Genomic DNA, 144,179 nt, shown 5'->3' on the forward strand with positions numbered 1-144,179 from the left:
GTAAACGCTACGATTTGCATGTAAACAGCGCAATAAGCAACTGTGTTTGAATACTAAAATATTTTTATTTAACTATGAATTTTCAAGAGTCATTTGAAGAAATTATGCATTTTGATATTTTCAGGTGCATTATACAACGATTGAAACAACTTGAATCGAAGTAAAGATTGTCGATATAATTGGTAGACGGAGTCAGATATATTTTATAACTAACGCCACTAATGGGATTGTGTTTAAAGTAAGTAAGAAAATGTTTAAATCTCTGTTGGAAAACTTGAACGTTGTTTTCGAAATTCGCTGGCACTGACGTACCTTATATATGCAACTTTTTTCAACTTCTTTCTTACAGATTATGCTCTTCTTACAAACATTCATATAAATTAGTTTTATAGAATGAAATAAATGTGTCATAATTAAAATTTTCAGTTGTAAAAGTCTGGAAATATTTATTTTTCTATATAAAAGCAAACTATTGTCAATATTTATCTCTTTAATGATATTCTAGAAACTGAAAGTGAAACAAAGATTTTCATATTTGAAGTTTAAACAGTATGAAATACTGAAGTGTCTTCCGGTTTTTAATATTTAAATCCATTCATTTTGCGGTATAAAATAAGGCAAGAGCATTATGTCGTCAGATATATGCATTGTTGAGAGACGTGCTCCATTTTTATGTTACGTGCGTGTTCAACGTACAGAAATGTATTTCGGAGTGCCTGTCTGCATTCTATTATTGAATTTTGCATTGTTTGATTCTGTTTTATTGAAGACTCATTCTTTGTAGTTACATATTTTTGTGATATAATATTGAAGATGACGACAGCATTTTGATAATAAAACATATACAATTTTTTTAAAGCTTACAAACGAAAACAAACAAATAAATTGAAAAATGCAAAAAAAAATCAAGTCACGCGTATCCTTTTTAAAAGAATTAAAAGGGAAATTCTTGTCAGCATCAATTTAGCGTCTTCCGGATAAAGCGGCATTTGTAACGTCGAGTCTTGAATGAAAGATAAACGAGCCTCTTAGTGAAGCCATGCTCCGGTAAAATATTTTCCTTGGTACAGTTGTAATACCACTATTTACTAGAAGATGCGCCGTAATTAATATATTCACAATTTTACAACAATATCTTTATCCATCCCAAACGAGTTATCAACAAACGAACCAAACCAAATAAAACAAACTTCAAAGTTTCATACTGTTGCCTGTTAAATTTACATAAATCCTCTGTTATTTTACATTATGGAAACTTCTCTACTCTCTAGAGTTATCAAGACATTAAGATACTTAATGTCTATAACCGGTTGTTTAATAGTGCTCGTTAATGTTTCAAAATGTGTCGTAACATCACCGCACTGAGCGGGGAAATGCTACGGAGACTTTGTTTAAACTAATTCAGCTGCTATGTACGCTATTAGCATAATCGTAGTGAACTGAAACTTATGGAAAATTATATTTAGAACTATAAGTTTTTGAGAAAATACAAAAAAAAATATTTATCGTCCAGTGCTGTCACGATAGCTCACGCAATTTTAAACAATTTAATAGAAAAACTTCAAGCAATCTTGATTGTAATTCAATCTAAATTAAAACTTTTAGCACATTAGCACATTTTAACAATTCATTTTAAATCTATATATATAAAAGAAAGTCGTGTTAGTTACACTATTTATAACTCAAGAACGGCTGAACCGATTTGACTGAAAATTGGTGGGCAGGTAGCTTAGAATCAGGAAACGGACATAGGATAATTTTTACCCCGTTTTCTATTTTTTATTTTTATTCCGCGCAGACGGAATCGCGGGTAAAAGCTAGTTTTATATAAATGATTACTGGAAACTTTCATGTTCTACTTTGTATTGGAAAAGGCAACTCGCATATCGTTATTTCCTGTTTGACTTTGGATGTTTTAAAGCTTTGTACGATTAATTTAAAGACAAAATCTTACAGACAACGACGAAATAAATACACAATTTACTGCATGAATTTCACATCTGCTTTCTGCCAAAACAACTATGTTTTTTAAAAAAGAATGGTAAGAACAAATTTAAAATACGCTTGTAAAGATACTAAAAAAAACATGCTTTTATCACTAAAATATCGGTGAAAGTAAATTAGGTTCCTGGCGATTTCAGTAGTCAATAGATAAATGTTTGATACAAAAACTAGCTGACAAGTCCGCAATAACGTGAGGGAAATGTTACGTCACGTAGCAATGACGTAGTCACGTAGCAACCACAGACACGTACTCGTAACAACCGTCCCTCATTTAAATGGGAAAGACCTTCTCTAAGAAATATTATTTTATTTCAATTAATAATAATGCTATTCACCATATTTTTTTCTATTATTTAATCAAACATTTTGAGTTTGATAAAAAAAAAGTTTTAAATAAAGAGTTGTGTTTTATAGCTGAAACTATTGGGATTTTAAATGAAAAAATATACAGTTTAAAAATTGTATATTTTTTCATTTCATACATTGTACATTATGATTACTTTAGAATTAACATAACTTGGAAAAGAAAAAAAGCCTTTAGAAACCTTTTACCGCATTGCTCTAGCCCCAGGGATATGTAAAGTTTAACACAAGTTTAGCTTAAATCAAATCTTATATAAACTAAATTTCAAATAAAACGTTATATTCCTTTATTTTACTTTATAACAGAGAATTAGAAATAATATATGGAAGTGTAAATTTAAAGAAATCATCTATATTTTCTAAGGTTGAGTTTCCATGTCGAAGCACTCCCATCGAAAAACATTGTTATCCCATACTCTATGAATAAACAGAGATGACAATTTGTTTAAATACAAGTGTTACCGCAGTTTACGGGAACGTCAAGTTTTTAGTGTTAAGTTACGTACACACGTAACAAAGTTTCGTATTGTCTGGTTACAGGTTAAAGTTAATATTCGTTCAATTGAATATATTTACTACAGATAAAGTTTACATTCACGCGTTTCAACTTTAAACAATTTAGATTACATCGTACCGTAAAAATTTCCGGCACAATATTTTTGTCTGTTTTTTTTTTCAAAGAGAATTTATTTATACAACTTACCGTCAGTGGGAACCCCAAAGATACATTTTCCAATTAGGAAATAGTTTAACATAAGATTCCAACGGCTAGAATCTTGTAAGAAAATGTGAAAAAAATCTTAAAGACACTATGTAAATTGCTGAATTAAGCGTTTACGAAAATTCAAATATAACTAGTTAACTGTCCCCCTTGGAGTACAATTATTCAACCAATTCAAGTCCAAACTTCCGTAATTTAAATAATTTTGGCACCGCTGTGGTGAATTGCTTTTTGAGCATTTAATTATTTTTGTGGTCAAAATGTTAGAATTTAAATCTTCAGTACTACAATTGACAAAGTTTTAAACTTCCAGTTGAATTAAAAAAATATATTATACCCGAATGGGAAAAGGAGATGATGACTTGCTAGTTAAATTATGAAAGCCATAAAGTAATTTAAAAAGAAATAAACTCAACTGTGTTTGACTCCATACAACATTTCTGGAAGTATTGTTAACGGCAAATCACTTGAATTATAAGTAATAAATCGACTCAAATTATTGAATTATTATCAGAAATTAAATAATTATTCGAACAATATTATTTCTAACAGCGACATTTGTTTATTTTTATAGTCCAATAAAAAAAACCATAAAGCTTTAATAAAGCTTTTTTATGATTTTCAATTATTCATTATTTAACCTAATACAACAATGAAATGTGTAACATGATAAATATTCAATACCAAATAATTGGAGAACAAAATAAACAAATCGATAAAGCTTTTCAATTTGCTGAAGTCACAACAAAACAAGAATGAAAACGAAATATCGAAACATCATTTGTTGCCTACCATGAACAAATATTTATACTCTGGGAACGAGGACAAATTCAATACAAACAATTCGATGTATAATCTACAGAGTGGCAAGTTCTCAGAGAACCTTAACTACGATTTTTTTTCATTTGTAATTAAATTGTGGTCTTATATTGTAAAACATTTGGTCCAAAAATTATGTGTATGTTAAATTTTTTTTCGGTCTTACTTTGAATTGTATTGTATTGAACATCTAATATATAAAATTCTCGTGTCATAGTTTTCGTTCCCGTACTCTTCCGAAACGGCTTGACCGATTCTCATGAAATTTTGTGAGCATATTCAGTAGGTCTGAGAATCGGCCAACATCTATTTTTCATACCCCTATTAAGTTTTTTTTAAAAGCGCGCGGACGGAGTCGCGGGCAACAGCTAGTTATTGATGTAAAATTTTAGGTTCGTAAAAGTAAATTCTCGAGTCAATGAGCCGATGTAATAAAGTAATGTAACAAGGTCGGTGCAAAATGGACTGTCATCAAATAGAGTTTTTAATTTTGTGTTATCTCTCCACTATCATAGATGAAATTCGTTTCAAAACGTACAAAAATACTGGACAAAATCAGCCATTTTTATAATCTAATGAATTTGTTATAATTTGAAATTTAAGGTTCAAAACGTAAATATGTAGTCTACTTTTTATCTGGAACAAACAGGTAAACAAACTCTTTAGATTGCTGTTAAATAACGATTCGTTCTACAAAAACTGGAATCCTCGCCGAGTCAACTAAACAAAAACCAAATTAATCAGTGTTAATTATTTTAACTTATAAACTGACCAAAACAGTGAAATTTTCGTTAAAAGTTTTAATTGGACGTAACAAAAACAGAGACAGCTATTTGTCTGTAATCTCATTCAATTTAACTACGATCCCTCTAAAGTCTAAAGGAATACAACAAAGAGTCGTCTAGCAGCATTTGGAAGTATAATACGTTTCTTTTGTTTACATATTTTTACCTGTAAAACGCAATATTTTTTGCATAAAAAAACCAATAATTAACATATGCCGGCCGTAAAATCCATCTGGAGCAAATATTTTATTTTTAATCTTTTTGTGTCCAGACCATGTTGAGTAAAAACATTTTTTCAGTTCAACTATATTATTCATATAAAAGTCAAAATCGTCGACCTCATATGTCATACCGCAAAACCTTTATTCGAGCTCTACAAGGATAAATGTTACCAATGTTTGTACTTCCTTAATGCCTATTTTCACTAGCGAATAACCGCGCAACAATCACCGCGCGCGACTGCCCTCATGTAAAACAGTAAATGCTGTGAAAGTCGCGTGTCCTACTTTATTGGTGCGGACACGACTGTTATACGAAAGGACAGCCGCAAGTGACCAGAGTCACGTTGCTATTCCTTAGTGGAAATTGGAACTCAAACTGTACGAATTTTTAATAATATAGTAGTTACCGTGTATAAACACAAGCATTGTTTCTATTTTAAGAAGAAAAATCCTTGCTAGCCTAAGTACACACAATCATAAAGGTTTAACGTTTTATTTGAACATGTTAAAAGTCGCTTAAAAAGTTGTAATTGCTTCAGGGGCCCGTTGAAAATGGAAAGGAATATAAATAGCCGCCTACACCGTCGCCTAGTTTTAAACGAATTTAAGTTACAGGGACCGTTTTACATAAATGTTAAACTTTTACATTAACTATGCAGTGGAGGTAAAGCGCAATAATAGGGCCGAGTGACTTGGACAATTTATAAAGCTCAAGTGAAATGTTAAATGTCTCGCTGTCACCTAAGTCTTTTTGTGTGCTATTTAAAAAACGAATGAAATGAAGTAAATATGTTTAGAATAAAATAGATTAAAGTAAATAGTCTATGAGTACGTCTGTATAGACAGATAGACCATAGGGTCCACCGGTGAAATACCACGACCACACAGAAGACAGGCGTGAAGTGTCAATTTTGCATTTCGTCTTATGAGTGTGATGAGGCTTGACTTTAGTCCTTTTTCACTTCCCATCCTTTTATTTTTAGGAAAGGATGGGAAGGGAAAGTGCTATTAGCGGATGAGGGGACGCATAGCAAGAGGAAATATCCTCTTTCTGTGCGTCCCCTTCTCTGTTGATTAAAGGTAGGCAACGCATCTGTATTTGCGGATGTCTATGGGCAACGATCGCCTCGCTATTTCAGCGAATTATTTTGAAATAAAAAAGGTATTATCATTGATTTTGTGAAATAAACTGTTAATTTTTGCTTTGAAACTATAAGAAAGGCCCAGATTTACACATAGACTTTAGCCGTCGTGTAGTTGGTTACGATAAAATTACAATGAATATAACTTATGATTATTAGTAAAAACAAACCTGATAGTATAATGTTCGTAAGAAACGGGATTCTTACCACGATTGGGCTGTTTGAGCTCCCGATATTGGTAGTGGTCGCCGAATCAGGAAGAAGGTAGACCGATACGGCTATCTTTAACATTTTTTACACTACCGCACAACACCAGTCAACCCGTGAACATGGCGCATGCAACTGTGCCGAAATATCGGGAGCTCAAACAGCCCAATCGTGGTAAGAATCCCGTTTCTTACGAACATTATATTAGTAAAAACCACGAAAGTTTGAAGTTATAAACCTGATAGTGTAAAATACTATTATTATTTTATATATGTGAGCTCTTACAATTGTAATTTTATGGAAGAAGTTTTACCGCTATCAAACTAGTTTTATATCAAACTTCATAGCCCTCTAGCCAGAGGTCACTTTGTGTTTTATTAGTCAGTAACTAGTAGTTTGTGCTACGAATAATTAAGTATGTACCGTAAATATGATTTAAATATTAAAACTGTAATGAAATACTCCTGATATATGTAACTACCATCAAATATTAAATTACCCGCGAAAATCATCACCTTTTTGTTATTTGGACAAAACTGTTCTACATAAAAAAAACAGAAAAATTATATTTAATCATGATTTCGACGCCTACTCTCTGACAAGCTTTTATTTTTGGAAATCAATTCAGTTATTTATTTGACATAGGTCTGAATGGCTTGACGGGTCTTACCGTGAATTGAATAAGGGTATCCTATTGTTGGAGGCATGAAAAAAATCTAAATGTAAGTTGTCAGATATTGAAAGAAGGAGGAAGGAGGTTATATTCATATTGTTACACCTTATATTAAAAATCGCAAACTGATTTTGTTCGTTTAATGCGAAAGCTACTTAATGAATCTTTGTAAAGACCAATAAGAGTAAATAATAAAATATGTTTTTTGATAATATTTATGGATTTAGAAATTTTTTTTAGAACAAAATCAGTATTTTACTCGGAAATCTTGAAGTACAATGAATAACTTTTTGATTATAAGGTAAAAATATCCTCAACATAGTTTCAGCAAAGTTAGTATTGTTTATTCTATCGTATTGTTTATGAAACATTCTTTTCTTCGTACAAAAAAGGCGTGTCGAAGTAAAAATTTAAAACTATTTATTACATTTACATGTGGCCTCCTATCAAAATTTGTAAGCGTATTCATTACAATTGCAACGTTTTTGTTGAAAAATAATACAAAATCGTCAGTACTCTGGCAATGTTATTTTGTTTTTAACGTTACAAGGCATGCAGTCGCTGGGAGTTCGACTGTGCAGTATAATCCGGCAGATGTTACTGGCCCACAGCCAATTAAGTTTTGTTTTTGCACCTTGTCAACATTACGAATTTCTAAGGGTAGGTTTTGTTACGTAATCAACAATATTGTTTTAAAGACTTTATAATATTATTAACTTTATGGAGTCCAAAAACAGTAAGAAGATGTGAAAATGGAAAATATTAATTTAATTGTTAATATTATAACAAATCGAAAAAATATAAAATGTTAAATGATACACGTCTGCGTTTAAAATGTATGTTTTTACAGGATACCAAGATTGTGAACCATTCAACTTTAGAGGTGTCCCAAAAGACACATAAAGGTGAATATACACTACAGCATTTTCTCAAGCATTTCTATGTAATGTAACTTTCTTACGAATAGTATAATACAGGTATAAGAATAGTTTCCGAAGCACGTCTGGTTCGTGAAAGGGTGATACACTAGAATATATCACAGAGCGGCTCGTTGTTCTGTTACGAAGTATAAACTCTGGTGTATACTCACCTTAACGGACAAGCGAGTTGCCAATACAGTGTTCGCACGAATAATGTATTTTTATGTGAAGTCGTAAACATGTTTCGATTTGGGTCATTTCAAGATTTAGTCCAGAATTTGTACGTGATGTTTTTTTTACATGCTCTTCGAATCTGGCTATTCGTCGAAAACTGATTTATTAATCTGTGATTTCTAACACGGATATTCTGAAGAAAATTACTACATTACAGGTTATCAAATAAATACGTAACTATTATTTTTGAAGACAGTTAATTCAAAATAATAAACTGACATTAATTCTGTGGCATTTCTGTTATTATTTTCAACATTTTAATATTAGATAATAGATAGTAACAACAACGTGGATCTAAATAGTTTACTCACAATCATAGGCGAACATAACAATGGATTCAACAATTTACACGCCAACAAACCGCGCTCCCCACTTTTGTATTTGTTCATAAAAACAAACCGTTTGCCAGCAAATACAACTGTGGAAATGATACCCGTCATCCAATACAATGTTATAAAGCTCTTAACTAGAACAATCTGTATATACAGTAAACAGTATCTATAGTCGAACATGGGCAAGCGAGAGTCCAAGGGACCGCGATTTTATTTTCTCTTTTAGAAGTTTCTCTCTAAACCGAGTTTGTCGCTTATGGAGGTTTCTTGCTCGTAAAGGTTTCCGCTTATCCAGGTACGATTTTAATACAACACTTTTCTTCAATTACCACCTTGACATTTAAGAGTTTTGCTTTTGTTATTTTTGTGTTCTTTTACACAATTTTTCTACGAAGATATCTAAAAATGGCGCTCACTTAAACCCAAGCTGCTCGTTTGCCGTTTTATTAGTACAAAAACATAAGGTCTCAGGTTAAAATACGTCATTCGCATATTCTGGTTTTCCAGTGAAATGTTACACGAAATTAAAATGTTTTTGCACTCTCATACCTTTAACAAAGTTTACGAATTTAAACAATAAAATTGAAAATGTACCAGAGTTTATGCTTAACTCTCTGAAGTATTGTAAAACTTGAATTGTTGTTTTAAGTTTTTGTAAATGTATTTTTTTATTGTTATGGGTTTTCACTGGCGAAATATGTGTATTAAGACATGTTGTTATCCCGCTCATTATATTTGAAAAAACCGAGACAAAAATACGACGACAGTGGAATTTTCCAGTAATACCATGGATCATGTTTCCGTGACTTAGTGTAATGGTATTAATCCGTAATAATTGTCAAGAGCAATAATCGTATTAATATAATCCAATGATAGATGTAAACTCAATTACATACGGATTATTAATGCTAGTAAATACTAATACTAGCTGATGGTAAGCTAGTATTAGTATTTAGGTAATTAGAATTTCGGTAATTCCATTCCACACACTTGATGAAGTAAAGAACATATTCTGGTAAAGCGCTGAAATGTTTACATTTAATAAAATTGGAGTATCTTTATGTTTAAAAAAAATATTGAGTGTTTACTTTCATATTATCTCTTGCAATCAAATTTACTAGTGTGAACAATTGCTTTTGTTTATATAGACACTAGCTCTCGCCCGCGACTTCGTCCGCGTGCAATTAGAAAAAAACGTAATATTCTTCCAGTCTATGTCTACATCTATACTAAATTTCATCGTAATCTGTTGAGTCGTTCTAAAGATATGGTCAAACAAACATCCATCCATCCATCTCCATCCAAACATTCGCATTTATAATATTAATAAGATTTGGTTCCCCTAAGGTCGACTGTATAACTTTTTCTTTTATGAATTGTAATTTATATACTCGTATTACCAATAAAATTGTATTGTACCTATATTATTATATTATAAAAACAAAAGAACATATTTCGTACACATGCTGTATTTTCGTTACTTATAAAGTTTTGTTCCTGGTAATCTCCAAAACGGCTGGACCGACTGTTAAATGAAAGCAATAAAAACGCTGGATTATGAGATATCGTCATCTGTTAAAAGATTTGCTCTTCCCAATTTATTGGCCTAATAATTTAAATCAAGATTTTTTACGAATTGATAGCATTTGAACATTCAGTACAAGTTTGGCTCGATTGAAATTTTAACCTCTCAGAAAATTATTATAATGAAAGGACCTTCCTGTGTGCACAGTTTTAACTAACAATATAAAACAATCTTAAGTGTTGTTAAAGCAAAGATTCTCCTTCATATACATTTTGGTCACAAGATGGCTATCATTTTGAGTAGATATGAAAAACAAAGATTCCTTTTCTTCCCATTCTTTTATTTCATTTCCGTCGTAACGGGTCAAGGATGTTGGGGACTATAATTCACGCAAAAAATGTGAATAAGATGCCCTGAGTTTTGTATATTCTTTAACGTTCTTATAAATATAACATGATTTATATCGGGATTAAATCGTGAGCCGAAATACTATACAGATTAAAAAAGTATGACTTTTGTTTTTATTTCTGTACGTTTTTAATCTGTCAATATTTAAACATCCAGCTACATGTTATTGACAGCGATGAAACATAACAAGAGAGGGAAATATTGGAACATTTTTCGAATGATAATGATTTGAACATGTAAATGAATGAATGCAGAACAAGTTACTAGGCAATTGTAATTTACCAAAGCAAATGTCACAAACAATGACGCCTTGCAGTTGCAGCCAACTTTTAAAAACAAAAAATTACCTCTAATTTCTAAATAAAGACTACATTCTTAAAAAAAAATTAGTAACATAAACGTAATTTAATTTAGTTTTTGCATCGCGTAATATCTCTGAAGCCTGCTGTTCAACCTTAAAACCTCAAAGGTGAACTAATCAACGCAGCAACGTAGTGGTAATAACCCGGATTAATTTTAAGGTGACTTCCGTTACTTAGAATTTAATCTCACTGAGCTAAGATCCTCGGTCTACTCAAATATTCAAAACTTTGCCGGTTACTTGGATTAATATACGGCTTATGTTGGTAATCGTAAATTAAAAGTGCCACAACTTCAGCCAAGGGACCATACCTTCCATAGCTCAATTATTTTTTCTTAAAAAAACTCTACTTCTAAACCAGCTAACATTACACATTAATTTTTCACATTTACCGTTGACTAACGGTCGCCCGCGAATTCGTCAGCGCAGACTTACAAAAGTAGCCTATATTATGCCCGCGTACATCAGTTACCTTCTCGTCAAAGTCCTGTCAAAATCGGTCCAGCCGTTCCGAAGATTACCAGGAACAAAGCCTTGCTGACAGACATACTCGTACATACAGACAAAAATTTCGTTATCGGCTACGCAAATATATAATGTGTTCGGAATATGATTTTTCTCTCAATATTACATACAGACACTCCAATTTTATTAATATATCATTGAATAACAGATCTTTTGAAATCAGATAAACAGAGTTATTCCTGTATGAGAATAAATAGAAGTATCAATTTCTAGTACTAATGATTTTATTTCGAAAGTATAAACGATTTTCCCTATTTCATTTACTTTCTAAATGAACTTGATTCGCACTATCAGGAGTTAAGTTAATTTTCTCTCTTCACTTTGGTGTAGTGGAAGAGTAACGAAACCTTGTCAAAGCGACGACACAAGATTTAATTAAGCGCCGTGAGGCCAAGAGCTTAGATCAATGTTAGGCTGCTGGTTGCCGTTTGCATTCCGAGTACTCTTTAACTCAGTACAAGGATGCTATTTACATAAATACTTATATCCATATTTATAAATAGTACCAGGGATATATTTTTATTTATTTTCTTACAAAATTGAAAATTAAAAAATATAACTGTTAATATTTGCGTAAAATGCCATTCGATATATTACTTTAGTTTGATTGTAGCGAAATCGATTAGTTTATTTTTAAGCTTTGCATTTAAGGTCAAGTGCTCACTTTCATTTTCCACTCCATCTTCAAAACCTTTTACATTTTTGACCTTTAAAAAGTTTTACGCCCAACCATCAAATACAAAAAATATTTATGGAAAAATTCGTATATAAATACAAAAAAAAAACGTAGAAATTTGCGAAGTGATGTTCCTTGTATTAAAAGATCATGTTATAAATTAATTATTTATTTTGAATTAACACGTCATTATAGCTACACAAAAAAAACGAGACCGTAGTCTTACCATATAAGTTAAGATAACTTAATACTGCATGTAGTAACGTAGTATGTGATCCAACTTATTGTCCTATCTACTAACTGAACAAACAAACCATAGTATTAGTTTCATCAAATGGATTGAAGTGGTTGACATCTGAGAAACTAATATTATATTGTAAGAATATTTTCTTCATAGAGGCCAAGAGAATGACGCCGAAAAACGAGAAGAAATGTGTCTGACCTAGATTGCTGTCGGTAATGTTTTCCGGCGAAAATCGTAATCAACTTGCTGGCATAAGATATCTGCGTTAAAGACACTAAAGGCTTGTAATTAAGGACACTTATATGTAGACTGTAGTTACTATTTTTACCAAGCAAAGAATTAGTTTTTTTTTTAATTAATATTTTCTGGCCTGGATACAAGTCCTTTTGGCCGTTAAAGAATTAGTAATAATATAATGTTTCCATTATATTTAAAATCAACTGTTACATGTTGCAATTATTTATTATTTTATTTTTAATAATTAAAACAACACCTACAATGTTATGGTTACAGATATATTACGACGGCGTAGCTTGTTTTATTTTAGCAGTATTACTATAGAATTTCTATGAAAATTTTTAAGCTCTTTTACTCGCTACTGCTATTTTTCTATAGGTAGCTGTAGCTAGTTATAAAGTAGTAGCCCTGATTTTAACGGCACTACGACGTAGCAATCAATTCACGAATTTTGCTACAAAATGTTTTTGTCTTATTGTTAATTTAATTTATTTTTATTATCTATACTTTTATTGAGTTATTATTTATTTTGTATACATTACATTGAATAGAGAGAATTTGTGGGAATTTTAGTAAAATAACAAATAGAAAATGCAACTATCGAAGGATGTTTAAAACATAAAGCGCACTTACGAGACAGAAGCTCCTTTAAAGGTGAGAGCTTAAAGCAACTGCGAGCGAAACTTAGTAGTACTGGAAAATGCAGCTTTATTTCCACTAACTAGAGATTTCTTAGAAAAGTTAATAGCATCATAAACTAAATAAAGTCTATTCTACGTCTTTAAATTTAGCATTGTTTATTTGAATATTTAAAAGCAATTTTAAAAAGGGTCATCCGTAACATTAAAAATAGGCAGAGATAGAAGAAGATAGTATAGACGCGAATTATATTTCCATTTATTACCAGAGACGCTTGCCTTTTATGTAACAGTGTAAAATGTGATACGAAAAGATTCAGAATATTAATGGCACGGTACTAATAAATGCACAGACACGTTACAAGAGTTCAGAGTTCAAATGATTACGTAGCATTTGAAACTTAACGTTTTAAATTCTATTTATAACTTATCACGATCATGTGCGTACAAACAATATTCATATAAGAAAGAGCATGATATCACAATACTATATTGCAATTGTCTTACAATATTGCAAATGCGAATGTTTAGATGGATGGATAAATGTTTCTTTGAAAGTATCTCCAGAACGGCCAAATGGATCTTGATGAAATTTGGGACTGATGTAGAACATAGTCTGGAAGAATAAATGTAGAAATAAGTGATTTATTAATTATATTTAAATTCCGCAGGGACGGAGTCGCGAGCGTCAGCTAGTATAAATAATTACGAGTTTTGTACACAAAATGTTTAAAAAAAATAAGACAGAAAGAGAAATAATTATTTTAACATGTGGCCATGTCGCCTATAAATTAAACAAGTAACATTAGTAAACAACAAAACATCTGTAATGGAGTTACTACTCCACTTTGTTTTCTTTCTCTTTTGTATCATTCGTAATACTCGTAATATAAAGAATTCATTATATTCTATTAAATAAGGAGCAATGCACACAAGAAAAAGACGTTGAAGGGAAATCTCCATCATCGTAATGAAATTTCCATCACAATGAAAAGTTAAAGTAAGTACAACTCCTTAGAAATTTTAAACTATGTTATAACGACTTCCTTGATTACTTGTTTACATGTTTTTTTTCTATTATTAAAGTTATTATTTTTATGCAGATATTCTGTGGAGTCAATGTACTCCTTTTACTGTTGGTATAGACAAAAGTGTAAGCACAAACTAACAGCACGTATTAACAGTTTCCATAATATTAGGTCCTTACATATGAAATTGGCGTTTTTCGTACTGGTCACTTTAATCACGAATTTCTCCTCTTTGGTAAGGAATTCCAAATTCAAATTTGTACAGCTATAGACTCATGTATTTGTGGTTCGATGACCGTCATTCATTTGTTTTTTTTCTTCTGTTTGCGTCACTCATTTTACAAAATGGAAAACTTAAAATATCGCATTATTTACGAGTACGAGTTCCGCCGTGGCACTAGTGCTGCGGAAACGACTCGAAGGGTGAATGATGTGTATGGCGGTCGTGTTGCAAAAGAAAACACAGTTCGTTTTTGGTTCCAACGTTTTCGTTCTGGAAATTTCGATCTGCAGAACAAGCCCCGTGGACGGCCTGAGACTCAAGTTGATAATGAAGAGTTGAAGGCTATTGTGGAAGCGGATCCATCGCAAACCACGTCCGAGTTAGCTGCAGACTGCGATGTTAGTGATAAAACTGTTTTAATTCACTTGAAGCAAATTGGGAAGATTAAAAAGCTTGAAAGGTGGGTACCTCACGAATTGACTGAAGCAAACCGGCAAACGCGCGTCGACTGTTGCGTTACATTACTAACCGGCACAATAATGAAGGTATTTTAAACCGAATCATTACCTGTGATGAAAAATGGGTTCTTTACGATAATCGGAAGCGCTCAGCGCAATGGTTGGATCCTGGCCAGCCAGCCAAATCCTGCCCCAAGCGAAAATTAACCCCAAAAAAGTTACTTGTAAGCGTTTGGTGGACTAGTGCCGGTATTGTTCATTACAGTTTTCTCAAATCTGGCCAGACTATTACGGCTGATGTCTATTGTCAGCAATTGCAAACCATGATGGAAAAGCTAGCGGCTAAACAATCTAGGCTGGTCAATCGCTCCACGCCACTGCTGCTTCACGACAACGCTAGACCACACACTGCGCAACAGACGGCTACTAAATTAGAAGAGCTTCAATTGGAAAGTCTAAGACATCCTCCGTACTCCCCGGACCTTGCTCCAACAGATTACCATTTTTTTCGAAATTTGGATAACTTCTTGCAAGGGAAAAAATTCAACTCCGATGGGGCAATCCAAATCGCCTTCAAAGATTTTATTGATTCCCGTCCGACTGTTTTTTTTAGTAAAGGGATCAATGAACTACCTATGAGATGGCAAAAGTGCATAGAAAATAATGGTTTATACTTTGATTAATTAAATATATTATATGAAAAAATATTCGACTTTTTGTTCCTCCCATACAAAACGCCAATTTCATATGTAAGGACCTAATATTATTTGGTTGGTATGTAACGAGAACAGTTAAGGAGAGAGAATAGTTACGGATAAATGATCTAATTGATGAGCATTGATAACCCCGAGATTCAATAGATCTTTTGATGTGATACCTCTTTATGCATAAAAGAAACCATCGTATCTGTTAATATAATGAGATGCGGGTTAGAATTTGGCTCACAGCCAACTTTTATAGGCAGCGAAACGTTTATGTTTTTTTTTCTTTTCAACATGTTTGAGCTTTAAGCATTAAAAAAGTTTTTAACTAACTGAAACCGGTGTGCGTTGCAATGCCAACATCAGAACTACGTCAAATGTCAAATAATTATCAAATGTCATAGTAAAAGCAAAAAGTTTCATTGAAAACTTAAAACGTTTTTTGTTTTATCATTCTGGATACATCTAAAAGAAAATTTTTCTACAAACCAACTTGTTTGTGATTTATCTTGGTCTGATTTTATTTCGTGCGATTCAATAGAATAATATTATTTCATATAAAGCTTTATGTTATTCCCAATTTCAACGTAAAATAAAAAGAAAACTTGTTTTCTGTAATGTATTTATAAAACCATTACCGACTTTCTCGCAACTGGTCTGCCGAAATATCTATTCGTATATAGCTTCATTATGATTACCGTATTCAAACGAAAACTACTCTTATTTTTAGAGGTATAAGAACTAAAATACAACTAAGTTAAGATAATTGCGTAAGACATTTTTACTGTGCGAAGCTATTTCGTCTTTTCAGCCAGTTCCGATTGTTTGTCGGCCATACTAAGTAGGTCACATTCAAGATCCTTTTAATTACAAATTAATGCGAGATACATTCTTTTCGGTCTTTTTTATGTTAAGTAGCTAAAAAAAATAATCTACATTTTATTTTATTCTCTGAATATACATACAAAATAATACAATACACGAGTTTAAAATTGAATTTCATAGTAGAACTTTGTGCAAAAGTTATTCATTTAAGTATCTTTAAAAGCAAGTTTACTGTTGCTGTATAAAATAGATCTAAGTTACAGTCTTTGATATCTACACGCTACGAATATGTTTATGATACCCTAACTTTTAGATTTTCGTAGACTTAAGATTAGTGAGGGGTTGTCGCTGTGAGACCGGACGACGGCTTTGCTGTTACGTTTGAAACGCTAACCAAACAAAACATAGGCAAATCCGTGAACATTTGATCAGTGGAATATACATTTATTAAAGCTTATGATCAGTCACTGTAGCTTAAGCTTTCATTACGCTATGCAAGCTACTTATAAACTACAATATAAAATGCAATATAAAACCAACTTTAAATAAAAAAATAATGTCCTATGCCAGATTCAGAGTATTTAAGTGGTTACAGGAGACTCTGAGTGTAAATTTAGTTGAAGGAATCTTCATTTAGATACTACTTAAACGTTAAACAACTCTGAATGTGAGAGTGAGCGCTTAGCTGATCTCGTCTACGATATGATTGCTACGCTGCGTAGCTAAGTAAGGTATAAGTGTATTTTGCTATCGGAACATTCGTAAACCTAACTTCTATAAGTAGACGTAAAAAAGCTTTTTTCCAAATAAACAAAAAACGATTTACGATGATTAATAAGGATAAAAATAGATTTACGTGCGTTCGCTTCGTATACCAAGTTTATCTTCGGATAACGTGTTTCGGTGTAATAAAATGATATTTATTGTTCATACTTCTTTTGTACAAATGGCTTGTTTTAGTCGTGTTTTTTTTAAATCTCGTTCAGTAACTCGTTCGATATTCGATTTATTTCAGGTGTTGATAAATCTGTCATCATTTATCTTATGATTTTTGATATTGGGCTACGTTGCTACGAAGAGCTACGTTGTTAGTATGACAGTCGAAGTTGTACAAAATGATAAATTGGATAAAAAAGGACATATGACGGATTTCTATTGTTATTTACTTTGTTCCGCAAAGAGTTATATCTGCAGATATATAGAAAACTATATCTAAAAAAAACTATATTATTTCCTATGAAAAGTTCTGTTTTGTATTGTGGATTGGAAAATAATTAAAAATAAATCGATAAATGTCTTATATGTGCTAAACACCCGTGATAAAAATTATTTCAAGGAATTGCAGTGAAAAATCTTTAAGTATTGTTTCATCTCCTATAGCATTATAAGCAGCTATCACCGTTTATCAAGGATTTGATATCGAACGCGTCCGCATAACGTTCTGTTATTAATTGGGGTCCCGCAAAAAGGTGTTGGGGTCCAGTAGTGACGCAGACTCCTGCCGCAAAGACAGTACCCGCCCAACCGCCGCCGCGGCTGGTTGTCGACACTAATCTTGTAAGCGGTTTTCGCTTTCGAGCTTAAACAAACCTTACGAATTGAAATATATAAAAAAAATCATTACTATTACAACAAATGATCAGTGATTTAAACGGTATATAATTTTAATAAGATTATTTTAGTAGAAATCTTTGTCATTTAACGTGTTGTAAGTAGATTTTCTTCTGTAAGTTTCAATGAGTTTACGTAGTGATATGCGCGAATTTTTATGCCATAGAAATCACTAAATTTTTTTTGGGTTTATAGTTTATTGTGGGAATTGCTTTCGTGTTCTTTTATTCTGTATGTTCCTGTTTTTGGAGAAATGTAAACACATTTTATTGTAAGTCTTTATTATTAGATTTAATTTTATTACATTTGCATTTCAAATTTTTTATTTTAACTTTTATAAAATTATTGGTAAATTTGTTACCAGTTTCATGATAATTATAAGTTCCAACAAATATTTGCTATAAACAACAATTAATTGAGGGTAATTGACCTTTGAAATATTTAGCTTGTATGCTAAAAAAATCTTAAAATATTATTATACTCCATATTTATAACATACCCTATATGAATGCTAAAAATGTAACCCTAACTTCGACAAAAATAGTGTATTTGACCTTTTCGATTCAAGTATGTCAAACAACACTGCTATTAATAATAGTACGATTTTATTAATGGATATTTATCTAATATTATTATAATAATATTAAAACAATATTTATTTTACAGTTTATATTTACCGAATATATGTATAATTCATAATTTGTCGTAGAGAGTCAAAATATATATGAAGTTAAATTTGAAATGAAATACGTGTTACGTAAAATATTTGATTCTCACATTAGAGTTACATTTCTTTTCTATTTCTTAGGTCAAGATACCAAATGCCTATTACAACGTTTTTTCTGCTTACACCAATAACTTTGTCGGTAACTTAAATATGTTTAAGGAGAATTGCTTAACTTAAGGTACATTGATAACCTCTTCACATAAAATTAAATTAGATACAAATACTTTTCTTACTTTCATGCAAACAAACTAAGATAAGTAACCGAGAAAAAGAGTGTAAGGCGTTATACAATCTCAAACCCCTTTCCTAAGATCTTTAGTAAAGATATGTTGAGGACGCGTTATAGAAGTCTAACTTAAAAGCTAAACTGTGTATCACAAGGATCGCGTTAGATATCTGGCTTAAAATCCAGGATAGTAACGAAATCTTAGTATATCTGCGTTTGATAGCTCAATTTAAAATTATTGTTAATGAAAATTCTACCACATCTATGTTTATCTCTTGTCATAATGTGTATTCAGGTGGCCCCAGAAAATATGGAACTATACAAAATTCAGTATAACTCCATACTATAAGGAATATGACAATCGCTTGAGTTGAACTTTATGCTACGAACATTTGTATACCGCTACGTAATACATTGCTACTACGTATATGCTACGTGCATATGCAAATTAAAAATAAAGAAAAACACAGGATAGATTGATCGTTTTTAATGGAGGAAATGAAGTTTTAGGTTAGTTCAGTAGGATAGATTAAGACCAGATTTTAAAGAAAAAGTACAATATGTTTTACCTTTGTCGCAAGCATTTTCGTTTAGCGCAATTTTATAAGGCCCTTCGCAAATACTCTTGAAGCCTGCAGAATGTTTGGTTAAATGGCCTATCAGTTCGACGTTCGCTCGCTCGAATTGTCCTCTATTGAATCCCATTTACTTTCTGATATCCTCACAACTGTAACATATTGCGTCTTTATTGTTAGAGATTTTTTTCTTTTACAAAGTGGGTGTTGTTAATGTCTTACTCTTTCTAACCTAATGATTTAAACTGAGATGTCAATTATGAAGTTTTATTTACGTTATTTTCGTTTAAAATGTTTAAACCGTCTAACAAACACTTCTAACAATGTTTCAGAATTAAAATCGAATAGCAAATATCCGATAGAATCACTTTGCGTACTCTAAAGCATTAGGGAATGATCAAATCGTTATAACCCCCGAGGCTTAGTTCTCTCTATATCAGTGGAAATGGACACCGAAAATTATTAGAGATATAAAGCCGATACGAATCGACGTGTTATAAACGTCATTGCAATCAGTAAGGGGCTTCGATCATAATATTCAGTCACTGTAATTCTGTACTCTGTAATCTGAATTTCCACCACCGAAACACTTATGTTTAACATATTATTTTCATCTCACTTGTTTCATAGAAAATAAAAGGTACGACAATATGATTTTTTATATGTATTTTGATATTGGACATCAGTGACATGGTAATTTTATTATAGCCTAAATTAAAGTGATTCTGGTTTGTTGCAGATAACTCTAGTGATAGATTCTATGTTATAAGATAGGTGATTGGGTAGTTTGAAGTAATTAAGTTGAATCACTTATCATGATATTGGTTTGTGTGTTATTTTAAAATTGTACCCATCAGAGAACAATTTTTCAAAAGAAATTCATAATTAGAAAGGTGTTAAACTATAAGATCACGTGAGTTGCATAAATGTTCTTAATTTAATTAAAATTTTGTTTTTCCTCTCAAATATTTTTTGAATCTGTTGAAGAAAAGTGTTTTTAGGAAATTTTTATCGTTAGTCGGATACTCTATAAAGAAGGTACGAGAATGAGGAACGTCCACTTGAAAAGATTCAAGGCAAGTCTTCAAGTGCTACTATGTCCGATGTCATTATACGTATCCAAACGGTTTGGGAGAATTGAATCTTGTATGGATTCAATTCTATCCTCTATCCAAATGGGTTAATAGAACAGAATCTTGTATTTAGAGAATAGATTCTGAATTGATTTCTCGAAAAACAATAAGGAGAAACAAATTCTATTTTGCCCCGTTGCCAATTAGATTCGATTAGTCTCTTCCTACTCAAGGTTACGGAAATCTTCGGAACCCGGTGATTTTAATTGGTAAGACGACTTACGCAATACAATGACACAGTTTAGTACTTTCATCGCCAGCGCAAGTCGCTCGCTACCTGTTCGTCAAGGTCGTTGCTACTAAAGTTGCCGCGATTTTCAAGAAGGCGAGACAGATCTATACAGTTGAGAGAATAGACGACTCGCCTCTACATTTGTTACGGAACTCATTATAAATCTCTGAAAGGGAACAAAATATACGTATACTACAATATCGTAAAAACCTTATAGGAGTCTCAAATTATTATTTTACAATAACAATAATAAAATAATTTTACATGTTACCTTTTATGTGGAGTAAAATAAAACAACGATGGAGATGAAGAAATACGTAAAACAAAAAGTTTAAAAATAACATAAAAGAAGACTAGAAAATAAAAAGAATACATTTCAAGAAAAGATATTACGATGTTAGTATAAAATATGAGATGAAAGATACTAAAAGAGTCGTCTAAAATACTACACGAAGTTTACGCGACGAGCGCATTCTGAAATCATAATAAGGCGCTTTGTCTTTATTGTTTCGGAAGCCATTGTTGCTTTTCTAGCACCAGCCGAGGTCATTGACTTCGTCGACAATGTATACAACTAAAATGATAGGAAATATAAAGTCAAATTATTTATAATTATGCATCTTCACCAACAATTCCGATATTTTAAAAGTTATTATCAACTTACATAGTTAAATTTCTGGAAGATAACACCGGAGATTACCTACTTCTTAAATATTTGAAATCCAATATTATCTCTTACTTAATATTTAATTTATTTATTAATGAGAAAGATTGGATGTTTATTAGAAAGTGTCTCCAAAAGGGATCTCGCTGAAATTTGGAAAAGATGAAGAACATATTATAATTAGTAGCCCATCCCAGACTTTACAAATTTAAAAAGAAATCTAATGTTTTTTTTAAATTCCGCTCAGACAGAGTCGCGGAAAAAAACTAGTTATATAATAAATTATTTTGATTCTCAATGAATAACCTAAGCATTTTATAATATTTAATAGTATATAATATTTAAACTAATTATTGTCATATATTAGTTTCTATTTTGTATTCCATTATTTTAATAAGACAGTAAAATTAAGTGGATATTTATCAATTATACCTTTAGAATTATTACGTTTACAACTTGTTTACAATTTACAATTTGTTTACAACTTGACTTTTTACTTCATTGGGAATATTATGCTATTGTCTTACGTTTATTAAATTTTTAAGATAAATACACCATACAATAGACCATATTGCTTTATTTAAACTGAAGACCTTTCGTAGTTAGAATATTTATATGCTCTATGTCATAGCACGATATCTTTTAACTTAAGGATATCATAGCATAAACATTTTTAATATTACCTTAAAATAATATTATTAATTAATTTATAACATAAAATAATATTAAATAAATATTTATTAGTTAAAATATCACAATATACATTACATGGAAAATATTTGCGATTTTCTCAAAACTCCTCATTTTAATCGGATTAAAAAAGCAATTAAGATTATTACGCAGATACTCGGGGGGTTGATGATAATCTATAATTATAATTAAGCTCGTAATGAATATTTCGTATTGCATTAATAATATTTCTTTACCTACAATATTCATAGTTAAAGTCTTTCAAGGGTTATCATTATCTTCTCTCATTTATTAAGTCTATCATTATCATTAAGGTAAAGTATTAACGATAAATAACGATAAAAAAGACAATTTATAATCGCTTAATTCTTATCAATCTTAAATCTCAAGTGAGGATATCTAAAATACTAAGTTTAAAAGGACTTACACATCAACATTGCACAGTATGTGCTATTCTTCCATACATATCTATCAGCCGTATCTGAGTACACTTCTTTCATACATTTCGTCCATGCTTTCTTCACTCTTCCCCTGCCTTTGTAGTCATTTACATTCAATCTCATTACTCTCTGTGAGTTTATTTTGTCTCCGCATTTTATGTCTATACCACGCCAACCTTTTCCTTTTCGCAATATCTCCATCACTGTTGCTACTTTCTAACTTCCTCTAATATACAAATTCTTAACTTTGTCTCTTGTCAAACCATATATCCTCCTAACATATGCATCTCAGCTACATGCAATCACCTTTCATCTGAAACTTCGGTGGCTCTACACTCGCGCAATACATTTCTCTATACAATATTTATAATACTAACTAGCTGTCGCCCGCGACTCCGTCCGCGCGCAGTTAAAAAAAAAAACAAAATGAAAAATAGATGTTGGCCGATTCTCAGACCTACTGAATATGCTCACAAAATTTCATGAGAATCGGTCAAGCCGTTTCGGAGGAGTACGGTGACGAAAACTGTGACACGAGAATTTTATATATTAGATACAGTTTCCCATTGTCGTAAAATACGTTAATCCTTTGTGAAGCTCTTCTTTGCGGAGATTAAAGGACCTTTTATAATCATAAAAATGGAGTACTTCCGATATTACAGATATAGATCTTTAAGTCAGTTTTACTCAAGTGATTATTTACGTAACATATTTTTACAACTGTCCTTATAAAAATGTGACTACGTGATTTATATTTAATTTTCTGTGAACTACAGCTTTTTACTACATTAATTAGGTGATTTTTTAATGTGATAAATTTTACTATAATTATTTGATATTTAGTAGTCTAACACTAAGTAAATTTTTATTTAATTGTTTTATCTATCGTGTGAAAGTGTATTAAAAAAAGTATAAAATACATACATTTTTTGGATCATTTGTCTAGCAAGACAATTCTTAGACCAAAGTTAATTTATTGTCACTACTCTCTGGACACAACTATTGGTGCTGGAATAAAGTCGAACTGCTGCAGAAATTTCAGCTAAGACTATTTGTCTCGCTTCGACAACACATTCCTTTTATTGTTACGTCTTTTGAAACAGTACGAAACTCCTTTTGTCCGTGTGCACACTTTGTAATTCAAGAATTGTTTTATAAAGATTTTTTGTTCGGGTAATTTGAAAGTAATTGATTAATTAATAACTTAAAAGTTGAAGGAACCATTTTAAATTCCAATTTTATTCTGCCACGCATAAACCTGTGTACACCATATAGAGAGTTTGTATAAACTAAAGTTTAACAAAATATTTTTAAAAATTTCAAAGTTAATGCTACCTAGAATATGACCTACACTGAAATTCCATAACACTGAAGTTGAAACCATAGTTATGTAGATAAAAAATAATTTCACAGCATGGATTGAACTTCTGGTGTATTCAGCAGCATTCATTGACCTACGCAATGCTCTATTTTAGTGTTGTGTGGCTTTGTGTCTTAATAAATCTAGTTTTGAATTTGCATATATCGAAGCTCAGCAGCGCTCATACATAATCAACTCATTCAGTCACGGAATTTAACAGTCACTAGTAATTTTCTTAGTATCATTTATTATTTAATTCCTGCATCAGAAACATTTTAGTAAGGAATAAAAGTGTGTGGCAAATAGACTTGTTACCCAGTCGTCAAGGATAGCGGTTTAGTTCATATTATTCCGTCTATTATACTAATATTATAAATGCGTATGTTTGGATATATGGATGGATTTTTGTTAGAAGGTATATCCAAAACGGCTCAACGGATTAAGATGAAATTTGGAATGGATGTAGAACATAGTCTGGAAGAATACATAGGCTACTAATTTACTTTTTTTTGATTCCGCGCGGATGAGTCGCGGGTGACAGCTAGTTAATAAATAAATGTTGAATATCTCTGATTCTTAACTCTGCAGTGTAAATAGAAATACATATAAACAAAATGACAACGATAAAAATAGTCTATTAAAATAACTACACCAAATTGTATACAATACATTTATGATTTCCATATCAAAGAAATTCACAAATCTTCTGAGACTTACAAAGCTAAGAACAAAATGCTAGTGTACCGATGTTCTTTACGTAAACAGTCTGCTGAAATTGTAATAAGGCAGTTTTATTTTAGCAAGGAATCCATTAGCCTTTGTCACTCATTCCCTTTGTATTTTTGTTGTCTTATCTCTGAGAAATCTCATTTTTTTATAATTTCCTTGAGTCACTCAGCAATATTTAAAATTAAAATATTTTTTCAAAAGATTTGTCTTTATACTTTTTATTTAAATTCGCTCGATTGATTGACTTTGCGATGTTGTTATTTTCAAAGAATAATTGTGCGGATGACAAAGAGACAGACAGACAAGATGACAAACCGTATTAAAAATCTGCACGAAAGATACGTTATGTTTCGTAATTGTTTAGGTTAGGTTTATTCATGCTTGTTAGCAGTATGTGCTGTTTCTGCAAACTGCTTTTCTCTGAAAATGCAAGGAAGATTTTTGCGATTCGCTTTTCCAACAAATTTATGTTACTAATAATATGTGATTACGCTTTAAGCAAACAAATAATCAATAAATACGGTATATTTTAAAGCATCTAATAAAATTTATAAAGATTCATATCGCTATTACTAGTATACTCCAACTCAATCTGTTTACTTTAAAACTAGTAATACTTCATACATTTCTCATTACAGCGCAATTCCTTGTTTGTGTTGCACTGAAACTTTGAAAAATACAATATACAGGTTGAAAGTTTTATTCCGATGCGGTCTGTACAATTTTATTAGGTTGGTGCGAGTTTTTTGTGCGAAGGCGGGTCTCCCATTGTGGCTGTTGTGCTCGAAAACCGCAATTTCGTTTACGGGAGCGGGCCGTACTCACACCGAGTGCTTACACTTCAAATGTTTAACTGAATTGTATCCGACCTACATTCAACAAATTATTCTTAACGATTATTGTAAATATTTATTGTAATTTTAATTTAATTTTTTATTTAGACATCGTCGTTGTTGCAGTGGTACTTGTATTTACAAATTTGAATTCAATCCCGGCTGATACCAATGTGTTTTCAATTTTTAAATTTCATATCTACTCGTACATTTATCTTACGGTAAAGGTGAATGTCTACAAAGTTATTCAAAAATATGAGTAAAGTAAACCAACCAGCACTGGGCCAGAATGGTTGACAAAGGCTTAATAATACCTACATACATAACTTTCATATTTAAACAATTTGAAAAACAAATAAAACACTGCAGTTAAATTTACCCTTTGATTTAAATATTATAGTATTATCATATGAAAGCACGAAATTCGAATACAATTATAGTAGAGTTTCGAATCACTGATTTTAACAATTAACATATTTGAATAAATTCAATCTCAAAACAGCAAATTCAGATTTATTTTAACACTAGCTGTCGCCCGCGACTCTATTTTATTTTCAATAACATAAATCATGAATTGTTTTATCTCTGCTCTCGGATTAGGCTGCGTTTGAAGGGCTACAAAAAGGATCATAAATTACACGATCGTTGTTACGGAGGGGCATTTTTCTGATAGATAGACGGCGCCTACTAGCGGCATTTTACATTTTTTCACAGAGCATTTTTTTAATTGAGAAGTTATTTCGAATCTTAAATAATAACACTAAAATTTATTTGTTTGTTGAAACTTGCACTGCACCTGTTCTTTAATTTGCGGACTGTTCTAAATTTTATTTAAGGAACAAAAAAATGGTATCATACGGTTTTAATTTCAATTAACTAATTCGTACTATCGAATTCAAAATCATTCGATGACAAAATTTTTTGACAACATTATAGATAATATAAAGAATAAAATAAATAATTAATCCTGCTGACTCATTTGAAATAAACCTCACCCTTTTCCCACCGACATCAGCTTTAAATAAGTCATTAAAGGCAATTCGTAATTCATTAAAATAAAACAAATTTGCTCTTCACCTTTAAAGCATGAATTAATTGTCCCAAAAGGTGCACAAAGAAATTAACGTAAAACGCGAAGGGCCAGGTTCACTGAAATGTTAATGGGGCCGTCGAGTTCAAGGCATTTTGTGTGATTTTTTTTGTTGTGTAAACCAACGTTTTCATTTCTTTGACATTTCGTCTTAAGTTTATAAAGAAATATACTGTTAAAATTAGCTTTTTCGCATATTAAACAATTTTTTTACAATCATACTGACGTCAATAATTGAAAAGCTTTATTCAAAGTTGTATTTTTTGTTTTACAATAAAAAAAACAAAATCATTTCACTAATAACTTGCATAAAGACGATATAAAAGCTATCCAAAAATGACTTAAGTCGTCGTTTTTAAAAGTAAACAAACGAAATAGCAACATCTCTGTACTATTATTTCCAACAAGCAAGAAGAAATATAAAACAAGAAATAAATGAGATAATTGGCTTCATTAAAAGATAACCAAAGACTCTGTTTATTATAGTCAAGAGTGTGCTTCGGACGTAAAAATGTAAACAATGGAACTGTCGTCCTTAATTGCAAATTCCTCGGTTAACATATTGTATTACAGTCAATTTACCTTTAGAAGAATATAAAAATTTTAATAGTAATTTTGTATAAACCTTGTTTTTTTTAAAGAAGTATTATTTAAATTGTACCAAATTAAATGTTTATGCCATCGCATCGTAGCAATCGTAAAAATAATTTCTTAAAAAATTTCGTATCTAAATTAAATTTGTACAAGCGAGCATTAAATAAAGCTGAAATCATATTTCAACACAAACAAATCAAAGAAAGTTTAAAATGAAAATTCCGCAGGTGCTTAAGATTTATTAAAACCTGGCTACACTTACTCCGAAGTTTTGATACCAAATTCTAACACTGCGTTCTGTGAAATTAAAAACTTATTTCCACTTTACTAAAATTTAACTGAATGTAACATTTAAAGAGTCATTTATCATTCAAAAGTTCTAATTAATTATTTAAGTTTGAAATACAATTTATTGTTTATTAATTTATTTCATAATTTTTTATATATTTTTTTTATTTATTAATTTATTGTTATTCAAGAAATGAAAGGATATGATTATGATTACTTATTCAAAACTGTGTGCATCTAATGTAATAAAATTGTTATAAATTCCATTATTTTCATTAAAGTTGATTGTGTATTGTTTCAGGTTACACAGGATACTTTTTATTAAACTTTTTGAATAATTTAGAATTCGCAAAACAACGTAACCAGAATTAATTAAGTTTAAAGTATAAATGGCTATATTCTTTTAATTGCATAATTCTATTATATTTTACTAACAACATAATATAGACACAAATTAAATCTTTAAAAAATGCAATGGTTTATCGAAGATATAACTGGTGTTAGTTCCTACACTGACTTAATTTTCTCTATTAATTAACGCCATTTAAAATCTCGAAGAGGCAATACTGAAAATTAAATACCCATGATGTCGGCAGGTATGTCATTTGAGTAATTTGATTTTTTTACTTCTCTCCAATCTTATATTACAATATAAGTATCTGACTTTAAAGATAAAGTAAAATAAATTTAAAAGCAAGTTTTGGTTCTTTTTTTGTTAAAGTTGACAAGTATTCCAAATTACATCTTAAATAATATTTCATTGCGTTATTTCTTACTTTTGTTATCTTTAACAAATCCCCTTAGCAGTTTCTTTGGAGCAAATTTGTAGAAGTTATAAGACGTATTTGACAAAGTGACGGCTAAAGAACCCCAGATAGTTAAACTTAATTATAAGCAAAGTCCGAAGTTCATATTGAATTTACCAAGACACATTGACACTTCAATTAGCCAATTAGACATCGAACTTGGACACCGTTTGCTTCTGGGTTTACAAGACATATTTACTAAGATTATATCCACAATATCATAATAATTCAATCTTGCTTATCCCTTGTCAAACCAGAACTCGCAAATAGATAGAAATATGGTTATATTGGTACTACGATACGTCACAAATATGTTCCTATTCAAGCCAGTTCAGTAATATATAATACGTATTCTATTTAAACCGGTTGAGCAATCGCTTTGATACGTAATAATTATTCTTCAATTCAAGCTGGATCAGCAGTTGCTATGATAGGAGCGAACCTTCGGTTCGGTTCATCTGGTGCAAACAACGCATCGATACTGAATAACACGCGGCACTGCCCGCCAGGTGGCGCTGCCAGTGCTGCAGCACTTCTGGCTCTGTCCAGTCTCGGCATGTCAGCTAACATCGCTCTCATGACTGTCATACTTAGCAAAAAACAGTTGAGAAGGTAAGTGTACCACTTCCGACTCCTTGTTATTAATGTTCCTAAATAATATAAGTTTTTCAATGGTCGCTTTAGCCCATTCAAGACCCTTATCCGTTTTCATTTACATGTGAAGTAGACGATGAATCGGTTTTTACCTGAATTCTATTTTGGGTCGTTAAAAATATTCAGACCGACAACTAAAAATTTAAACATTGATTAAACAAATACGTAAATAATCCTTACTAAAACATATTTTTCTATTAAAGCATAAATGACTACTCTATTAATCTAATAATTGAAGGGGCACGGAAAATTTTTAGTTGAACTATTTTCACTGACGTAAGTTTAAACATCGTCCGTGAATCCGTTTGATCTGGAACAGTTGATCAGGTCTATATTGACATTTCGTTAAAATACTTTGTGGAGAGTGAAAATAGCTTTTAAATCTTGTTTAACTTTCCTCGATAAGTTTACTTTGATTGAATGTTTTAGAAGATTTTTTTAAGTAGTTTTAATTAGCGAAGAACCTCGCGTAATACCACAGAGAAAGGTGAAAACTGTGGATAGTAAGGGTTTTCGGAAAATTAACTCATCAACAAAAAAATCGAAAGCAATTCATGTACGAAATAATTTTCTGAGATACATAATTGTTACAGATGGTCGCATGGTCTCCTCTTTCACCAGGCGGTCGTGGACTGTGCGCGCGCCGCTATTCTTCTACCTCTTGGCATTGCTGTGTTTCGTTGTCAACCCGTCTATAAATGTTCACTAGTAGAAACTGCTTTCTTATTACTTGTAAGTTTGAATAACAACGAATATAATAAAATATATGGAATACAAGCTGGCAGAGTCACTCATCCGTGTCGAGAAATTGTGATGAAAAGTTGTACTTATGACAATATCGAATTTTTCGTTTTAGGTCACTGTGTCAACTGTTAATATGCTAACTACTGTATTAAATGATAGTCCCATATTTCCTGAAAACGAAGAAGAGCAAGCCGACTTAACCGCTCCCTTACTTATGGATAGCCCACAAGTACGTTTCTGATATATTACTAATCATCAGTTCGTTCCAATATACGACATTGGATAAGAACTAGGTGATATTGTATAGAATTATATTAAATTGTAATATTTAATTATTTTATTTCAGTGTGTACTTTTTGGAACATTTATGATATGGTTTGCATCAATAACTATAAATCTAGGACCAACATTCTTATCCGGCGCTTTAGCGGCAAGCGCCGGCTCCTATGGTTCTTATGGTACATCCCCATCATGCCCATTAGTACGAGGACCTTTCCGGCATTACGTACTCAACGCTCTTTGGATCGGTGTCAACGCAGTTTGTATTGGACTTACTTTATTTCATTTAAGAAAACTTCACCGCGATCTTACGAAGGTTCGTATTTTACTTTTATTGGTAATAAAATAAATATAGCACGGAGAAGTTTGATTTGAGTAATGTGTTTAAATGGCGCTTTGTTGAATATATTGCTGTGGCATTAATTTGTGTTCTGGCTTAGATAAAAAGCTACCATTGATCTCCCACGTTTTCATAATCATTCGATTAAGATATTAACATAAATCACCTCGCGCTTGCTCCAAGAAGAAACAACAGAGTCGTAGATACAGCAATGAGTGTGTAAAACGTAATGTAGTTTTGACAGCACACAGGTACTGGCAAAGAAATTTAATTCAATATGTTATTCTGTAATATTTTGTGTGAAACTTCTATTTTATAATAATGCAAATACAACATCAAAACTCTGCCGTTGGCATTCTGCCGATCTCACCACGTATTCAATAAGCAAATAAGATTTAAATTTTCGTATTCGATCTAAATCGTGATTGGATTCTTGTAATGTTGATGTTCACTTTCAAATTATGCTATCATTGGCATTTTGTCGGTCCCAGGAAAAAGGAAATTTTAGGTATCGATAATTTAAATCTTATGGCATGCAGGCTAACGTAGAAGCTGTACGGGTAGCTGGTTTAGTGACCACGCTTGTCAGCATGGCTGGCGACAACAGGCGCATGGATTCGCTGCCCAACAGCGTCGGACCGAGAGTAAGTACCGTGCATGTTGAAATAAATACTCCATCTCTCACTGTCGTGTCTTTATGTCACAGTAAATATTATATCTATGTGCACCCTTAATCCTTCCGCCTTTATTCTTATTTCCAGGAATCTTCGTAGCAATGTTGAAATTTTAAAATATTTAGTATTGTTAATTCAATGGGCAATCTTTTATTCAGATAGTTTGAGGTCATTGGATTAAAAATATTTCATGCTGTCAATGTACAGATTACGTACGACGGCAATCGTATCTAAATTTGTTGCTAACTATACCTATTATTCTAGTCTAATATTGTTATTTTTTTCCTATTTTCAAACTCAAATATTGTGATAATTAAAAATAACTTATAATTAGGCGAATGAAATAATTAAAATGACTTTTGGTTTACTCAATGCCCTTCGCTAATTTCACTATTTTCTAAAAAGTATTAAGAAAAGCTTTTTATTAATTAATGGCTTATTTGTATATTTATCTTGTGATTAAAATAACTTCTAGACTGTAGATGGCGCAATAGCTGATAGTCAGTGCACTGGAAGTGCTAGTCTACCTCTGGGTGGCGGCCGTCGTCTACGTGGGTATCTTGCTCGCGTAGAGAGGGAGGGCGTGCGGCGCGTGCGCATGTTCCTTGTCATCACCGCTGCTTACGTCCTCTTCTGGGGCCCGCTATTTATTATAACACTACTACATCATCCGGCCCTGACTTCGCATGTAGCTTACGAAGTAAGATTATATTAATTTTATTTTATTACCTACTATAGCTACAAAGTTTTGTATTTGGTCTTAAAAACCTTTGAATGTGGGTAGACCTTATGATCTCCTTTTACCTAATCAAATTGCAACATTTTCACAATTACACGATTACATTTACTAATTCACAATTACAAACATAACAACATTTCGAGGACAATTATGCACCTTGAAATGCTTTTATTTTTTTTAATTATGGTTGTTCGTTTGTCTAGATGTATTTCCAAATAACGCTGCACATATCGTACGTGCACGCGGCGGTAAATCCCCTTCTGTTCATGGCGCTGCACCGCGCGCTGCGCCGTGCCGCCCTCCAGCTCTGCTGCGGGTGTTGCGTGCACTGGAGTCAGTTTGTGCTTGCTCTTACCGCTGCAGGTATAAAATAACCTCATCTCTTTTTTAGCCCCTTAGGCCGCACAAGTCTTTAGGAATATTTATAACATTGTGTTGATTCCTGAAAAAGTTATGATTAACGCTAAAATGTTTTTGTAGCTCAGTCGCCGCTTGCACCTTCGTCGTTTTCACCCGCAGCGGCGTCCCCTGAGCCCCCGCCCGCTCCTCCTCCGCCCCTAGTGCCCCCGGCACCACCCGCGACCCACGCCGCGTCCGCAGCGCCACACACGATGATGGTAATTACCTCTTATATGTAAGTGTTAACACCGCAATACGTGATTTAAATTTCTGGCCCCCAAACCTGCACGCGTACAATTAGAATAGAATAGCGTGTAATCGAAAATAACATAATTTATTTTATTCAATTTAGTCGTTTTGTGATCCTTATAGAATTATAAATTATAGAATTGCATGGAATTATAAAGTTGGTTACAATTTTATTGTTATTTTGTAAAAAGTTTCGTTTCCAGGTTTTGTTAAATTATTTACCTGTTGCATAATTAAAACATTAAATTGTTTATACTATCCTTGAATCGACAAAAACATTACGGCAACGGTATTTTATAATAATGTATCAAAAAGCAGCATGTCTACCGCTAAACAATCTCAAAATCTCGATCTCAGAGTTGGGAACTTGAGGAGTATGATGGTGAGAGTATGTCGAGTGCGCGTGTGCAGGGAGACGAGGATATGATGGAGTGGAGTGGCAGCTTACGGCGTCAGGCGCGCTCCCCGCGCTCTTCGCGCTCGCCCAGCCCGTTGCTGCCCGCCATCTGAGCTCAACGACCCAACTCACTCGCCATCAAAGCAGAACGATCCAACTCAAACGCCATCTAAGCTCACCGACTCAACTCGAAGGCGACCTAAACTCACGAGCCCAATGCACCCGAATCTACCTTCATCTCACTACGCCGACCACTTGGAAAACATATCCGTGCTCTACCTAATAATTATGTGTATGAATAAATTTCTCTCTAGATTTAAGAACAATCCTTTAAAATATCTAGTTGTATTTTGTGGATATGTGTTAGGATAATATTTAAATTCTATTCAATAGTGTAAAGGAATAATATTAAAGTATAAAATTGGACTTAAGTCGATTTGTAACGATACAGATGTAAAATAACGAAAAATAAAATAAGAATAAATGGGCAGCTCAATTTATTGGCTCAAAAGAATTTGCAATTGTAACAGTCAACTATATAAAATTAAAGATAAACATATTTTTAAATATATTTTGTGAAATACATTAAATGACATCAAGTGTAACACCAACTAGATATGATATAAACTGAAGTATAAAGTAATTATAATTAAATATTATAAAATAGAAATATGTAATTACAACACTAACAAGAGATTATTTTTTAAGTGTTGTCACTGATATAAATAATATCACAAATATATATGTATTAGTTTTTATATTTATCTATTTACTACCGATATTCATTATAAAATAGTAGTCAAAGAATCCATCGTGCAAACTTTTTTCATAAAATTGTATAAAGTTTAATAATTATCGTTTAGTACTTTATTATTGAATTTTATTTTAAATATTTTTTATGTAAAATTTATCTAAAAAAATACTTTTCTTATTAAGTATTAGTAGCATGTCAGTTACTAAAAAAACGATTCGTACAATCTTTTTTTTCAACTTAATTAATTAATTAAGTAATTAAGTTGAAAATTATTACAATTTACATTTTATCGATTTTTATTTCTAGATCGTTTTTATCACCAACATAATGTAATAGAATAAAATTTCTAATTACCTGGACAGAGCTTGTAATAGTGCCAAAACCAATGTCTGCTCTTTATGTATTTCTAAATCCAAATATAAATTATCTGTGCCAAATTGTTTTTATAACTTTCGAAAGTTGCAGGACTTTATTACGAATACTAATTCCTATCAGAATTTTGTTTTACTATACAAGTATGAATCAAAGCGGGTTACATTTTGTTTTACAATATATACGAGTACATAACTCTAGACGCTTAAGTAATAACTGGGCAGGACTCATTTTTCTCGAGGTGAATCTCTTGTCACTATGAAATTGAATGGAAATAGAGTAGACATGACGTAGTAGGATTTTATGTTATTCCTCTTATTTTTTTTAAACTAAGTTATGTTAAATTCTAATAAAAATACGATAAAAGCCAAAGAATTCGCTAATACTATTACTAATAAGTATTTAAATTTCAATTATTATTTAACCACTGCTATGATTTTCATTCGAATGATAAATATTTATTTAGACACGAATAAAAGATTTAATATTAAAACTTAATAAATACGTAATTGAACACCAATTTCGAACAACAATCGAGATAATGCTGATAGAAATTGCTTTCTCTATTTTATAAATAATTTTTTTACATTAATCATTATAATTTACAATTTATTATTATTTCAAATTTTGTGTCACTAATTAATGTATTAAATAAAATAGATTTAAGACATCTTTATGTAGTTAAAATTATTGTATTACGAAAAAGTATTAATTTATATATTTATAAGGCACATTAGTTTTAATGCACCGCTAATATTGTTTGTTTTACTGTATTACAGGAATATTTACTATTTTACATAATTATATAGATTCTTGTATTATTATAGGAGAATATATTATGTAATAAATAACGATAAACACATGCCATTATATAATAATGATAAATAGGAAGATTTAATAATGGGTTATCTAAACCGTCTTTGTATACAAAGGTTGTAAATAGAATAAACAATGGACGTTTGTAAAAAAATGAGCGTTTGCCTGATTAAAATTGTGTTCTTAAAGAAGACCATAAAAAGAAAATTTTAAAATAAATACTAAATCGATCTGTGTGTATTTTTTCTTAATCAGTTATGAATAAAACAAATACACGTACAAATAAATCAATGAAAGTGAATTACTCAGTGACTACCTCGGATTAATATCCACTGTTCCACGAAATTTTGATCAATTTTTATAAAACATCTCGATTATTTACTTTGTAGGAAAAGTATTGAACCTTGCTAGAAAGTTAAATATGAGTTTAACTTTCATTTACCTAAATTATATTCAAATTGTATATATATTTCAAAAGAAGCTACAAATTTGTATTGATGTGATAACTCGTCCGTATTTTGTGATCCGTATTTCGTATTCGTACGTGATTTCCGAAAATTTGTAAATATTTTTGTTGGTGTTTCGGTCTTATTAACGCACCATTATAAAGAGCAATACAATAATTCATTTGTCTCTTGTTACCCTTTTCACCATTTTGACATGTACTGTCAGGGAATCTGGCGGTATGTCAACTCAAAAGCGACAGTCGTTTGAACTTTTCTTATGCAGATGACTACGCGGAAACAATAACTAATAAAATGCAAGTTTTTAATGTGTCGGTATTTAAAAAAAATCCATCAATGGTACTAGAATTGCTTTTTACTTTAATTATACTATACCTAATATTGTTAGCCTTCTAGGCGGACTTTGTCTAGTTGCAAGAACCAAGACATTTTTTCTATTAGTAGGACACCGCGAAGGGCACTGATTGTACATATCAACCGGGACAAATATCTTCATAATTGAATTAAGGGTTGACATAAAACATAAAAAGTAACTTAATAAGGTACTTTCAAGCAATGTAACATTTTTTTTTTTTGTTGAAACATACTTTACTTATACGAGGCAATGGCTGATACAATGTTTCTTGCTATAACTAAATAACTTTTTTAAATACTAAAGTAGTACAAATATCAATGGTGTAAAATAATAAACAGTCTTCAATTGTTTGGAACGCTTTTCATTGCGCAGAAAGTTTCAGGTCCGCATTGAGTACGCATATATCTAATAGTTCTAATAGCCTGCATTAGAGGCATTATGCAACAGGACTCTGAACATTTGCTAAGTACAAACATTGTAGACACACATACAAATTTGTATATTTAAACTAGCCAGCTTAGGTCAGCTGTCCCGACAAAAGTTGTTTTGCCATTTAATTATTTCTAGGGAATTTCTAGTGTAGAAAAATTTTGTCCAAAATATAAATAAAAAGTTTAGGTGTGGACAACCCTTATTACTTAGGAGTATGAAAAATAGACAGTAGCCGATTCTCAGAACTACTGAATATGCATATAAAATGTTATAAAAATCGGTCAAGCCGTTTGTGACACGATAACATAAAACGATAACGTCTAGCATTGTGACACGAGATTTTTAAATATAAAAAATATTATAAAACATATACATGGAAAATAGTGCAGCTTGACTTGAAGCTATATTTTAATTTAATATTGCATATAAGAGTAGAGTTTAATTTAGATTTTAAAAAGAACAAACAAATTATTGTAAGTGAAGTAAATGTGATATTTCAACATAGCTGAAACGGTATCTTACAAAATAGAGTATAAAACACACTGCTATTACTTCCCCTTTTCAAATTCCGTTTCATTTGCCATCAGTGCGAGGTGAATGGCAATTGACTCCGTAATAACGTTTATCCGAGCGTTTAAATCGCCGCAAGAACTGTGCGATGAATACTTTAGCTGAATTTACGCTTCAGCGCTTTCGTCTTAGGAAAGTGGCTCGAGAATCCTACTTATAACTCTTACTGTACCAGTCAACTGTTTATATTAGGTCCTTACATATGAAATTGGTGTTATGTATGGGAGGAACAAAAAGTCGAATATTTTTTAATAAAATATATTTAATTCATCAAGTATGAACCATTATTTTCTATGCACTTTTGCCATCTCATAGGTAGTTCGTTGATCCCTTTACTAAAAAAACCAGTCGGACGGGAATCAATAAAATCTTTGAAGGCGATTTGGACTGCCCCATCGGAGTTGAATTTTTTCCCTTGCAAGAAGTTATCCAAATTTCGAAAAAAATGGTAATCTGTTGGAGCAAGATCCGGGGAGTACGGAGGATGTCTTAGACTTTCCAATTGAAGCTCTTCTAATTTAGTAGCCGTCTGTTGCGCAGTGTGTGGTCTAGCGTTGTCGTGAAGCAGCAGTGGCGTGGAGCGATTGACCAGCCTAGGTTGTTTAGCCGCTAGCTTTTCCATCATGGTTTGCAATTGCTGACAATAGACATCAGCCGTAATAGTCTGGCCAGATTTGAGAAAACTGTAATGAACAATACCGGCACTAGTCCACCAAACGCTTACAAGTAACTTTTTTGGGGTTAATTTTCGCTTGGGGCAGGATTTGGCTGGCTGGCTAGGATCCAACTATTGCGCTGAGCGCCTCCGATTATCGTAAAGAACCCATTTTTCATCACAGGTAATGATTCGGTTTAAAATACCTTCATTATTGTGCCGGTTTAGTAATGTAACGCAACAGTCGACGCGCGTTTGCCGGTTTGCTTCAGTCAATTCGTGAGGTACCCACCTTTCAAGCTTTTTAATCTTCCCAAGTTGCTTCAAGTGAATTAAAACAGTTTTATCACTAACATCGCAGCCTGCAGCTAACTCGGACGTGGTTTGCGATGGATCCGCTTCCACAATAGCCTTCAACTCTTCATTATCAACTTGAGTCTCAGGCCGTCCACGGGGCTTGTTCTGCAGATCGAAATTTCCAGAACGAAAACGTTGGAACCAAAAACGAACTGTGTTTTCTTTTGCAACACGACCGCCATTCACATCATTCACCCTTCGAGTCGTTTCCGCAGCACTAGTGCCACGGCGGAACTAGTACTCGTAAATAATGCGATATTTTAAGTTTTCCATTTTGTAAAATGAGTGACGCAAACAGAAAAAAACAGAAGAAAAAAAACAAATGAATGACGGTCATCGAACCACAAATACATGAGTCTATAGCTGTACAAATTTGAATTTGGAATTCCTTACCAAAGAGGAGAAATTCGTGATTAAAGTGGCCAGTACGAAAAACGCCAATTTCATATGTAAGGACCTAATATTTTATACAGAAAACAACAAAAACAATTTATATATCAAACAAATTAAGTAAAAACGATGTTTCTAAAGCAAATAAACGTACTTTCAAAATAGAATTTTTACAGAAATTTAAGTATACATTTGTTAATTATGTTTCTTAATTTACGCGGCATGCAAAAGCAATATATGGAAAGCATAAATACTTTTTTATAATTAATTTACATTTATTCTTGATAATCAAAAAATTATAAAATTTTGTTGTACATACAATTATTTTAAAAGGAATCGTAGTTGCAGCTTCCAAGAGTACCTATTATCAATCATTATCTTTTTCTAAAAGACGTAAAAAAATACAATTAAAAATATCACAATGAAATGGTTATTGCAAACTTAAACTTATTTATCATTGGCAGAGTCTCAATACAAAGTTGAAGCTGTGAGATCGATAATCTTGCGACGAAAACTCGTCTCATGCACTCTGTGTAAACATACTTGGAGTTTGTTAACGCAAATTCACGTCCAATGCACTTTCTGCTAACATCGAATATGTTAGTTTTTACTTCACTTGCAAGTTCAGGTGATGTACAATAGTAACTTAACATTTATATCGAAAGTTTGGACTTGGACGTTTTACCATATATTGAAATATTTTTAATTTTCTCGGGTTAATGCCAATTCGTAGTTTTTAAAGGTTGAATAAAAACGTATAGGATGTTTATATCGATCTCAGTAGCTAACAACCAATTATTTATACAACTAACATAAATGAATATACCTTTCAGAATATCGTCTGGTACAAATATCTGAAACTATTTAAGTTTCAGGATAAATATTAGAGGTTAAAATATATAAAATGAATCAATTTTATCCTTATTGAAATATGTTGTTACCACCGAAAATTATTATTTATTAAGTTTTTTATCTATATTCAAGTTTACAGATAAATAAAATTTTAATTTATCTTACATCACTTCTTTCCGTAAATATGTCAGTCAAACATACTCGAGACAACACCCTGCAATATCATGTAGTGTATTGTTTTTGTATTGATATTTCTCCCCATGTTTCTCCACATAAATTTATTTACTGCCTTTCATTCTATTATAATTATTAATACGACAAAATACTAAATATAAATCCAACTATTTTATGACCGCGACTAATGAATGCAAAATCACTTTTCATAAAATGTTAATTAAATAACTCAATGTTAATTAATTTCGCATTTTTCGTTATAAAAGCTATTCTGGAATTCAGCATATGTCGACGCCCCCATCGAATAATCCTGTAATGCACTCTTACCGGGTTCTTGCTTTTCCGTCGAATTCGGCATCTAAAGGTCCTATTACACGTTGTGATTTTTTTTTATATTTTTCTTAATTAAACATTAACGAAGTTAAAAAGTCATTATTGAAAAAGATTTTTTTTATTTCCGGTATTATCATTTTTCCTCTATATAGCACAGAATACGCCCGAATACATGAATGAAAATTAAATACAATGTAACTATAAAAATTAGCTTGGTTTTAATATCTAAAAGATTCTTGTAAAATAATTATTGATGAAGTTATTAAAGAAATACGGTTTTTTGCTTCTCCTGAAAAATTAGATTTTTCCTATAACGGGGTTATTCGGTGGGGGCGTCGATGTAACCTTATTTATAATTTTCTCTACTTAAGTAGGTACATTAATTTTGTATGAAATTTAAACCATTAGCAATTATTCTTCTTCATAGTTACACTTCTTGTGTAAGAAGTGATTTTAGAGGAAAATCATTAGTGAATATTTAACATTCTAAAACAATGGATTCGCTATTTATGAAACTTGAAGCGTAAGCGTTATACAAAGGCTTATGTTATAATAGTTTCCTTTACTGAGAAAAGCCTTTACTGAATTCTGTTATACGTACTTCTTTTGTTTTTAACATCTTGCCTGAAATATTTTCGGCGTACATTTGAAAATGAATTTATTCTAACCTATGACAGAATTAATCATATTTAAATTATGATTACGTTTTTCTCTTTTAATTCATTACATCGTTATGTATATTTTATCGGTAGGAATAGCTAAAGAATTTTAATTTCAACAATGGAATTTTTAATATCTCGGAATAATAAAATTCATTTTTATGAAGTTAATTACCGCTTTGCAGGTACAGCATAAGTAGATGGAAGAAATTATTTCTAATTAATGACGTGTAATTATTTTTTTTCCTGTCTCTTCTTTCCATTTATTTCTAGCAGTGGTAGAGCCCTTAATAACATCTTTTGCAATAATTTGTCAGTTCGACCGATGTAGTAACACGTCCACGCAGAAGACAGCCGTGAACTGGAATGAATTCCGCGCGATTCGTCTAATGAGTGTGCGTGCCGAGGGCCTGATTCCAGTCCTCTTCTCCTTCCCTCCCTTTCCCTATAAGGAAGGGGTGGGAAAGGGTGGAGGATTAGGTAGACTATGTAGGTAATTCTCTAGTCTATGGGCAAGGGTTGCTTTGCTATTTTGACGAAGTCAATTGACCGCTTGCTCGTTTGCTACATAAAAAAAAAATTATAATGCCAATAACTTTCATTTGTTGATTGTAAGTTTTCTTTTAACAACGAAACATCAAACTTCACCCTACACTTCACCATAACATTTGTTATTTTTGTTTTTACAAAACAAATGAAGGTGGTGACAACATGTTTTTGTACATATGTTGTGGCAATGAAAATCAAAAATAAGACGACAAAAGAAGCAACGCATTCTATCTTACGGTTGTTATGACAAGTTGACAACGAAAACTACGATAATTTTGAATCTACATTGCAAGTAATAAAATTAATCTCAATAATAGCATTATTACATTAAAAAGTTATTTTCAGACATGTCTAGGGACTTTCGATTCATTCGCAAAAGTAACGAAATAGTAACCTACCATTTCAAGATATCTAATTTTTCATTTCTTTTTTAGTTTATTTCTTACCTTACCTTTTTTATGGTATATTAAAAGGAAATGGAAATTAAAGGATCACCCTTAATGTAGATTTTTCATATTAAATCTGCACTTATCGACTCCGGATGCGGTGAATAAACATGTTGAAGTATTTATAAATAAAATATTCATAAGTTTTGTTATTTTTCTAATACTTATCGTATTTAATCCAGGTAAGCTTGATAAAGCTTATGTTAATATATGGTTCACGACAATAGTCGAATGTTGAGATTCGAACCTACAACCGGTGGCCCGTAACCATATTCATTAGACTTTTGACACTTCTGAAGTTAAATAACGTACATCATAGTCAAACGAAGAAATTTGTACGAATTCGGAATAAGCAAGAAAAACGATTAGCGTTTCTTATAGAATTTTGCAAAAAAAAAAAGAAGAAAAATATAAAAATATTCTATATTTAAAAATGTCAAATTTTTAATAAAACATATTTACAAGGAGGTCCGCTTGTATTGGCAACATGCTTACAAATTTCTAGGTTGGTTGGCAACTATGGCTTAATGGTTACTACAATGTTTTAGTGTAACCGGTAGCTTACGAAAGAAAATATTAGATACTGGCTGAAAATAGAGTTCTATTTCTTTTATATTATTCTTCATTTTAGTACAAATATTGAACTAACAAGAACAAACAAGAGTCAAATATTGGATGTTTAATTTATTCATTAATTAATATTTTTCTTCAGTCATTACGCATACTGTCCGTTGACAGTTCGGATGAGAAGGGTCAAACCCTGTTCATTAGAATGTTCCACTTCTAACGAATCCTATTAACTTTTTATGAAATGTTATGAACTTTTGACGTCAATATTATAGTAGATATCCACCGGAGAAATACTTGTATAAAAACACGTTATATCTTTCATTTATCTTCAAAAATTGAGATAAAAACATATTTTTGTACGGCTGTGAAATTTACAGTTAGAACTAAAATTGTATTAAAATATTTGCAGAAAGAGACTACATAGAACATTGTGGATAAAATTTGAAATAGCAAAATAGAATTTTAGTGATTTTTATTAAAGTAAATTTAAGTTGTTTTTTATTTTTATCCGTTCAGAAAAGTAAATATTTGGTTTTAATCGTTATTACCTGCCAGTTTAGGATTTTTATTTAAATAAATCCGTCGTAAGCAGTAAGTCTAAGAATAACTACTCTACTCGTACAAGGTTATGTAAACTGCCTGTTTTTCACATTTTTCACTTTTAATTAGTAAAAATTAATCAGAGCAGACAGTTTGTCCATTCATTTACCACTTTTTGTTTAGAATCCAAATGAATAAATGTTACAAGAATTTCCAAATACTAGGCTCTTTAAAATCTTAGTACATAGTAAGATGTCGTATAGACATAAATCCGGAATTCGTTTTTTTATAAGGGCATAAACTTTCACTTTATGACGTGACAAAATTGACAATATAAGCTTATATACAATATAATTTTAGCACACAGACATTACGCAGTTATATTTATATTTGTGTATTTTTATGTTTTCACTTTCAATTGGTCTTTAGATATTATTTAAATTGAAACTAAATTAAACGCCTTTCTCAAAGTTATTTAATGCTTCACGTGAACAGCTGCTGTGGATAGATTTTTCCTACGAAGGGACGGTCTGGTAGTAAAACATCTTTAAATTGTTGTAATTTTAAGTAAAGGTTTCTATTACATTTTTGTTTAGCTGGATATTTAATTTAACAATCTTTTTTAATTAGTAACTCCATCTAAATTAAACTATGGAAAAACAGATTGTAAAAATTATTTCAAAAGTAAATGGCCGACAGAGGGTCATTGTCGTAAAAAAATATTATTATTTTCTTTAGAGCGGGAATCTCAGCGTTCTGATCAAATTTTATTACTTTACTCTCCAAGTGTACCTGTAGAAAAATTGTCTTTGAATTTCTTTTTAAATGTTTCGGCAGCATTTACCCACCGTATTTTAATCAAATATTTATATTACTTTGTAATATGTACGACAATACTGAAATCAAAAAAACAATAGTAAAAAAAAAAAACTACCAAATTATGAAAGTAATAAGATTAAATGAAAATTTCCATTTAGTCTGAGTCTTGGTAATTTCAGTAAATATTAAGACGTATAAATGCTTTAGTGGCACTTAAAATTGCAATTTGTGTTACCATCAATGGCAACATTGAAAAATCACACTGGCCTAATAGAATTATGAAATATCGAGAATAGCAATCATCTATCCAGTGACATATCGACCCAGTAATATCATTAACTGAAAATGGCTTTACGCTTCTAATAGAAGGATGAAGCAAAATTTTTCTCAACGTTAAAATAACATTTCTAAATTAACTCGTAAAAGTATACGACATTCATAATCTTTAAAAATTTTATTCATGGTTCACATATTTTTATTTCATTACTTAACTTATCTTGGTTAAGTTAAAGAAAACAATGTTCTTAATAATGCCGATGTCCACAATAACTAGATTTCATTTAACTATGCTCTCCGGGTATCCAAAAATAAAACATTGTAACAACGATGGTCAATAGATGGAGGTTGTCATGACCCTTAACATTTTTATATGTTACTAGCTGACGCACGCGACGCCGTCCGCGCGCATTTAAAAAACTAAATGGGGGGGGGGTATGAAAAATAGATGTCCGATTCTCAGACCTACCCAATAAGCACATAACATTTCATGAGAATCGGTCAAGTCGTTTCGGAGGAGTTTAACCACAAACACCGCGACACGAGAATTTTATATATTAGATAACGTGGCAAACGAGCATGCGGTCACCTGAATTCACCTAATAGCCAAGAGATCACTGCCAATTGCAGATATTTTGCCTAACTTTAATCAACGCAGGAGGGGATACAGAGAAAGGTGATATTTCTCCTTTGTACGCGTCCCCTCCTACGTCAAATCCCATCATATCCCTATAAGAAAAGGGTGGGAGAGCAACGTGAACTAAAATTAGGCCATTAACATTTAAACAACAACCTGTAGAGAAGAAATGACATGTTGATTTTAATCTCTATCATCATCATCATCATCATCATCATCATCTTTACCATCATAGTCACGTTATCGCCATTGTGTTTTAATCCACTACTGAACGTAGATATTCCGTGTCGCCTTGAGCAATATTTCTTCTTTCATTGGTCTCTTCTCTCTTAAGTAATCTTCTTTCCGCATCCAGAGAAAAGATATAAATTATGACAAAACCAAGCTTGGATAGCTGAAGTAACACTATTCCTAGTTTATTGTTATTTACTACATGTGATGTAATTTAATATTGATAAATTGTGCAAATAAATAATTAATTTGAAATGTAGTGCGGTTATGAGTGATGTAATTTGATTTAGTTTGCGGTGAACGTGCAATACTCGCTAATCAGACAATAAACTTCAGATTGACTATTGATTGGGTTCGAGTGCAATGATAATGTTGTATATCGAAAGCTAATTATCTGGATTAGTTTCACAAAGAGATCATGAACATTTCGTTTTGAATTTTTTTCATGATTGGCGAATTATTGGTTGAAGTTTAAACATACCCAAGAATAATATAGAAGCTGTGACTTCCTAATCTCTTCCTTAAAATGTGTGTGATTCATTAAAAAAACTGAGAATAATAAATACTTCTTGAGAATTTCGCACTAAACATCTAAAACATCATTCCATCGGAATGAATAATACTGACCCAAACGGAGCCATAATCAAGCAATTTAAGTGAGATTACTTGCGGCAGTTATTATTTTGTTTTCCTCTACCTTAAAGTAAAATTATCTTTTTACATTGGAAATAAATAAGAGAGTACATACATTAAAACCTGTTGTCAGTCGGAAATGTAGCAATATTAATAAAATCTTTGCACAAAAAATGTAGTACACTATTAGAGAGCATGAGTGTAGCTGCATATTACAGTAGTACTAATTACCCTTGGAGCTGTACGATGAAACAATCTTTTGAGCCCTCGCCTCGGTGCCTTAAGAAATGAAGGCCCCGGATGACGGTGCGAAATGACAACAGCGAATGAACGAAAACTTTGCTAATTAAATAACTTTTACCAAGGTTTTAAATAGTTAGTGATATTGAAAATTTTGTATGTGTATTCAGGTGTTATTTTTATATATTTATTTAAACATTAATGAAAGTGATAAGGTAAATTAGAGGATTAGCAGTTGTCATACTATATTGTGTTAAGTACGTTAAATGTTCCAAAAATACTAAAGTAAAGCTTTTATTATTTCAAATATAACACCGCATTTTAGTGCATTTTGTATCTGAAATTCAAGAAATAACTAAGCTATAAATAGTCTAGTAACATTTAATAAGCAGTATAGAAATAATCATTGCACTAGCTTTTGTTCGTTGCTTGGGAAAAGTTTCATAATTGCGTTCCTTTGTTTCAAAATAATGCAAATTCTTCTAATGATTTCCTCAAAATAGTGCTCATTAATTGCTCTCAGAAAACACGTAACAATGAATTTTTAAATTCAGTGTATGCTTTCAAGTTTTTAGATATTTTCTATACTATTATTTCTACTTGGTTTCACTTTATTATTGTAAGTGAATGTGAATTAATGTCTAAATCCATATCTAAACTAGGTACTTATTTTCATGTTTCATGTTTAAGATTCACGGCATTTCATATAAAGAATTCTAAACTAAAAGTAAAAGATAAAGATAGTACATTTCTTTGTATACACGGCACAAACGATATTTTAAGGCTTGTATCAAATCGTATTAATGTCGCGGACATGTACATTTTCATGCAACGAATTAATATAATTTAAAACTGATAAAGTATTATTATTTATACATTAGATAAGTTCGCCATAATATGACCCCACTATAACCATACAGGAAATCTAAAATCTCAACTTAAATACTGATGATTAAGATAAGATTAAGATTAATTAATAAGATTTGATTGTTCGTTTGTTTGTATTGGATAAGGTCCAAAACAACTGAACTAATATGATAATACTTTCACTATTGGGAACTTACACTATTCCCGGGTGACATAGGCTATATTTATTACTAGATTTTATGTGATTCCACGCTGCCGAATTCGCGGACAAATGCTAGTGTTTAATAAATGACATTTTAAAAAACCCTATGACTTCTATGTCAAAAATATAACTCAACATTAATTAAGGAATTGTAATCGACGGTTAATGTTAAATCTACAATGTTTATCTACAACTGTGAGTACCACGCCATGATTCATTTTTCAGGCTTGAATTCACGTATTGTTACAACTCCCTAGCGACTACTATTTTACTTGCGTTAAGCGATACAACTATGGTTGCCAGATGAGTACTATTCTGTTTATTATTACAAATACGTTATATTGTTTTAAAATAAAGATAACTTTATGAATAACAATCAACCCTTTACACTGAGTTGTACTGAAATTACTATTGTATATCATAATTTGGTAAACCATAAGAATTATTCTTCAATAAATGCAGTATGTACAAGCCTAGTAATTCGAAAAAAAAAAACAATGTGATATGTTATTACTTTTAGTTGAATTCAATGGCAATTAGAAATTATCTAACTAAACAAACCTATCTAAACTTACGCTGTAATGACATACTTTTAAAAACAGATTTTTTGAAAGATTTTTGAGTTAATTCATAAACAACAAATTACTTTTGCCAAAATGTAGTTTCTCATATCCATTGAATTCGACTATAATCATTTTTGTATATCACACTAAACATGTAATTGAAAAATGTAATATAAAGCGATTCAAACTTTATCACAACTTTTAATATGTCAGATAATAAAATTAAATTTCAATTAGCATTTATTTAAAATAATAGAAAAACATTAAATATGATATGATTAAACTCATAGAATAGTTATTAGTGCAAACTACACAAATTGAAAACAAGTTTGGACGATAATAATAATTATACAAAAAGGATAATTACGAAGTAATTTCATCAATAATATTAATTGTTCTTTGACGGTGCTGCTATGGCCTTAGCGGTCTGCGGATTGGAAGCAAAAGACTTAGCCAGTTCTACCGCAACTGGCTTTGTCACCTTATCTGTCGTGGTTGAACCTATAGATGTCTGACCAGTTACGCTCCTCACCACTGCACCCACTGGAGATAACACGTTAGATAGGAAATCCATATTGATACTCTTTTCCAAATCTGTAATCAAGAAAATTAAGTTAATGACGTCATCGTATACAATATCATAAGGGCAAATGGGAATGTACACAATGTGCACACGATTTAGTAGTGTGTTAAAATGATCTGCCCCGTTGAGCGAAAGAAGAAATTCCAAAACAACCTTTCAATTGTCTTGGTGTCATTTTTTATTTAGTACGTAATTATATCTATTAGCTATACCTACTAGCAATGATAACAACGCCATTGTCACCAGATCAGGTAATTTTTTTGGAACTATAACGCACATACAAGTAAAAGTAGATTGCCAAGACGTCAGAGTTTGAAAATACATTGACTAGACTCAGGAAAAAGACTACTTTCAAAGTATCTTTTTAATTATAATATTAATGTGTAACATACCTTTAGGTTGTTATTTTCACCGGTTATATTACAGTTAATTTTAATAAAATTTCTTCCCGATATTCCACGCGAGAAAATAAAAGTTAACTGACGAACACTGGAGAACACTCCGTCTTATATACTCTCCTTTACATTGTATATACATTTATGTTGGATAACAATATCTATATTTAGATACTAAGACTTAACATAACGTTTCACACAGGGATACGTAGAATATAATCGTACGATACTTTTTTTTAATTTGCAAGTAAGTATTGGCAACACAAAAGTCAACTGTGGTGACAATGAGGAATAATAAACATGAATAAACAATGGACAATAAACACACCTCTAGACCAATAACTCCAAAAACATCGAACAGATTTTACTGAGGTATTTGTATCGAAATCTTCATTTAAATAACAAAAACATGTCTCCTATATATGCAAACCGAATGAATACGTAAAATAAAAGTATATATTTGAAAAAAAAAACTATTAAACTACAAATATACTACTATTATGCTTTATATCAAATGCTAAGGATATATTTATATGCATATGAAAACCCAAAAAAGTAGGGATTAATTATGTGAAAAGGGAATTCTGATATGATGGCAGATAGAGATGTTTGGATGTGTACTGTAGTACATACTGTGCCGACCCTTCATTGTGAAAAGGGAGGGTTGCTAAGGATTTACGTTTCTATGGTGCAACCTGGCGTAATTAATTACGTATTTAATTAAAAAATGTAAATTATTTTTTTATTTGCCAAAATAGCAAAGCGCTCATAGAGATCTGCAGTTGTAGATACTTTGCCTACCTTGAATCGACAGACTAGGAGACGCACAGAAAGAAATTATTTACTCATCTCATGCGTCTCCTCCTCTGTCAAATCTACCTCTTCTTCCCATCCTTTCTTAATAAGAAACGGGTGGGAAAAGAACTAACATAAGACCTCCGACATGCACACTCATTAGACGAAATGCAGAATTCCTTCAACTTCACACCTATCTTCTATGTGGTCATGGTATTAAATGGGTACGGCCACCCATTCGTGCAAAAGATGTTTTTACGGGCCCTACTTCTGTTCGAATTATACAAACTTTTTCTTCGTTAACATTTGATATTATGCTCTTGCTGGTTTATGTTTTTCTTCCATTAAAGAACGTAAATTTATGCACATATGTATCTGCGTCAGACTCATCTCAGCGATTTCGGGAAATATAAATATTTATGCAAAAGATTTGCCAAGTGCGCAACACTTAACAAGTATAACAGAACACATATGCTTTGTGCGCAGATTTCGAATGCACATAAACATTCCTTTTAGCGTACTTCGATGAGTTATGTTTACTACTTTACACTACTTTACTTGTATTTTTTTTTATTTATCGAAAGAAATAAAATAATTTCAACTGTCGTAAACCTTTATTATGAATTAATTTAAACGGCTAAATACATGTTTAGTTTGACCAATGCGCACCGGCTAAGAAGCAGTGGCTAAGCGCAGTCTTTGTAAAGTGATGAGAAATAAAAATACCTGAAAATTTTAATACATTTATTAATAAAACAGTATTTACAGAGTTTAATTGTGCGAGATAAGTCTCACCCAAAATTAGAACAAACGTTAAGCTCCATCCGAAACAGCATTGGCGGGAGTCACTTTTATAGTTTTGATAATTTTTGGTGGCACATCTACAAAGAAAATATTCGATTAAAGTTGTTATCATTTTAATATGATGTGTGAACAGTTTTAATAATAGTACTTTGAAACTTTCTTATCTTTATTGAAGTGCTTTGTAGACATGGATTAAATATAATACATAATTAACTATTCAACGTAATTAATTATGTATGCAATAAGTTCTGTTTCAATAGTCACACTCATTTTTATAATCATTACTATATCTATGGTTTTATCTGAACAAGTCACTTCTCATTAAGTATTGGATAATTTCTCTTGATCGCTAGTCACGTAGGCAATTTATTAAAAATACCTAAAAGATTCTTGCTTACCATCTCCTGCATCCCAGATAGTTTCTGTTATTTCTTCAACGATGGTTCCATTTGCATGTATCATAGTTTTTCTGTCCTTTTCAATTTTCGGCTGAGATTGAACGTTGATGATATAAATAAAATTAGGGTTTTCATCAACACTAACAAGCTTCTTCCAAAACTCAGGATCTGTTGTACTAAACCACATTACTGGTTTCACAAGGGACAATAAATCTGTAATTATCGATGTTTAAAAATTAAACGTAATCAAACAATAATACATTTGTTTCCTATCTTAATATCAATTCTTTACATTTTGTATAACTAAGTCAAAACTGTAAAATTTACAAGGTTAGAAAATTAAATAAGAACTTACCTTCATCATAATCGTCATCCATTTCTCCTTTATCTTTCTGATTAATTTCATCAACTCTTTGAGGTTTTAACTTGTTTTTAACTTCATATTGTTTCGTACAATTTGATTGTGTTCCATCAATTTTGTCTACCGTGTCATTATTTAAAGAAGATTTTTTTATGATTTCTGGTTTACTTTCATATGTACTTACAGTTTTGTTCTCAGTTTTATTTTGTACGACTATCGGAGTTTTTACTTCTTTAGATTTGTTTAAATGTAAATCCTCTTGAAGTTTGGTAACATTTTCAGAATGTTCATATTTATTATTTGAAATCACTGGTGAAATGTTAGTTTTATTTTCTTGATGTGGTATTTTTTGTTCACTGTTCAATATCACATCTATAGGTGGTTTTTGCTTATTACCATCGCTGGGAATTCTGTTTTTAAGCGGTGTTGTTTTATTATTCTTGTTAGAAACATCAGTAGATTGTATTTTAACAATATTTTCGGCCGTTGTTATGAAATTCATCTCTTTATTTTCCTGTAATTTCATTGGTATGTTTGACGATTTTAAGTTTTCTGATTTTTTATTATCTACTGTAATTGGTAATAATGTCGATGTCTGCAGTGTTCCAAAATTATCATTTGACTTGTTCATTAGTGAAGTATCTTTCTTTTGGATGTTAGTTTCTATTTTTGGATTTTGAGTACGTTTAGATGTGTGCAGCATCGTTTGTGTTGGTACACTTTTATTTAGTAATTTAGGTTGCTGTTCTAACGGCAGATTTATTTTTATATTTGCATTAGAATCGGAGTTATGTGTCAAAGGTTTGGATTGAGGAATGTTATGATTTCGATTTGGAATTAGTTTAAGAATATTGTCTGCTATCCTTACATGCGGATACTTTCTTAGGATAGTTTCTAGGTTATCAAAATATTCGACGTATCCATTATCGTGAATTACAGTAAAACGTTTATTTTGAGGGTAATGATTTCTTTGTAGATTATTTCTGGGGTTCAGTAAAGTTCGTTGTGGCTGTATGTTTCCTGGAACATATTTCGACAAATATAATTAATTATTAATGTATTTAAATATGTTTTATATACATTTTTCTATGCAATTTAAGTTTTACTATACGTACCTTGACTGAATACATTTTGGTGGTTTATCGTAGGCTTCTGACGATCAAGAGCATCGTTTATTACAGATCTTTGTATGTTGTTAAGTTGGGGCGTTAATTTATTTAAAAGTTCCTTATTAACGTCAATATGTGGCACTCTGGACACAGGCTGCACCGTTACGGGCATTAAAATTTTCCCATTTTTGTTTTCTAATAGACCATTGGTAGTTCTTTCTACATCTTTATGTTCTACTACAGGCAGAACAGGTGTCACTTTAAAGTTTTCTGGTCTATTTCTGTATCCATTGACCTCCCGCTTCAAATTATTTTGAACATTATAATTTTTTGGCAAAGTTACTGCGAATTGATTGCCACTATTGTAAAAATTGTCAACTCTTTTATTTGGTAATAATACATGTACATTTGGAATTTGATTCGGAACTTTATTCAATGGTGGTCGATGCGGTAGTAATGATGGGTTATAACTTGGAATTTTTATATTCTGTTGCTGTTGACGTAAAATTGGTTCGTGGTTATTATTATTTCTAGCAAAACTTGATAGATCCAAAGGTCTATACGTATTTTGATCATTTTGTACATTATGTTGGTTATTCAAATACATTTGATGTGTGTTCCTAAGATTTAAACCATTGTGAATGTTAACACCAGACACTGAAAGAATTTTAAAATATATAGGTAATTGAATCACATTTAATCAAAATTATAAATTATTTTTTAATTCATAATTTACATGATTTAATCTAATATTTGTTACTCACATGCGGATTTTAAAGAAAACACTACCGTATAAAACACAACGAATTTAATATACATTTTTAAGTACGGCAATTCTTTTGAATTCCAAAATTATACTGTAAGTTTGAAGACCCACATTACTGCAAATAGAGTAAACATTATGGCGTAGGAAAGCTGTGTACACACAGACCTATTGTGTTTTTGAAATCTTTATTAAGAAGTCTTGTAAGCGATGTGCGTAAATAAAAATGTAAATTACGTCAAAATGAAGAGAGACTTAATCACGAAAAACACTAATGAAGTCACACTTATTAAACATTTAAACGATATTTAAATTAATTTGCATTTAGACTTTAGTTAACTTTCGTCAAAAGTTATATTTACTTATTAAATTAAAACAATTATTTATCAATGATTGAAATCTTAAGTGTAAAGAATCCTGACTTAGAAATAGGACCCTTTCAATTCGTTGCTTTTATATATAAAATTCTACGGAACGCAAGATTTTCATTGTATTTTCTGTCAACCCATCAGAAAAAGCGAGTGAAGATGTTTTCTTTTCATATTGTTGTTATAGTTATTATTTCATTAATAAGCCTGGAAAATCTAGGCCAACTATAAATTCATTTATTTTACTATGTTGTTTCAGATCGTCTTCATTTACACTTGTGCAAGTACGACTGTATTGCGCATAAACTTTATTTGGAAATTTGCCATAGACCTTTGTGTTTCTAGAATACATTGGCACAAGCAGAGCAGAGCAGAGCAGAGTTCGTGTTTGTTTACGTATCGATTTTAATTACATGACGTCGATATTAATTTGCCGATATTAATCTTTTTACTTTAAATCTTTGAAATCTTTTTTAATAAAGTTATGCCCTCGTTATTTAATTTTTATAATGAAAAAAATAAAACGAAAAAAATGAAGTGGAAAAACAACAGGAAAAATTTTCAGAGCTTTCAAAAAATCTCCATTCATTCGCTTTTACTAACGTCATCTCGTCAGAAATTCAGCGCTTATATTGCTGAAACCAAACTTTTTTCAGTGAGAACTTTTGGTACATATCAATTTCGATGAGCATTGACCGGATATTGTTCGCTCCAACAGACCTGTATTTTCTTTTAGAAATCTCTGAGCATATGAGCAATTGCCTTTTGTAGTTTTAAGCTTAAATGGTCTTGAATGATAGGATACATGAGAAAGGAAAATTTGTCCCTCCTCTCCAACCTTTCAACTCATTACAGATGTGGAGCTGATCCCGTAGAAATAAATAGAAGCTAAGATAAATGAAGATTTGTATAATTATTATTTAGATAATAAAGATTACTATTAAATTACAAATTTTAAAATTTTTAGTTAACTTTTTTAGACTTTAGATATTTATTTATAACGCCATCTGTCGTGTGTAATAAATATCATGTTCCTTGCTTAAAGTATAATATTTTGTTTGTTTGGATGTTCTGTAGATGGCAGATTCTTTTATTTTTTATATAAATATTTAACTAAATAGGTATTAATAAAACTAGACCTGGAAAACAAATCTAGTTAAACCTAAGAGCTACCTTAACGCTACTCTAAAGATTCGGGGTAAGCTTGAAATTGTTCTAGTTACGTAGTTAATAATGAATCTGAACGAATAATAGGTACCATTGCCGGATACAGCGACAATTCTAACCTTGTCATTGTCAGACGTAAAATCCTGACAAGGTCAATGTGATATGCGCATCTAGTGATGCAATACTAAATCAATATAAACAATACTACATTACATTAACATTTATAAATATCAATTTATATCTGAGCATTTTTTAATTACTAACTGCATTTTTAATTAAATTTAGTACTGGCCAGATAGTAGACTAGCTGTATGTGTGTAAAAATGGTCTCAGAGTTTGTTGTACCGCAAAAAAATCTTTTGAACTCTTTAATTTTTAAACTCCGATATTTATGTTAAACATAAATAGCTTATGATTGGTTTAGAAAAATTGAAATATGTGAATTCCTTCTCTTCTATATATAAAACTAAAATACGTCGTCCAATGTCATGATTATTCTTTAATTACCCAAACTCGCAGGAAAACCAGATGTTACGAAGGTACCTATTGGGAATACGACAAAAACCATATGTTACAGACGTCACAACTGGCCAATGACTGTAAATAACCGGTTAGAGAGTTCGTAGACATTTTTGAAATCTGATTCGTCATCATTCTCATATTATTTTAATAAAAAGGTGGTTATTTGTTTTTTTATTTACTTGTATATATTTATTTATTAACTTAGAATCAAAAAGTGCAAGCGAAACATAAACAACTATCGTACTTTAAAATATTTAATTTAAAAATATGCAATATAATAATAGAAATAGTTCAAGGATAAACGCGAAATAACAACGTATAGGTTCTATGCTAACATTACACAAGCCTCATTAATATTTATTAATCCAATTTCATATCAATTTGTTCTTTTAAATTGGCTTTTTTCAATAAACAAATGAATTACATCTTTCTGCAATACGTTGGATATAATATATATTTTGGAAAGTGTGAAGTGCAGTAAAATATTAATTTTTAATCGAGTAAGCTAATATTTTGTAAAAATAAAACACTATTGTAGAAAAACAATAGCAAATAAATGTTTATTGCCTATACTTCTACTATTTTGAGATAAATATTTTAATTTAATGCATATTAATTGATTTTATTTAATTTTCATTAGTAAACATAATTTAAATCAATTAGGAAATTCTGTTCTTCAATTGTTTGTCATAAAATAATTTGAAAATGGCAATCTATTTTCCGTAAGTCTCAATAGTTACATACTAGTAAGTAATATTTGCTGTTATGTAATATAAGGAAACTAAGTCGTTGAAGTATGTTTGTTCAATTTGGCACAAGTAAACTTTAGTCCCATTCCCCATTAACCGTTCCTAATCCGTTAAATTTCCGTATTCTCTACGTCAGTGTTAGGAACGAGGGAATCCCTTGCCGTTTAAATCATGTACAAATACAAGCCGCAGTTTTAATTTTTTTCAATACACATCGCCGTTTCTTACCAGCCAGTTGGCGTATTGTTAATTCTTAATTTAAATAGTTTGTTGGTTATTTTATTTGTTTGCTTTGGACTTTTTGGTGACTAGAAATATAAGATTTTCATTTGTTTCGTTTTCTCTTTTAATTTTTCAAAATGTTGAAGATATTATTAGTGGTTGCGATTGTTTTTATCTACACGGCATATGCAGGTAATTAATTTCATTCTTTTCCTAATTATTTTAGAGCTTTTAGAGGTAATAATTTTGTCAGTCCTTTCTTGGTGTCTGCTTTTGTGGCATTTTATGAACATTTATATGATAAAGTTCAATTATACTTTTATAAATTATTTCTTAAACATTTTAGATTATTGAAAATTTACTATTATTTCTATTCCATACTGGGTCGATGAAAGAAAAACCATATGGTTCATGATAATACTCAAATACAGGTCTTCGAACCCAGCTTTGATCGGTAGTCCGTACCGATCAAAGCTGGGTTTAAATGATTAAAAATGAATGTTTTTTACATTTATTTTTTAACATTTTTATAATATCAACAGCTGTAGTAACATGCGGACCTAATGAGGAATTAAACCGTTGTCCCTCGAACTGCTCTGATGTTTGTCCAACAAAGAGCGGTGAGTTCACCAACTGCAGACGTCCGAACAGGGAACATTGCCCGCCTCCGAAATGCGTGTGTCAATTTAACTACAGACGAGCTGAGAATGGAACCTGCATACCTGCGAGAGACTGCCGTAAGTGTTCTGTTTACGAAAACATATTGACTTAGAACACTTAGAATCGAATATGGTACCGACACTATAAGAACTAAAATTTAGCTTACGAGTGTGTTGCTATAATATTTCGTCAGGAAATTAACGTCCTCGACAAAAAATTATATTATGTTTTTAATTTAAACTTAGGTTTCAATTTCCGATTGTATAATATTCCATTACAAAATCTATAAATGTATATACAAACACAACTCTACAACCTCTAAAAACGTTATCTTCTTGTGAATTACGCAATAGTTAACAATTCTTTTTCACTTCACGACTGACGTCTGATAATAAATCTTGATTTATCAGTTACTTCTTTTGTGCTGGGGTAATTTACAATTTGTCGATCCAAGTTGTTACCTACTTACGTCATACATAGAAAACGAATCAATTATCAGTCAGTCCACCGTGACAACACGTTCAGTTAACACGGAAAATATGTATATAGGTGTGAAAATTTTATATAACTGTATAACTATAATTTAACGATAAAAAATAAATTGCTAACAATATCAGTAACCAAGTGTTACTTTGAATTCTATTTATTTTGAAAGCAAAGTACTTTTAATTTATCTCTACTTCATTTGATTATTTTCTGTATATTTCAATGGAAAATAATTCAAAAGCGTTAAGCGTGTTTGAAATTTTTCATAAATGAAACTTATTATTTTTTCTCAGCTGCATTCGATTGTCCTAATGAAAACGAAGAATACAATCCCTGTCCAGGCTACTGCCCTACAGACGACTGCACTCAAGCAACGCCGAACGGAGAATGCCCTTTATTTGGTTTATTCTTAATTGTTGTTGAATGTCTACCCACTTGTCAATGTCAACCGACATATTGGAGAAAGGATGGTGTCTGTGTACCTTACCAACAATGCATAGTTAATAAAGATTAAATAATCCAACTCATTGTAATTTAAAAAATAAAATGTCTAATTTACCTATGAAGTTATGGATTAAAATGTCAACTTGAGTGATATTTCAATAAATATCACTCAAAATCGCACAAACCGTGAATACAAAAGACCAAATGAAACAGACATTATTGTGTAACACACATGGGAAGCAAAAACTGAGATAAAAATCGGATATCCAAAAATGACAGGAAAACGACAGCAGCAAGGTTTCACCATTTTACCAGCTTACATTGGAAGAATATACATTTTTATACGAAAGAAAATATGATTGAATTTCAAGCAAATGCATTGTATTTTGGCAATTGTAGTACCAGTTTAATTCAACTATAGTTCAAATAATTATTACCTATTACGAGTAGTTCCTGATTTTGTTCCTACATTTTTTAATTAAGAACACAATTTTTTTTACTGACATTATTTTCGAATATTTTAATGTTAAATGTATATAAATATTTGTTTAATTCAATAAATCTTATTTTTTTTTAATAATGTGTGTGTATTAAATATTTGTAAGACTAGACAAATTAAATTTAAAAAAAGGAGTTGTGTAATTTCAATTTCTGAGAGAATATAGTCAACTGAGATAACAAAATCCAATTTTGAAAGTAGAGACGTATAAAATAGTTAAGTAATTCTTTTTATTCTAAACCTACCTATGTATTCCCTAAACCTAAAATGAAAATGAGTCAGCATATTTAGGTAATGTATCCTATTCTTTGACAGAACAGAAGGCCAGGGCACAGGGCATAACTTGTCCTATATATTGATATTTTCTAGATAAACATTAGGAACTGTTCTTAGTACACTTTAATGAAGTTCAGTAAGATATTTGTTGTTGTTTTATGTTTTTTTTATTTTATGAAGAATTTTCTATTTAATTGAGCAATTCTTGTACCTTACATTTTTAAAGTGCAATTTCCTAATTTGGCAGAAACACTCGTTAAAAATAAAGGCGCTTATCGGGAGTTATAAATGTGCGTTTACGACTGTGAGTACTTACTATGTTGTAGTCTTGCTTCACAATGATTGAATTAAATTTCATATATTAATCGGCAATTACTATTCTAAGCAAGGGAAATAAATCACTGCCGTAAAATAGCATGCTTCTCTCGTAAATGTTGATCCTAACACCTGCTAAAATTATAATCTTAAATAATTTAGATATAAAGTAAAAAGTAGAAGAACTTCTTGAAGAAACCTATTATTATTAGTCCGTAAACTATGGAATAACAAGTCATAAAATAGATTATGTTACCATCTCTACATGTTTAATAAATTTTTTATCATTTTTTAAATAATAAATCGTGCAAAACAACACGTTTCATACATTAAAGTACAATTATGACGGACGAGAATCTATATAAGAAACGTCGAATCGTGTGATAATGTTTCTAGAAAATGCTGCCTCATAATTGTTTTTTAATTCTTTCTTTTTGTCTCTTTTTACACACTGCAACAGCTTCAGGTATTTTTATTAAGTTATATGTAACTTTGTAAACTTTTTTAAATTAATAACGGAAAATAAGCAGAGGACAATGCGATTAAGGCCCTTCGAAGCAAGTGGCAACGTTTTGAACTGGAAAGCGCGAACTTTGACTAATAAATTTTATCTAAATAAAAAAGTTGATCAAATAGTTCCTAAAATAAACGTAATAAATACAAGTCCAAGAATAGTTTCTTCAATATTGTAAGAATTTAATTTTTGTCACAGCAAAACTGAGATGCCGTAGGAATGAAGTGCTCGTGATGAACCCGACACCATGCGCCGACCGCGTCTGTCCTCGAAGTTTGAAGGCGCTGCGTCAGGCTTGCGTTAGTCCTAGCAACGTCAAACTTCCCCCAAAGTGCGTTTGCAGATTCAACTACAGCCGTGACCGACGGGGGAGGTGCATTCCCACACATTCTTGCCGTAATTACTATCCTTGTCATAGAATGCCGTAAATAGAAATAACAATATGTTTCAAACCGAGATTTTGGTCTCAGAAACCAGTGCAAGATGTAGTAGTTACAAAGGCTGAATTATTGCAGTATGTTCCAGACCAATTATATTAAAGTTGTGTGTTTTAATATTTTCATCTAAAAATATAAAATATCACATTTTCTGTTTGTTACATAAGATACGTTGACAGTTTTATTTACTGACTTTTATTAAAGTAGTCTTGTTTGGCCAATATTTGGTCATGGTTTGTCTAACGTTCCAGCTCCCATTGCATGCGGGCATAATGAGATATTCGACGCGTGTCCGCCGCAATGCCCCAGTGACGACTGCAGCCAAGCAACGCCATCAGGCCGATGCCCAATAGTGGGCCGCATCGGCATCGTGACGCAGTGCAAGCCCCAGTGTCGTTGCGCTTACCACCACTGGCGTAAAAACAACGTTTGCGTTCCTTACGAACAATGCAATAGTTAGTATTACCAGTATTTCTATTGATAGTAAACATAGGTACTATATTTTAAGGAAGATCCGATGATGCGGCCCTGCTTGCCTTGGTAGGGGTACTATTTCCGCGCCCCACATATGCATACGTATTTTAAAGAAGTCTACAGACTAGGAAAGAGTCACTACAAGTAGCTTCTTAGCGTTAAATATAAAGATTCGATCAACTATAAATTAGTGTAATTAAGTTTTTTTGTATCATTTGGTGGCAAACCAACAGGCAGCCACCACCTGAATTCGCCGAAATAGAAAAGCGACCGCTACCAATAGACAACAGAAATTGCAGATGCGTTGTTTACCTTTTATCGACGTAAGAGAGGAGGCACAGTCTTACTATCTTATTTCTCCTCCTATGCCTCCTCCGAGTATGATTGTCTGAAAATTTTCATAAATACGTATTTTTGTATTGCAGTAACCCCTATTAAAAGAGGTAAGATTTAATTATTTTAAACCTCGATATAAAAAAGCGATCACCAAAATTATGCAAAAAAAAATGTTCCCTTCTGATTCACTGATGATTTTTTTTTGCTGCCTAATTGTTTTGTTGGTGCCATATATAAGAGTGCGAGTTACAGTATTATTATCTTTAATATTATTCTAATAGTTATTTCGATCCTAAAAAAAATACGCATAAATTTTGTTAGAAATATCAACGTACAATTAAACTTGTAAATGTGTGTCTTTTAACTAATAAATGCATTTATATATCGTATGTTGTTATATATTTACAATAAAAACGATTTAATTTATATTCCTTTACTTATAGTTATCATATATTTGAAAATGAAATGTTTTGCAATCATTTTCAGAGTCACGTTCGTGTAATGCAACTACGGAAAATATATAGATTGTGTTTTATTCACCTCATAAATAAATATTATTACAATAATTACATTTCACAGCAATAAACTGCATTAAACGGAGGATTATTTATTGCAGAGGTTATTCTTCTAAGCATATTTTAGTTATTAAACATAAGCTCTGGTTAACGCATCGAAGGGTTTCCATAGTTGAAACAAACGTACAAATATATATTCATCCTTCTCATCACCGCCATAAACTCCCTGTCCTTATCCCACAAACGTGAGTTCGAAGCACCCCGTTTTATAACCAAAACAATATGTTTTGTGCAATAAACATGTTTTATCTGTGGAACGTTACGTCCCAACGTTAGACTGTTATTGTGATACAAAGTAGTTACAGTCAAAATCTGTTATAACGACATCGAAGGGACTACTCATATTGAGTCGTAAAAACCGATAGTTGTAACAACCGGTGACAGGTATTAATAGGAAAGATATGTATATAACATTCAGCCAGGACCTTTGATTTTGGTCAATTTAACCGGTATGTTGTTCTAAACGATGTCGCCATAAACGGTTTTGACTGTATTTCTTGGACTTATGTTCTTGGACAATTGCTTGAGCAAGGTATCATTTTTTATATTAAATACATTTCTTGTCTTAAGATAAATTATTTTTATTTAAAGTTTAATTAAAATTTTTCAACTCCCGTGTGTTTCGTGATCTAAAATTAAGAACGCTAAACGAATGAAACGAATAAAAAATATAAATCTGAAAAAATATCAATTTCTTTTCTTAGTAATCACAGTCATTTGATGAGACACAATTGCCAGTAGTATCTCTATAGAATCCCTTTTTGCAAATGCATTTAACTCTGCAAATACCAAAACTTTCTTTCGTACATTCGATGTTACGAGTTAGACAAGTCTTTTCTGCACAAGGAGACATGCAGTCCAATATTTCGTTCGCTTTCGAACATCTCATAGGATCTGAAAAAGAAACAACAGAGGTGACAGATTTCTAAACACATTTTCTATTACAAAACAAGAATACAGCAAGTTTACATATTCGAAACAATCACTTCAGTCATATTGTTGTAATTTTTCTCCTCTCAACATATCTATATGTGAATGTTTCGCCAGTGCGAACACAAGGTCGCCTACAATATATTATTTTTATATAGACCTATTAGTATATAATACATATGTAAACAATATACTATTGTAATACATTAATAAACAAATAATAATGTTGATATTAATTTTCCTTAATAACAAACGGTTTTATCTAATTAAATTCAATATAATTGACTGTTTGTTTCCTTATAAAACTATGTCAGGGATAAAAGAACACACAGCTAATATGTAAATATTACAGTTAATGTCCTTGAGTAATAATTAAAAAATTACGATTAATAAAAATCACCTGATTAAATGCAGAACCGCAAAATGCCTAAAGAATGATGCAAAATCCACATACTGGTCTGTATTTATGAAAATCTTGTATATCACTATTGCTAAACTGGCGTCTTTAAAATAGATTATCTCGAAATGGGTACTACTAGATTTGGAACTTAACGCCGTAGTCATTTTTATTCAGCTCTAAAATATTGGAGGGTTAGACCAGACTCTAGTAAATTTCGCATCATCCTTCAACCATTTTAAAAAGTAAAATTATTTTAAATTCTACAATTCAAGTATGAAACTGGATGGGATTGTAATCAAATTAAGAACAAACCGTTGCAAAAAATTGATGAAAAGTACTAACCTGCAGAACCATATTTCACGAGGAACAAAAATGTGCAGCATAAAACAAAACTCATATAAACACGCATGTTTATAGCTTCAATGGTAACCAACTAATGTGATATTTTCCTTAACAATTAACTTTATACATTTACTAAGTAACACCATTACTTTATTTAAGTTGATTTGACTTCCGTAATGCACCATTAATAGCATCCATCAAACCTTAACAGTTTCCGCCGGGAAATGTTATCTCAATACATTTCAGAACTTTCCTACTTTGTGTTCGTATTACAAGAAATTAATTAAAATATTTGACTTTCCTTCATTAATTTACTGTAATTATACAATAGAAGGAGCATTTCTTTCTTTCATATATATTAAATAGTGTTATGCAAAAATTAGATGTTTTGAATCTAGCCTTGTACCTTACCGGTCAGGGTTTTAGAAATTGTTCCTAGAAAATACCCACTTCAAGTCTATAGTGACGGTCACGAGCGTTAGTGGTAACTCTATATTGGGGCAGACTACGTAACATTTTAACCTATTAAATAATAACACGTTTGTGAAATAATAACATCAATTTAAATGCAAGATCTTTATTAGAAATGACTGCTTAAGGTGTTCCTTGAACTCTGTGTCAGTTAGTTATCAGGTTTATCATCAACGCCTACCTGATCCTTCGATGGCACTTCTACAAACCGCCAATATTCTACTTCTGCTTCGACAGGATAACTCTCATATTCTTGCTCCGAATCTGGTACGAGGCATCCCTTTCCTGTAGTTGAAAAACATTTTTAACACTAATCAAGATTACTTTTAAAAGGATACATCCCTAGTAAAAAGGCTGATACTGTACACTAATATGAGTGTTAAGTTATTTTCTTTTGCATTAATATCTTACTGGGAGTATAATCGAGATAGTCTTCGAATTCTGGACATTGTTCTAGAGGCATGCAAGTCGAATTCAGATCTTTTCTGAGGTATCCTTCTTTACACGAGCATCCCGGCTGGCCCTCCTCTTCAGGGTTACATTCGTCGTCTATATCGAGCGACTTACAAATTTCGGAAGGACATGACTTTTTATTTGCTTTGTACTCTTCGTTAGGGCCGGTACATTTTTTATCTACAAAAAGTGTAAGCGTTTTAATGTCAAAAGAAACAAATTTTACATTAATTTGGAGACTCCTGACTTATTTTTTTCCTTTCAAAATTTTATTGATTTAGTTTATCATATGCGGCTACATTACATCTTTGTGAACCCTAAGCTTTATTTCCCTCGGTTGTATAATATCATGCCCGTGGGCGCAAGGAAGTCCGCCTGAACAAGTTTAAAATAACAGCATTTGATGATATCATCAAAATGGGTCGCAAAAATTAGTAGAACTATGCTATTGACTTAGCATAGTACACAGAAGTGACAATGCTTTTACAAACAGAACCATTATCAAGCAACTGTCAATAAAATAACCAAAAAATATTACCGCACAAATTGCTCGTAACGCAATAGCCGTCAGAGTTTCTGTAGTATCCATCGTTGCATACGCATTTGTTCTCGCAAACCTCTCCAGTAACGTTCGGACATTTGTAACGTAAGTAACGGCCTATACATGTCCTCGGCCGCGGGCAAGATTTGACACATCTTAGACTTTCATTAGGCTTGGTGCAATTATTATCTGATAAAAAACGGTAATTAATAAAATGAAAAAAATAATAAAGGTTTGGTTTTAAAAGGAAAGTAAATAAAATATTTATTCTCACAAAAAATAATTTCAATTTATTCTTCAACAACAAAACAACTAAAATGTGGCAAAGTGTAGCCAACTCAGTATATGCAAGAACGGACCAAAACTGCACTCTTTTGCACTCATACATAGTTAGTTAGCTGTCGCCCGCGACTCCGTCCGCGTCCGAAATTAAAAAAACTAAATAATTAGCCTATATGTTCTTACAGGCTTTGTCCTATATCAGTGTCAAATTTCATCAACATCCGTTGAGCCGTTCCAGAGATACCTTCAAAAAAACTACTCTTTACTACACAGCTGATCAAATTTTGCAACATCATCACCGATCAATCTCCTTCGAGCCTCCCTCTTCAACGCGACACTGGCGAAACAATCAGTGCCCAGTTGGCACACCTAAAAGCCATTGCTTGGAAACTGAATTCAATTACCTTCAAAAAATTATACACAAATAACTCAACAATTACTGCTATACTTACTATAATCAGGTGAATTAGCAAGTTCGGGACATTGATTTATTGGAATGCAGGTCGAATTTAATGACAATCTTAAATAGCCTGACTCACAAACGCACCCGGGAACACCTTTGACATTAGGATAGCATGCATATCTAGACACAATAGAGCTGCATATATCAGGATTACATTCCTTTTTATCAGTTGTAAAGACTTCATGAGGACCAGAGCACTTCCTATCTGAAATAAATAAACAATGAAAATTAATAAATTGTTATCGATTCCCAAGCATAATCTATAACACAAATTTACGAATTGCGTTAAGATTGTTTATAAATTGATTGTAAACCGCTGAACTAAAAGTGGTACAGTGATATAAGAATGAATACATAAACAACTTGACCAAAACTTACCACATAATTCACTGGTGACACAAAAACCATTGGAATTTCTATAGAATCCTTTGTTGCACGCACACTGTTGTTTACAAGGCGCGGATGCATTGATAAGGCAGTGGTAAGTTTTATTTCGGTTGCCACAGGTATTCAAAGGTGGGCATGATCCAATACACTGCGAACTTTCATTAGGAAGAGAACAATTCAAGGGATTTGCTGTCAAAATAAATAAAAATTAATTAGGGACGACATAATAAGTTTAATTAAAAATTAGATCTCCAACGATTCAATTCAACAATAGCTTTGACCGTGAAAGAGCTCTGGTCCCATATTATCATAAAAATAATCGTCGACATCATCAAAAAAAAAATCCACTCACAATCAGTGGAGTTCGGCGACTGTGAGCAATGTTCCGACAGTATACAAGTCGAGTTAACATTTGCTCGTAAATAGCCAGGATTGCAGACGCAACCCGGTTGACCTTTCTCTTCAGGGTCACATTTAAATAGAGCTAGTTTAGATTGGCAAGTCTGGGGAGGACATTGCTTTTTATCTGGCTTATATACTTCGTTTGGTCCGGTACACTTCTTGTCTTAAAAATAACGTTTATTTCTGTTTACACAAGTATGATTTATCACATAAACATGGTTAATATTTTAGTGTATGAAAAAAAGTAGTCAAAGCAGATTTTTTTTTGCAAAAGAGGTAAAATAATAAAATAATAAGAAATACATTTAGGTTAATAAGTTATCAAAATTAATATATTGTACAGGCAGATACAAAAAAATTATTAGATTTCAAGCTTTGTTTACCACAGAGATCGCTCGTTACACAGAATCCATCTTCATTTCTGTAAAATCCATCGTCACAGATACATTTGTCTTGGCAGATCTCGGTCTTGTTTTGGTAACAATTGAACAATACGCCACGGTTCTTACACGATTTCGGCGGAGGACAAGACTTCACACATTTTAGGCTCTCGTTCGGTAAAGTGCATTTAGGTTTATCTGAAAACCGGTAGTTATGAAAGCGCTTAAAGTTTGTAGATAAATAAGTTGAGTAACAAACTTATCTAATCTTACTATAATCAGGCGAACCCTGTAATTCTGGACATTGTTTTATTGGGATACAAGTTGAATTCAGGGTCAATCTCAAAAATCCCGGCTTGCACGCACAGCTCGGCTGGCCTTTGTCTTTTGAATCACATTTGTACCTCGCTACAATAGACCGACATATCTCAGGCGGACACGACTTTTTGTCTGCTTTGTATTCCTCGTTAGGACCGGTACATTTCTTATCTGAAACACGTAAATTAATATTACATTTTTACTGCTGTAGAGACCGCAGCAGTATTAGCCACTAGATTAATAGTCATCCTTCCTTCTCTCCAACAAGGTATGTGCAATCTTTGCTGATGTCTATTGGCTGCAGTAACTTTTCTATTTTATCGATATCAGTGGGCCTAGCCCGAATACTTGCAATAAGCACCTTTGTATCGTCATTATTTTTAACAGGCAAACTCAGATTGTAACACCCACCCCCCCACACACTAAATACTGTAAAAACAAAACCTTTAACTTTTTAAAAAACATAAATTCAACATGATTCAGAATGTAACGATCGTGTTATTCGAAATGAAACTTAACGTTATACTTTACCACATAAATCACTAGTCACACAAAATCCATCCGGATTTCTGTAGTATCCGTCATCGCATACGCACTCATTCTTACAAGCCTCAGAAGTATTTAAACATTTGTAACGTAAGAAACGACCTATACAAGTCCTAGGTCGAGGGCACGATTTTACACATTTGAGACTCTCGTAAGGTCCCGTGCAATTACCTGAAACATTTATTTATTAGTCTGAAGGTATAACTGCCACGCAGAGTCGTTAAGTAGGCAAAGTATCATTTAACTAGCGTAGAAATACGAAAGAATTAGATAGTTTTACTCAGGTACTAAGTGATTATTACCAGGTGCATTAACCAGTTCTGGGCATTGGTTCGCCGGAATGCAGGTTGAGTTTTCATTCAGTCGCAAGAAGCCCGACTTGCAGACGCACCCTGGCTGCCCTTGCTCGTTTGGATTGCACGCGATTCTTGATACAATGGAACTACATAAATCCGATGGACATTTCTTTTTGTCCGGTTTATACTCCGCGTTCGGGTCATTGCATTTCTTATCTAAAATCATAGATAAATTTCAACACCTTTCGTCTCATTCCTCTAACTGAATGTCAATATATCTTCGTAAGAATGTTACACGTTTAAAAATACTGTAATAACAATGTAGTAGCTGATTTCTCTGTTACTGCGTTTAACAGTGGTAGATCCTGCAACAACAATATTTGTCGGGTGCACGAATGGGTGGCGACAACCGGTGCAATACCAGGACCACACAGAAGACAGGCGTGAAGTGGAAGCAATTCTGCGTTTCGTCTGAGTGCGTGCCGGTGGCCTAATTTTAGTCCACGCTCTCTTTCCCCCCTTTTATTATAAGGAAATGATATGAAGCGGATGTGGATTTGACGGAGTAGAAGACCCATAGGAAGAGGACATATCCTCTTTCTGTGCGTCCCATCCTCTGTCGATTAAAGGTAGGCACCGCATCTGCAATTGCGGATGTCTATGGGGAGCGATTGCATCGCTATTTAGGCGTATTCAGGTGGCTGTTTGCTCGTTTGTCACCTTATGATATAAAAAAAAAAACAAAATCATAATACCTTGATCTTTTTATCTTTTAAAAATAAGGAATAGAGGTTAAAGATAAATTACCAAAATTAATAAACATTATTGTATTTACCACATAAATTATTGGTGACGCAAAATCCGTCAGTGTTCCTATAGAATCCTTTGTCGCAAGCACATTGATAGTTACAAGGTGCAGATGTATTAATGAGACAATGGTAAGTCTTGTTGCGATTGTCACAAGTCGCCAACGGTGGACATGATCTGATGCACTGCAGACTTTCGTTGGGACGAGTGCAATTAGCAGCTTCTGTTATAAAGTAGCGCCGGATATCACGATTAACAAAATAAAGAAGAATATGAACATTAAGATAATTATGGCTATTTACATGGTAGTAACTGTATATTAATACAGAATATATCACCTCATCCTATTTAATTCTTAAGATAAATGATCATCGTCACTTATTAACATTAATTGTACCAGAAAAAATCTGCTACTGGCCTTTAAGGAAGGAACTCGTGTAACGCATGGGATAAAGAATATGTAACATTACCAAATGACATGTTTCTTTCGTGTGACTTACTCTTAATGTTTGGGCATTTTTCATACGGTACACAAAGATCTCCGTCTCTCCAATAGTTCTTCTTGCATCTGCAAGATGGCCGACACTGCAGTACTATTCCGATGCGGCCAACAAAATGACAAGTACCGTCGGCTGTGGCCTTAGTACAGTTATCACTGGGGCATACAGGACATGCGTCGAACTCTTCATTGGCTCCAGGGCATTTGAAAAAAGCTGTGTAAAGCAAAACAAATGAGATACATAGCTATCTCCAAGTCCTTGGAAGAGTAGATTAATAATAACTGTAGAGACAACTTAGAAGTCGCGAAATAAAGGTGATTTAGCTTAAACTATACAAAGTAAGAGGAACCAGATTGAAGTTGGCTAGTTTTGGACCTCATTTAGTGTTCCAATTGATATAAATAATTTATGAATAATAGTATACTAACGACATTCTCTTGTAGGTACGCAGGTTCCGTTCTGCAGACGCCTGTAGTTATTCCTACAGGTGCACTTGGCTGGTGAACAGACATCCTGCGTATCATTTAGACATGCTCGAGCTTCTGCATCGGACGTGGGACAATACTCGCATTTCAAAGCAGGACAATTATTCATCACTTCATTGTCGCCGCAACTCACATTCTCTAAAATTTAATATTATCACCACATCATAAATACCTTCATCATCATTAGTTCGAATGAATCCACTTGTGGATCTCTTCCATATGTTATAGTTATAGACTATTTATTCTGAATTTCTGATTTCTATACCGATTTTTGAATAATCACATGTGAATATTTTTACAGTCGATGCTATAAAAATTGTCCATTCTTTTTTAATAGTCCATTTTTATAGCGGATAAAAATAAGTTGAAATAAAATGATGTTATGGTCACAACACGATTAAATAATTATACGTTTTATTTTTTACTTAATCACGACAGAACCTGAATAGATGGAACCATGTTAACATTTTATGTTTTATCCTTTACATTCATAAGTTGAGATTTTCTAACCATTAGATGTAGAGAATACTTCGTCTGAAATTTACTTTCGATGAAGCTTATTCGAGCGTAGAATCGCTTGTTTCGTCACTCCCATATACTTCTTCAGTTTCGTAAGAAAACATATAGTTGTACAATGTACTACTGAAAATATCTTCGTTTCGAACAATTGCATAATAATTTTGATATTCTAGCTATACTTAATTCAATACTAGATTATATTTAGAAGTGAAAGAATTATTAAAATCGATTATGTAATTTTTAGGTTTTCCGGGACAAACAAACAATATTTTTTTATGAGAGATTTTTTATAGAGATTTGATTCTTAGTATATAAGTTGTAAATAGCAATATTTCAAAGAAATGTGTATTCTTAGCTCATAACATTTAGCAGCTAATTTTGAAGCATTTTTAAATGTTTATTGTAATGATCACGTGTTTGATTCTGTCATATATTTACACAGGTGTTTCAAATCTGCTTTCGCCCAATTTTTATTAACTTAACGACAGCATGACTAATATAACACATGTACATGAATATGTTTAATACGACAAACAGGTTACATTGTTTTTTTTTCAGCACTAATAAAATTTGATACGACAAATATAGTACATGAAAGTTATGTATTTATGAAAGTTCTTCTTATTATCTTATTAAAATTATAAATGCGAATGATTGGATGTATGGATGAATGGATGTTTATTAGAAGATATCTCCAGAACGTCTGCATGGATGTCGCTGAAATTTAGCGTAGATGTAAAACATAGCCTGGAAGAACACATAGGCTTATTAATTAAGTTTTTTTTTTTATTACTCCGCACGCATGGAGTCGCGATTTTAAATATCCATAAATATAATCATAGTGCAAATTATAACAAGAAATCTCAAAAATTTATATTTATAATGTTATCTAAAGAGAACAATTTTCATTGTTGTATGTACAAAGATTACAGATGAAACTGAAATATTTTCGAAAAAACCCATTATTTAACTTAATCACTTTCTACGGTTTTTCCACAGCCGCATCACTTATACAAAAACCTGTTCAATAGGTTAAGTCAGAAGAAATAGGCCCTATTGCTATCTCAGTTTTCGCCAAGGGAATAAGAGAGACAACATTATATTTCTAGACATGCGTTCTCGCAGTAGTAACATACAATAAGGATAAAATCAACACAAATATGAATTAATATCTACATCGTAAATATAATATTAAATCATTTAAAAAAAAAAACACTAACAACAATATCTGGAACGACACGTCAAACTGTTATCATCAAGACACCTTTTTGACATTGCCAAGAGGCCGCTAGTAAGGTAAGTTGTCATAATTTAGGTTAACTTATGCCCACCGGATCAATAATTTTGTTAGTCTTTAATATCATAAACAGGATTCTGAATAAATTAAATTGATTGAAGTTTCTGAAACCGTGCAGAAAACATGTATGATAAAGCAAATTTATTCACCTGCTCTAGTTCCGAGGAGTATGTAAGCAATTATACATAATAAAAACTTAACCATAGTGATATGACGAACACCGTCTGTCGCCGATTAAACTTGCTAGTCGAGTTTTATAGCAATTTTTTAATACGTATAAGTATAAAAACGTGTACAATGAATAGGTAGAACACATGAATAAACATTGTTTTACATTTTTCATACTTCTGTCTACTGTCAGTGTTTGAATTTTGGGGTTTTGCGTTAAAGCTTTCTTTTACTTTAGTTTGTCTATTTAAGGATGATTAGTTTAACAACTGACGCCTATGAAGTATAGAATTGATTTTGTGTGATGATTAATGTCGTATTTAATGGACGGGTATTATAGTGTCGGATCATACGCGCATAACGAACAACTATGAACTATCGAGAATTGGTCTTGTAATAAAATTTATCGAACAAATGAGTACTATAATTCAGGTGTTTTATTTCTTTTGGATATATTAAAGTTATTTGGCAATGTGTCGCACTATTAACTAAAAAACATTCAAAAAAATTAACTGATCACGAAATTTTCGAATGTAAGTTAATGTAAGAACAACCATTGAAAATTGAAAAATTCCATAATCGATTTTATTCAACCCATCTCTAGTGAATTGCCAAACTAATCATCCTTGGACTAATTATAATAACAAACTTAACTTTTTAGAAATTTAGGATTAAATGTGTATTCTCTAAAAACACAATTTAATAATACTACTAACCGTGGATTTCTGAGACCAAAATGTCCGCTTAAAACATATTGTTATCTATCTTGTGTGAAAGATAGTGACAGAGATCCCCATATGTTTTATAGAAAGATTTTGGTATTATAAAATCCAGGGTAAGTATGTGATAACTTAAATATTTTACATCATAACACTGAAAACCATTCCTAAAATTTTTTGTATGAAAAAATTGCGTCAAGTTGAGTTAATAGTTATTTATAAGGTGAGTAGGGTATAAATACCACAATAATATTAATTTCTCCAACGACGTTCTTTGTAACATGAACATCGTAATAAAATTGGCTTAGATGTAGTTGCCGATGGCGTCATTGTTGGTGCCGATCCGGCAACACTGGTTTTCTCAGAACCTTTTGTAGGTCCTTCAGTTCTCTCAGAACGTTTTTTTGTTGGTGTGTTTGTTGATTCAGAAACTTCCGTCTCTGGTGATTCTGTTGCCATAAAAGCTTCAGTTGTTCCATATCTAAGTACTTTATTTGCCTCAGTAGCTTTAGTCTTAGTTACTTCGATTACATCAGAAGCTTCAGTTGCATCAGTAAGTGATTCGGTTGCCAGAGTTGCTTTAGTTTTAGTTGCTATGTTTACATCAGAATCTTCGGTAGTTTTAGTTGTTTGTGCTGAGGTTGATTCAGAAACTTTACTTCTAGGTGCTTCGATGGCTTCAAAATTTTCAGTGGGATCAGCTGTAGGTGCGTCTGTTGCCTCAAAAGTTTTAGTAGCTTTAGTCGTAGGTACTTTGGAAGCTTCAGTAGCTTTAGTTGCAAGAGCCTCGGTTCCCACAGTAGCTTTAGATGTAAGTGCCTCTGTTGCCCCAGTAGCTTCGTTTGTTTCAGAAGCTTCAGTTGTTGGTGTTTCAGTTGCTTCAGAAGCTTTATTTGTATGCACTTTGGTTGCTACAGTTAAATTTGTTGTAGGTTCTCCAGTTGCTTCGGTAGCTATACTTGTAGGTGCACCAGTGGCTTCAGAAGCATAAGTAACTTCAGTTGTAGGTAATTCTTGCGCTTCAGAAGTTGAAGTAGCTTTAATCATAAGTGCTTCGGTTGTTTCAAAAGCTTCAGTAGCTTCAATTGTAGGTATTGCTGTTGCCTCAGAAGTATACCTAGCTTTAGTGGTAGGTGCTTCGGTTGCCTGAGAAGCTTCAGTAGCTTCAGTCGTAGGTGCTTCGGAAGCTTCGGAAGCTTCAGTAGCTTGAGTCATAGATGTTTTTGTTGTAGGTGCCTCGATTGCCTTAGTAGTTTTAATTTTTGGTGTTTTAGTTGCCTCAGAAGATTGACTTGTACGTACTTCTGTTATTTCAGAAGCGGCAGTAGCTACAGTTGATGGTGCTTCACTTAACTCGGCAGCGCTCCTTGTAGGTGCCTCAGTTGCTTGACTATCATAAGCTGTAGCTGCCTCTGTTGCCTCATTAGCGTTAGCTGTAGATCGTTCAGTTGCCTGAGAAGCCTCAAAAGCTTCAGTCATAGGTGCTTCCGTTGCATCGGAAGTTTCAATGGTTTTAGTTGTAGGTGTATACTTTGCCTCAATAACTTGAGTTGTTGTTGCTTCGGTTGACTCAGGAGCTTCAGAAGCTTCATACGAAGGTGCTTCTGTTGCCTCGGTTGCCTTAGTGGCTAAAGTCGTAGGTGCCTCGGTTGTTTCAGGAGATTCAGTAACTTCAAAAGCGTCAGTAGCTTTATTCATTGGTGCTTCGGTAGCTTCAGGTGCATCAATAGCTTTAGTCCTAATTGCTTCTGATGCCTCGGAAGCTTCATTTGCTTTAATTGTAGATACTTCTGTTGCCACCGTAACTTTAGTTGTTGGTGCCTCAGCTTTGGATGGTGATGATTCATTAGTAACTTCAGTTAAAAATGCATCAGAAGCTTCAGTAGCGTTAATTGTAGGTTCCTCGGAAGCTTCAGAAGCTTTTGATGTTGGTGCTTCTGATACCTCAGAAGCTTCGGTTGCCTCAGTAGTTTTAGTTGTCGATGCTTCGGTTGATTGTAGAGCTTCAGAAACTTTAGACATAGGGGTTTCTTTTAACTCAGCTGGTTTAGTAGTTTCAGTCGCAGGTGCCTCTGTTGACTCAGAAGCTTCTGAAGCTTCATTCGTAGGTATTCCAGTTGCATCGGAAGTTTCAGTAGCTTTTGTTGTATGTGCATTGGTTGCCTCAGTATCTATAGATGTCGGTACTTCAGTAGCTTCAGAAGCATCAGTAGCTTCAATCATGAGTGCTTCTGATGCCTCAGAAGCTTCGGTTGCTTTAGAATTAGGTGCATCATTTGCCTCATTAGCTTTATTTGTCGATGCTTTGGTTGATTCAGAAGCTTCTGTAGCTTCATTCGTAGGTCCCTCTGTTGATTCAGAAGCTGCAAAAGCTTCAGTCATAAATATTTCATTTGCATCGGAAGCTTTAGTACCTTTAGTTGTAGGTGCATTGGTTGCCTTAGCAGCTTTAGTTGTTGGTATTTTGGTTGCCCCAGAAACTGTAGTCGCGTCAGTTGCAGATGTTTCAGTTGTTTTAGAACTGTCAGTTGCCTTCTTCGTAGGTGCTTCTGTTGATTCAGAAGCTTCTGTAGCTTCATTCGTAGGTCCCTCTGTTGATTCAGAAGCTGCAAAAGCTTCAGTCATAGATATTTCAGTTGCATCGGAAGCTTCAGTAGCTTTAGTTGTAGATGCATTGGTTACCTCAGTATCTTTAGCTGTCGGTACTTCAGTAGCTTCAGAAGCATCAGTAGCTTCAATCATGAGTGCTTCTGATGCCTCAGAAGCTTCGGTTGCTTTAGAATAAGGTGCATCGGTTGCCTCAGTAGCTTTGGTTTTTGATGCTTCGGTTGATTCAGAAGCTTCTGTAGCTTCATTCGTAGGTCCTTCTGTTGATTCAGTAGCTGCAAAAGCTTCAGTCATAGATATTTCAGTTGCATCGGAAGCTTTAGTACCTTTAGTTGTAGGTGCATTGGTTGCTTTAGTATCTTTATTTGTTGATCTTTCAGTTGCCCCAGAAGCTAAAGTCGCTTCAGTTATAGATGTCTCAGTTGCTTTAGAACTTTCAGATGCTTCGGTTGATTCAGAAGCTTCTGTTATTTCAGTCCTAGGTGCCTCTGTTGACTCAGAAGCTTCTGAAGCTTCAGTCGTAGGTAAACCAGCTGCATCGGAAGGTTCAGTTTTTGTTGAAGTTTCAGCTTTTGTTGTAGGTGCATTGGATGCCTCAGTATCTTCAGCTGTCGGTACTTCAGTAGCTTCAGAAGCATCAGTAGCTTCAATCATGAGTGCTTTTGATGCACCAGAAACTTCGGTTGCTTTAGAATTTGGTGCATAAGTTGCCTCAGTAGCTTTAGTTGTCGATGCTTCGGTTGATTCCGAGGCTTCATTAGTTTCAGTCGTGGGTGCCTCTGTTGACTCAGAAGCTTCAGAAACTTCAGACATAGGGGTTTCTTTTGACTCGGCTGGTTTAGTTGCATTAGTCGAAGGTGCTTCGGTTGCTACAGGAGCTTCAGTAAATTCAGTCCTAGGGGTTTCTTTTGATTCGGCTGGTTTAGTTGCATCAGTCGTAGGTGCTTCGGTTGCTACAGGAGCTTCAGTAAATTTCGTCCTAGGTACTTCAGTTGTGTCAAATGCGTCAGTAGCTTCAGTTGTTGGTACTTCGGTTTTCGCAGAATCTTGAAAAGATTCCTTCATAGATGCATTGATAGATTCAGAAACTTCAGTAGCTTCAGCCGTAGGTGCCTCTGTTGACTCGGAACGTTTAGAGAATCCAGAAGCTGTAGTCGCTTCAGTCACAGATGTTTCAGTTGCTATAGAACTTGCTGATGCTTTCTTCGTAGATGCTTCGGTTGATTCAGAAGCTTTTGTAGTTTCAGTCGTAGATGCCTCTGTTGACTCAGAAGCTTCTGATGCTTCAGTCCTAGGTATTTCAGTTGCATTGGAAGCTTCAGTAGCTTTAGTTGTAGATGCATCGGTTACCTCAGTTTCTTTAGTTGTTGATCGTTCGGTTGCCCCAGAAGTTGTTGTCGCTTCAGTTGTAGATGTTTCAGTTGCTTTAGAACTTTCAGATCCTTTCTTTGTAGATGCTTCGGTTAATTCAGAATCTTCTGTAGCTTCAGCCGTAGGAGCCTCTGTTGACTCGGACCGTTTAGAGAAACCAGAAGCTGTAGTCGCTTCAGTTGCTAATGTTTCAGTTGCTTTAGAGCTTTCAGATGCTTTCTTCGTAGATGCTCCGGTTGATTCAGACTCTTCTGTAGTTTCAGTCGTAGGTCCCTCTTTTGATTCAGAAGTTTCAAAAGCTTCAGTCATAGATATTTCAGTTGCATCGGAAGCTTTAGTACCTTTACTTGTAGATGCATTGGTTGCCTCAGTATCTTTGGCTGTCGGTGTTTCAGTAGCTTTAGAAACATCAGTAACTTCAATCGTGAGTGCTTCTGATGCCTCAGAAGCTTCCGTTGCTTTAGAATTAGGTGCAAAGTTTGCCTCAGTAGCTTTAGTTGTCGATGCTTCGGTTGATTCCGAAGCTTCATTAGTTTCAGTCGTGGGTGCCTCTGTTGACTCAGAAGCTTCAGAAACTTCAGACATGGGGGTTTCTTTTGATTCGGCTGGTTTAGTTGCTTCAGTCGTAGGTGCTTCGGTTGCTACAGGAGCTTCAGTAACTTCAGTCCTAGGTACTTCAGTTGCGTCAAATGCGTCAGTAGCTTCAGTTATTGGTACTTCGGTTTTCGCAGAATCTTGAAAAGCTTCCTTCATAGATGCATTGATTGATTCAGAAACTTCAGTAGCTTCAGCCGTAGGTGCCTCTGTTGACTCGGAACGTTTAGAGAATCCAGAAGCTGTAGTCGCTTCAGTCGCAGATGTTTCAGTTGCCATAGAACTTGCTGATGCTTTCTTCGTAGATGCTTCGGTTGATTCAGAAGCTTTTGTAGTTTCAGTCGTAGATGCCTCTGTTGACTCAGAAGCTTCTGATGCTTCAGTCCTAGGTATTTCAGTTGCATTGGAAGCTTCAGTAGCTTTAGTTGTAGATGCATCGGTTACCTCAGTTTCTTTAGTTGTTGATCGTTCGGTTGCCCCAGAAGTTGTTGTCGCTTCAGTTGTAGATGTTTCAGTTGCTTTAGAACTTTCAGATCCTTTCTTTGTAGATGCTTCGGTTAATTCAGAATCTTCTGTAGCTTCAGCCGTAGGTGCCTCTGTTGACTCGGACCGTTTAGAGAAACCAGAAGCTGTAGTCGCTTCAGTTGCTAATGTTTCAGTTGCTTTAGAGCTTTCAGATGCTTTCTTCGTAGATGCTCCGGTTGATTCAGACTCTTCTGTAGTTTCAGTCGTAGGTCCCTCTTTTGATTCAGAAGTTTCAAAAGCTTCAGTCATAGATATTTCAGTTGCATCGGAAGCTTTAGTACCTTTAGTTGTAGGTGCATTGGTTGCCTCTGTATCTTTGGCTGTCGGTGTTTCAGTAGCTTCAGAAACATCAGTAACTTCAATCGTGAGTGCTTCTGATGCCTCAGAAGCTTCCGTTGCTTTAGAATTAGGTGCAAAGGTTGCCTCAGTAGCTTTAGTTGTCGATGCTTCGGTTGATTCCGAAGCTTCATTAGTTTCAGTCGTGGGTGCCTCTGTTGACTCAGAAGCTTCAGAAACTTCAGACATGGGGGTTTCTTTTGATTCGGCTGGTTTAGTTGCTTCAGTCGTAGGTGCTTCGGTTGCTACAGGAGCTTCAGTAACTTCAGTCCTAGGTACTTCAGTTGCGTCAAATGCGTCAGTAGCTTCAGTTGTTGGTACTTCGGTTTTCGCAGAATCTTGAAAAGATTCCTTCATAGATGCATTGATAGATTCAGAAACTTCAGTAGCTTCAGCCGTAGGTGCCTCTGTTGACTCGGAACGTTTAGAGAATCCAGAAGCTGTAGTCGCTTCAGTCACAGATGTTTCAGTTGCTATAGAACTTGCTGATGCTTTCTTCGTAGATGCTTCGGTTGATTCAGAAGCTTTTGTAGTTTCAGTCGTAGATGCCTCTGTTGACTCAGAAGCTTCTGATGCTTCAGTCCTAGGTATTTCAGTTGCATTGGAAGCTTCAGTAGCTTTAGTTGTAGATGCATCGGTTACCTCAGTTTCTTTAGTTGTTGATCGTTCGGTTGCCCCAGAAGTTGTTGTCGCTTCAGTTGTAGATGTTTCAGTTGCTTTAGAACTTTCAGATCCTTTCTTTGTAGATGCTTCGGTTAATTCAGAATCTTCTGTAGCTTCAGCCGTAGGAGCCTCTGTTGACTCGGACCGTTTAGAGAAACCAGAAGCTGTAGTCGCTTCAGTTGCTAATGTTTCAGTTGCTTTAGAGCTTTCAGATGCTTTCTTCGTAGATGCTCCGATTGATTCAGACTCTTCTGTAGTTTCAGTCGTAGGTCCCTCTTTTGATTCAGAAGTTTCAAAAGCTTCAGTCATAGATATTTCAGTTGCATCGGAAGCTTTAGTACCTTTAGTTGTAGATGCATTGGTTGCCTCAGTATCTTTGGCTGTCGGTACTTCAGTAGCTTCAGAAGCATCAGTAGCTTCAATCATGAGTGCTTCTGATGCCTCAGAAGCTTCGGTTGCTTTAGAATTAGGTGCAAAGGTTGCCTCAGTAGCTTTAGTTTTCGATGCTTCGGTTGATTCCGAGGCTTCATTAGCATCAGTCGTAGGTGGCTTTGTTGACTCAGAACCTACAGAAACTTCAGACTGAGGGGTTTCTTTTGACTCGACTGAATTAGTTGCTTCAGTCGTAGTTGCTTCGGTTGCTACAGGAGCTTCAGTAACTTCAGTCCTAGGTACTTCAGTTGCGTCAAATGCGTCAGTAGCTTCAGTTGTTGGTACTTCGGTTTTCGCAGAATCTTGAAAAGATTCCTTCATAGATTCATTGATAGATTCAGAAACTTCAGTAGCTTCAGCCGTAGGTGCCTCTGTTAACTCGGAACGTATAGAGAATCCAGAAGCTGTAGTCGCTTCAGTTGTAGATGTTTCAGTTGCTATAGAACTTGCTGATGCTTTCTTCGTAGATGCTTCGGTTGATTCAGAAGCTTTTGTAGTTTCAGTCGTAGATGCCTCTGTTGACTCAGAAGCTTCTGATGCTTCAGTCCTAGGTATTTCAGTTGCATTGGAAGCTTCAGTAGATTTAGTTGTAGATGCATTGGTTACCTCAGTATCTTTAGCTGTCGGTGTTTCGGTAGCTTCAGAAGCATCAGTAACTTCAATCATTAGTGCTTCTGATGCCTGAGAAGCTTCGGTTGCTTTAGAATTAGGTGCATCGAGTGCCTCAGTAGCTTTAGTTGTCGATGCTTCGGTTGATTCAGAGGCTTCATTAGCATCAGTCGTAGATGGCTTTGTTGACTCAGAACCTACAGAAACTTCAGACATAGGGGTTCCTTTTGACTCGGCTGAATTAGTTGCTTCATTCGTAGGTGCTTCGGTTGCTACAGGAGCTTCAGTAACTTCAGTCCTCGGTACTTCGGTTGTGCCAAATGCGTCAGCAGCTTCAGTTGTTGGTGCTTCGGTTTTCGCAGAAGCTTGCAAAGCTTCCTTCATAGATGTATTGATTGATTCAGAAACTTCAGTAGCTTCAGCCGTAGGTGCCTCTGTTGACTCGGAACGTTTAGAGAATCCAGAAGCTGTAGTCGCTTCAATTGCTAATGTTTCAGTTGCTTTAGAACTTTCAGATGCTTTCTTCGTAGATGCTTTGGTTGATTCAGACTCTTCTGTAGTTTCAGTCATAGGTCCCCCTGTTGACTCAGAAGCTTCTGATGCTTCAGTCATAGATATTTCAGTTGCATCGGAAGCTTCAGTAGCTTTAGTTGTAGTTGCATTGGTTGCCTCAGTATCTTTAGCTGTCTGTGTTTCAGTAGCTTCAGAAGCATCAGTAACTTCAATCGTGAGTGCTTCTGATGCCTCAAAAGCTTCGGTTGCTTTAGAATCAGGTGCATCGGTAACCTCAGTAGCTTTAGTTGTCGATGCTTCGGTTGATTCAGGGGCTTTATTAGCTTCAGTCATAGGGCTTTCTTTTGACTCGGCTGGTTTAGTTGCTTCAGTCGTAGGTGTTTCTGTTGACTTAGAAGCTTCAGTCGAAGATGTTTCTGTTGCATCGGAAGCTTCAGTAGCTTTAATTGTAGGTGCATCGGTTGCCTTAGCAGCTTTAGTTGTTGGTATTTTGGTTGCCCCAGAAACTGTAGTCGCGTCAGTTGCAGATGTTTCAGTTGTTTTAGAACTTTCAGTTGCTTTCTTCGTAGGTGCTTCTATTGATTCAGAAGCTTCTGTAGCTTCATTCGTAGGTCCCTCTGTTGATTCAGAAGCTGCAAAAGCTTCAGTCATAGATATTTCAGTTGCATCGGAAGCTTCAGTAGCTTTAGTTGTAGATGCATTGGTTACCTCAGTATCTTTAGCTGTCGGTACTTCAGTAGCTTCAGAAGCATCAGTAGCTTCAATCATGAGTGCTTCTGATGCCTCAGAAGCTTCGGTTGCTTTAAAATTAGGTGCATCGGTTGCCTCAGTAACTTTAGTTGTCGATGCTTCGGTTGATTCAGAGGCTTCATTAGCTTCAGTCGTGGGTGCCTCTGTTGCTTCAGAAGCTTCAAAAGCTTCAGTCATAGATAATTCAGTTGCATCGGAAGCTTTAGTACCTTTAGTTGTAGGTGCATTGGTTGCCTCAGTATCTTTATTTGTTGATCTTTCGGTTGCCCCAGAAGCTGAAGTCGCTTCAGTCGTAGATGTTTCAGTTGCTTTAGAACTTTCAGTTGTTTTCTTCTTAGATGCTTTGGTTGATTCAGAAGCTTCTGTAGTTTTAGTTGTAGGTGCCTCTGTTGACTCAGAAGGTTCTGATGATTCTGACGTAGGTATTTCAGTTGCATCGAAAACTTCAGTAGCTTTAGTTGTAGGTGCATTGGTTGCCTCAGTATCTTGAGCTGTCGGTACTTCAGTAGCTTCAGAAGCATCAGTAGCTTCAATCATGAGTGCTTCTGATGCCTCAGAAGCTTTGGTTGCTTTAGAGTTAGGTGTATCGGTTGCCTGAGTAGCTTTAGTTGTTGGTGCTTCAGTAGCTTCAGCCGTAGGTGCTTCTGTTGCATCGGAAGCTTCAGTATCTTCCTTTGTCGATGCTTCAGTCGATTCAGAGGCTTCATTAGCATCAGTCGTAGATGGCTTTGTTGACTCAGAAGGTTCAGAAACTTCAGACATAGGGGTTCCTTTTGACTCGGCTGAATTAGTTGCTTCATTCGTAGGTGCTTCGGTTGCTACAGGAGCTTCAGTAACTTCAGTCCTCGGTACTTCGGTTGTGCCAAATGCGTCAGCAGCTTCAGTTGTTGGTGCTTCGGTTTTCGCAGAAGCTTGCAAAGCTTCCTTCATAGATGTATTGATTGATTCAGAAACTTCAGTAGCTTCAGCCGTAGGTGCCTCTGTTGACTCGGAACGTTTAGAGAATCCAGAAGCTGTAGTCGCTTCAATTGCTAATGTTTCAGTTGCTTTAGAACTTTCAGATGCTTTCTTCGTAGATGCTTTGGTTGATTCAGACTCTTCTGTAGTTTCAGTCATAGGTCCCCCTGTTGACTCAGAAGCTTCTGATGCTTCAGTCATAGATATTTCAGTTGCATCGGAAGCTTCAGTAGCTTTAGTTGTAGTTGCATTGGTTGCCTCAGTATCTTTAGCTGTCTGTGTTTCAGTAGCTTCAGAAGCATCAGTAACTTCAATCGTGAGTGCTTCTGATGCCTCAAAAGCTTCGGTTGCTTTAGAATCAGGTGCATCGGTAACCTCAGTAGCTTTAGTTGTCGATGCTTCGGTTGATTCAGGGGCTTTATTAGCTTCAGTCATAGGGCTTTCTTTTGACTCGGCTGGTTTAGTTGCTTCAGTCGTAGGTGTTTCTGTTGACTTAGAAGCTTCAGTCGAAGATGTTTCTGTTGCATCGGAAGCTTCAGTAGCTTTAATTGTAGGTGCATCGGTTGCCTTAGCAGCTTTAGTTGTTGGTATTTTGGTTGCCCCAGAAACTGTAGTCGCGTCAGTTGCAGATGTTTCAGTTGTTTTAGAACTTTCAGTTGCTTTCTTCGTAGGTGCTTCTATTGATTCAGAAGCTTCTGTAGCTTCATTCGTAGGTCCCTCTGTTGATTCAGAAGCTGCAAAAGCTTCAGTCATAGATATTTCAGTTGCATCGGAAGCTTCAGTAGCTTTAGTTGTAGATGCATTGGTTACCTCAGTATCTTTAGCTGTCGGTACTTCAGTAGCTTCAGAAGCATCAGTAGCTTCAATCATGAGTGCTTCTGATGCCTCAGAAGCTTCGGTTGCTTTAAAATTAGGTGCATCGGTTGCCTCAGTAACTTTAGTTGTCGATGCTTCGGTTGATTCAGAGGCTTCATTAGTTTCAGTCGTGGGTGCCTCTGTTGCTTCAGAAGCTTCAAAAGCTTCAGTCATAGATAATTCAGTTGCATCGGAAGCTTTAGTACCTTTAGTTGTAGGTGCATTGGTTGCCTCAGTATCTTTATTTGTTGATCTTTCGGTTGCCCCAGAAGCTGAAGTCGCTTCAGTCGTAGATGTTTCAGTTGCTTTAGAACTTTCAGTTGTTTTCTTCTTAGATGCTTTGGTTGATTCAGAAGCTTCTGTAGTTTTAGTTGTAGGTGCCTCTGTTGACTCAGAAGGTTCTGATGATTCTGACGTAGGTATTTCAGTTGCATCGAAAACTTTAGTAGCTTTAGTTGTAGGTGCATTGGTTGCCTCAGTATCTTGAGCTGTCGGTACTTCAGTAGCTTCAGAAGCATCAGTAGCTTCAATCATGAGTGCTTCTGATGCCTCAGAAGCTTTGGTTGCTTTAGAGTTAGGTGTATCGGTTGCCTGAGTAGCTTTAGTTGTTGGTGCTTCAGTAGCTTCAGCCGTAGGTGCTTCTGTTGCATCGGAAGCTTCAGTATCTTCCTTTGTCGATGCTTCAGTCGATTCAGAGGCTTCATTAGCTTCTGTCGTAGGTGCCTCTTTCGACTCAGAAGGTTCAGAAACTTCAGACATAGGGGTTTCTTTTTCCTCGGCTTCTTTATTTGCTTTAGTCGAAGGTGATTGGGTTGCTACAAGAACTTCAGTAACTTCAGTCCTAGGTACTTCGGTCGTGTCAAATGCTTCAGTAGCTTCAGACGTAAGTGCTGCTGTTGACTCAAAACCAGTAGAAAGTTCAGTTCGGATGGCTTCGGATGGCTCAGAAGCTGCAGTAGCTTCAGTTTTCTCCTTTGTCGATGCTTCGGGTGATTTAGAGTCTTGAATAACTTCTATTGTGGGTGCCTTTGTTGACGCGGAAGCTTCAGTAACTTCAGACATAGGGGTTTCTTTTGCCTTGGTTGCTTTAGTTGCTTTAGTCGTAGGAGCTACGGTTGCTACAGGAGCTTCAGTAACTTCAGTCGTAAATGCTTCTGTTGCATTGAAAGATTTAGAAGTTTTACCTATAGGTGCCTCGTTTGCCTCAGTAGCTTTAATTGTTGGTGCTTCGGTTACCTCAGAAGATTTAATTGCTCCAATCGTAGGTGCTTCTGATGCGTCGGAAGGTTCAGTAGTTTTAATTGTAGATACTTCGGTTGCCTCCGTAGCTTTTGTTGCAGATGCTTCGGACGACTCAGAAACTGAAGTAGCTTCAGTTGCTGATATGTCGGTTGTTTCAGAAGCATTAATGTCTCCCCTTGTCGTTACTTCGGTTGATTCAGAGGCTTCAGTAGCCTCTGTTGACTCAGAACCTGTAGAAAATTCAGAAAATTCAGTTGAGGTTGCTTCGGATGCATCAGAAGCTTCAGAAACTTCAATCGTAAATGCTTCTGTTACTTTGTTTGGTTCAGTAATAGAAGCGTCTGTTGCATCGGAAGTTTCAGTATTTTTAGTTGTAGGTGCTTGGGTTGCCTCAGGAAATTCAGTAGCTTTAGTCGTAGGTTCTTCTATTGCCTTGGTTGTTTTAATAGCTTCAGTCGTAGGTTTTTCCGTTTCTTCTGAAGCTTTAGTTACTTCAGTCGTAGATACATTAGTTGCATCAGAAGCGTCAATAGCTTTAGTTGTAAGTGCTCCAGTTCCCTCAGAAGCCTTGGCTGTTGATTTTTCGGTTGCCTCAGAAGCAGTAGAAGTTTTCGCAGGATTAGTAGTTCCCAATGTTTCAGACGTATTACTTGTGGGCGCTATATGTTTCCAAGAAGTTTCCGGATGTCCAGTTGTAGGTGCTGCAGTTACACCAGATTTTTCCGCATTTTTAATCGTAGAGCTAGTAGTAGTAGTAGCCTCTGTAGTTGAAGTTGTTTTAGATATAGAAGTTATTTTTCCACCACTTAAAATGTTTCCTAGATTTAATAGCTTATTTTTCAAGCTTGAAATCGTAGCTGCTATATTTTCAAACAATCCCTGACTACCTTTTCTACCTATAGACAAACCAACTGATCCACTTATGTTCAGGACGCCGGCAGATGCTGAAAAAAAAAATTAAATTCATTGTTCATTTTGTATTACATACTTTTGTCTTACATGATTAATACATTGACATTGCACAGGTGTCCAAAATAGTACTTGTGCAGCGTAAAACCACAAAGCACGCGGCCAATGATATGTCAATTTAATCCGACTTGCTAAATCTAAAAAAAAAAAACTGAGTACTACGATCTGCACTAACATACTGGATAAACTATTGCTAATTACGTAAATTACGCATATTTTTGACGTCTTAAACCATTTGAAAATATTGTCATTTATCGTTATATAATTTTTAAAATACGTTTCTTACCGATTTTTAATAAAAACGCTATTGATAATATCAGTACCAGCCTCTTCGACATTTTACGCAAAAAATAGTATCGTCTACTTTTGGCACAAGTTTTATACGTTTTAAGTCTTATTTTATTTACGCTAATTAGCTATGATCCGGTTATAATTATCTTATGCACTTAGTATTAGTATTTTCTAGGGTATCATAATTTATTACACTACATATTATGTTTAACTGGTTCTGTTTATAGAATTCACGATAGTTAAATAAAGTAATTATTATGAATCCAAATGATATATGAGTTTAAATATTACTGTGAATTGGAAAAACTTATCTATTATTCCTCTTAGATACGGGCATGAGTGAAGTAGTGAATCCCCAAAAAAAATCGCCATACTTCGATTAAATGTTATTTAAAACTTTAGCACTCTTGGTTCAATTAAGGCCTCATCTGAGACGAGTACTTTAGGTCATTTAATAACACGTCCACTGCTAACGACTCGCTTGGTGAGTTGACATACATACGAAAAAACTGTTGTGGCGTGGAAAGTGTTAACAAGAAAAAGTGTAATCATACGGAATAAGTGCCTAATTTTAAAACGGAAATCGTTAACTTTTTATGAATTTCTTTGTATCAAACACTCATAGTGTTTGAAAAAATAATGTAAATAGACAACCGGTAAATATTAAGTATAACGGTTAGGAGCATTAAGTAAGTTTTACAACATTTATGTTAAAAAAAAAAAAACTGATTTATCAGACGGATTTGCAAGAAACGGTACTCTGTGTATTAAATTGTTTTAATCCTAAACTCCCCTTACCTGAAAAGAGGAACAAATTCATAAAGTACTAGCTGTCGCCACCGACTAATAAAAACAAGTAATAAAGTAGCCGATGTGTTCATCGAGACTATGTTCTACATCTATGCCAAATTTCATCAAGACCCGTTTCGGTGATAACTTCAAACAAATATCCATCCATTCAAACCTAAATATTCGTATTTATAATATTAGTAAGATAGGAATTATATAGGAATCTCATCAAGCAAAACGTCAAAACTTCCCAATAATTGTTAAGCCTATTCAGGTGACAAAAATAGGCATGGAAAAAAATCAACCAAGAAAATGACAGCCGGTTGTCGTGCTGTGCTTTAGTGGTTGGGTTAGTTGGTAACAAATAATAGTAGTAAAAATAACATTTTGGTATATTTCCAAATCTGACTAATATTATAAATGCGAATGTTTAGATGGATGGATGTTTGTTAGAAGGTATCTCCAGAACGTTTCAACAGATCTGGATGAAATTTGGCATGGGTATAGAACATAATCTGCAAGAACACATAGGCTACTAAGTCTTTTTAAATTCCGCGCGGACAGAGTCGCTGGCGACAGCTAGTTTCTAATAATTTTACATTTAAAATTAAACATGAGTTATTTTCCAGTTAAAAATAATTTATTATCTTTATTTACATTATGTTACATTTATAAATATAACATTGTTACGTTTTATAAATGAAAATTACTTTACAACATTTATATGATAGTACTTTTTATCATCTTCGGTAATAACATTAGGTGCACCGGACAAAGGATCTTTGCCTTCATGAGACTTAGGAAATGCTATAACATCCCTGATTGAGTCTGCATCACAAGCTATTGTTATTAAACGATCAATACCTAACGCAATCCCAGCATGAGGTGGACAACCACTACGTAATGCATTTATAAAATGCATTAATTTACTTGCATCTATATTTAGCATACGTAAAAGCTTTTCTTGAAGATCAGCATTGTGTACTCTCACTGACCCCCCACCAATTTCATTACCATTCATAACAATATCATAAGCAAGTGCTCTTACTTTTAAAGGCTCAGAATCCAACATGTGAAAGTCTTCAGGATGAGGGGCTGTGAAAGGATGGTGACAAGTTTCTAAACCATTATCACCCTCGGTAAATAAAGGGAAATCCACAATCCATAACGGCTCTATATCCTTGTTAATTTCTATTAACTCTTTAGATTGTAGTAATACTGCTATTTGTTGTCTAATTTCACCTAGACAAGTACACACTTTCTCTTTGCTGCCCAAAGCTAGAATAAAAGCTTTATTCTCTCCTACAATACTTTGGATGTGACATTTCATGTCATTAGAAAGTTCTTTACTAACATTTTCATTTAATATAACTCTTACATTGTTTTTTTGTTTTATTTCTTTAATTTTATCTTTGTGTTTTGAAGACAATTTACCAAGTTCAGCGGGATATGGTAAAACAAAAGCACTAAGTATTGCTTCATCATTGTTATTGAATAAGTGAGATACATTTTTAAAACGTAGATCGTAACTTATGTCCGGCTTATCAGTACCATAGTTTTCTATAGCTTCTGTATATGTAATTCTTTTAAAAGGTGGATTTGGTAGTGGTTTTGTAAATGTTTCATAGAGTAACTGATCAATCATTTTAATAATGTGATCTAAATTTGTAAACGAAATTTCTATATCAAGTTGTGTAAACTCCGGTTGTCTGTCAGGTCTTGTTGTTTCATCTCTATAACATCTGGCAACTTGGAAATACCTATCAACACCACCGGCCATCAACATTTGTTTGAACTGTTGTGGACTTTGAACTAAAGAATAAAATAAACCAGGATAATGTGTTGGAACAACAAATTCTCTAGCTCCACCAGGAGTCCGACAGAACAGTGTTGGTGTTTCAACTTCCACAAACCCATATGTCTCAATAAGAAATTTTCTCATATTATGTAACATTGAAGACCTTGTTCGTAATTTATTTTGCATGTCAGGAAATCTTATATCTAAGTAGCGATGCTGCATTCTAAGTTGTTCCTTAGGTTTTTGATGGACCCTTAAATTAAATGGTACTTTATCAGCTACATTTAGCACTTCTAATTGATCTATGACAACCTCTATTTCACCAGTACTCATTTTACTATTTATCATATTAGTTGGTCTTAAGGAAACAGTGCCATTTATTTTAACTATAGATTCAAGAGGTACATCGTTGAAATTAATTTGATTATTGTTAACTATACACTGTGTTACGCCGTAGGAGTCGCGTAGTAGTAGAAATTTAGACATACGTTGATATTGTACCCAACCACAAAGTGTTACACTTTTTCCATTATGCATTGAACGTAGCTCACCGCAAGTATGAGTTCTATATGTAAAGGCGTTGATATCTTGCGATTTTTTAATTTCTTTTTCAGTATCAATTTCTCTTTTGTTAGCAACAAGGGTATGTTTTAGTTTATAGGTTAGGAATCGACCGGAACTCAACCTTTGTATATTTCTTATTCCATAAAATAAATCAATGGAATTCATAAGTTTTCGTCTCAACATTTTATATGTTTTTGATAAAAAGAAATGTTATTTATCCCTTTATTTCAGCTTTATCACTAATATAATAGTTCACTTAAGTTGAGGTATTTTTAAACATATATCTCGTGTCTTAACATATTACTTCTTGTATCACATATTCCTTTATTGTTGTATATATTAATTTCTTTTTGATGGCATTTCTCAATTGTAACTTCGGTTAAACAAAAATTTATAAACAATAAATACACGGATAAATGACATTGACAAGTTGTGACATATTGTGATTGTGACACATACAGTTGATTGGCAGATACAAATGGCAGTTTTACAAAGATTTCTTTATTATAGGTGTCTTTTTTATTACCATTCTTAATGTTTAACTTTATTTAGCCAATTTGGTTTATTTAAGTTGTTTATATTATACTTAAAACGAAATTAAATATCGAAAAAAAATTGATTAAACTTGAAAACTAAAGTCAGCGCCCTCTAACTACCGCTATACTAGACAATGTTAGCAAAAAAATAAAAAAAATCACTGTATACATTTATTTTCAGGCACAGTAACTTTACACTTTTGTAAGTTTACAAAGTCCCTAATTTTTCGGGTACAGTAACAAATAGAAGTAAATCGTAAACAATTTAGCTTTCTTTTAATTCAAGAGATTTTACCACGAATTAACTACATCATTTTTATTAAATAGAATGACCAATAAATTATCTCTACGTACAATCTGGGAAAAAAACATGTTTCAGGAGGACAGCGTTTCTAAAAACTTAATTTTGACTGCAAACATGAACTGTAACAAGGTTTATTTAAAAAATTAAATTAAACAATCTGATGTAGATCACGCATATTCTCGAGGACTTCTATCCATGTTAGCATGTAACATTAGTAGATGGAAAGCTTACTTGTTTAACCGTGGGTTAACGGTGTTGCGAGCGAGAGCTAGTTTACAGTGGTAGTGAAACACACACAAACTTGTGTAAGTTTGTGTAAACATGTTATCAAATAATTATTATTTATATAAAGAAATTTATTTGTATAATGTATCGTTCAGTAAATTATACAAGCGAAAGCGAGGTTTCAAGTTCCGAATAAAAATAAAACAAATCCATAAGGAATAAATAAAAATATAAAATAAAATATCCACTTGTCTATGGTTCACAAACTGTCGCACACCTTTGAGTTTCGCATACCTAATTGAATGGGGAATTCCTAAACACTGGATTTAAAGTAAAATTAAGGCCGGCAGTTTATTTTCTAATAAAAAACAAATAACTTGGATTTTATATTTATTCATTAATTAACAAAGGTCACAAAAAAAATAAAGAACAGTAGAAATGGACTAATGTAGTACTTCTCTCTGAATATACATAATATAAACACAAGGAAGTAATACAGTTGGCAGTTTTACACATGTAAAATATCGCTTTAAATACTGTACTAATGAAATAAAATTAACAAATCTTCAATGTAACCATGTTGAAAAAATAACTAATAAAACTTAGGCACCTATATTGATTTTGTGGTATAAACAGCAATTAAATATAGAGGTCAAAATACCTTGATCAGAAATGTACTGAAGTCACTTACTGCTAATTTTAATAGAAAGACTTAAAATCTAAAATTATGACCAACAATTTTATATATTAAATTATCTAATACAATAACAGAATTGTACCAAGGTAATCTAAAATTTTGTCAAGTTTCTGTAATCTCTATATTAAATATAATTAAGTCAAAATACAGATTATAAAAAAAAATAATAATTTGATGCAATACAATATTGCATTTAATTATTCCGTCATATGTAGGTGTATTCAGATTTTGATTTAATTCTTGATTGATTACAAAATATTAGATCTCCAGACAGGAGGGAGAGCAACAGACATTGGTTGTCTATGGTATATGGGGTTAGCATACTCATATCTGTATCCCATGCAGTTGGGGATTGGGGACAAGACTGAAGTGTAAGTTGGCTGGATTGCAGGCGGGGCAGACTGCTGAGCAATGTCTGCATGCAAGATCTGCAATAAAAATTACAGAATAATTACACAACAATTTCAATTTAATTTTAAGATTTTAACAAGAAAATTAAATTATTGAACAAAATCAACACGATTGAAAAAACTATGAGGGTATTGAACTAACCTTAATAGTCTGTAGAGCTAACTCTGCAGCTTGAACATATGCTTGCTGGAAAGAGTAGCAAGGTCTGGTGACCAACGGCCCAATCTTTCTAGGCACAGAAGACAATGGCTGACCTACTTCAGGCAGTTCCACAGAGGACACCCAGACCTCAGCACCTGCAGCATCAAGGTACTTCTGATAGGTGTACACTGGTGGCATCCACATGTACCTGAAAGTTCACAGGGAAATTTTAGCTTTACCTTTCACACTAAAAAAAAAATCAGCAGAGAAAAATGATAAAAATAAATACCTTTTACACAGGGCATCAAGCTTAGCTGGAGCCAATGTGTAAGTGCTTTCTTGTGGTGCCACATATTGGCATCCTCCCATGGGAGAGCAACAGGACTCCCCTGCACAAGCAGAGCCAATGCCTTCATCCTCCTTGTGTGTATCCTCGTATGCCCGCTTCTCCACATGCTGTTTATAGAGCATAAGTGTTTGAGAAAGCCCAAGACTGTTGTTAAACTTAGCATTGCCTTTAGTCTGTTTTTGTATCCTATATAAATCCCTATCTACCGGCTTTGCCCATTTTATTTCAATATTGCTACCATCAATTTCTGTATTTTGCAATTTGTTCATAGCAAGCTCAGCATGAGAACGTTGATAGAAATGAATGAAAGCATAGTCATATATCTTTTTTACTCTCTCGATTTTGTTATCTATAGCAGCCTCAAACACACTCTGTATAGTTTCTGGCGTTGTACGTATCTGAAAATTGCGGGCATACAGGACTTTTACCTGCAAGTAAAATGTACCCATTGTACTAACAGATAAAAAGCTAACTAATATTTAAGACACCTAAACTATATCAAGTGTTATACGATGAACAAAGATTAGTGCGACAATTGTTTACTTTATATTGCGACGAACTTTAACAAATGAAATTTAATAACTCTAAACAAGTTACGCCGATGAAATATATTAAAACTCACCGTTTTCATTAGATCTTCTTCTATAGAAGGTTCCGGTTCGGCCCAGTCAACCATCACATCATGATCCCAAAGTTTTACGCATCCCGGTATGAGAGATCGTCTTGCCATAGCTGCAGCTCTGTGAGTCTCGAACTCCGCAAAAGCGAAACCTCTGTTGAGACGTTTATCAAAACAGTTCTTGTATAAGATCACATCGACGATCCCTGGCACTCGCTTCGTAAGTTCTTCAAATACTTCGGCCCTTGACTTTGTCTTCGGTATACCGCCAATGAAGAGGCGACAATTATCGACAGATTTAACGACACCGATTTTTCGCAGTGGTCTGATCTCGAACCCATTCAGTTTCCTGACCGCTTCATCGGCATCCTCTTTCCTCATGTAATTAACAAACGCATACCCCCGATTGGAACCGGAGAAGTCCATCATTAATCGCATCTCGTATATTTTACCAATTTTGGAGAAGATCGGGACGAGCTCATCCTCGTAGATCTCCCTGGGCAGCTTCCCAATAAAGACTTCACATCCTTTCGGTGGTACAAACCCTTTACAGTCTGGAGGTGGTCCGAACTTCCTCTGGCCGTTCCTCTGCTCAATAGGATATCCAGTCACCCGCATAAGTTCCAGCAGCTTAGAAGTCAGCACCGATGTTCCTTGTCCTTGGTCCACCATATTTGAAAATCAACAGGATTCGTGCGAGCAACAAATCAACGTATTCACAATCGACGAAAGAGCGGTGTTACAAAGTGTCGGCTTCTTTTATACTTTTGCCGACAAACATTCGTGAGGGCTGTGACGTCACATTTTGATTTGGTGGACTTCGAAACATTCAGTACCTTTTTTAAAAAATATTCGCAATTAAAGCATAAACTTACATTTTATAAAATCTAATAAAGAAAGCTCACTCCGTTATTAATTATGATAAGTATTTTCCCCATGGGGCATACGTTAAAACAATTTCAATACCTCTGTTTACTTTTATGTTCTATATTTTGAAGAGAGTCAAAACTAAACTTTCTATATTGTTTAAATGCGAGAATTTAATAAATTCTTACTGACAATACGTGTAATGTTTTGTTAATAAATTAAATAAGAAAGATATAGCAATGAGTTAAATATAAGATCGTAACAAAATTAAAGAACGCATAAGAAAATTATGAAGTATTTTTAAAAAGTCGTTTCGCACTTCTCTTAATTGGGATAATTTAAAAACAAATGCAAGGCGTTAGAATATTGCCGTCTTTATTTACTTATTCGAAATAAGTTAGGAATTAATGTTAGGTCTCAAATTATTCTTATGTAGATATTTAATACTTAAAAAATAAATTAGTTAAAATTGAAGGGTTTCGCATTTTTAAAAGTTTAAAATAAATGGCATTAAACATTTCATTTACTCTTAAATTAGTATTAAAATTACTTTAGTTATTTAATTTAAGTACTACTATCATTAGTATTGTTATGGTTAAATATTTCGTGCGTTAAATATATTTTAAATGAGAATGTTTATGTTTGTCTCAAACTTCAGGACAGTTTAAATTTAATTTAAAACAAATGAATTAATGTAGATTTTTTTTTGGAACTATTACGAGATAATAAAAAACAAAAGAATGTGTTAAATTTGATTTATTCTTATTTAATTTATTGAAAAATACTTGTTCAAAGTTCCATGTCTCATTTTACACTTTTTAAACATAGATGGCATTATTCTGTTATCCTGGAACAGTACTAGTGCATTTTTTACATTGTATTATTTACTTTTTAAACTAGAATGAGCTGCTGAAAAATTTAATGAATCTTATAAAAGAATAAAAGCGATTTTGGATTACAAGTTAGTCAATGAATTGTCTTCTTGCTTGTAATTTGATAATTACTACCTTAGTGTTCATGGTAGCCTGTGTTCTGAATATGAAGAAATATTTTTTTTTGTATTGTTTCATTTAAAGATAAATCATAATTTGTTTCTAAAAAATTCACAAAATTATTGCAATAAGGTGAATTTTTTTAGTTCCAATAGATGGCGCTAATCTTAATTACCTGGGGTTATCGTCATTTTTAGTAGATCGCTTTTGTTTTTTTATTTTAGCATTTTTTAACCGTCGCCATTTTAATTTAAAGTTTATAAGGATATTTTATGCATATTCGGTATAAAAAAAATCGACATTAAAATACGTATTTGTAACTAAATAGACACCGAAATAAAATAACAAATATTTGATTTATTATTTATTTATTACACTTAAAAATATACAAATATTTAATGAACAAATCACATTGAACGCAACGCAACTTACAAATAAATATCACATCAATTAAATCCAATAACTATGATAGGTATTTGAGATTACAGAATTAAATTTAAGCGTCACTTAATTTCATTGTCAAGGCGACATATTAAACATAGCCTAGTCACATATAGTGCCTATAGATGCCTAACTTTCGCGGGGTACAACCTATCTGAGGTGATATCGGCTAAGTTTTACTAAGAAAACAAGCTTCGAGATTAAATCATTACACATATTATTCAAAAACCGTATTTTTCATTACGTAAAACATTTTCTGTACCATTCCAGTATCAATTTTTGTTACTAGAATAATTTATAAGCAATATGAAACATTTGCTTTTTTACCGTTCCAGCGGCAATCCTATAATTTTCGTAAAAAATCAATTATAAAACTGTAATAGTTTTATTCTATAAAAATTAAAGTACATACATAAATATGCTCAAAATAAGGTCTTTTTGTGTAAATAAAAAATATATTTTCGCGTATAAACAATAAAAACAAACAATAAGAGAAAACCATAAGGGTCTGTTACTTTACTGCTTTGTTATTTGTTGTCTGTGGTTCTATTTTAACTAGTCTGTTGTCTATGATCGTCTATGGTGTTTACATTTCGGTATGATCCATAGCCTTGTTGTCTATGCCCCGTGCTGTGGTGACGGAGGCGCCATCTGTGCTGAAGCTTGCGTCCTCGCATTCAGCAACCCAGGGTTGACGTTCAGCGGAACACAACCAGCCGTAAATAATAGCTCCCACTAAGTAAATACCGCTTGATATAAAGAATACGATCCGCCATTGCTCTGCTGTCTGGAATTATTAAATTTGTGATTAAAAAATGGGATTATATCATCCAGATTATATATATTTTTTTATATCATAAGGTGGCAGACGAGCAAACTACCACCTGAATTCGCCGAAATAGCGAGGCGATTGCCCATAGACATCCGCAAATGCAGATGCGTTGCTTTTAATCAACAGAGAAGGGGACGAACAGAAAGAGGATATTTCTCCTTCCTATGCGTCTCCTCTTCCGCCAAATCGACTTCCCCTTCCCATCCTTTCATAATAAAAAAAGGGTGGGAAGGGAAAGAGGACTAAAATTAGACCTCCATCACCACACTCATCAGACTGTACTTGGAATTGCTTCCACTTGATGCCTGTCTTCTGTGTGGTCGTGGTATTGCACTGGTTGACCCTCCCCATTCTTGCACCCAACATATATTGTTGTTGCGGGATCTACCACTGTTAAATATCACGTTGTTCTTGTAAAGAGGGGATATGTCTAAGTAGTAAGAAAGGGGAAATTACCCTGTCAGTGACAATGGCACCTGCCAGAGGTGGGCTGATGATGCCTGGCAGAGTTGCCACTGTGTTTGATAAACCCATTAATACACTCGCATGAGGTGGTGCGATGTCTAAGTGATTTACACTGAAAAAAAAAAAAAAATATTCTATGAAAAAAAAAAATTACTAAATAAAAAAAATATTATTCTATGAAAAAAAAATTACTAAATAAAAAAAAATATTATTCTATGAAAAAAAAATTACTAAAAAAAAAAAAATTATTCTATGAAAAAAAAAATTACTAAATAAAAAAAAAAAATATTCTATGAAAAAAAAAATTACTAAATAAAAAAAAATATTATTTTGACGGATTCAATGTCATTATCAGAAAAAAGGTAGCATCACTGATGAGGAGGATCCGGGAGACAACAGCATCTTGAAAGCAATAGCTGATGACCCAAAGGTATATGTGCTGAGTCCTAAATACATGACGCATGAGTTTAATATTTATAAATATAATATTTTTAGCACCTATTTCCACTAACCCTAGTTTTGTTTACTAATCAAATATATACTTCTGTTGTCCCGAAATAAGGAATTTTGATTTGTTCTTTTTTATAACAAATAAAAATTGATTTAATTTGATACAAAATTATGTAGAAAAACTTAAATTTCATGGACTGACTGAACAATGTGCAAGAAGTAATGAAATGAAAATGAAATGAAATGAAAATGAAATGTAAGTATGTTTATTACATCTTACTAATATTATAAATGTGAATGTTTAGATGGATTGGATATATTTGGATGGATGTTTGAAGGTATTTCAGGAACGGTTCAATGGATCTTGATGTAATTTGGTACAAAGAACATAGTCTGGAAGAACACAGTAATAATTTTTTTTTAATTGCGCGCTGTCAGCTGGTTTTTATATATTTACAATGATTAGTTTACCTAAAACCGGACCAAGCGAATCCTCCCAAACCAACAGCAATGGTGAGGAACACAACGCAGGCAACCACATTACTTGAATACGCAGCTGCCACCATGAAAATTGTCTGTAATTGAAAAAAAGTATTTCTTATTAATATTAGAAAAACATCATGGAACGTCAAAAACATTATTTTTTAAATTTTTTTATTGTAGTCCCAATCGCATAATTTACCAACAAATACTTCTTTATAATAAAACTGTTCACTATTTGTACTATATCTCTACTGCTTAAGGTCAGTTAGACCCTTAGCCCAATTCATCATCAGCTCACTATACGTCTCCATTGAGGGCTCGGAACCTACCCCAAGTTAAGGGTGAGGAAATTCACCGTAAGAACGTCCGTACAACGTACATGACGGGATTCGTACCCAGGACCTGCAGATTGCAAGTGAAGTGGTCAACCCCTGAGCCACCGTCGCTCACCTACCTGAGATAGAAATGCTCCGCAGTTGAAGATCTTACGTATGTTGGTGCGGGAGAAGGTGCCGCGACGCAGCAGACAGTCAGCGAGGTGTCCTGCCACCTGCAGCACCAGCGCCATCGCGAGGTACGGCAGAGCTGACACCCAGCCCGCTGACGACGTCTCGAACTTGAACACGTCTGGAAAACAGAAAAAATATTATTTTTTTTTAGTTTTATATCTCGAGTAGATAATTGTGAGCAAGTCATTAGTACTAGCACATCTTTTTGTTGCCTTTTCAGTGATAGCGTTTTAAAGTGTAAAAATACCTGTCAAGTTTAATGAAATTTATATTACCACGATCTTAATTAATTATTTAAGACAGATTTATCTTAGTAATATTATAGTTATAAATGTGAATGTTTGAATGAATGGATGGATGGATGTTTTTTTAGAAGGTATCTTAAGAATGTTTCTACGGATCTCGATGACATTTGGCACATGTAGATCATAGTCTGGAAGAACACATAGACTACATATTAAGTTTTTTTAATCGCACTCGAACGGAATCGCGGGCTACAGCTAATTTTTAATAAATCTTTAATATCGGTAACGACCGAAGATATTTTAGATATAAAAATATTTAAAGACCGTCACTGGTAGAGTGGGAAAGATGTGTACTTTTTCTTTACCTTTCATAAATGTAGGTAGGAATGTAAGAAGTGTATAAAAGCCCCAGTTCTCACTGAAGTGGGCGACGACGATGGCCCAAACGGGTGGGGAGGTGAGCATGGCACACCAGGGGTGGCGCAGCTGTGCCCCCTCCACAGTTTGCGTTCCACGAGACTCCTGGAATTACGGAACAATCATACCATCAGCAGTAGGTCAAGTAACTAAGACCATTTACACAGAGATTTCATAAATTTATCATCATCATCAGCTCACTATACGTCCCCATTGAGGAGCTCGGAGCCTCCTCCAAGTTAGGGGTGACTATGTCATAGTCAACCACAGCTCCGTGCGGACTTCACACAAATCTTTGAATTTCTTCTCAGATATGTGCAATTTGCATCACGATGTTTTCCTTCAACGTAAGAACGGCCGTACAACGTACATGGCGGGATTCGTACCCAGGACCTGCAGATTGCAAGTCAAGTGCTTAACCCCTGAGCCACCGTCGTTCATTGATTTATTACCTGTATATATTTAAGTTCTGCTGCGGTTATATGTGGGTCTTTCTCCGGTGATTCCTTCACGACCAGCCACCATATTGTAGTCCATACTAAGCCCAGGATACCTGAAGTTACAAAATTTCCACTTTTATGTTAATTGCCGTATATATATGTATAAAAACACTCAGTTAGTATTTAAATTTTTCATCTTATTAATATTATAAATTCGAGTGTTTGGATGGATGGATGGATGTTTGTTTGAAGGTATCTCCGGAACGGCTCGACGATTCTTAATGATATTTGGCACAGATGTAGAACATAGTCTGGAAGAACATATAGGCTAGTTAGTAATTTTTATTTAATTCCGCGCGGACGAAGTCGTGGGCGACAACTAGTACTTAATAAACATAAAGGAATTTCACTAGTGAGGTAATGATAAGTTACTGAACTTAACTTAACTTAAGAGAACTGTCTCTTTCCACGTTTTCTGCTTATTATTCCTAACTTGTTAATATATTTTCCTTTAGTTTAACTCATGATTATTGAGGACCAGCGATCGCACGCGACTTCGTCAGCGCAAAATATTTAAAAAAAGTAGCTAAAAAGCCTATAATTTGTTCGCATACATTATCTACATTCCCGTTAAAGTCCCGCCAAAATCACCCGTATTAGAGATTACCCGGAACAAACGAAGCCTTGCGTACAGACGGACAAAAATGTCAAAAATTGGTTGTATGAATGTAGTTATATAACTTTGGTCAAAATCTTAGTTTTGTTTTCTACAATAAAAAAAAATCTTATCGTCGAATTACTCATTTACCAGATGTTATCATTAAGAGATAGCTGAATCTTTACAAACAATGATAACTCAGTGTTTATAAAACTGAAAGTAAACTAGATACAGCTTGTATTACAAATGTGTGTTTTATTCGACCGAGATTTATATCTTTTAACTACATAATATTTTTAAATACTTTCAATGAGGTATTTTATGTAAATAGTTTATAACTCAGAATTTCGTGTTTCAGTTATAACAATATGGCCCACACTCCGAAAACACTGCAATAAATTAAAGCTCAGTGGGGCAAATTAAAAATGTCTGAAAAAAAAGAAGTGCCTGGAACGGAAAAAATCTCCCAAAACTGACTATACTACTGAAATTACAGTTTTTTTGTATTCAGCTGTTACGAGTTCGTCCATCTTGTATTTTATTCTTATAGTAGGTTATAGTAGGGTCCTGGCCTCTATAACTTTATGATAGGTTTATAGAATTCTTTGTTATAATGCTGTTATGAATACAATTTTTTGATCTTCTTATAACAAGCTTGTAGAACACATTAGGTGTTCTATAACTTTTTATGAATAAGAACGTAACTATTCAAGTAACTAGTATCCCTGGGTTTCTGAGACAAAAAACCCCGTTTAAAATATAGTGTAATCTCTGCTTTCTCAATAATAACAGGGATGACGGGACTATACAAAGATATAGGCCTCAGAAATCCACTGTAAGTGCATTACTCAATTACGATACACGATTGCTACATCCCTTATGTGTAGTTCCACACTATGTGAATATGATACGTGTGTATCTCTATGGTGTAGGTGTTCAGTCGATCATAGCGTCTTTGTCTTCAGGCGGCTTTATTGTGTCACACCCTGTATATGACAGACCTTATATATGACACCCTCTGTTTATGTCATATTATGTATATTATGTCACATTTTGTATATATCACACCCTGTATATGTCACACCTAGGGTTGCCAGGTCGCCAAACTTAGCCGGACAGACCAGCCAGTTTGGCCGGACATTTGGGTAGAAAGGTCGGACACCCTGTATTATTTAGAATTTCGTCTCAGTATTAATAGGTACACTCTCGTTTGGGAAATGTAAAAAGCCTAACAAAAGCCGAACAACCGTTTATTTTGGCCGGACACGCAATCAAAAAGCCTACCTACGGCTTTATCCGGAAGCCCGGCAACGCTAGACACACCTGTATATGTCACACCCTGTATATCTCACCAAAGACGTAGAATATCCCCGGCCAGCCTGTGTAGTGCGCGAGAAGAGAGCAGAGCGGCATGGAGACCACTGTCCCGGCGTAGCTGCCGCTGAACGCGAATGTGGCCAGCCGCGCGCGCTCCGACGCCGGCGCCCACCGAGACCATACCGCGTGGATACATGGGTATGTCACACCCTGATTATAATTTTGTATGTATGTAATTACTTAGTAATTAAAAAATGAGGCGAAGATACAGTATGTTTCAAATAGTGTGCATGAGCTTGCGTCAAATAGTGACGTCACAACTCAAGATTATTTTAAGGAAATTAAAGGTATTATACTAAGCTTTTGTACGAGCGCTTTGACCTGTAAAAACATTGTAATAAAATAATAATAACCTCAAAAAGGCCTTCTACGATTCTAACGGCGATTAAAAGCGCAGTGCTGGTGTGAGCGAGGGGCGGTGTAAACAGGGTCAGTAGAGAAGTCGCGCCGATACCGATTGCGAACACCCTGGAAACAGATTAAATTAATATTTTTGAGTGCAATTTACTAGGTTTACGATAACCAATGTTTAAGATTTAAGAACAAGTCGGAAAACTTTTATCACTGCCTAATAAAAAACAAATATTTTCAATGTAAAGAATTCTTATTTGAGCACAACATCAGTTGTGTGTTCCGAAATCTATATCTCGAAACATTTTTGCTTATCCTCAACGTTAAGTTCAAAATTAACCATTCTAAAGACCGCATCGAATGAAAAACATGATCTGTTGGTGATAAAATGTTAGATCGGGTGATGAAATAAAATATATTGGTGAGTTATGAAATGGAACGAACCTGTTACCTCCGATCTTAGCCGCGAGCCAGCCGCCGGGCAGCTGCGTCACCAAGTACCCGTAGAAGAACGAACTCAACACCAGACCCTTGGTTTGGGAACTCCAGTCGAATTCGGGCACCTACAAACAAGTTAATAATTTTTTAAATAACCTGTTATTTCATTTTCGCAAAGTTATAGTAATACATATTTGTTCATACCTTATGTAGACTTACAAAGTTATTCTCTATAATTCAATAATTCAAAACATTCTTCTTTTCGTCGCAATATTCCTATTTTATTAAGCGGGTTATCCATAATATTACTCTGAAGTTATTAAATTCTTTTATGTATAAATGAAGACTTATGCCCCACGGACTTTAAAGTTTTTATAGCCTCTTGAAGCAATCTTAGGACATTATTTAATATACATTTGTATTATCATAATCGTCCACTCACAACAAGCAAACAAGTTTTTTTGTACACGTATAAGTGCTGGTAAATGTTGGAAAAATATTTATGTATCGCAATAAAACGATTTTACAGTGAGAAAATCTTTGTAATTGATGGACAATCTAAAGGGTAAATACTCACATAAATAATGGTCCCGTTGTCTAGCTCCGTTTCCACAGGCTCAGTCATGGCGACGACTGCGACAGAGAGGTTTACCCGCAGCGCGTAGCAGTTGAAGAAGCCGAAGAACGCTAGCAGAGCGACCAACAGCCGTCTCTTCTGCCAGAAGCGCCATGATGACTGCTCTTTTGTTTTTTCTCTGACAAAAATGAGTATCGTTAAAAATATGAAGTTTTCTAAAATGTGTATCCTGTTTTTATAAAATTGACATTTCTACCACTACGTTAATTTCATGAGCAAGATCTTAAAATAAAGATTTTAATAAAGACATAATTTTTGTGATGGCACCTTGTGACAAATTGATCAACTATTCATATCAAAGCAGTCGCAACTTAACCTAAAGGGTAAGTAGAGATTTAGTTATTTATTTCAATATGATGCGATCCTGATGCTGGAAGACCACTCTCCATTTAACATCCATACATACGCCCATATTCTATTTATATATTTATATCAATAATTATAAAAACGTTCTATAACGCAATTACCAAATCAAGTTCGTATTTGGCCTGGTTTCTCGGTCACGCTTGATGCGACCCTAAGCATTCACGTAAATCGTCCGCTGTTTGAACGAGTAACCTCGCTATACCGTTTATACAATGTTACGAAATTCTAGTCAATGTTATATAATAAACAAAAGGACAATACCCTGTTTCTTATTGTTATTAAAAGTACCTCAAGAATTCTATTCGAAAAAAAAGTATAAATCAATACGGCATCAATTAAATTGACAAAATGTTTAAATGCAGCCATTATAAATAATTGTTACACTCAAAGATGTCTAGTCATAATAAGAAAGTCCCTTAGCGTAGATTTAGTTAGCTAGAAATAAATATTAAGTAGGTACTACTAAATGGCTTTAAATGATTCTAAGTGAGGCAGTGAATTAAATATTTTTTTATACATTCATGAACAAGTTTTCCTTATTGATATAAAAATGTAAAGGATTGATATCCAATGATGTGTTTGAAATAAAATTACCCGTATAATATTTCGCATTTTCTATGTTTTGCTCTATTTATTACCTTTCTTGTACGGGCTAACGCACAGATGTATTTCACTCTCGCCACACACCCGGATCAAATCTCATATAGAAGACGCTATTATATTTTTTTTCTTCGATAATATCACCACTAAAATACTTTAATCGTTTTAACATGAACTTACATTGACTAGGCTATGACGTCATAGATATTGTTGCGGTAAGATATCCAATTAACAGTAACCGAATTCAAAGTTATTCAGTTATGAATATTGTTGTAAAGTAAATAAATAATTTTTGTTTTAAGTGTATTGAGCATACCTTAACGAAGTGGACAAAGATCATAGGTTTAAGAGAAAAGCGAAAAATTCAATCTTATAAAAAGATAAATCTCATGAGAAGCTGTAACAGTATTATGAGATGCAAGTACTTTAAGTTGGTAACATTTGTTACTTCAAAACTTAGGTTGTAACTAAGTTGGCGAGTAAAGACAGCTTGTAGGAAGCCGTGTAATGGTCCCCATGCAGAGCAAACCGGAATCAGCTGTTACTCACGTAACGTAGCATCTCTCTAGCGCGTCGTTAACGTAATATATAATGATCATTATGTGATAATGGTTTAACTTCTGGCACTCGGCCTAATAATGGAAGATATTCTAAGAATACGCGAAATTAATGTGGGTCATAACTTAGAATCACTTTAGTGGCGTAAGTTTTAGAATTACTTTGGATTGGTATTGAGGATAATAAAAGTAAAAATAATTGAATTAAATGTTTTTTTTTCTTTAGGTTCTTGCAGACGTCCATGAGCATCCGTTACTTCGCTTTATAACGATAACAAGTAACTGCTTGTTCGTTGGCCACATTCTTGTATAGAAAAGTGTAAGCACTATGCTCAAAACTAACATAACACAGTCAAAACCAATATCTTAAATCGAATAAAGCAAAACTGAAACAATGAATTCGGAAGTGTCAATCATTCGTAAACAGTCATTACAAAAGATATCACTTCACCGTCGCCTCCTTCCGAGGAGGTCGTTAAGTAAATCCCCGATGGTGTAATCAATTGAACATCTATGTCACGGATTGATTATTAACTTGGTTAGTATGAAATTCGACTAGCTAGGCATATTGTAAGTTGTCCGGTCATGTGAGCGGACAATTTGTAAAATATACAATAAGCCTGTTTTAAGTTTGTTAAAATATTTTTGTGGTTTTATTTAATTATCATGTTCAACATAAACCATACTTTTATAAACATTAGTTAAAAATTTAAATCAATAACACAATAATATCTGTGAACGATTTTCAATATAATATGTTATAAATCATAATATTTCCAGAGTTATATGTTTTATATGTTATGAGTGGCACTGGATGTGGGTTACATAAGACCGGGCATTATGGCAATCGATGGGGTAGGCCAACGTTCAGCAGTGGACGAACTCAGGCTGACAATGATGATAAATATGTCAAGTACGATAATAAGATGACCGAATTCACAATCTTTCGGTGACATCTGTAAGATACTTGTCAATGTCGGACAAGCTAATTAGGTTGTGACCCAATTACACTTTTAAATCTTACTTCCGCTTCATCCCTAAAATCATTCAATCGGAAAATTCCATAATACAAGGGTGAGTTAGGCACGTTAATTACTGTTGAAAAAGTGCTTATTTTTTATTAATCCTTCGTCCTCTACGGAGTTAATTAACGAAGTCATCCATCTTTATCCAAAGCGACGACAAGAAATACACCTGGATACTTTACACACCTATTTTCTATTTAGTACAATGATTAATTAACGTAACAAATTGTATCTATTAGTTACTTTTTGTAGTTACTAAGAGTATTTTAAGTATTTTACTCAGGTATCGCTGTAAGAATAAGGTTGAGAGGCTCCTGCTCTGGTGCTCCAAGATTTGGCCGAGGTGGTGGTGTGGTGGTAAGACAGCGAAGGCAGAACTTTTATTGCGAAGTTACTTTGGTTCGATACCCTTATATTTAGTTTTTAGTTACTCTATATAGTGCAATACAAAAAACATTCCTATTTAAATGTAACAAATAGAATCTCCCCCTTGTTATCCTATTTTTAAATATTGAAAATAATGTTTTATGATGAGAGATAAAAAAAATTGTCTCTATAAATGACTAGTCAAATTGGGGTTAGTTCATTTCAGAACAGAACCCAATTCTATTGAGAAAACAAGTATTGTATAATTAAATGTATGTATCTTTAGGTAAAATTTGTACCTACATCGTTTATAAAAAATTGATTGATCGAATAATGTAAGTAAAATATTCATAATATAGCGGTGTTAGTTTTGGTAAGCTAAAGTAAATATCTGAATGGACAGTTTGATTGATGATCACATACCGTTCAGTCCTATTTTGTGTTCTTACGCCGCAGTTAAAGTATAAAGACCCTTTCAAATTCAAGGTTCGACAAATAACATACTTAACCGTAAACCAGTATAGAAACTTAATCAGAGTTTGGTCGCTAAAAATAAAATATGTCCTTGTGCCATAGGCCGAAAATATTTAAGGCCGTCAACGCACGTGCAGTTCCTCTGGTATTGCAGATGCCCATGGGCGTCGATGATCATCTCGATGTCGCCGCTGCTTGGTTTCCCCTTATTTTATAAAAAAAAAACATTGCAATAGTTTTTTTTTAAATTATAATAATTAAATGAAACAATGTAAATATATAAATGGGAGATTTTTCGTAATGGGTTTGAACAGTAGAGTTGGTTCAATCCTGAGATTTATTAGAGTCGGATAGAATACCATTTAAGCTTTTGCAGGGAAATAGTTCACGACAGTAGTGAAATGGCAAAGCGGAAGAATGAAGCTGAAGTCCGCATAGCCTAGAGGAGACTTATTTTATAACTTTAAAGTCCAGTCAATTGGCTTTTTGTGTTCAACCACAAACTGAGCAGTTACTTTACGAAGGTATTCGGTCAAGGCCTGTTCTTACAAAGCTCGAGTCCATTTACATTATAGACAGTTTGAACACCAGCGTGATAAATGACTTTGTTCTATGACAAGATCAATGCGACCAATCATTAGGTTTTGCTCTTTTGTTTGGAAATTCACATAATGAGTGGGTCAAGACAACGTGGATTATTTAAAACAATCAGAAAATTTACCATTCAAAGCAATAATTATAAAAAACGAGAGAAGTATCCAAAACGAGTGCCAATTGTAGTTTTTGCCTACTACAGACATCAATAAAATCTGAAATTAGTGACGCAGGGACTCCGAGGTCTAAAGACGGTTGAAAAAGCAATTGATACCTTGATATAAGCCAAATAACCTGCCTGCTGCAAATAATATACCATGATTTTCGATCTCTGTTCTTGATTTCCAGTAACAAATATCACTAGTATTAGAGAATTAAACGTCTTCGGGAGCGTAATTCCAACCTACATTTACTAGTATTAGAAAATTCCTTAAGAGTTCATTTCAGTTCAGGCTCGCTGTCAAGATTGCTTGACCTAATTCTTTCTTTATTGTAGATTAGGAAACGTCACTTCCATAAGCTGGATAAAAGGAACCGGAATTGTCCCATTTTGAAAGTTAATGCGTTTATACTAGTTTTTTCAGATTGTTTAATCAACTATTTTAATTTAATTTCAATAATTCGGAATAATATATTAACAATATACGATAATGTTAACTAATTTATCACAAAGAAACCTTAAGAAGAAAACAATTTGAAATTTCACTTTAATCTTGCAAGCCGGAAAACATTTTTATTTTTTCATTTTATCTGGTGGGAAGATTGCTAATTAACCTTTCATCTTTGAGTTAATTGAAAGCGTACATGTTCTAGTTTCTGATAAAATTAAAAAGGATTTGTTCCTTATTTGCTTGAATGAGCTCACCTTGACCTCTAAATTGCGCTGATACAGAACACCTTCAAGGAAGTTAACGCAACCTGAGATTCCTTATTCTCCGATTAGTATCTGGTTTCCTCCGGTATGAAAAAAATCTGAATCTTTACATCAATCATCTACTTCTAATAGAGACAAGAAATGAATAGACTAATTTCTTAGTAGAGTCTACAATGTAGACGGATTTTATAAACAGGTTTACATTCTATGTTGTAACAGCGCTATCGCAGAGAATTGTACCGGTTTTAGAATTGGACAAAAATGGAGCTACGATTGTCCTTCCTCTTATTTCCGCATGTTTGTTAATAATTAAAGTCCTTTCAAGACACTTATCATTAATTTGCTAGCAGTATAATAAACTAATAAGTTGATGTAGTTTTTATAATGCAATGTTATTTATTTAATTTGGTATAACGGTCATCGATCGAATGGAGGTAGACGACGGTTCGCGGACTCTACCATTTGAACATTTTAATGTTTCTATACCAGGAGGTTTAGTGTTTTCACTTTTGATGTACATGTGTGTTACTAAATCATTATGCACAACAAAACATGGTTATATCATTTTAGACATTTTAGAGGAAGCGAGGTTAAATCTTTGATTGTATAAAATAACCACTGTTACATAAGCTTGGACGTTCAAGAATTTTAAAATATTTTGACTCGATGGAATTACATCTTGAAGTAGTTTTCCTTCCATAATGTGAAAATTATTTTAATATACATCTCAAAAATAATATTGAGGACTTTGATATTTTTTAGGTTTATACAGCTTAAAAATCATCAACAGAATTATGGGGAGGATATGTTTTTAAGTTTGAAAAATCTTGAAATCTTATTACCCGTATGAATGGCGCAAATAAACAAACTTTCTGAATGTAATTTAACTATAGTACGTGCGTCCGTCCGTAAAGCGAGCCGATGCGAAGTCCGACGCAGCGACACTTCCAAAACTTCCTAATCAAATTACTTGAGAAACGTGGGTAGAAGGAAAAAAAACGAGGTTCTGTATATTACTTTCACTTTGACTATGAAGTGACAGTTCGAGTAATTGAAGATTTTATTTCTTTAACCAAAAATATTTTAGGCTACATATTTTGTTACTCTGTGATAAAAGTGTGTGAATATCCGAGACAACATTGGCCATACTTACATACATACATGTGAGTATTCACAACCAGTTTTACTATAGAACTGAACTTAATTTTCAATAGCGATGCTTTATGATTTCATAAGATGGTTTCATTTGTTATACATTACATAGTACACGGATATGACTAAATTTCCATCGGTGTAAAATCAAATTCTTGTCACTTATAAATTCAATCAGCATTCCGTTATAAATTGCACTTTGCGGTATATTTCATTGATTGTAGACAATAGTCGCAAAAGTATTTAATTTTTATTGTTGAAAAAACATGATTAATGATGAAGTGGTCGAAAAATCGTGTTCATTAACACTAGCATTTTTTATTCCTATTCTTCTTCTATTCTATTTCCTTGACCTTGAAGGCACCGACGTCATATTTCGATGGCAACTCTGACGTCTAGCAACTGGCTAAAATATATTGCCGTACCCGCTTCGAAGATTAACAATAGTATGTTTTTATATGTGTGTATGCCATATCAAAGATCATCTGTCAGTAAATCTTTTAGTGTTCTCTTCAAATTATTATAAAAAGTGGTTCGTTAACCTTAGCCGGATGTAGGCGTGCGGCTACACAATTAACAGATTGTATTGCATTAAGTACATTTGTTGCAAATCAGAAGATCATATTTGAAATACTGACTATTTTGATGGCTTTTTAAAGGCTTAACCTATTTATCCTTGCGTGGGAATAAAAAGTTTGAACTTGATTGAACATTAGACGTCAATGAGGGCCGTAAAAGCAAAATACTTTACACATACACAACTGAATATATTTCCTATGACGTCTAGTAGGAACAGCGGAAAGTAAATTACATCGGTCTAGCGAATCACCGGTCACGTTTCCGACGTATTCGAATAAACTCCATTGTATGTGCCAATAGATACCCTTCTCAAATATATCCTAAGCTAATAACACGGAAATACCCGATATTAAATGGATATTAATATAAAGTGACTTATTTGATGAAGTTGTATGGAATATAAGATGATTTCTAATTAGAAATGTATGAAATGAAATTTAACTTCATACATTTCTATTTTCAAATTAATATTTTATACATGCTAGGATCTGACAAATTCCTCAAAAGCAAACGAAAGGACAAAGAAGACATTTTATTATGTTGTGTAAATTATGCTGTAAAATTCTAGATGTCGTCAATCTTGTTCAATGTGCATTATATTTTATTTAAAAAGTAGTTTGTATGTCGTAAAGGTCAAGACATAGTGTAATTGCTTGTAAAGAGCATACAACTATTACATACACGCATAAATCATAGTGAATCAATTGTATTGTAATTACAAATGTTAAGTGTTAACCGATAACTGATTTAATGGTTCGACGATTTATATGGGTAAGGAAACTATGGCCTCAAAAAGAAATGCACTTTTCTAGACGAAGCTATTTTAATTGTAATATTAGCTAATATAGAAAACGGCTAAAACACTCACGTATATTTGTCCGGTGTCGGCACCGACTAGTTTCGAGCCCATCGGGGGCTCTTCATCAGGGTGAGTGAGACTGGTATTATTTCGCGGACGCGGCCCGTCGCTCACGTAGGTATAGGTAATGATAATGTCTCACGAAAGTTTGAATAATTTATTATTAGCTTATTACATTTCACCGGTATGTAAATTTTGCCGCCGCTTCTGAAGTAGATTAAGCAATTTTGAGGAGCGAATTATCGTTTGGTTCGTATTCTTGGAGTATCTCATAGATTTGACTGATAGCTGTGGTACCTCTAATTTTTAGATTTCTAATTCCTTCTTTAAATAAAATCATTCAAACATGGGTTTTGAAAACCCAAATTGATGTGATGCTAAATAAAAATGAACAGACGAGGGTCAAAGACAATGATATCCGGGGATAGTAAGAACATTAGGAAGTTGATGGCAAAGTAATTGCCTGTGGGAATAGACTCCTTAATAATAAATCTTTCGAGCGATATTGATAAATTGCTTCGTGATAGCGAAGACCCTGCAAATCACATAATAAAAACAAAGCCTTAGACGCTTTGTTTATAAATGAGAATTATTAGAAATGTTAGCTAGACAGAAATAACTAGTGTTACTTTACAACTTTTAACAATTTAAATACAAAACTTAACTGAGTCATCTCATGAAATAAAATAAATACGTAAGTTTTATACTTTTCTTTGGGGTCCTGCCTATTTTCTTTTCAAAGCCATGATGACCTTATTCACCTCGCTAGCATGAACTAGTTTGTAAAAATTATTCATTGAGAGTCAACCCTTAGTAATTAACGAAGAGGAAACAATGATAATCTGATGAAACTTTTTGGTGTCAAAAGTCGCTTTAAAGGTAGTTATGTTGGACGCTCGCCCCTCAGCCTTAGATTAGAGCTCTGCACTTAAAGGTGCAGCGTCATAGTTTTAAGAATTAGAGTATAAGATTTACTAACATTAGTTTTAAGAAATTAGATTATAACTTCCTCAATAACTTCCTAAACGATTAGAAGTAAGCAAACCTTTAATATTGTTCTCGCCTTCGCATCGGCAGGACGTATTCGCTAGTTAAGTCCTAATTAAATGTATTTCTTTAATTAGTAGTTTATAAGTCTTAATTAAATGTATTTTTTTAATTAATAGTTTTAATAAATAAAGTTAGTTTTTAAAAACACACTAAGGGCATATAGAAACAAGACTAGGTATAAAATATTTACGTTAGCGATTGTTGTTTGATTTAATTAGAAGAGGGAGGGAGCCCACGTACCGTGAAGCGTTACGTGGGAAGATTGAGTGGGAAGTATGCATCACTGTATATCCAAGGTGAAAGTGGGAGTATTAAACTTATCTTAGAATAACCATTACTTTAATTTATAAGTTATTCAAGTCACAAGAACTTAGTAGCTGTAATCGAAAGTAATCGCCAATTCTCGGTTAATCTGGTGGTGGCATAAAAGGGGAAAAACAAGTAAACAAACAAGAGTTATAAAAAGTATATTAATTTCAGCCACTTTAATGGCTATGCATTGAATTTACTTACGTTCGTAGCAATGGTCACGAATGTAAACAGAAATTAGAATAATGTAAAGAAAACTTTTGTGAAAATTCTATTTTAGTATACTTGTCACGACTAGATAACCTGACAGTTGTAAAACTTGTACGAGACCTTGTAAATTTCTTATTTATCAATTTACTAGGTGTCGCCCGCGAGGAATTTTAAAAAACACAATAGGTGTCGCGAACGCACGCGAATTAGTTCGGTAAAAAACTAAGTATTTGAACTAGCAACATTTTGCTCCTGTCAACTGCAGAATATTTTAATTATGGAGGGTAATGTTTTACTCGCTTTGGCTGAATAATATAAAAGGGCACACAGAGATTGAGATTCAGTTTTGATTCAGATTCAGAGATACAGTTAGTGATGATTTAGAAAACCAGTTGGTAAGCGATTAAACAATTGCCATTAATATCAGAAGTACAGTTTATATGCGATGTTACTGCGTCGTGTAAGTATCACTGCGGTGAGTTGTTTGTTCATATTAATCAGAGTTATTCAGACCGTGTGGACAGGGATGGCTGTAAGGGGTGGTGGAGGCCATTGGCGGGGTTTTAAACCCCTGCTTGAGAATGTTCATCTTACATAGAGATCGACGAGATGCGTAGGTATCTCGATGAAGTGATGGATGCATTACGATTTAGAGTTATTATCGACGGGATACGTAGGTATCTCGATTCAGTGACGGGTGCAACCCGATTTAGAGTAAATATCGACGTGGTGCGTAGGTACCTCGATTCAGATACGTGTGCACATGCGTGTGTAGGCACGTATATTCAGAAGAGACAATTCGTGACTACAGCATACAGAGAAGTAGTTCACGACAATAGGTAGCCTATGTGTTCTTCCAGAAAATGTTCTACAACTGTGCCAAATTTCATCAAGATCCGTTGAGCCGTTCCGGAGATACCTACAAACATCCATCCATCCATCTAAACATTCGCATTTATAGTATTAGTAAGATTTAAAAAGAAACTAAAGTAGCATTAATTTTTAATGGAAGTTATGTATCTATAAATTATAACTACAAATATGTAAATTAAATCCTGGTAAGGCCTAAAAGATTCCGGCGCCAGTTTTCCCGACAGACTATGATGCGTGGCTCGACTAAATTATCCAGTGAGCGGAATTTTAAGGTCACATCACTATTGAAATCTGTTGGGATTGTGAGATAATAATATTAACTTCGTTTTAAAATAGTCTGTAAGTTATCAGTTATTACAATACAATAATTATGAATATTATGAGTGGTCAATTAAATTGCGCAATGCGAAGTTTCAGTTATATTTACCTTTGACCTTTAAATACTACCTGTTTTCAAAGCATGTTTTCTTTATAGCTTAACTTTATTTGTGTTACCGCTTTGATTTGTGTGTCATAATTTATTTTCGTGTTTATAAGATCAGTTTAAATAATTGTTTAATGTTAACCACATACTTATTAAAGATATATGTTGATGATAACAGCATACAAAATTACTTCAATGAATATTCTAACTCAAGAACATATTCAAATATAAAAACATGTCACATTTAAAAATGTCTTGCTTTTACAATGCCAGTCTTACAATGTACGACCTTTTTGGATCTCAAAGAAGATCCTATTTACAACAGTTTTCATTACTTAATGTTGCCAGACTCTTTCAGCTCAGCATAGGATATACAACGAATAGATATATCACTTATTCTAATCAACTTAATTTGTTAATAGAGATATGTCAGGCCTGTCGATATTAGTTGAGTGTTTCAATTCGAGCTTCCAGAAATCGCTAGATTGAAACATCGGGTTGACGTATTTAAGGTTTGTTTACTAAAACAACAACATCGAACCTTCTATCAATTGCAATACCTATCTGATAAGATCGGACACACGTTTGCGATATCACACAAACGGGAAAATCAATAAATTTCAAAATAACCTCAGAATAGTGGCGGTGCGCACTCAAACATAGATCTCAGCATTAACTTCCAAGCTCTACGTTTAGTTACTACAAGCGTTGTAGTCGTGAAACTAAACTTTATTAAGCAATAAACTTTCGCAACAATAAGCGAATAATAAAAGAAATTTTAACTGTCTGTTAAACCGCGATTGGCATATTTGCTATTAGACATACACCTTTGTGAGAATAGAATTGACACTAACAATCGTTATGAATAATGAATAGTGTTCCAGTTAATTCCGTAACGTTTCGTTAATGTGCGAACATAAACTTGAGTTACTTGCTTAAGGATTGAAATATTCTTACAGTACAATCGTATTTTGGGCATCTAGTACACGCGAAGAAGTGAGCCAGAGGTTGTATTGGATAGAGCATTGGGTAACAGTGTCAACATGTTTATTTGACTGCCTGGAAAAATAAAGTGTTCAAGTGTCAAGAATATATTTATCCTTGACAATAGCATACGCAATGGAAGTCAAAAATGTATGGATGAATTATAAAAATTAATAGCTGTTTGCAATGTTCTTAAAACCCAGATGAGATTTATAACTCTTTAATTATTCAACAGTAAACAAAGCACGATGGATGTAGTTTTCGTATAAAAACAAGTTTTGTATTTGCATATTAATATTTCCGCTTCTGAATTCTGTGAAAACGCTAACAAAAACATGAACATGGCCGATTGTCTAGATCCCGAAACTAACCTTTCTGTTGAATTGTAAAACATAGCAGCTTGACGTTTCAAATCATCGCTCATAGTGTTGTCCTCGGTCATTTTAACACAATCACAAAACTACACGGATCACTGTTATCACCACAGGATAATGCACTTTATTTCTGATGTAATAAAGTTAATATTGTTTCCGAAAGTTGTTTTATGAGGCCGGCGAATCGGTGTATGACGCCCGCGCCTCTCACTCGCGGAGACCGACTGATCACCCACTCACGCGACCAGCACCCCCACTTGCCTACATGTTGACATTGTCACAGACGACACGTGAAAATGTTAACGTTTCGAGGGAAGTACAACAATGGGCATACGGTACGGTTGTTACTGTTAAACGACCTCGCTGTTTACTGTTGCTTATGTGTAATGTTCGTAATAACATGAAGTTACAATCGCGATGTTTTGTTAACCGTCTTTCATTTGGTATAAGAGTTACCGAACATACACATATGACTTCGACAAAGTGCTTGAAAACAAGTTTTTATCACTATCCAGTATAAATTGATCAATCAATTATCGTGATGGAAGTATTAAAATGTTTAAAATAGACATGTTGCCTCTTTATTGGTCGTCCATTATTAAACCTTGTGATTTATCTATAGGAAATTTGATTTAAGTTTAAATAACCAATAGAAATAGCCTCGGCCATGTCACTAATGATGGTCTAAAGTCTAAACCGTCATGGTGAATTTTTGCATTGTTAACCAATTACGTAAGAATTTTGGGTTTTACGAATTTTGCTATAAGCCTTATCAACATATATAAACAATAATTATAGTCAACATACATAATATTATCAAACAAACAAAAAATAATTTCTAATCTATGTAATACATCCAATTACATGATTATTTCGTTACGCAGTGGTACTGAGAAATTATTCTTGTTGCATACAAATAACAAACCTTGACTGAGGTATTTTAACAAGGTATGTTTTGCGATAAGCATTCATTGCTTATAGCATGGAGTTTTTGTGCCTATTTCCACTTAGCTGCTAACCGCGCGTTTCTGGCGCGCGGCTTTCATTTCATATAGTGGTCATTCAGCGACTCAGAAAAGTACATATTTTCTGAGTAGCTGAATGATGATATTAGCGCCATCTATTACCATAAATTAAAATATATACAAAAGAACGCTTTTTATTGTAGTAACTGAAACTGTCTGTTCACATTTTGCACTAACAAATTTAATTGGATTTTTGTTAAAAGTAATAACAAACATATAACAAAGAGATTTTAACATGACATATGATTTTTTTTTCTTGGTTTAAAATAATAACTGTATAAATTTTATAATCCATTTTTTAAGTAAATAAGTTGGAATCTTCCTTCATTATTTATTATTATGTAATCATAACAAATCCTGAATGTATTAATCAGAAAAAGATTAGGGAGCCGACCCCCAGTGAAACGGGAGAATAATTATTGCATTGTTGACCGGTCACGAGTTAACTCGTGTTTTTATGGCCGAACGTTGCTGACTGGCCACGAATAAACTCGTGATGCGCTTTTTTTTCACATCGCTCTTGTTTTCTCTGTTGGCGACCGACGATACAGTGCAATTGTAAGTCAGTATAACACAAGCTGTTTCTCTCGCTTATAAGACCCGCCAAATCTTTTGTTGTAAAAATATAGGGTGTCTCAGTAAGGTGCACTTTTTAAAATTGGAATTTTTTTCATGCAAGTGGCAACTCTGAAATTTTACGGATGATATCAACTATTCATGATGCTTCCAAGAAATCAAGTGGAAATCGAAAAAAAATAATATGTAGACGATACATTAAAACCTACTTGCATGTTGCAATACAATAAATATATAAAAGGGGTAGATCATGTAGATCAGTACTTGGCGATCAGCAATATTTTACGAAAAACTGTAAAGTGGTACAAAAAATTAGCATTTTTCTGATAAACTGCACCTTAATCAATGCTTATAAAATGTACTGTACCTATCTACCAGAAAATAAAACAAGATACAAAAAATTTCTACTGGAAGTAGCTAGAGAATGGATAAGTGTGGATTTCAAAGAATGTAATATTGCACCTGACACTTCTCAAATTTCTAAAACAGCTCATTAACGACACACCTTTCAGGCTATCCGGACAAGTAAGAGACCAGGTCTTAGAAAAAATAGTCACAGCCAGAAAAGCAAATCCGACTAGAGTGTGTAGAGTGTGTAGAGTTTGCTCTTCAAAGGCAAAACGAAGCGAAACTAGATATATTTGTAAAAGATGTTGTGTACCATTACACATTGGTGATTGTTACACTGCTTATCATACAAACGAGAAATATTAAAAGTTGAATAATAAATACAGTTTATTCAAGTTTATTTTTATTGTTTTACTTCCACATCCAATTACGAAATAATTTCCAGTGACATGAGATAAATTTTCTGTACCTATATAAAATTTGAAAGTATTGGTACATAAGAATGTCTCAACATTTATTTTGTAACATATTACATGTGACCATGATTTTTTTCTTATGAAAGTGAAAATACTAAGTTAGTGTCTCTGTTCACTCTCTTCTTTTCTCTCCACCTTCAATCTCTTCCACTTTGCTCCATTCTCTATCATTATCTGAGACTTGGCAGTCAACCATGACTTATAGCACTACGTCTACCCATCTTGTTTTGCATCTTTGTGCAGGGAATGAAAGTAATACTACTAAATTTCCAGTTTTAACTGAATATGTTACTTATAACTTATACAACATGGTGTTATGTCAAGACAGGAAATAAGATAAAATTTTACATTTACATTTATCATATTATCAACAAAAGTCTTGTGATATTAATGTTAATTCTGTGTCCATTGTGTCTCCAGTACAACAGCCTCGCTGTTTAGTTTTCAGACATTCAGTGTTTGTACAATCAAGTGACTAATGTTTTATGTTACTGTGAGTTGTCACTGCCAAAAAACGTTTACAAAAACATATATTATTATCTCTGTTTATCAAAAATAATAAGACGGGAGAAAATATTTTTTGTACAGGTAATTCGGCAGTCAAATCCATTATGTATAAGGATAATTTTTATTTAAATTAATTTGCAAGATATACTACTAGTTACAAGGAAAAAAATGGCATAAGTTAACAGCTGAACCTATCGATCCAAAGATAATTTTTTTTAATGATTTTATGTGAGAATGAATACAAAAATAGATTAAACACCCCAAAAAGATAGATGTTTCTCTATACTCAAGTGCAGTTAAAATTGGAAGAAATTTATTAAAATTGTATATATATTGTATTGTAACTTGGTTTACAGACGCTATGATTATTTATTTAGGTCGTAATAGAAAATAGCGACAAGTGTGAAACGAGTGAAAAATGTTTTGCAGTTACGCCAATAAACATCAATTAATTACTGTTGTTATGATTTTAACTTTTCAATGAGATAATGCTTTTTAACTACTTACCCAATATCAGAATTTAACGGAATGTAACTATAACTGTAATGTTTATTTTTCTTCATATTAATAGTATTAACACATTTTGGTAATGTTGATTGAAAGATGGATACAAATCTAATATTGAAAGATGATGAAATTTTATGAAATAAACGTCATTTCTAATAATTTTACTGGTGAACAAATTTTAATTTCACTTAACATTTACAATTTCATTTATTGTTTGTATTTGTTACTGTCTTACTGTCATAAATTGGCGCCATTGACAGATGGTTGACAGTTACAAGTATGTTTATAAATATAAATTTTAATCTATGTTTGAAAATCATTTTCTTTATTAGACTGACACGGGTCCAAAATGAGGTCCATGATAACTAAATGGTAAATTAGGTCAAATAAGTTAAGTCATGAATTAGATCAGATGAGGAAAGGCGAGAATCAAAGTTATATTTGATGTTAAAGACTATGTAAAATCCATTCTTTTAGCATTTTGCTTTAATCTTACTATTACTAATTTAATAAATAAATGCGAATGTTTGTATGCATGGATGGATGAATATTTGTTGGAAAGTATCTGCAGAACGGCTCAATGGATCTCGATGAAATTTGGTATAGATATAGAACATAGTCTGAAATAACAAACCGGCTAGTATAACACAACTCACATCTATAACCCAGAGGGGTACGCAGAGATCACTGACCTCCATTTGGCGTGGCCAAACGAACCTGCGCAATCCACTTTTCGCCATTTCGGGATACTGAACGAGACGGGTGGCGAGTTGTGTCGCCGTCATTTAAATTTTTAAACGGCTAGTATTTTTTTTTTCTCATTACTCGCGGCTCGCGGGCTACAACTATAGAAAGAATAAATACATTTATAACTAAACATTCTGAACTATAATTTTTGTAACATAATATGTAAATTGTATTGGGTATGATAATATCTCAAGTAATTTGTTAGCAGCGTCTCGAAGGAATTCAGCGTTTTTTTGCGCGATGAGGTAAAATTGATTGGTAATATAGAAACAAGGATAGAGGCAACCCATTGCGGCGAAATCGCATATGTCATGTTAAATATGGTAGAAAAGACATTGTAACTTAATAAATTAAAGAAAGGTGCCACTAGTGAATTAAAGATATTAAAATATCCATTAACAACGAAATCTACATACATCAAATTTCGCTACTAAATTAACAAGTACACGAATAAGTTACCTAAAATCTAAGTTTACCCTGATACTTTAAAAAATTTACTCTTTTCTAAGTGTGATGTAATTTTATAAACAGATGTATTTTAAAATAAAAGTAAAAATAAAATAAAAACACTTCTGAAGATTAAGTTGACATACTAGTGAACTAGTGACCTACTTTTTGCTTGCGTGATAAAATAAAAAGGAATTGCATATGGTTTTTTTTCTCAAGATTCATTAACATATTTTCGCGCAAAGGGCCCATGTCAGGAGTACGATAACTTAAAAATGGCAGGAAAGTCACTTTCGTAGTAAATATACAAAAGTAATTTTTAAACTATGACAATGTGCATTACTATCAACATCGTAGTTTATAATCCTTTTGTTTTTGATTTTCCATAACTTTTTTCTTTTACACATCTTTCATAAAAGTTTAATAGACATTCCTAAATATCTTACGACAGTCACATAAAAAACATTTCAATCTTTGGAAAAAGCTTTGGATTTCTTTGATAATTTCAATAAAACTGAATAAAGGTATCCCGAAATAAGACGTCAAATTCTTATAAAAGGTTGTCAAAGTTGTTTTCTTGGTAACTACTCTACTGATATTATAAATGCGAAATTTTAGATGGATGGACTATGGATATAGATGGATAGATGTTTGTTTGAAGGTATAGGTAGAAATTTGGCACAGGTGTAGATCATAGTCTGGAAAAACACATAGGCTACTAATTAAGTTTTTTTTTTAATTCCGCGCGGGTGGAGTCGCGGGCAAATGCTAGTATATTATATTTTTAGATTATTGTCGAATGTCAGCTATTTCGGATAGTCATGTTACTAAGATATGGAATGAAGTACGAAATACACAGTTATTTTATTTTAAATATGTATAAGTTTTCAGATATAAAAGAATATATTGTGCCGTCACTCCGTAGGGACTTATGCCTAGGTACCCTTTGGTAGGATTATGATAACGATCAAGAGTTAATTAGAAGAAGTCTGAAACCTCATCCTTTATTCCTGTAAAAAGGGCATGGATGGTCTAATTTAATTTACGTATTTTTGTTGATACATGACCGGCGAGAATATTCAATTTTATTCGTGTATTTAGTATCCGAGCGAAGCTTAGATGGGTTGATAGTCTGAAGATAAATTAACATTGTATCTCATAATCTCATCTACACGATAATTATCCGTGTAAAGATTGATGAAGTATAGGATAGGATAGGACATATATGAGGTGATCCATCTGGGGTGACCTCATAATTACTGTGAGATTGTGTGGGGGATGGCTTGTAAGTCAATGACCCTATAAAGTATAATATTATTACAAGCTTTATGATACTATTAAAAGATACGTTTATTAAAAATCGTAATGAATAAAAATAATTTTACAACTAACATAAAAAAATAGATACGAGTGCATATAATATTTTCCGAAAACAAGTTATACTCTTTTTGTTATGTCACTTTTTAAAATTAAAAGTTAAAAGCCACATAATCAAAAAACAAAGTGTCCTCCGATAAATCGAAACCGTAAAGGGGTGATTATAATTAAAATATGAAAGGACCTTTAATGTTAGCACACCTTCAGCTGTTTGTGACAGGTCTAAACAACCTCTCTATTATAACACTTACTTTTGGTGTTAAACCGCTTAAATTAATGGCTGCCGTTTTAATTATTTTGTCGTCACTAATTTTTAAAATACTTTCTGATGTTATTGTTATATTGAAGCTCCAATAGAGCAATAGTTAAGGTTGAGGAGGACCGAAGGTCGTACATTCGATTTCGATTATTGTCGTTAAATATATCCCAGCAACAAATAAATTAATATAATAAATTTTTACCTGGCTACGGTTATTGAACTTTTGATTTTTATGTCCTAACAAGCGGCGCCCGCGACTTCATCAGCGCAGAATTTTAAAAAAAGTAGCCTATAATGTGCCTGTGTGCATCAGTCCGTCGTCCGCTCGTCCAACTCCCGTCAAAATTGGGCCAGCCGTTCAGGAGATTACCCGGAACAAAAGCGTTCTTGCGGACAGACATTTAGACAGACAGACAAAAATTTTAAGAAATCGTTTTAAGCAATGAAAATACATCATGTGTCTGAAATTTGATTTACACACCAATTTTATTAATTTGTATAGATTTTGAATACAAATAAAAAATCGTGCTTCTATGATACTTCCTATATAAAAGAAAATATGGATAAAATTTAAGGAAAAAATTATAAATATACTTGAGTTATTATAACCCTATTTCAAAGTAACCCAATAAAGATTTATTACAACTACCTACCTACAAATATATTTATATCTCCTTGGGACAAAATATAAATAATGTGAAATTCTTGTATGCTTGCAAGAGACTGGTCGAATAACAACACTTCATAACCTTTAATACATCTTACTGATATTATAAATGCGAATGTTTGGATGGATGGATGCATGTTTGTTTAAAGGTATCCCCAGAACGGCTCATCGGATCTTGATGAAATTTGGCACTGATGTAGAACATAGTCTGGAAGAACACACAGGCTACTTATTAAGTTTTTTTAATTCCGAGCAGACGGTATCACGGGCGAAAACTAGTATATACATAGCCTTGCTGTCCTATCAGTATGACAAGAACATGCTAATATGACATTAAACATTAAAGAACACTATCAAAACAGAAAATAACTATATTTTAGATATACATTAAGTACGCTCCGTCTGCAAGGCAGCATGTCAGAAAATTGCATTTAAATTATTCATACAAATACAGCTTTTGATCCAACGCTTTTCTTCGTAATTTATTTAAAAAGTTGTGTGTACAAAACTCTTTTAATATAAAAAAGAAGGTTGTTAATTCGTTCGTATGTTATTTGCAATGTAAACAATATGAAACAAAAAAAAATCTATCAATTTGAAAATTTGGTTAACAATGCAATTTAACATTTTTTCATAAATAGTAAAGATTACATAGAACAAGGCTACTCGATTATAAAAAGGCAACTTCCTCAATACTTACTGAGGTTACTTAACCTCTCCTAACCTTTACAATGTCTTCGTTCATCTTGTGGGAGCTCTACCCACGTTTGTACGTAACCGACTTTTTAAAACCTTTGATATCTGCATTTGGCTTTTGCATTTATTTACTAATAATAACAATAGTGAAATACGATACTAAATATATCTATAGTAACAACGAAGGAAAATTAATATTAATTCAATTGTCAGCCATATTGAACAAACCACAAAAGGCTTTCCGAAGGGATCGCCGATACACATTCTTGATTTACGACATCCAAATCACAGATTGTATAAGTAAGGGATGTCTTGTCATGTTTTACAACTAGCTGGGACGCGGTTTCGGTAGTTCTTGTTAAATCTTAGAACATATGCCTAAAAACTACACAGTGTGTTTTAATGTTTGGTTGTACATATATAAATGCGAATGTTTAGATTGATGGATGGATGTTTGTTTGAAGGTATCTCCTGAACAGCTTAAAGATCTTGATGAAATTTAGTACAGATGTAGAACATAGGCTATTTATTAAGTTTGTTAATGCCGCGCGGTTGGTGTCGCGTGCGACAGCTAGTGGTTAATATTCAATATTGATTATGTCAAAATATCATGTCGCACCAAAAAAATTCGACGTAACTTACGATCCCTTTTTGATTTCTGTCCGGCCGTCTTTGATAGAGAAAAGAGCATATATTATCTTACTGTCAAAATCTGCGCCAAAAATTATTCTTTAACTAATGAATCGTACCTTTGTTTTATAAAATTATTAACGTTGAAGGACTTAAAGGACTTAGCTTTAAAATGTGTGGTTACTTTATCATTTTTGGCAACGATTGGATTTCTAGTCAGCGGCTAACTAGTTCTCTTATCTTCCAATACGATACAATAGCTCCCGAAAGCTACCTTTCACATATCGGGTCCCTCGATACACCTATTTGAAGATTTTGTTTTGTTTAATACAAAATGTTTGGAAGATACGATCTCTTGTTTGTCATTTAAGGGTTTGTGTTAGAAACTTGCGAATATATTCAGAAAATGCTTTAATATAACTATTTGTTAATACACGTATGAACGAGTATATTTAAATATAAACCGTAGAAAATTTCGCAATGCCTATAATTACTAATTTACTTTGGAACGTATACAATAATACAGTTAATTGTGTTGTCTGCAGACAGAACAAAAGTTTTCACAATTAATGCTTAACCCATTATGAATCGAATTGTATTCCAAATGGACGAAGTTTATGATTACTTTCACCTTTCTACATATATCACAGATTTTATTCGAGATGTTAAAAAATAAATGAAAGTTAAAGAAAGGATATTATAACGAATATGTAATTAAATGTTCTTTACTGGAATGCTAACTAATGTAACGTATATTTGACGTCGTGAAACAATATATTAAAAATATAATTGAATAGATATATATATGTCTTGAATAGGTATATTTGTAATTTTTTTTAGCATATTTAATAGTAAACTTATGTGAAACAAATTGAAAATAATGCATATATAACTATATCGTAAAAAAACCTCTTTCAACTCTTGTTGTAAGTTTATTTTTATGCTGAAATATTTTAGTGGAGTGAACCAACAGATTTATTCACTTTCTACAATGTAAAGTGTATACGCAATCGATGCATCCCAATCGAAAGGAAACTGGAAACTTTTTCAAAGACATCAAAAGAAGGAAAACTAATATCCCTATATCCCAGTGTAAGTTTTATTCGGGATCGTGTTGACGTTCTTTTGAAGAATATTTCAATTTACATTATATATGATTACATACTATTTTATGTTGAACATACATACTATAATTGTTTTTGTTTTATATACTTTTTAATTTTTAACAAAACTAATCGATAATGTGGACATTTACCTCGCTTTGAATATTATTTTTTCACGAATTGAATACACTTGTGTTCTATGAAAATTCAATTGGATGTGAATTGAAAGGCAATTTCAAACATTGTCTCTGATAAGAATAACTTGAATTATATGACGTCATAAATATTTTATTAGTCGAACGATGCCAATCGCGATATTTAAAATTAATGTGAACACCTCAGCGAACAAAAACATTATTTAAAGCTGACTAAGAGATGCTTAAGACGTCGAAAGACTTATAAAATTGGAAGATTTTTAGAAGTCATTCAATTTGTCTTTTTATTACTTAGGTACAGTACAAAAAATCTCGGGTCATAGACATCCAGAAAACCAGAGTGACAACAGAAACTTTGTAAGTATATTGTAAGTCATTATAGAATAGGAGGCATAGAATGAGGTGAAGGTGTGATCATTAAATGTTCGTTCATTCGTTCACCATTAATGAATGTGTTATTTCATATTGCGCTAACACGGAAAATACGTGCTTGTTTTGTAGAAATGAAGAAAATCTTTGTTATTTTATACTTTCAATGAAAAATAATACGAACTTATTTGTCGTAGATATTCTTCCTTTACAACCTAGTTGGAAAATTTTAGCAAACGTTTTCATTACCCTGATGAATTAAATTGTTTCACAAATGACAACACAGGAGAAGATTTTATTTTTGGTTCTTCGCGAAATGAAATATTTTCATAAGATTTTACAGAGTTTTTGATTACCTTCGGGATGTAGGACGACTGGTAATCTCTATCTCAGGAGGGTTGTGGTGTAATATAATATAAAGACTGGCAGTTGGTTTGATTAATGTTTTTTTTATTGACTTTCAAAATTTCAAAGTTACTTTTAAATTTAGAATGTATTTTTTTATTTCAAACAATACGTCCTATATATTCTTAAAATCAATACGCGAACCGACCACAGGGCACATTAATAAGCAGAAAACATAAGTCGATTTAAAACTTTTATAGCTTTTAAAGGACGTGTTTGTAAAAACCGCCTTTCGTCAGTCGTTTGTTATGGAAATGCAATGTAATTATTTTTATGCAAGAAGTAACATGGACACTCTCGTGACCTCATTTTCTTTTAAAAGAAAAATGTTTTTTCAAACATCGTACATTAGTGAAGAAACTGCAAATGTATGTTGCTCTTTTAATTACGTTTAACATTAACTGTTTAAAACACATCGTCAATCCTCTCATTATCTTTGACAAGACATAACGATATGTTTTAAATGAGGATTTTGACCTCAGAACCTCACTATAAGATACATTAAGTGTTTACTAAGGTATTTTTAAGAGGTAGTGTAGTATAGTAGGGTAGTATAGTAGTACTAGTATAGTATTGTATTATTATCTGTGGTTATAATAAGTTTTTAATGTATATTTATGAAAAATCACTATTAAGCGACTATTCATGTTACCCTTAAAGGATTCTAGCTTATAAAAATACTCGACGTTTCATCAATACTTTTTTACAAATGTATTTTATATTATCGCAAGTTTATGTAACTGCACTATAAAAGTGCGATTGTTATGTTTATTTATCTACTATTAACTATTCATTTCATTAATAAGTTTATTTATTTATTTATTTACATTCTATTCAAATTATGTAACTTCTTAAAGTGCTCATTTCTGTTTACTTTAAATAAAAAGTAAAGTAAAAGTGCAATTTCCAAGTTGAATATATAAGATTTATTTAAGTCATCGCACGTTGAGCAATAAATCCTTCTCAAACTTCTGGCTCAGTATTAGCCGTATTTATTACTTCCCTAAGTATGTAATATCAGATTACCGAACCCGGAACTGTTTCTTTTCAAATACTTTACCACTTCGCTTTGGTAATTGCTCTAGTTTGCCCTTTGTCCTTTTTTCATTCCTTTGTATAATCCTTTTGTTCTTTTGTTAAAAAGTTTTTCTAAAGTAAAACTGAACTAAAATAAAAAAGTCGAAGACTTCTGTTGTTTTGTAATAACGAATTGTTTTGATAAAGTAAGCAAAAACATTTTATTTAATGAGAATAAGAGAATCCGTGGATTTATAAATATAAATATAAAACATAAAGGAAATATTTATAAATTTTATACCTTAGTTACTCAGCAACTGAATTGGTTACTAGGCGGTTAAAATTAAATGTTTTGATTAAATTATAACTGTTACTTTGTTTATGTTCATTGCGCCCTCTTGCGTGTAACTACACGCAAAAGGGTGCAGTGAACGTACGTAAAATCAAAACAAACAACTATTTGTTTACAATAAACAAATTCAGTTTATGTTGTGGATTCGATTAATTATTTCGGAGTTTAGCAAAATAATAGTTTTCTAGGTTTAATATGATTTTTTATTTTGATTTTCACGAGAAGTGATTAAGTGATTGCCTAAATAAATTTTGATCCAGAGAGTTTAGTAAGGCAATGTGTAGGGTTGATAAAGATGTATGGAAGCGTAGTAGGAACCCTTCGCAGGGAAAAAGGAAGGATGACAAAGACATGTGTGGTGGACTCTATATATATTAGTTACTTAGGCACCTATTTCAAATAAATTAATTTGTTATGAAATGAATACCGACATTCCTGGCTTTATCTTTGATTATTCAAAAAAAGAAAAATACAACCAGGAAACTAAAGTTAAATTTTCTTCCAACTATATTAAATATCTAATATTTTGTGTTTCGGAAACGAGATAAAACTCTTTGCGAACTTCGTTTTTAAAATTAACACGAGACCTTACCAATATTAAATACAAAGGAATCATAAATGCTAATATGAAATATTAACAAAGCAAATAAGATACAGTTTATAATTAGATACGCTTCCATGGTATTATATTTCAACTACTAATTATAAACATAATCCAATTTGCCTTAATGACAGGGTAGCTATAATTTTCGCGGTTATAAATAACGTGTGTGTAAAACCTCCTGTAGCCTTGTAAACCAGTGTAGTCTTTTCAAGAATGTATCTTTGCTTATTTCGAATAGCGATTGCTAAGAATGGCTAAAGGTTTATTAGACCTCTGATAGTGTGATGACCTGAACAGGGAAAAGCCGTAGGTAATCAAGATAGGGCAGCTAGTATTAATCCTATTTAGTATTAAATAATCTTAGAAGCAATTTAAATTTTACAGTGAATTTTATGTGTAAATTACTAAGCTAATATAACTGCGAGAAGCTGAATTTCAAGAGCGAAATAACATTGAATTAACAAATGTAATAATACGTAATTAATACCGACAAAGTGGCTTTCACTCGAATTACTTAATACAAGCTTCGTCAACCATTACAATGTTTAAGGTTTCAATGTTAGAGAAACTTAATTGCTTAATGATTTTACGAGTAGAATTAATTTCATCTAAGAAGAATTTCGGAGTAGTTCATGTCAATACTACCATTGCACGCGCCTTGCAGCATAAATATAGAGCATTATAAACGACAAAACATATTTGCTTTTTAACTTCACCAGGCGTTAATAAAAAGAACAAAAAATTAAAAAAAATAGCGTCATATCTTTTTATTATGAGTTTAAAAATAAGACTAACTTTATTTGATGTTTTGTTTTATCTTTACCGGGACACGTAAACGTATGAATAATATATTCTTAGTGGCAAATGTTAAGCGTAGGTGCAAATTGGTGAATGTTGTTGGAATTTCATGTTTCAAGAACCATGTTCCGTGATAATGTTTCACCTTTGATACGTAGCGCGTTCATTATTGGTTTAAATTTAGAACAGGTAGACATAATATATTACATTGAACGCTCTCCACAAGCTTTTGTGAAATATAATAGTTGATTTCCACTGCCTTGATACTTGAATTAAAACTCAATAATATAATTTTTCACAGGTTCAGTGGATACCTACTATTAAAAAATATAATAATGACCTTAACCAATCTAGCTGCAACCAATATTTATATTTTGCGAACATTGTATGTAGAAAATTCAAGTAAAATGAGAAAACTGTGTAAAACTACGAGCAAAGTTAAGTAATACAATAATTTAAAAGCCCTTTCTTCACAATACATAGATGCTACGATCTTCACAAAGCTTGTACTTAGCGTCAAATATATTTACATTTTATCCTCGAGGGAAATCTAGTTAAGTTGTTATTAAATGATTCAATTTTACGCTGTGAAACTTTTAAACGTGACTTTATGAGACGGCGCTAGACAAGTGACAATCGATTAGTCTTCTTCGCTCAAAGATGTTAAATAATGTATCTTAACTCTACTAACGATTTGTGGTAACTAACTACAAAGTTATCACAACACATTTAATAGTTATGATAATTAATGCAGTTTGTTGTTTAAAAGTTTTATTTGTTTACTTTTATAAGCTTAAATTTTTTAACAAACACATTACGACCACATTTTTTAGCACTGTAAGTTGACTTTTTAAATACCAATTGTATTGAATAGTAGAATACTTTAGTTTATCGATATATAAATTTTATCAAAATATATTACGCTATTACCTATATATTTATTTACTTAGGTATCGTAAAAACCAATTAAACCATATACTATGCGGGTTACTGGAGTAATTGACCTTATGTTACTATCTAAACTTGCAGCCACTGAACAATACTAAAGCAATATTATGTCTAACTTGTTACGACATGAGTTACAAAATAGTTTCTACTTAGGTGATTACGTTGTTTAACGAGATATATGGTATTAATATTGAAAAGCGTTTTACAGATTACATTATGAAAAAAGTTTACGTGTTCGCGTTTAAACGGTATTTTGCAGTATTTTTTGCTATTAAATACAATGTTGTTTGTGATATTTTCCTTAAGAAGTTAAAGATAGGTCATTGCAGAAACAATAGAAGTCTGGCTTTACTAATGTTTAAGTCCATAAAATATTACCATAAACGAACTAAAGATTTCACACAGATAAGTCATTCATGGACATTATCATAAAAAACAAAGAGGTTTTTATCGTACGGTTAAGATAATTAAGTGCACTTCATTGTCATAATCGCTACGGTCACGCAATTGACAAGTCAAACAACTTGCCAAATAGAGTAAAGATACGCTGCTGTGTTAACTATAGCTTTATAGTATGGATGATTCACGCAATTCGTAATGTTTATGTCTTATAAAATTACGTTGCTTGTATTCATATAGAAACATCTGTAACTTTTCTGGCTTTACTCTAGGATTTTCTCATACAACATTTTAAATAAACGAATGAATAGAAATAAATAAAATATAAGGTAAAAATAAAATATAACGATAAATTTTACTGAATCTAAACACTATTGATGATTAAGCTTTTAAAGCCGATTCTGTTTTTATATAGAGGAAAAGTTTATTAACCTACTTTGGTATAACATTAAAATGTTGAAAAAAAACAGAAGATAATGTAAGTAATGAATGAATCAGTAATGAAACTTGTCTTAAATCTCTATTTTGTTCATACATTGTTTGCTACAGGATGTTGTGTTAGATAGTTTCAGAAAAACAATTTAAATATTTTGCACGATCTGTGAATGGTATTTATTGTGCTGTTTTGTTTATCCAAAGATTATGAAATAACAACCAGGAAAAGCGTACTCAGATCGATTGCAACACATCTTCGGAAGGTGATTTCCCAAACAGTATTCCATTGCATTTATCCGGGGGCTATTTCCGGATCGCTTGAGAATTTCTCGTTGTATCGTAAGTGAAATGCAAACCAATTGAAACACTCTATCGCAAGTACTTCGTATTGAGACTTCGGTTGATTTTATTAGTGTTTTCGATGCAAACATGATATTGCCCAGACTGTTATTGTTTGTTTGTTTGTAAGGCAATTTTAGTGATGTAGTGATCGAGCGTCTGTGTAATCTGCAGGTCCTGGGTTCTTCCCACCATCTACCAATGTGTTCTTCGATTTTTGATTTACATATGTACATTTATACGACGTTCGCTGAAGGTAAATGTTGCGATACAACCTGCATATAACTGCGAAGAAATACAAAGATATGTGTGAAGTCAACCAACCCGCACTGGGCTAGCGTGGTTGACTACGGCCTAGTTACCTCTAGCTTAGGGTAGACTTCGACCCCACAGTGGGGACATATAGTGAGCTGATGATGATAATGTAGCGATGATGACGTAATAGTAAAACTTATATTCTGATATTTTGTCTTCGTTCTTGGAGTGTGACATGGTACTGAAGTAAACAACATTTTTTTTATTTTTAAATCTGATTTTTGTTTAAAAAAATTGGGTTACGAAAATATGAAAACATAAATAATACTTAAGTTAAAGATAAGATAATAAAAGAAACCGTGAAAAAATGTGACATTTAACAATAGCTTGATAAGTATAACAAAAAAAAAACCTGTTAACAAAACTGAATAAAAAAAAAACTTTAGCCATTTGAACTGTGGTCATTAAGTAAATGCAATCTAATTGAAGGCGCACGAAAAGAATGTTTAATTTAACTTTAAGCATAATAACCGTAAAATACAAGAGCTAAGTATGGCTCTATCTTTTGGTTTGAATTTTACCCTGTTTTCTTTTATATTCAACCGTTAATTTTTAAATAATTTTACTTATTAATACTATTATGTTATAATACACATGATTCTAGCTCGAAACTCTTAACTTTAAAATACTAATCATCAACCAACTTACAAATTATTTAAAGAAAAAAGTCTTAAAACAGATCTTCTAATTTGTTTTGGAAACTGCTATTGAAATAAACAATCAAATCTCAAAATAATTAAGTTAAAAAAACAAATTATTTTTTTTTTACTAATTTTTATTACAACTGTACAATATTATTTTTTTTATTTACGTGGCATTGCAACACGTGTTTCAGCCAGTTACATAAAAAACCTATTAAGTTACTCTATGTAATATAATGGCACTGAACGCAGTAGGAGCTGCATTTGACACAGCAGTTGGTAATTGTCGGTGATGAAAAATTGTATTGATTTTTTTATATCTTATATCTTAGCGTTGTTTATTTTAGTTATCTTCTTAGACCGGGATCTCATAGTTGGCAGACTTACGTCATTTCGTCGACTTCGTCAATAAAAAAATTTAAGTTTCTTAAGTACTAGATGACGAAATGTCACGTAATTCAGAAAGCAATAATCAATAATGCACATGTACGCACAATAGTTAAACGAAAATGATAGTTATCTTTAATGTGGCGCTAACTACTAAATATGTATAAGATACTTTTGTTTTTAGGTTATTTATGCTTCAAATAGAAATATAGAGTACAAATAGTAAGCGATCAGAAGTTATTCCCAGCACAGTGCGATGCGATAAATAAAGTATGAATGCAAGTAACTGTCGTCCACAAACTAAAACTATTCGTTGTTGCTTCGTTCAATATGAATTTACATTATTTTGCAATTCGCCTTCTGCGTTTTATTGAAGTATTGATTTATATTTTTCTATTCGGTGCTGAATCGTAGATATCTGAATTATTTCGCATTTGTTTTAAAATATTATATTTTTAATAACAATGGATTTAGATTTTTTTATTGGATATTAGATAATAGAAATTAGAGAATAAGTGGGAAATCTTTAGACCACATCATCACTTCATCAGGTGAGATCGTGGTAAAGCGCTTTCTTTTTCCAAATAAAAAAATTACTAGTGTAATTTGTGTCAATTCGTATTTAAAAACATTTTATCTACTACATTCAGAGTGTTTATTTTGAAAAAAAAACGAGGTTTCTCGCACAAAATCATCAAAGGGTACCACTTACTGTATCCGTAATACTCGGTTTTTATGTTGTATGAGTCAGGTTCATATAATTAGTTGCATATGCGTCTTAATTCAGCGAAAACATTTGCACTATAAAATGATTTTACGATTTTCGTCTTCCGGTATAATTTCAAAGTGCCTACTAACTAAGCGGATACTATCATGACGATGTGTCATATCAAATTATATGAATAATCTGTCAAAAATACATGATTGTATATTTTCTTTATTATAATAACATTTTCTAATAATAATAAGATATTTTTTATCCTGTATGTTCCGTGCCTAATACGTTAAGGTCCTATTTTTCCCTAATTTATTTATATAATGAAGGTTTTCTGTGGATTGGTTACAATATGTTAATACATCCGTTACATGGTATTGTAGTATTCCCGATGAAAGTACAGATTTATATACTGTGCTAAGTATGCGAAGTTGGGAGGGGAAGCTAGTAACTAATAAGATAGAAAGCTTCTGTTCATATACATGTTATGTATATAGTATTCCATTTGATTGGAACACAGTTGTATGTAATTTTGTCAGAAAGGCTTCATTCTAGATTGAGGCATAAAATCAGTGCCGAAAATTTTCCCACAAACGTTTCCTTTCAATGTAATGAAAGTTGTAATTCTACGGTCTTTGAAGACTGACCAATTTTAGTAAACTTTATTTGTGGCGTAAATCAATGTACCAAGTTTTGTCACAAAAGGATACAAATTGAAACCAAGAATTTAGGAAATTTTAGGAAATTATTTGTATAGCTATATTTTTTAGAAATAACGAATCGAATGATGTCATAATCTTCAAAATCTGTTAAGCCATTTATGTACATTACAAAAAGCGGACATGTTACCCTCTAGGTAGGGTATTTTTTTTTAAATCAGAAAATTGAGAAGATATTATTTCTATGTATGAGACTTGAGCTCGTACATCAAAGTAAATATATTTTCATTATAAAAGAAGTAGAGCGTTTAATCTCTGTATATATTGTTTAGTTAATGAATCCATCGAACAAAATAATGGGAAAGTAATTAAAATATTTCAAAGGCTCATGAAAATATTGGATAAACTTATCTTTGTTAAATCTCTTTAAGATGAATGAATCGAAGTTTATTTATAATTCAAAATTGATATTGTTGTATTCGCTAACTTTTTACCCAAGATATTTTTTTTTTCCTTATCTATTATATAAAATTCTCGTGTCACGGGGTTCGAACTTGAACTCCTCCGAAACGGCTAGACCGATTCTCATGAAACTTTGTGAGCATATTCAGTAGGTCTGAGAATCGGACAACATCAATTTTTCATACCCCCCCCCATTTAGTTTTTTTTTAACTGCGCGCGGAAGCTAGTAATGATATTTCAACAATATTTAAATAAAAAAAACAATAAAAAGCTTACTTATCACTGAACAACTTAGGTATTATTTTATTCCAACTGTCTAGTTACCTTATTTATGATTATGTACGTATGTAGTGTAAAAATTAACACACTCCATGTAAGAGTATTTACGTAATGTGTTAAAACCATTAAGACCCATTATTCTTCTTTAAAAGATCATGGCTTTACAAATGTCAACATTAAGAGCTTACTCAGAAGTAATTGTTGGTCACAGGAATAAAGAAAGCGTTATCATTGTTTATAAGTAAACACACTTTTTACTTCTACGGTAAATTTTAGATGAAAGCATCAGCTTATTCTCATGAAGGAGCTCTTGCCTGGCTAAACCTAAGTCAATCACACTGGATCATTGTTGATTGGTTTACTTCACTCATATTTCCTTTGAACTTCTTCGCAGATATGAACAGATGTTTTAATAATGCTTTCCTTATCTTTAGAATTAGGATAAAGGTAGCCATATGACATTCATTTAAGTATTTGTTTTACCTGTGAGAAAAAGTCACATAACTCACATATAAAAATTGTCTTTGTTTTGATCCATGCGCAGGGAAGCGATGCTTCAATTTATTTTGACCGAAAACCGATTTGATAGGGCATTGGCCCTATATCACATGCCTGCATTGAAAGCATTCGCCAATTTCACATATAAATAACGTTTAGTACATAATTAGGGTGACCATATAATTATAGTCAGGGATTTTCTATGGCCTGTGAATTATATTTCAATAATATCGAATGTCATATTAAGTAACTCCAAACAGACATTTGACAAGCTTACTTAGAATAAAAAACTTGAGAGGTGTGTTGGGACACCCGGATGGAACGAAGTTCCTTTCGATTAATTAGTGAAGGAACCAATGTTTATTCTATGAATAAAAAACTTAATTCTTCACAAGAAGTACTTATAAGAAATAAAATATTTCTATGAATTTTCGTTATATATTGTCACGTCGTTGCCATGGTGAAGTAGCGCTCATTCGTCTATAGCAAAAAGTGTCGTGATAACTTTTCGTAAGATTTTTTTCCGTCTAGCCCCCTTTCACAACGCGCGATAAGGAACTTCGTTCCAAAAACTATTTATTTACTATTTAAAAACTATAGATTAACAAAGGTCGAATGCTGTTTGCAACATTTGTTTAAATTCGTAATGAATTTTATCACTTTGTATCATATGATTTGTTCTAGTCATTTGTCTCCTAATAAAAACAAAATAATTTACTTTAAACTTAACGTGAATGCTTAAATCAAAAAAAATAAAATTATGGTTACCCTATTTCTAAGTGGTTTCACTTTCCGTGGATGTAAAACACAGCATACGCTTTGTTTATAACAGGGGAATTCTGCAGCAAATGAATAGGTACAACTCGAGAGCTTGAAATGTTTATAATTATCCACGAACACAATATCTCAACGTACTCATTATCTTCGGAAGTGAGTGTAATATATCTCTTTTGGCACTTATGCCCAGAAATAAAATAAAAAGTGTTTTTTTTTAACTTTTGTACTACTTATCAAAGATGCAAGGACGAGAGCTGGAATGTAAAATTAAATAAAAGAATATTCTGTTTTTAATCCACTGTTTTCGCTTGTTTTTTTTTTTCAATAAAATATTAATATCCTATTCTAGACAGCAGCACTCAACAAACCCTTACATGTTACTTTTAAATATTGCGATCGGGCCTCATATGTAAACATCCAATATTCGAATGGAACTTTGAGAGAAACATTGATGTAGCGCTTATAAAAATTATTAATATGCAACATGGGATATAAGAATAGTACATACATGAATTTTGTAACTTTTTCTACATTTCAGCCACTTCTAACATTAATTTTTATATTTATATACCAAGTAATCTTTTTAAATATCCTCGAAACTATCCTCAAGTTGAATTTATATCATCACTAGCTGTCATCCGCGACTCCGTCCGCGCGCAATTAAAAAAAAAAGAAAAGAAAAAAGAAATGAAAAATAGATGTTGGCCGATTCTCAGATCTACTGAATATGCTCACCAAATTCCAGAGAATCGGTCAAGCCGTTTCGGAGGAGTACGGGAACGAAAACTGTGACACGAGAATTTTATATGTTAGATTTATTTGATTAAAAAGGACACAAAAAATATTTAAGGATTTTTTTATATCAACGATGTGGTAGTAAAATTAATGCTCGACTTAAGGTAATGGTAAAAAAAGCCTTCTATAGTTCAAAATTCTTGATAGATTTTTTATTCGTCAATTTTTAAATTGTTACACAAGGGAGAAAAATTCCTAATTCTGGACGAAGTTACTTTCTTCTGATGTAGTTTTAACAAACGTTTTATAAATTAAAATTGTGAGAGTACTTGATAACAATCCGTTAGAGTATCGAGCAGGTAATTTACATTTATAGGTATGGTTCGTATCTCATTTCCTTCTAACATTCTGTTTGTACAATACAAACACTGATCTCAGCGTTAATTACAATTGTTTGTACCCAGACGTTGGCAAAAGACATTAGAATTAACGTAACATTTTCTGACGTATAATTATTATGCACTACGGTCTAGTGTAAGATGTAAAACCATCCTTAATAGAATGATTATTAAATTGCCAAATAAACGATCAAATGTTTGACAAAGCGTCAAAGTATCAAATTAACAAATAATTTGATAAACATTTTAACTACGAAATAGAAATTGAAAAGAAAAAAACAATTGCAAAACCAAATATAAAGTTAACATTATTTTTAATGAGGTGACAATATGTGCGAATTTGAATTTTGTTAATTGAAATTTCAATTAACTTCATATGTTAATGCCGCTGTGTGCGTTACCTCGTTGCGAATGTTATGACCGAATTTTATCAGACAATTTGCTGTAACAGGTTATTAATACAAAATGTACAGTTAAAATTAACAATAAGATAATGTTGTCTTTATTTATTTCCAAGCGAAAGGGATGAAAATATGTATTAATAGAAGTGTAACTGCATTGGACTTCTGGAGTAATAAAGACTACTTAGTTGGTAAAACGCTCGATAAGAATGAATGTCGAAAAGTATGTATAAAATATATTTTTTTATTTTATACTGTTCACTTCAAAATCCTTACTAAATATGATATTCTCAAGTGAAAATAATTATATTTATCTTATATTGCAAATATCCTTGATTTTTTTTTCTATTAATAGTTCATTATAACGTTCAGTTAAATAAATCAATTTAAAACATTTAATAATAAATTTAGTAAGTTCGAACATTTCCATAAAATGACGGCCACAGATAGGGATGCAAAAACTTAGGGCAGGATAATTTATAGCGACACAGGATCGCGTCTTACGCTCTTCATTTCCAAACCAAACTTCGTTGCGGTCGGTCGCGAACGTACAATTTTTGCGCGCGAAATCTTCAATCAAAATAATATAATAAACAAACTTTAAAATGTGTAAATCAGATGTAACTTAATCGTTTACCGCGTAATGTGGACTAAGTTAAATTGTTAGTGATAATTAAGTGACAATTATTTATTTCTTTAACAATGAACTAATAAATAACATTTCACCTTCGCCCAAATTCATTATTTAAGAAGATAAAGCAGATGATTACGAACCGTGAGTAATTATTTTTAGTAATTGTTCTATTAAATAAAAAATAAAACATACGTACTCATAAAGGTACACATACGCTGATATGTGTATGCGTGTTGCAGATATCTATCCCTATCTTATTCTATTACTGGATAGCATAGTGATAGAAATTCTATCCCTTTACCGTATAGAATCTTGTAATATATTTATTTTATGTTTGTTACAATAACTGTAATCTTAATGTTAAAAAAATATTAGAAGTGCAATTTCATAGTAAAGTTTCATAAACCCTTTTATTACAGTTTTTAGTTTTTTAACATAGTAATAGTAATAAAATGTATCAATATGTTATACATGACTAGTAATTTCTCCAATTATCAATTAACAATTCATCAGTGGATCTCCTTGGGCTGTATAGATGTTTAATTGCTCGATAAAAACACTTATTAAGTATAATCTGTGAAGGATATAATTACAGCAATTTAATTAATTTACCGCCACTTTGAATGTCCAATTCGACTTCATCTTTTGTAGTGAAGTTAGTCAAGAATATAGAGGTGGTCATAGAGAAGAATCTATTTATTTTTAATATCTTGGCATTCTAGAAAGATCATTTTATTTTTAATTAAATAAGCCATGTAACAGATCAGTGGCTAACTCTGGGTTTATGAACCCAAAATCTCCATTTAAAAGAGATGTCTGTTTTTCAAAGATTTTGGTGTCATACCCACGGTAAGTTGATTAGTACCTTGTTGTACTAATGTTTATCGGTTCGAATTCGAATGTAGAAACACGGATAAATGAAAAAAAAAATTAATTATTATATTGAATAATTATGAAATAATTACAAATTATAAATTATGACATTAATTAAATTTACTGGTGATCACTTACTGTTGGTTTCAGAGACAAAAATCTTTGTATGTTTTATACGTCATCCTTGTCATTAGTGTTGACAAAACAGAGATGACAATATATTCGGCCAAGTTAAATATTTTTATAAAAAAAACATTATGGTACTGCATCTTTATGGATTCCATTTGCAAATATAATTATTTCGTATAGGCTTATCTTTTATCAGATTTATGTTCTTAGTAATTGTTAAAAGTAATTTGCATACATGTTTTCGTTTTTTATTCGGCTGAGTACGACTTTAATGTGACATTATGGAACTTGGAACAAAGTTTATTATCATTATTTAATGTGGTAAAAAAAATATGTCGATGATATTTAATTGCTTTCTGATTATTTGATTTTTAAAGAAAGTGAAAGTGTTAAAGAATTTTGAACATTAAAGGATTGTAGATGTCATATTTTAGATGTCTGTACTAGTCTGCAAAGGAATTGGAATAAGTTGCCGTTGTCAGTTTTTCCGTCCAAGTACGAAGTAGGCGCCTTCAAGAGTAAAGTGAATAGGCATTTACAAAGCTAGCGCGTCTTTAGACTTCATCATCACTTCATCGGGTGGGATCGTGGTCAAGCGGTAGCTTATCTATATTTATATATATAAAAATAAAACTGTAAAAATATAAAAGTAATACTGTTAGTTACACTATTTATAACTCAAGATCGGTCGAACTGATTTAGCTGAAAATTGATGGGGGGGTAGCTTAGAACTAGGAGACGGACATAGGAACTTTTTTATCTTGTGTGCATTTTTTTTATTCCGCGCGGACGGAGTCGCAGGTAAAAGCTAGTTCAATATAAAAAAGTCTGAAAAATTAACAATAAATTTTACAATTTCATATGTTATATTCTACTGTAATATTTTTTTTATTTTAGGATAAAAATCCTTATCAATAAAAACAGTAATTTAATGCTAACTGCAATAGTACCACATTTGATAAAGTTTGACGTACTTGTGAATTACCATCTTTATAGTATTATTTAATGTTACTAGCAAGAGGTTGAATTAAAAGGACGAAAGAGCTTAAAATAATCACTCAAAAGCTCAAGGATTACCATATCTTTGATATAAGTGACATTATCATTATCTAGTTTTAATTAATTGACTATTTTAAAGAAAACAATGGATCAGAGCGTTAAATAAAGAGGTTTGTTGATAACACAATATAGTCGAAGACGTTTATTTCCTACCCGTTCGTTATTCGATTAAATGTCCACATGATTTCAATGTAATTTATTCGAAAAAAATTATAGCAAAATACAAAATTAGCTAAATTACATCTTTTATGGTAACAGTTTGCTTAATGTGTTTGACTGTACAATATAAATTAGTAGATTCTAAACGTGTTCTAACGTTTACACGGTTGAAATATTTCAAAATTAACAGTATGTATTGCTTCAAAGTGTTGAAAATGCATTTAAACAGTTAACGTGTCATTTTCATTAAAGAAACATTTAATGATCGTTATCACGAAAAATACCATTTGTTATCGTTTTAAAAACAAAAATTTTAATAACAATAAATAATGCATTGTTTGTTTAAAAATCTTCTTTACATTAGATGGTGTACTATTAAAATATTCATTCGAATAGTCAGGGGTTTCAACTGTCTTCTATTAATTCAGTTTATTATTTATTTTTTAAAAACATTAGGCAGAAAATATGATTTTGTATACGTATGAACTTGTCATTGGAATGATGCGTAAAAGTTAAAAATTAAACTTAAATCTCATTATCATTATTATATATATTTTATTAAGTAAATATTGGTCTTTACTACGCTGCATGTAATGTCATATCTTTTATCTCTCTCGTGTAACGTGCTTTTGCGTGACGCGTCCTTGAAGATTAACTTTCAACTTCTCCGTATACAGATGAAATAAATAATTAGTTACTCTTAATTTTGATTTATAAATTAATAAAATAACCAATTACAATACCACTTTTTATAGTCCATCTAGGATACAATCGCATTTAAATAGGTCAGTACAAGAATAACTGAGATAATAAACAAAGCAAATATAAACAGGAAGTTAGTTGTGTAACATTTGTAAATTAATCAAAATAACAATTACAATCATGTGATTGTTTTACAATAGCTGTATATTATTTAAATTATATGGTCAACATGGGAGCACCTAATGGTAGGTTCTTTAGCAAAAGAAACTAACATTAAGGGAGATAATAATATTGTTTGCGGCAGAACACTTGATTATTATCAGATTCCAGTGACATTTTAATTTATTATGTTATAATTAATTTTACATATGACATCATAGACACGCCTCCGAATGAGTGTTAAACATCAATTGATTTAATCATCTTAAAGGCTAGTTACGACAAACTTCAGGGTCTAAAGTAAACAGGCAATTTATCAAGAGTCGATCAACGACCACATCCTTCATTATTAGTTCATCTTCCTTCTTAATCTTTATCAGTTTAATTATCTAGTTTTATAATCCAATATACAAATATTGACAGATTTTATACTATATTTATTATACATGTTTTTAGTGGTAGTTTTAAAAATTTCTTTATCACACTCAATTTTATGTCGTGAAAAATGTATGAGAAATGTAGATGAAATGAAATGATAGAAATATTCATTTGTTTTAATTTCTAAAGGGCAGAAAAATCCTTTGAGATAAGAACCCGCACCTTGTTTGTAGTTAGCTGACTGTGTCAACAATCGCGAGTGTGATTTCGTGACGAAAAAACAAATGAAAATAACCATTTGGTAGTCGTAATACCCTACTGTGACACAGATTGTTTCAAATTTAAACAGATGATAAAATAAATAAAGCTTCTCATTTCTTCTTCATTGGCAAACGATCCTTGAAATGTATAAGATTTTATTGCAACTGATGATGCGTTGAAGCAAAATGTTTCCTTATGCTTCTACGAAGAAATTCAAAGATAAGTGTGAATTCAATTAACCCGCATTAGGCCAGCGTAGTTGACTATGGCCTAGTCACCACTAATTTAGTGTAGGCCCCGAATCCCTTAGTGAAGACGTTTAGTGAGCTGATGATGATGATGGTTACAATAATCTTGTACAACGCATTGTAGAAACCTAGTTTAATTCAAATTATATCACTGTACAGTAATTATAAAACATTGCTAAATTAAATGCAAATTGTCCCGCCGTACACGTCACCGTTAAGCTAATCGTACTCGAACGACATTGAGATCGCGATGTTTTTACTACAATTTAAATACTATGACCAAAATGTAGTGCAAATACAAGCGCAATAGTTTCTTTTTTACATAACAAAAAATGGTAGTACCATTTTGGACCGGTGAATACGTGGAAATACACACGTCCATGTTAACTAATACGAAAATCACTAGCAAATGCATTGATAATTAATTCTATTCTGACTTATTGGACGCATAATCCAGCAAATTGCAGTAACTGCAGTAAATTCACTATTTTAAAATTAGTGCAAGCTAGTTATATTAGGCTTCAAATAATGTAAGAGAATTTAAGCGTAATAACAAAAGATGTAGAGAGGTTATGTTTAATTTTTTTTGGCTTGCAAACAAAAAATTTAAATGCTTTAATACGATCGAAATCTGAGTTATTTGAGGCTTTATAAATTAATCCAAAAATGTAGAGATCACGCGGAGTACGTAACTAGATCTTATTAATTCTCGTGGAAACTTTGAACATACCAATAACGGCATAGCTGGCGGCGTCTTTATCAAAACTTTGATAATATTCATTTCCTAAGCGGTTATACGAGTTAAATTGTGCCGAGTTACGCTCATCTACTGCTTAGTTTTAGCTTAGCTCTTATAATTTATATTTAAATATCTTTAGGTTATTTTTCTCCGACTCACGTGTCATATGTTTTACATCATGGGTCCCGGTTGATAGTGAATGAACGCAGTAAAAATGCTCGAATGGAACAAATGAATAGTCGAATGAATAAATACGTGAACGTATGCTCGGATGAACCAATGAATGAACGAATGCAAATATAAGCGAATGAATGAACGAGTTAAAAAAGAAGGAATGACTTAGTATAAAAGAAAAGAATGAATTAGTATAAATGGAGGATGAGGAAACTTCAATGAAATTTAGAAATTAGTTTGCTGATTAAACTTGGATCCAATTCAGAACATATTCTGGTCAGTACAAATTGTTTTGGTTGCGTGTTTACGAAACGTTGGTTATCCTAACGAACCCGATAGCTGGAAACAGGTATGAGGTACATTGGTTATAAATGAATTTCCCAAGCCAATAGAACTACGTCCAACTAAACTAATCGAATTTGGAATCAAAATTCGAAATCATATTTTGGTTTTCGCTTTATGCATCTTGGGAATTGATTTTTGAGGATTTAGTTTATTGATACTGTTCGAATAGAAGTTATCTAAAGATATGCTTGAAGTACACCAACCCGCACTGGGATAGCGTGCTTGACTATGGCAAAGTCACTCTTGACTTGGGTAGGCTCCGAGCCCCTCAGTGTGGACGTGTAGTGTGCTGATGATGATGAATTTAGGTACATGGATAAAATTTACGGCATCTCACACAAAAAGAAACGAATAATTTGGGATCTGTGATCCTCTTGAATTTTTCTATAAAATTAATCCTAAATTTTCGTGAAATTCCGTTCAATCTTTTTGGTCTCAAACGTGTTTAGGCATTAGTATGGATAAACGTTTTCATTGTGAATGCGTTTTTCTTGTATCAACTTTATGAAAGTATATTCATTGTATTTCAAATAAAAGCTCGCATATCGGAATAAAGGAGTGTTTATATGTTAGTATTAACCGAACATGGTTCTTAAAATGTTTCCTTATACCCTTATTGATGGTACAATAAGAGTGAATATGTTTCGCGGCCTTGTGAGTACAAAACTCTTTTGAGTGAATGAGTGTATTATTGATGGTGACTACATGTCTTTTACATTACAATAGGTTTATGACAGGTGAATATTTCATGAACAAAGTATACCCTATATGGAAACGTTAGAAGGTGAAGGTTATGCTGTCATCTATATATATACCTATAAAAGAAAGTCGTGTTAGTTACACTATTTATAACTCAAGAACGGCTGAATCGATTAGACTTAAAATTGGTGGGCAGGTAGCTTAGAACCAGGAAACGCACATAGGATAATTTTTACCTCGTTTTCTATTTTTTATTCCGCGCGGACGGAGTCGCGGGTAAAAGCTAGTTTGTCACTACAACTGTCATAATAATCAGATGGATTATGAATTCCATATTTCGTATTAAGTGAAATTGTTCGTACTGAATTAGTTTATTATATAGCCAGTATAAATAAATGCCATTACTAGAAATGAGAAATATACGTTAACGGAACATTCAGAAATGAGAAAGGACTGTGCAATATGTAACAAAGATTAAACTAGAAAATTAACATCATAGTTTTCGTCAAAATCACTGATGCGTTAAAATATACGTAGAAAAAATTTATCACTGTTATCTTTGCCACTTGACGCACTTGATATTTTTAATAACAGTTGTTATTTTAAACATTAGGCATGTTTTTTTCTTAATTAATAATTAATTATGTAATTGTAGTACGATTGACTTATTTTCTTTATCATACGTAATTCTCAATGTTTGATTGTACGTTTTTATCATCTCCTTAAATGCTGGCAACACCTCTGCAGTTCGTCTGATATTGCAGATGTCCATGGACGTTGTTCATCACCTTTTTGTTCTCGCTGCTTGTTTGCCCATTCTCTTACAAAAAATATGTTTACTATTTAAAGAAATGGTTAAAACTATAAAACTTATATTAGTGACATTCATATTTGTTTGGTATATTTTATACAAGTTAATTTGTCGCTTAAAATTTGTGTATAAGATTTTATTTTTGCTAAGCTTAGTAATATTTACCATTTTTTGAAATTACCAAGCGTTATGCAAACAATTTAAGATATTTATAGAGGTTAAAGGTTTCCCATTAAATTAAATCTATTGGTAAACACGACGATCTGGTTGTAAATTTTCCGATGTCCCTCTAAATCAAGGTTGGATCCTTGATTTCCTCGACTTCCTTGACTTATTCGACGATTTACCAATTTAAATCCATAAATTAAGCTAGTGAAAGATTGAACTTGACTTTCAATTTAAATTTATAAATAAACCACAAACATTTTTCATAATAAATTTTATTTCATAATTTTTGGTAGCTACTTAATTACTCAACTGACACAGGAAGGTAATGTTTTCTTTTTATTTAAATTCCGGCATCTGACTTATTCATACTACGTAACGAAAACACACACAAATTGAAACATATCTTCATGTATGTGCAACAATTTCTCTGGCTTGTGTACGATATTTCAAGCTTTCCTTACTTTATTGTCGATACAAGGGACGAATCTCGGCTTGCTCGGGTGGAGATTGTGTAGTTTTATCCGTCGGGCAAACCTTCAGGCAGGGTAGTGCTGACAATTGTAGGCGCAATCTTAAAGGGAGAAAGAGGTTTTATTAGTCTTTTTATTTGCCAACATTTTATAGAGAATTTCTTTTTTTCTTTGTCTTACCGTGGATTTTTACTGGAATACTTCTATTATACAACATGGTGTTGGCTGACCGCTAGATTTATAACAGTGTAAGTTGATCTCTGTCTTTTTTTCAAAAAAAGTTTTCATGCTATATACACATACTAGTATGTATAGGTAAAATAATTACATTAACTAGCAAAATTCGATACATTTTTAAAAGGTATTTTTATCGAGTGAAAGAGTTCGTATTTTTTTAAAATACATAATATTAAATATTTTATAAAATAAAAATATCAAATTTTGCCAGTGATGGTAAACATTTTTTGTTGTGTGTACATAGAAATTGCTCAAAACTAAACTTGGTGATAAAAATATCAACATTTTGTAAGTATACGACTCATAATTTGATCTTGCGACTACGGACTAATTTATGTTGACCACACAAATATGTTTACTGTGTCAGTAATTGAACTAAACGCTCGAGGCATAAGCTATGCGACCGCTTGGATCACTGCCAACTGCTAGCTTTGCGGGTTGGTAACCAATATCACACTAAGGAGGTGGAATATATTACGTCTTAAGTAAAATATTATCATAAAAATGAAACAGAATAAATGACTTAACCAAGTAAATCTTAATTTTTTTTTAGTGTTGGAAAATGAAGCATTGCGTATTTACCGTGAAGTGGAAATGCAATACTGTAAAAAACTCTTAAAGCGAAAGGGCTAACCAGCTGCGGTTTATTATCAGGACATTACTTTTTGATTTATCTTACCTTGTAAATCCACTGCCGAAACACTTGTACCAAAAACATATTTTCTCTCTCTATTTTTTTAAAAAAATAAAATGATAGAGATGGGATTAGGTTTCTAGAAAAATTATTCGAAAGAGGCTACCCAAGGTAAAACTTTGTACTAGAATGATTATTATAAAAGACGATATAACATAATGAATATCAGCATTACTTGCATTCCAAATAGATTTATTAAGACAAAAGGTCATCTGACCCTCCTTACTCAAATTACTTTAGTTCCAGTTTTAATTGTTGACCTAACAGTATACATAACTATTAAATGTTGCATGTAACGTGTCAAAAACAAAACAAGGAAATATTTCAGATTCCTATAATCCTGACTAATCCATATTAATATTATAAATACGAAAGTTTACTCTGTCTGTCTTTCTCACTTTCACGTCAAAACTCCTGAACCGAACTACTTTTTAAAGCGAAAAAAGGGCTGTAATGGGATGAAAAGTCGTATGTAAGTGTCGCCATTTTTCACAGCTTAAAACTTATTTTTTAGGCTGTTACTTTGTTATTTATATCAATTCCTGAGACCAAAATCTCTGTTAAAACATATCGCCATCCCTGTCATTATCTTTGACAAAACAGAAATAACAATATGTTTTAAACAGGGAATTTTGGACTTAGAAACCCACGATTAATCACACAGAGAAGGAAATGTTACGATGACATACTTTACATAAATTCTTATCAAATTAACTAACCCCATCAAGTTGAAATGCTGGAGAGAATTTATCACACGCTTGCGTATTAATTTAATAGAACATTCTGATTATGGTAGCCATAGAAGAAGCATTATCCCGACCCGTCATCAACATTCCCTGTCCCAAAGAAGCTCATTATAAATCCTCTTCACCCTATTACTCCTATAAAATATCATCTATTTTCCGCTTTGAAAATTAAAGAGGGAACGTATTTTACTTCCTACTTGTTTCACTTTGATTCCAAAGCACGACCTCGATCGGTCGGCCTATTAATTAGATTCATTAATTGACATGTTCCAGCCTTGCAATCAAACCCGACAATGCCATCTATTGAATGATGGTATAAATTATTTAACAACTGAATTTTACTTGAAAATTCCAGAAGCTTAATTTTAATTTAATAGATACACATTAACTAAAATATTCTGCTTTAATTCCGTAATTTTTGTCTTTTTAGAAAGCTTAACTTCAAAAAACAAATTTCACAAGCGGGAAAAAATGACCAATCAACGTCGCGATAAACAATACAGGATTTATGAATGCCTAAAAATGTCGACAATCCCGTGTTTTATAATTAACGGATTAAAGTCTGACTCTTTTTTAATTTTGATGATTTATATTGATTCAAGGGCTATTTTTATGGTCGTAATCATAAAATTCTTCGCATGTATTTATAGATTTCAGATATTCTGCGATGACTTTAAATTAAATGCGAATGAAAATGTATATATATAATAATATCTTTTATGATTTCTTTTTGAAAAAGATAAAAAACATTCAAAATGTTTTTACTATTTATATTCTACGTTTTTATGGACCTTACCTGCCAAGAAACTCTCGTCTTTGTAACTCGATATTGCTTTAGTATAAAAATACAAATCTTTTTGAGTTATCAAAACGATATTTTTTAATGCAGCGAAGTATTTTTAAGATTTGTATAAGACTACTTCTTTTAGAAAATAAACACAATATAAAAATTATTAAAATGAACAAAATCAAAATCGTGACTAAAATTTATCAGCAAATTTGCGCCCAGTTATCGATACATTAACATTAGAGAACGTGATTTGACAGACCGACAGACAGACACTTGTCATCGTAATACAGCGGCAAATGGAAATTGGCGCCGATAGATTTGCATACATGAAATCATCACCAATTTTTCTTTCTTCATTTTTTCCAGACTCGTATTTATGAGTATTTCTCATCTAAGAATATTTCTTATTGAAATATCATAATCATATAATTATTTTATGTTGTAAACTATGCGTAGTAAAATAAATTCTACGATTTAAGAAAAAAAATCTAAAAATGCGCATATAGCATATGCATAGCATATAGCATATGATGAATTCGCACTTCTCTATGAAGTTGTTTCAAACTTTCGAAAGTATGGCGTATGTAAATGTGTCCATGTTCGCACTGCAGCAAGATGTCTTTGTCCGAAGAAATATTCACTTCGGAAACAATAATTCACAACTTTGGTTTGAATCAACATTGCATAGAAAAATGATTTATATTCACAAAAAATATCTTTCTTTTTCAAGGAAATCTATATTTAAATATTTTACTACTAAAACTACAGATTTACAATTGTGTATTGCTTAAGAATAAATTACTTAGTTTGAAGGTAATGTCTGAAATATGGTGGTCAAATTAGAGGATTAAAATCCGGCAAATTATTTTATTTCGTAATTACGGTTGCTGTAGCTATAATTGAGATTGATAACATACTTACTTAATAAAGCAGAATACTTCCTTACTAAAAATAATTCTATAAAATTGTTTTGTTATTCTTTGACTACGTCTAATCCGCTCGTTATTCTATAACAACGTTTTTTAACGTTTTAAATACTTCACTTTCCAATTAGAATACCTAAAAATTATGAAATGAACAATAACTTTTCATCTAAAACACCAAAACTCATGAAACCATTTACTAACATTTGGCAAGTTGAAACTTTTCAATTAAGCGAAATTTTAATACGGGTTAAGGTAGGGTTATAACAAAAGCCATGTAAAGTTGTGAACCATCTGGAAATTACAATGTATTTTGTACCTTTGTTTAGAAAAACTTTTCGATTAAATATTCCATGAAATATTGTTACAAATTTATCATTTAAACAAGAAAGTAATGAAATTGAATGCTACAAATGCAGAAGACCGAAGAAATTAAGGATGGATTGTGTGAA

General features: G+C 32.8%; 8 protein-coding genes across 10 annotated transcripts; 3 read left to right on the forward strand and 5 right to left on the reverse strand.

Annotated features, from left to right (window-relative positions):
• Positions 1–28,021: 28,021 nt before the first annotated feature.
• Positions 28,022–32,990, forward strand: LOC106714914. Of its 3 annotated transcripts, none has more exons than XM_014508039.2 (10): positions 28,022–28,058; positions 28,679–28,880; positions 29,516–29,654; positions 29,779–29,895; positions 30,013–30,261; positions 30,825–30,929; positions 31,435–31,659; positions 31,902–32,061; positions 32,179–32,315; positions 32,704–32,990. In XM_014508039.2, exons 1-10 carry the CDS (start codon positions 28,046–28,048, stop codon positions 32,854–32,856), a joined length of 1,500 nt encoding a protein of 499 aa, XP_014363525.2. In that variant the 5' UTR covers positions 28,022–28,045; the 3' UTR covers positions 32,857–32,990. The 3 variants fall into 3 exon arrangements, with proteins under 3 accessions (XP_014363525.2, XP_014363526.2, XP_014363527.2); XM_014508040.2 differs by having other exon boundaries at positions 32,758–32,990; XM_014508041.2 differs by having other exon boundaries at positions 32,179–32,332; positions 32,758–32,847.
• A 16,049-nt stretch (positions 32,991–49,039) lies between these two features.
• Positions 49,040–51,779, reverse strand: LOC106714858 (arrestin domain-containing protein F). Its single transcript, XM_045678429.1, has 5 exons — positions 51,709–51,779; positions 50,951–51,601; positions 49,830–50,855; positions 49,475–49,687; positions 49,040–49,153 (listed from the first exon to the last, which is right to left on the reverse strand). The coding sequence occupies exons 1-5, from the start codon at positions 51,761–51,763 to the stop codon at positions 49,086–49,088; spliced, it is 2,013 nt and encodes a 670-aa protein (XP_045534385.1). The 5' UTR covers positions 51,764–51,779; the 3' UTR covers positions 49,040–49,085.
• Positions 51,780–54,557: 2,778 nt separating this feature from the next.
• LOC106714906 (inducible metalloproteinase inhibitor protein) lies at positions 54,558–56,813 on the forward strand. Its single transcript, XM_014508028.2, has 3 exons — positions 54,558–54,927; positions 55,278–55,472; positions 56,175–56,813. The coding sequence occupies exons 1-3, from the start codon at positions 54,873–54,875 to the stop codon at positions 56,393–56,395; spliced, it is 471 nt and encodes a 156-aa protein (XP_014363514.2). The 5' UTR covers positions 54,558–54,872; the 3' UTR covers positions 56,396–56,813.
• A 1,248-nt stretch (positions 56,814–58,061) lies between these two features.
• LOC123721100 (inducible metalloproteinase inhibitor protein-like) lies at positions 58,062–58,837 on the forward strand. Its single transcript, XM_045678453.1, has 2 exons — positions 58,062–58,325; positions 58,618–58,837. Exons 1-2 carry the CDS (start codon positions 58,163–58,165, stop codon positions 58,824–58,826), a joined length of 372 nt encoding a protein of 123 aa, XP_045534409.1. The 5' UTR covers positions 58,062–58,162; the 3' UTR covers positions 58,827–58,837.
• A 3,096-nt stretch (positions 58,838–61,933) lies between these two features.
• Positions 61,934–69,905, reverse strand: LOC106714734 (fibrillin-2). The gene is made up of 14 exons (XM_045678266.1): positions 69,720–69,905; positions 67,698–67,892; positions 67,270–67,482; positions 66,798–66,992; positions 65,969–66,178; positions 65,652–65,837; positions 65,076–65,291; positions 64,806–65,000; positions 64,373–64,585; positions 64,012–64,209; positions 63,623–63,838; positions 62,886–63,077; positions 62,306–62,527; positions 61,934–62,179 (listed from the first exon to the last, which is right to left on the reverse strand). The coding sequence occupies exons 1-14, from the start codon at positions 69,772–69,774 to the stop codon at positions 62,046–62,048; spliced, it is 2,640 nt and encodes an 879-aa protein (XP_045534222.1). The 5' UTR covers positions 69,775–69,905; the 3' UTR covers positions 61,934–62,045.
• Positions 69,906–70,709: 804 nt separating this feature from the next.
• Positions 70,710–83,218, reverse strand: LOC106714733 (mucin-17-like). The gene is made up of 3 exons (XM_045678430.1): positions 83,167–83,218; positions 79,582–82,855; positions 70,710–79,275 (listed from the first exon to the last, which is right to left on the reverse strand). The coding sequence occupies exons 1-3, from the start codon at positions 83,216–83,218 to the stop codon at positions 70,710–70,712; spliced, it is 11,892 nt and encodes a 3,963-aa protein (XP_045534386.1).
• Positions 83,219–84,666: 1,448 nt separating this feature from the next.
• LOC106714732 (aspartate--tRNA ligase, mitochondrial) lies at positions 84,667–90,396 on the reverse strand. Its single transcript, XM_045678431.1, has 5 exons — positions 89,608–90,396; positions 88,926–89,413; positions 88,637–88,844; positions 88,357–88,512; positions 84,667–86,511 (listed from the first exon to the last, which is right to left on the reverse strand). Exons 1-5 carry the CDS (start codon positions 90,274–90,276, stop codon positions 84,667–84,669), a joined length of 3,366 nt encoding a protein of 1,121 aa, XP_045534387.1. The 5' UTR covers positions 90,277–90,396.
• A 1,996-nt stretch (positions 90,397–92,392) lies between these two features.
• Positions 92,393–111,332, reverse strand: LOC106714731 (vesicular glutamate transporter 1). The gene is made up of 11 exons (XM_045678260.1): positions 110,874–111,332; positions 99,147–99,324; positions 98,576–98,694; positions 98,134–98,248; positions 97,756–97,930; positions 95,758–95,858; positions 95,254–95,410; positions 94,589–94,761; positions 94,123–94,226; positions 93,193–93,313; positions 92,393–92,691 (listed from the first exon to the last, which is right to left on the reverse strand). The coding sequence occupies exons 1-11, from the start codon at positions 110,942–110,944 to the stop codon at positions 92,491–92,493; spliced, it is 1,515 nt and encodes a 504-aa protein (XP_045534216.1). The 5' UTR covers positions 110,945–111,332; the 3' UTR covers positions 92,393–92,490.
• Between the last annotated feature and the right edge of the window lie 32,847 nt (positions 111,333–144,179).

Source organism: Papilio machaon, chromosome 6, assembly GCF_912999745.1.
Source record: "Papilio machaon chromosome 6, ilPapMach1.1, whole genome shotgun sequence".
NCBI classification, from domain to species: domain Eukaryota; kingdom Metazoa; phylum Arthropoda; class Insecta; order Lepidoptera; family Papilionidae; genus Papilio; species Papilio machaon.

Bases quoted from the DNA above. Each gene is read 5' to 3' on its own strand.
- LOC106714914 (XM_014508039.2), top strand. The intron at 29,896-30,012 runs GTACGTTTCTGA...ATTTTATTTCAG, and splicing joins TACTTATGGATAGCCCACAA to TGTGTACTTTTTGGAACATT. The intron at 30,930-31,434 runs GTAAGTACCGTG...AATAACTTCTAG, and splicing joins CCAACAGCGTCGGACCGAGA to ACTGTAGATGGCGCAATAGC.
- LOC106714731 (XM_045678260.1), bottom strand. From the start codon at position 110,944: ATGACCGAGGACAACACTATGAGCGATGATTTGAAACGTCAAGCTGCT. The intron at 94,762-95,253 runs GTAAAGAAAAAG...TCTGTTTTCCAG, and splicing joins CCTACCTACATTTATGAAAG to ACGTGTTCAAGTTCGAGACG. The intron at 92,692-93,192 runs GTAATTTCCCCT...TAATAATTCCAG, and splicing joins GTGCCATTGTCACTGACAGG to ACAGCAGAGCAATGGCGGAT.
- LOC106714734 (XM_045678266.1), bottom strand. From the start codon at position 69,774: ATGGTTAAGTTTTTATTATGTATAATTGCTTACATACTCCTCGGAACT. The intron at 66,179-66,797 runs GTAAATACAATA...CTATGATTTTAG, and splicing joins CGTCACCAATAATTTATGTG to ATAAGAAATGCAATGACCCG. The intron at 65,292-65,651 runs GTAAAGTATAAC...TACGTGTTTCAG, and splicing joins TGTGACTAGTGATTTATGTG to ATAAGAAATGTACCGGTCCT.
- LOC106714733 (XM_045678430.1), bottom strand. From the start codon at position 83,218: ATGTCGAAGAGGCTGGTACTGATATTATCAATAGCGTTTTTATTAAAA. The intron at 82,856-83,166 runs GTAAGAAACGTA...TTTTTTTTTCAG, and splicing joins AGCGTTTTTATTAAAAATCG to CATCTGCCGGCGTCCTGAAC. The intron at 79,276-79,581 runs ATCTACGACTGA...TGAAATACCTAC, and splicing joins CCTTCTGAGTCAACAAAGCC to GTCAGAATCATCAGAACCTT.
- LOC106714858 (XM_045678429.1), bottom strand. From the start codon at position 51,763: ATGTATATTAAATTCGTTGTGTTTTATACGGTAGTGTTTTCTTTAAAA. The intron at 51,602-51,708 runs GTGAGTAACAAA...AAATTCTTTCAG, and splicing joins GTTTTCTTTAAAATCCGCAT to TGTCTGGTGTTAACATTCAC. The intron at 49,154-49,474 runs GTAAGCAAGAAT...TTTTCTTTGTAG, and splicing joins TATCTGGGATGCAGGAGATG to ATGTGCCACCAAAAATTATC.
- LOC106714906 (XM_014508028.2), top strand. From the start codon at position 54,873: ATGTTGAAGATATTATTAGTGGTTGCGATTGTTTTTATCTACACGGCA. The intron at 54,928-55,277 runs GTAATTAATTTC...TAATATCAACAG, and splicing joins TATCTACACGGCATATGCAG to CTGTAGTAACATGCGGACCT. The intron at 55,473-56,174 runs GTAAGTGTTCTG...ATTTTTTCTCAG, and splicing joins CATACCTGCGAGAGACTGCC to CTGCATTCGATTGTCCTAAT.
- LOC123721100 (XM_045678453.1), top strand. From the start codon at position 58,163: ATGAACCCGACACCATGCGCCGACCGCGTCTGTCCTCGAAGTTTGAAG. The intron at 58,326-58,617 runs GTAATTACTATC...CTAACGTTCCAG, and splicing joins CATTCCCACACATTCTTGCC to CTCCCATTGCATGCGGGCAT.
- LOC106714732 (XM_045678431.1), bottom strand. From the start codon at position 90,276: ATGGTGGACCAAGGACAAGGAACATCGGTGCTGACTTCTAAGCTGCTG. The intron at 88,513-88,636 runs GTTAGTTCAATA...TTTTTATTGCAG, and splicing joins TAGCTCTACAGACTATTAAG to ATCTTGCATGCAGACATTGC. The intron at 86,512-88,356 runs GTCTGGAGATCT...TTATCAAAAACA, and splicing joins TGTCTGTTGCTCTCCCTCCT to TATAAAATGTTGAGACGAAA.